Source organism: Anopheles funestus, chromosome 3RL (genome assembly GCF_943734845.2).
Source record: "Anopheles funestus chromosome 3RL, idAnoFuneDA-416_04, whole genome shotgun sequence".
NCBI classification, from domain to species: domain Eukaryota; kingdom Metazoa; phylum Arthropoda; class Insecta; order Diptera; family Culicidae; genus Anopheles; species Anopheles funestus.
The window spans coordinates 64,680,759-64,819,627 of NC_064599.1; the positions used below are offsets into that span (position 1 = coordinate 64,680,759).

The window sequence follows — 138,869 nt, forward strand, 5'->3', positions numbered from 1 at the left end:
GGAGTGTCCACCCTGGTTAGTCGGTTCCATTATCGACAGTTGATGCCATCCCTCATCGACCTTGTAGGCAAACAGGTCTCCCTTGGGGGCGGGTTGCGTTGTAACAAAATTTCCGAGCACATGATGATACTACATCCCCCGTATCACACCATTGCATTGGCATCCGTTTGCCGTACAGTGAAACAACAATTGTTTACCGGACGATAATGGAAAGCGTAAACTTTTGACGCAACCTTTTCCGTTCGACCAACGGCAGGCGCTTGTGTTTCGAGTGGTGTTCCCTAGTTGTTTTTTTATTCGAGTGTTTATTGCAGTTTTTGGGAAGTTAAGTGTGTGTGTGTGGATGTGAGCTCTTCAAAACGAATGCCTTCGGTAGGATGATGCTTCACAGCAAAGCAAATTGTGGACCAAACGCCACTCATGGAACGAATCGGATCTCGGGCCTTGACGAGATGGATTTGTGTTTGTGTTTTGAGCATTTGTTAATCAAGTTTATGAAATATGGAAAAATATCCCACAGGGGCCAATATCAATGGAAGGTTTATTACATTTGAAAAGATTAAATCAATCATACCAACCTTCGCAGATCGAGTTGTGATCTTGAGCTTTATGCATGAATAAACACGTGCTTCGTTTAGCCGTAATAACTTAGTTATCTTTATATGGCTTTACGACAAGGACGGGATAGTTGAACTTTTATTTAAATTTCTTTATTTTTTAACTCGCTTACTCTAGAGATGATTCGTGATCCTGTCCCACTGCAGTAGTCTTATGCATCTTCGTGGACAGGCAGTCTGCTGTTTCCTTCTGGATGGTCTTAAAATATTTTCAAAATCATATCATCCGAAGGCATCTTCATGAGGAAATTTAACATTTCTTAGTATCGCTGCAGACGATATCATATTAATTTTGAGGTTTGGTTAGCTATCCTGCAACACAAGATCCTCTGATATCTAGTAATGTTGGGTAAATCCTCAAACTTCCTGGAGTCGGAATAATCCGACTCCGTGACATTCCGGAGTAACATTATGAAAGAACGGTGGGAAGGGGTAAGGGGTTTCTTGGAAAAGTAATTTTAGAAATTGTTGTCAAAACAGTTCAACTAACTGCGCCCGTCTACTGATCGAAGGTGAATCCGGAGACAAAATCGGAGATTACTCTGGAGTTAACTCTGGATGCAGCACTACGGAGTAATTTACGTCAAAGTCTCAGTCATGAATACTCTCCAGAGTTCGCAGAGTTCCAGAGTTGTTCATAAGGCAGCAGCTATGGGAAGCAAAAGGTAAGTTTTTTCTATGGCATGTCAATTTCTTATATTGAATTCTTCTTTTTTGGCATAAAATCCTGCCAAATGTGGCTTTTTTGGACATTGTTTTGCATTTTTCAATAATATAAGCAAGTTATAGCAAGTTCTATGTCATATTGTATCACTCCAGGATTTTTGTGTGATGGTTCCGTAGTCCAATGCGCAAGCTTTCGAGCAAATACACCGGAGATCGTAGATCAATTCACACCTGAAACGGCCTATAGTGGTGATGGCTGGTCACTTTGTATAACTATAAATCTAGTAACCCAGTAGGTCGTTAAACAAATATGGAGGTCTTTAATCAAAAAGCGACAACATACAAGAACTCAATACGTGAGCCACGTAGTTAGCAAACCATTTGCTGCTAATTGAGTTGATTAGAATAACAAAATTGATCATTCTAAATTTCTATCAACATCTTGGGCCTTATCACAGGAAACTTCAGACACAAAATCTGATCATATTCTCCATTAAAACGATTTTAATTTTCTGCTGACACATTTTTGTTAACTTCTATCTTCTCCGCACCACAGCCTGAGCGTTCTTAATGAATAAAAAAAGTGTCCTTCTTACACAATCTGCAACAAACTGTCCCCAGCCTAACTTGCGGATAGAATTTCAAAATGACACTGTATCAATGACACATCATAGAAGCAAAAATCCCTCCGATGTTTTTTTCTGTTCTTTCTCTCTCTCTCGTCACAAAGTTGATCCAATTGCCAGCACCCCTGCGTCAAGTTGATTATGTGCTCACAATCTGCTCAGAGTTATTTCCTTAATTAAGAACAATAGGATGCGCTGTTATGCAGCAAAGCGATATGAGGGGAGCGATACGGTAAAGCGATATTAACAGATTCCACTGTCGGTTGTTTCCCCGCGATGCATAACCCCGTCCATTCTTTTTCCCGTTTTGCGAAAAAGGCAACCCCCGTCCTTGATCCGCAGTAATTGAGCCAACGCATCCAGCAATCAACAAACAAACCGACCACGATGTGATGGTGAAGGAAATCAGCACCGCCACCGCCAGTCACACTTGAGCTATTGAGCGAAAATGGTGTCGGTGTGCTTGTTCGCTGTCGCATTTGCATTTGTGTAAAAATCGGCCTGCTGTTGTTTGTCGTCTGTCAGAGATGTAGCACCAGAGATGTGCAAGGCCTGCTCAGCTTCTGTTACAGCTTATAGAGGAGATTGACATGTTTAGTAAGCACAGGTGTCACAAAGTTAGTATTTTTTTACAGTGGAGACAGATTAAAAAATGTTATTTTAAATGTGTAAATGAGTCGGTTTAGAATTGAAACAATTTTAAAAATAAAATTATGAAGAGCAATCTATTAAAGAAATAAATTTACTTAAAGTGTTTCAAGATTTTTTTAATATACCTAATTTTGATACTAATTTAAAAACAAAAAAAAGACAGTAATATTCCATTATATTTTTGACGCATTCTCACTGTTCTGCATACAAAATGTGTTGTATCTCAAGTCAACAAAAAAAAAGCCCACATGCACACAAATGCCAAAAACTTTAAACGCCGTTATTTCCATAATTTCATCAAGAATATCTCATTTATAATTTACATCCTCAGCGACCCGCCCGCAACGGCTGTCACACAATCGAATCCGATGGAATTGGTGGAATGAAGAAGACAAAAAAAAAATACTCCCTTCCAAAAAAGGAAACAGACAAAGAATAATAAACCCAAAGACACACGCACACTCTCCATCATCATCATCGTCCCAAGGATGCGGCAGTGTGTGCAATGCGAAATACTGCTGGCGGATGCATAATTATAAATTCATCTTAGGAAAACCGCGCATCTAACAGCGCCACACTGTGGCCACACTGGTAAGAGAAGGTAAACGGTTCCGTTACGACGGTGTTACGACGTGATGGGGGAGGGGTTTGTAGAATTTGGTTTGCCTTTCACATCGAATTGCCGTGACGAGATACCACCTATTCCGGTGCTGGCTTTACGCATTTGCGGCCTCCATGGAGGAGGACCAGGCAATGGCAGAAGTTGCGGCTACATCAGTGGCAAATCACGTTTATTACAAGGTAAACATTTGATCCTTGGTGGCATGAAAATTTGAAGAAGCTACCCGCGCCCGTACGGCGTATTACACACTTCTTCAATCGGTTTTGGGCGTTGAATGCCGGCGGGCCACTCTGTTTGTACACTGTGTACTGTGTAACAAAAGTTCCGTTGGTTGTTGGTGGAAGACTTTTGGCACGAACAATGACTAAATTTGCGTAAAATGAATCGTTCTGGTAGGAGTTTTTCCTGAAGAACTTGGAGGAACGGAAGGAAATTATCAATAAACCATTTGTAGAGCATTGTCAATACATTAATTATGTATGACATCGATCCTTAACAGCAATTATCCTTTTGCGGTAAAGTTGTGTATGTGTGTGTTTAGGAGAAATTCAAATTTGTGGTCTTGATGAACAAGTTTTATTGAGACTTAATAGGGTGGCTCAACATGGACAACTCGATGGTCTTGTGACACTGACGCTCGGTCTCATACCCCGAAAGTCGTGGATCAAGTCTCATCTTGATCGGTTTCGTTAGCAAGAATTTTATTATCTTAGTACCATGGTAAAAATGCATTAAATAAAGTTATTTTATTGTGCAGATTATACCACAGAAGAAATTCTTGTCATCAGGAAGAATCGGACTCAATAATTAATTGTTTTTTCGATCGTTCTTTCCACACGATCCGTGGATCAAATCCCATCTGGACCCTCCCCGGTAGCAATGGTTCATTATCCCGCTACGTAGTAAAAAAGTTTAGTAAGCCAAAAATGGTCGTCGTGACCTTAGAAAACGTGAAGTCCAGGAAGGGAGAGATAATATAAAATTTTAATCAAAATTTCAGGGTGTATCTTAAAATGTTTTCAAATTGATTGTTTAATTCATTATGCATCTATTGAATTTATTGTTTTTTTAAATCCAAATTTAGTCATTAACTATTTGTTTGATCATTGTTTGAAGATTACATCGGGGAAGTCGCCACTAAACAAAATTGGGTTCATTTCTTAGCATTAATCATCATGTTTTTTAAATTTTCAGCGATCGTTAAGTATTATGCTTTTATGGAAAAATCCCCATAGGAAGAAGCCAAATGCAATCAAATCAGATTAAAGAATTATGTGTCCACATTAGGGAATATTGCATGCGAAGAGTCCAACCAATTATCAATAATTATTGAGCGGACAGGATTTTGTTAGGAACGGTGTGCAAATCGACCCTTAACATGTCAAATTACTGAGCATGTTGACGGGTAGAAATTTGTTGACGATCCGCAACTCCGGAAGCCACGGGTATTATTACAACTTCTAGTACGAGAGTACGAGGAACAGGTGGATTGAACCTGTCGGAGATCGGATTCAACCGTGGATGGAGGACTTCAGCTCTTGGCCGAGATTCCTGGAAACGGACTAGCGACTTGGCCATGTCTTCGTCCCAAGAAAGAAGAGAAGAGTATGAGGGTTACACCGCGGACAGAACACCTGGCCACAATACTTTCCTTTGAAGACACTTTGAGTCAACGTGATAGATATTTTATTTAAATAACAAATTTACAATAAATTTTGCAAGTTAATTTAAAACAAAAAGTAGTTCAGATTTAGATTGCGATGACGATTGTGATGAAATGACGATCACTCACTTTTGTATCGCTAAAAGCTACTAGCACTTACAAAAAATAACTAAAATATTATTGTAGCTTCAGGAAATTATTAACCCTTTGATCATCTCATTAACATTTTTTGCATATAAAACATTAAGTTTCTCCCAAAACAAATAATAATCTATCGAGAAGAAATGGTCCTCACAGTCCCCATCGAGCTTTATGAAACCCTAATATTTGTTATTTCATCAATTACGCATAATTGTTAAGAATGAAAGATCTTTCATAACAAAAAATAAGAGGCAGTACTAACATCAAGAAACCGTACAGTCTAATGAGGTTTATCCATCCGTCCATAAAAATCCCCATAAACGATGGGCACTATCCTCTCCTGCTATTTATTTAAGGTATTTAAAAAGGCACCTTCTCGACCCGGTGTGGCCAAAAATCTATTTAGAAAAAAAGCCTCACATCCCAAAACGCCAACCAAAGGAAAAAGAGGAGAGAAAAATCCACTTGAAAAGTAAAATTTATGCACACGGTTTGCGTACGAGATATCCCGCCACAAGCGGGCCCAACCGTTCAAACACGCAATCAAAAAACTCTCGGCCCATCGAGAACTACCTCACCACACCCAGCACGGGCACGGTCAGTTAATAATAAAACGCACCGGAAAATTATCCCCTATGTTTGGGGCCCCCGCTTCAAAAGTGATACGGAAGAAAAATAAATGCCCAAAAAATAAATAGAAAAAAACACCAGCAAAAACTGAAAAACCGAAAAACCCCCGACCAGGGATAGGTGAAGAAATCATTCACACATGAACGCATCCCGTTGTGCGTTCCAGCAGGAGTAAGCGGGAAACCCGGGAGACTTGGAAGGTGCGGGAAAAGAATATATTTTCCAGACGCACCAAAAATCAGACACTCTCAACCGTGTGCACGTAAATCGTGGAAGAAATACATTAGCATCTCTGCCCTCCACTCCCGGCCTCACAATTCCTCCCGTCCCGTTTTGTTAAACCACTATTTTCCTTTTTTTTTGTTTCTCACCGCTCTCTGCAGCTGGAAAAGCGTCTGCTCGAAGGGCCCCAACGTTGTGTTGCGAAAAATTTTGCGAAGGGCAACACCAACCGTAGATTGTTTACTTTAAGGCTACACCAGTAGCAAAATCTTCGCCCAGCGTTCGGTTTTTGCGTTCCGGGGGCTGAACTTGGAGGGGGAAAGCGAAAACAAGGTGTGCGCGGGGAAGTGAGGAAAACTCGACTCAACCACCGACGGTCTGCGGGCGATCGATAAAAAAGCACAGTCAGCTCCGTTCTGTGCGTCTTATGTACTGGCGGCAGTTCGATTTCTTATGTACTGACGCGCGCTTTCGGGAAAAGCTTTCGAAAGCTTTTCCTTCCCTCGTTTCGCCGTGTTGCTTGGATCACGTTGCGTTGCCGATTTTCCCTGACCATTCTGATCAACACACTTTGCGTTGAAACGTTCGCCGCCTGCTTGGATTACTGTTCGCAACCCAGCACACTGTGACACCGGTCGAAACCAAAGCTGTGGACAGAAAATTTTCGATCGATATTCATGTTGTTTTCCCGGCTTTCCTTCTGTGGTGCGTGTGTTTGTGTGTGTGTGAGTGTCTTTCCGGATGACCGTCCACCGTCCGCTAGGTTTGTGCCGCCCATGTCGCCGCCAGTCGCGTTCATTTCGCGCCGTTTTGTATCGGCGGTTGGCGAAGACAATCGAAGACGCCAGCGGCTGACTGCCGCACCAGACGCAATAAATTGAACGATCGGTAATTTTCATGAATTTCCACCCTACTCACCCGCTCCATTTTCCGTACGGTTGATGGGGTGATTGGGTAGACAATGGGTGTTGGTTCTGTCTTAAATACTTTCCCTGCTCATCCGATGGGGTTGGGTTTTTTGTTGCAGAACAGAGATTTGTTGTACGGGCGAGGGTGCGTATAAGGACTGGGTTTGTTGTGTAAGACGTGTTTTGGATGGTTTGGATGGGGAGTACCATAAAAAATGAATTTGAATGTGCGCTCAAGAATTTGCTTCAACAATTATTTAACTTCTTTGTTTATTGTTTTTTTTTCCTAGGAAAGGGAAAAATGAACACAAAATGTTTTTTGGGGAAAAGTTTTGCTTGAGAATTGTCATACTGTATACATTCTCTTCAAAAATTTTTAACGCTAGTACATAATTTTTTTTTTTTTTGAGCTAAGAACAAAAATTTTCTTAATTGTTGTTGAAAATTTTTGTGTTTTATCTGTTTAGTTAGTAAGATGCCTGTTTACCAGAAGAATTCTTGTGTAACTTTTATAATAGCAATTATATAATAAAATAAGTATTTTAGAAATTATAAGAAAAATATCAGCAAAATGGCAGCAGTTTTTTAAACATGTTTTAATAATAAAACAAAACGAACGTCTTTCTAAACAAACAGAGAAGAAACCAAAAATTTATAAGTGATTACACGATCGCAGCAGATGATAGCAAAATTGTGGCATATGATAACATAACGCATTTGACAGCGAAACGATGAATGCGTTTGACAGCTTAATTTATCAAAACAATCATCGCTTAGCTGTCATAATGAGTATACGTTTGTACTTAATTAAAATCGCTTAAAAGTTTATATTCTCTATCATTTAAATAACTCTGTATTATTTTATTGGTTGATTTCATTCTTAACATTGGCAATAATTTAAAATGGTACGCTTCTTATTTCGGTTTTCGTTACAAAACATTCACACATCACATTCATAGCGCACGGGAAGCAATCTAAGCAGCCATTAAAAAAGCACGGCACGATTTTTATTTCGTGTCACGTTCAGTTTTCCCATTCGTTAGGTTTACCGCCTGCCTCTAACTCTCACTCAATGCTCAATGTTGGTTGATTTTGTTGAACTTCCGGACGGAAAAATTTGCACCTTGCATTCTTGCTTTTTCCTTATTTCCTCAGCCACCCCATTGGGTACCCTTTTCCCCTTTTTACTCCACTCAGAGATACAAATGAAGGTTGATTGTGGTTCGGGAAAAAGTTATGATGTTTTTCTTCATTTTAGCCGGCTGTTGAATGTTGTTATTTTGATTTCGTTTCGATCGGGTAAGGCGAGCTTTCTTTATTGGGTTCCCCCCCCCCCCAAAAATAGTGACCATAGAGACTGAGGTTGTATGGGTCGATGTGCAGTTGATCTTTTCTCTTGTTATTGCTTATCTAGGAAAAACATCACGATGATGGAACGGTCTTCGATGGTGGAGCGTTTTGTTTTCTCTTGAAGTTTTGCCTCCGTGCCAGTAAAGATGATCGCAAACGGGGATGTACTCTAGTACAATACACGGGTGGCAGGTGTTTGCATTCCAATCAAAAACTGTTATTTATTTGTTTTGCTTTCTCGTGTTCGGTTGGGGCGGTGGGGTTTTTTGGTCGCTTTCCACGCATCTGTCAAATGGCATCGATTCAATCGACGAGCAAAAGGCAAAGTCTGGACTGATGACGACAGTCGGTCGGATTTCCATTCTTTCAGTTTTCGTTGGGGTTGGGTGGGCTTTCGCTGCCGTTATTACCTTTTCCCGATTGGTCTGTGTACATAAGCATGGCCTGAATGTGTTGGATTTGTATTACTTATTTTTTCGTTTTCAACTCTTGGTAATGTCGCTTTCGTTTTGGTTTTCTTTTTGCCACTGTAATCGACATCGGAACTTGTTGTTCCAGCCGTTGTCTGTGTATATTGTTTTTTTTTCTTTTTTTCCATATTTTTCCTCCCAGATACAGAAGCTCAACCAACAGGATGAACCGATAAGCGGTATGATGACGCTGATGGTCCGAACCGAATAGGTCATCTATTGTATCGAAAGCAAACAATAGTGACGGAATATTGTCACGGTGCATTGTCCACATGTTGGACTTTTCGACAAATATCCACTCAAATGTTGTGTTGCCTTTGTTAATGGCAATCCATTTTCTTACTTTATTTTTTTGTTTAATTTTTATATGTCTAAGGTTTTTGGAGAATTTTGTAGTTATTTAGTTTCCACTTATACTGCGTATTGCCTACATTCTGGCGCTACTACTAAAAGTATAACTTTTAGTACAAGAACTGTACTAATAATCTTAAAATACTAAAAAGAGCTCTTTCTGTTCCAAACTAGCTTAACAATTCTTCAGCTAAAACATTGGAGAAAAAAGCGTCTCTTTACGATCACACCACTTTACATACGGCGGCTTCTGCCCAAAACCTGCCCTCTCCCCACAACTTACCAGCTTGTTGTGTATTTTTGTGTCGATCATTCATATCTAACGATAATTTTATTCGCACGCATTATACCGCGACAGTTTCGATTATGGGACGTCCCATTTGTGGTTTTACAGTGCCAGTAGCTGTGGCACTTTGTATCGATGACACCGGAATAGCCTTCAATCATAACCATCACCGACCGAATAAGGGCAATAAACACAATCAGTGCGATGGGATGGGATTCTCAACAAAACCGAGCCACAATCATGCACATACATATATCTGCTGGTCTTGTGCCAGTGCGGTAATATAAAAAAACAAAACCAAACTCCAATGCGGGAGCAAAAAAATAAAAAATAAAATACAGCCACTGTAAGCAAAAATAAAGTGTTCTACCGAAAATGTGCTCCGTATGTACAGATTGCTTGTGCAGCTTGGGTATGGAGAGTGGAACTGTGGTCGATTCGAGGATCTTATGTTAAAATTTATTTTTCAATAATCAAGTATAAATATATGTAAATTTAAATAAAAAAATCATTAGTTTATCTACAAGATTTTTCTAAAATTAAAAGTTTTTACTTCGATAAAGATTTTGTCCAATGGTAACAGCGAACACCTTCAACGCACAGTGCCATCTTTCGAATGTTTTATGAGTGTAACTTTGGTACGGATCGGTCATAAAACGGTTCGATGTAAGCAAGCGCACTGCCCCAGAACATGGGGGGGGGATGCTGCGATAAACATAAAGCAATAACATGTGAAGGGAAAATACGAAAATCAATTGGAACAACGGAATGTTTGAACGGGGTTTTTACCACCGAAAGTCGAATGGCCTTAAGAAGAAGAGCGGCTCTTCGGCGCTGGTGTAGGAGGTTTCCAAACCACCCACCAATCTCGTAGTGGGAATTGTGAACACGGAACAGTGTTTTCCAAGGAGCAGATAATATCACTTTCCCGGGACTTTTCGATGGGGAAATGGTAGGAAAGAATGGGTGATTAGGTAGCCCGATATAAGTATTTCCCTGTGAACACTGACAATGACAATGACAAGGTGGTTCTTTCGTTTTTGCTAACTTCGGTCTCATGTAAGGTATGAGGGACATGGGACAAACATTACTTTGTTTCCCGACAGAAGACACTGCATTTGTGTTTTAGAAGTAACGTTGCGAAAAAAGGGCCGCTTAATATAAACGAGGATAGGTAAGTAAAGGAAGAGATTTTTAATTGTTAAAAAGCATCGACAAAATAAATAAAATTTGTACAACTAAGTTGTAATAATTTTATTTATTTTTTCGATGCTTTTTAACAATTAAAAATCTCTTCCTTTACTTATCTATCCTCGTTTATTATTATTATTTATTAATATTTATTATTTACACCTGATAAAGAAAGCAATCAAAGTTAAAAGATTTTTAGTATATACTAGGTAGTTATTTGTATTGCCTACATTCTGGCGCTTTTTTTAAACAACAAGATGTAAAAAGAGCTACTACACCTAACTACTTAGTAATTCTTCTGCTAAAACATTTAATCATCCAAATGTACTGACTTATGTACTGACTGTCGAAGAAGCAGAGTATCAGTTGACGATCTCGAAATGAAATAGGACTTTTGCTACTTTCACATGATCGTATCGTACGATCAATTGTTTATAGGTCCAGCTTTTGTCCTCACCTTCAGTAGAAAAGGAGTTTACTAAAAACTTCATGGAGGTCTGGCCGGTTCGACACAGTTTAAACAAAGGTTTAATTTGGACCATATTTATCAAATGTAATGCGCTATTCTGAGATCCCGTTATACCAAAAGTAGAGGTTTAAATTGTATTTAAAATCATTATGTTCGGTAATTACAAATTTAGTAATTTAAAAGCCCCACAATAACATATTACTGATAAAAATGAATAATTTAAAGATCCTAAATACGCGGAAATGCTAAGGGCATTTGATAATCCATTGTACGTATTGAATATTCCAATTTAAACCGAAAAAAACTAAATAAACGACGTAGAAAAGTTCAAAATCATGGAATTTCGTTTCAATTCCTCAACAAGACATATGATTGATATCCTTTAATTTATTAACATCCGGCGTTTGTTCAGGCCAAGGGAGTGTTTTTTGCATGTTTCGGGATAGAAAAACATGAAATTATCCAATCTCAGCATTCCTTCCCAGCAAGGAGCACGGGAAGAAAAGGGTCCATTTGTCTAGAGCAAGTGTCAGCAGTTTTCCGATTTTTGTGACCATTCGCTTTTTTTTGTGTGTGTGCCATTTCGAAATACCCAAAGGCAACTAACTCCCTGTGTACCAGCAGCAATGAGAGTTTTTCTTCGGACGGCTTTTTTTTTATTACCGTCTGTGTAATGTTTCATTACTCATAGTAAGCTGCTACTTTCTCGTTCTCGAAGTAAGCGTTGCAGTGTGTGTTTTTTTTGCTGTTGTTTGTTTGCCCCTCACCACCAATTTACACACGCATCCGTGTGTGAGAGCAAGGAAAATCCAACCAAAGCAACCCGATCCCTAATGTCATGCATGTTGTGCCGCTTCCTATCCGTTCATCCACCCCTTTTACACAACCATACGCGCAGGTAATGGAAGACAAATAGAGGGAAACATTTTCTCGTGTCAAAGTTTTTTTTTGTTGCCGTTGTTTTCCTTTCCTTGGGGCAACACTTTTCCGTTTGGTCAGTGTGGTGCAGATTTTGTGGTGCGTTGGAAAATTAATTAAGGTGATTATGGACCATTGGAATTTCATCGACAATCGGTTTAGACACTGGAGATGTGGCGGATTTTGCACTCCTCCTATTCCTCTCACGCGCAACACAAGCTCACGCGTTTTGTTTTTTATTTGTTGTTTTTGTAAAGGGTGAATAGATTAAGCTAAATGCGTACGTTTGCGAGGGAAAAAATGAAGTGTGTTTGCATACTGCTGAAGACCACGCTTTGTAATACAGAAACAAAAAAATCCATACCTCCAAATAGGACCATTTGTTGTGTCGTCGACTTCGTCGTCATGAACATATTTGCGTTGATCGGCGTATGTACGACGTTAGCGACCGTCGACCAACGTGCGGACAGCAAACTGCCCTGAAGGTGATACTGCCGTTTGAATAGAACCGTCCCGTTTTCATGATCGAATGAAAAGGAACCACGTTGGGCGTCTTGCACTTTTTGTTCCCTTTGCGTCATTTCACTATTGTTAGCGACATGATTTTGAGGCTCCCGCGTTTTTTTGGGCGGAAATGTGTCTCCGTGTGTGACGGAATTGCCATGAAGGATCAGTTTTGCTGTGTATCGTTTTGGGATGACCGTGGAAAGGGGAGTTCAAGAAGCAGGTAACATGCACATCATGATCGAGATGGTCATCTACCCGGTTCCGTCAACTTTCGTATCGAATGTCGCACGAAACATGGACATGCTCATGGTTGCTTTTCCTTGACTGATTCCCGCATTACACCTAGGCAAAAACCAACAGCACGCATTGTGAAATGTATATTTATTTGTATTAAGTTTCAAATCTCTTTTCTCAAATCTAACTTATGGCAACTCCACGTCTAAAATATTCAATCTTATATCGTTTAACAACGTAACAAAAAGTAATGAATAAGAATATTTAATCAACAAGTTAGTTTCCAATAAATTCTCACAGATGGCGCTTTCTTTCATTAGTATTCGTTCAAATTTTTTTTCACTTCAAATTTAAATAACTATCAAAAAATTGGGCAAATTAGCATTGTTGACAAAAATATTGCAAAACATCACTTGTAGGACGTGTTACGAGTAAATAATCCATCGGCAAATAAAGAAAGGTTTTTATGTAAAACCTTGAGGCCAAAAATGAAAACTAGGTGTACTATGATAACATGAACCCTACTAAAATCATGAGGACATTCAGTAACAACTTCACAAATTTCGTTGTATATATGGGAGGGGATCAATTCTGGGTTGTTTATTATGAGCTTCGCAGAAAATCCGTCCCAATGTAAGCAATTAGAACGCCATTTTAATGGTGTTGGACAACACCTTAAACGCTGTTTTCTTCACAATATCTGCGATAATGTCAGTTAACACAATTTATTCCACAACATATTGGTCAGGTGGTGAAAAACTGTGGAAGAAACTGTTAGTAATTTTATGTGACGATCATGATCTACTGTTGAATATTTAAATCCGAAAGGCATGCCCTAGTTCCTGCAGTAACCAAAAATAAAAACTCGAGTAGAATCGTTTAAAAATGAGTTCTGCAAGCCGCTAAAATGGTAGTAAAATGGTGTTGAGATCTATTGTCTATTGAACTTTTCTACCATTTACACTGAATACTTCAACTTGAATAACTTCAAAAAGTATTCCATCTAATATTTACATAAAAACCTATTGTTTTAGGAGAAAAGCAAACACTAAGTCCACCACTGTGTGGGTCGAAAAATCGAAAAATCGGGCTTGAAACTAACAGCAAACCGACGCTGATGAACCGAACCGTCCACAAAACCGAAAGACATTTCTATTGATGATATAGGAAAATGACTTAAGGGACTATTTTTGTTATTTTAGACGATAACCCCATTCTCTGTTCATGTGCTCCTGTGCTCGGTTAATGGTCGGGGCATCATTTCATCGACGTGCCGGTGTTGTTTTTCTTTCGCAACACTAACACACAATCGTCCAGCAAAGCGAATGCCTTCACCCAAAAGTCCATCCACACACCGGCAGACACCGTTGGACAGTGTGTTGATGTTTGATGCCGTTCGTTGTATTGTTGTTTCTTCCTTTTCTGGACATTATTCCCCGCCCGCGGTACAGTCGTGGTACAGAACTCTCATCCGGTAGTTGAGCACCATTACGCTTCGGGGGAGACACACACTGGCGGATGACGACACGTACAGCATCCAGCCGGTTCCCGTCCCTGCCCGGTCCGGTAGGAAGTGCTTTGAATTTACGCTTTTATTTTATTACAACCGATTGTGAACCTGGTTCGCTCACACTGTGACTGTTGTTTACCCATTTATTTCCGCTTGACCACTTGGACCCATTACTGGTCACTTGCTTCAGGGGGACGAATGGTATGGAAGACAGACGGACAAACACACGTCGGTTGTTTCACAGCAATGCTTGTGTTGGAGTAGAATCTTCACGTGATGGAACGCAACGGAGGAAAGAAGGAAGTCGGACATCCGTTCTCCGTTCGCATGGGTTTGTTTGTGTGTGAAGGTGTGTAGCGTGTGTAGCGAATGCAAAGGACACTGTCTCAAGGTCCAAGGGACGGTGTAGCAGGGCAGGACAGGGAAGAGTTTTGTCAGTGTTTTTCTATAATTTTCCATTGTTTATAGAGGAAAATTGTTTCTTCCCCTGTTTACGCAATGTTGTCTGTGTTTCTAATGTGGAAATGAGCGAACGTGCATACGTTCGGGTTGTTTGGGTTGTTTGTCGGACGGGTTTTTTTTATATTATTATCTACGCTTTGTGGATGCTAAAACCCTCGGCCAAGGGTAGGGAAAACTTGGGCCCAGAACTTGTTTCCTTAGGATCCCGCATGAAAACACACCGTGCGAACGTATAACGCCGGTTGTGTCAGGAAAAACAGGTTCATAATGAGTGGCAGAAGAAATTTAACTTTTCATTTAAATTTTCTTTTCGGATGAATTGTTTTAAATGTTAATAATTAACCTCGCAGAGGTTTTTTTTTGCAAAATTTGCGCTCGTTGTTTTTAAATAATTGAATTTTAAATAATTTTTTTTAAATGTAAAAGTAATCTTTTTCAACTTGATGTTCCCTGTCTAAAATTTTATATTTTTATTATTAAATATTTTAATTCCAAACTGTTTTGTGACAATGCTGTTTAAATAATCTTACACAATATGTTATAAATATTGTATAAAAAAATAAAAAAACAATAAAAAAAAAGTTCTATATGGTCCATAAAATAGACCATAAAATATGTCTTAAGACTCCCAGATGCATTGTTCCGACGTAACACTTTAAAATAGAAAAATATATTTCTTTTGTTGTTTTTAATCTTAAAATAAATTCTCAAAAGAAAATCTTCCAATGCATAAAAAACCCCCCCTTCAAACCATTTCATTGTTGTAATAATCTTCAATGTCAATTCAATTGTCTCAAAGCGCCACTCGGCAGGACTTAAATGTAAACAAAGGAAAGAAAGAAAGAAAATAACCAACCAAAAAACAAGCGGCACAAAAATCAATCCAAAGACCAATTGACTGTCACTGTCCCGATGTATAGTATTGCTACCTGTCGGGGAAAAGTTTTCCATTCTCTTCTAGCCAGTATTTCATTTACTTATCGATTGTCCCAAAAAACCGTATGGAAATTAAGATCCCGAAAGTGCGGCTGCAACACCTTTTTGCTTCAGTCAGTGGCCGGTTTTTCTTTTTGTTATTGTGCCATACTTCCTGTGTCTTGTTTGAATGTATGCCCTGTCTCTCTAGCTGTGTGTGGGTAAGTATTCTTCCCGCACAAAATCTATCAGCCAGACGGTGCTTGTTTGTCTTCCGGCAAACGGGAAACCACTCCTCAGGCTCCCAATGTCCCAATGTTCATGGTGATGAGGGTGATAAATAAGCAATGGAGAAAAAGGTTGCGGTAGAAACGAATTCCAAAGTATCCAGACTGGCCACATGATTATAGCGAACGACTGTCGCAAAGAAAGTCATACAGTGTAAGAACATTTTTCCTCAACTCTCGCAACGGTAAAATCGAACGAACCCTTATGTAAAGATAGCTGTCGAGCGTCAAACCACCACCACCACGCGACGAAAAAGGGCAATCGTCAGCGAAAACAGCTGGACGTTTAAGGCTACCCTCAGCGCATGGCACTCTGATGGTGGCAAGTTTTGCTAGACGATAGCCTTAACATTTTCCCTGTACATAAGCGAAACGAACATAACGTGGTGTACGTATGAGCTTGAACGAACCGATGAAGCTTTTTGTGGGCAGACGGGTTTAAAGCTTTTCTGCGGCTTCAAGCAGAAAGCTCCTGTTTTTGGTACATAACACACCGAACAATGCAACGAAAAGAGCGGAATTTGGCAAGATGTGTGTGGGTTGTAACAAAATTTGTTGCACGGTTGAACAATTTGAACAATATGAATTGTGCACGTAGAATAACAGCAAACCGAAAAAGGGGGATTTCATTACACTTGGTAATTTTATCGATCTTTTCCACAGGAAAGGTACCACCGCTGCGTGTTAATTGAACCCTCGTCCGTTTTAGCATCAAATTGGAGTTCATAAATGTGGAGGTGGTTTAATATAAATACCAATCGTTGGGATTATTAAAAAGGGCAAACATAAAAATAAAGCCATTTTAACATATTGAATTTTCGGAGTGGGAAATGATGAAAACTCTTGGTAGAATAAGATAAATTACATATTAGGTTTAAATCCTTTCTTTTAGAAATCATCAGTGAATTTTGGTTTTGTTTAATTATGTATAACCGAATGAGCCAATACAGTCTAAGTCTAGTTAATCCAAGCGACATCTCTTCTCGTTGTTGGCGTTTATTTTCATTCGTTTTTCATCTTCACTAAAACACGTCTTTTAAATTGCATTAAATATTTAAAAATAGTTAACAACTATGTACAATTTTTCCAACTGGATAGCTGTTTATGAATAATATGTAAGTGTGCTTTAAAAGTTTTATTCTTTTGTAAATGAAATTGTTTTTCAAGATGCTTGAGATTCATTATAAAGGTAGACCTTCATTTAAATTATTTTTTAACATAATAAATGGCTTTGTCCGGTCCAGTTGTTAAATCTGTAAGGCAATATTAGTACCAAATGCCATTGATTTAACTAAACTAACTAACTGGGAGGTGTGAATGAGTTTTGTTAACCAGTTATGACAGGAATCCCCCTAATAGATCGCTATGCTAAGAAGAATGATTATAGCTTTTAATTGTAGTTGTTTTAAACTACGTTAAAATTCTTCTTTTTGTGGTTGCAACCTTAAAAAGGCCTTAAACTGCCATTTCTGGGTTTCCTTGACATTATTTACCAGTAATTGGATAGTTAGTCCTTGTGCTAGGGGAGGACGGTTCGGATGAGATCCTGTCGGCCCTTAGGGATCATTCAACGGTTACGTAACGCAAAAAATGTTTTTTTTTAGGTTTTTTTGGGAAGGGATTAATTCCCTACGTCAGGATTAATACGCACTGACGCCTTCATGTAGATTTGCTATGTTATTTCTATTTTCAACGCGTCTCTTTCAATTTTTCATCTAATTCTAGACCAAGGTCTTTAACAATGAAAGATTAAAGGACATCATAGAGCACTTACTGAATAATAATTCCAATTTATTGTCAGAGTATCACACACAAAACGTATCAAGCAACTGCTACTAATTGTAAGAGTCCTCTTGACTATATTCTATTATATTCTAGATGACTATATTCTACTAGTAAAATAAAGCTTTTTTGTTTCACAAATGTCCACCATATTGAAGTCGAAGTAAATTACCAAATACGTCCACCATAAACAGCTAAAAACCGATTTACCCCATATTGTACATATGTCAACAGTAAAACATCATGCGCCTCCATCGATTCCGGACAATTTTCAATCATAAAATAAATTAATAAAAAAGGGAAATAAATTACAACTCCATACTAACAAATGATTCTTACTTTAATAAACGCATAAGGTTATCGGGAATATATCATAGGTCGCGCCATGAAAAGGACGGACAACCCAGAAGGATCATCACAACACAGTGCTTTGGATAGTGCGTAAAGAACTGAGATGGCTTTAAAGAGGGACTATACTCATCAAAAGGTCCCAGACAAGTAGTTCACTAGCATTATACATGATGAGATTAATAAAAAAAAGAAACATAATAATAAGAAACATTCTTACTGAAGACAAGCAAACCTGACTAAAATATCCACGATTGTAAAGATCAATATTTAGTCTTCATTGGTTAGCAGTATGATGCTAAAATTTATACAGTTTACTTCAGACATATTTACGCAAAAATATTACAAAAAATTTAGAACATTGAATATTACTCCAATTTGCGCTTTAATAAAATGATCGCAAATGTACTAAAGACCAGGCGTCTCCATCGCTGATAGAGTTTTGAATGACACTCATGAAATACAAAGAAATTCGTTTTTTTCTTAATCCCTTGTACACCAAAGGTACAAAAACTCAATCCAAATCGCATGAAATGTTCTAGTCCTTGCATGATTGTTCCAATAGCAGGGAAGGAAAGGCATTATTTTAATGTTACCATCATCGTAAAAATATCTTTACACTAGTCTCATTAATATCACCTTATCACAATAATATGGGAAACGCCGTTATAATATAATATAAAAAAAACCTGAAAAGACGTTTTTAAAAATTACAAAATGAATACAATATGCACTCTTAAATTATCATTTCGTATCATTTAATATATTTTTTTTTTCATTTAAGATAAGATTAGTTAGTTTGATATAGAACAGGTTTGAAAAAGGAGTATTTTTTCATAGGAAAATTTTTGTGTTCCGATGTAATAGGTTAAAACTTTATATACCATAATAACGACATAAGTCTTTTATTTTCTACAATTTTTTTATCTTGTAGTAAAATAAAATTGTATATTTTTATTTACTAATTTCTAGAAGGTTCCAAATCAAACCGAAACCGTAAATCTACCTTAACTTAATAATGATTTTTTTTACAAATATTGATGTATCACAAAGGTAGATGCTCACCAAAAAAATTATAATATCCCTTATAAATCATTTAATTTACAGACCTTAATCAAAATGTAGCAATAAAACAGTACAAATTATACGTTTCCCTGGTTGAACGATTGCACGAAACGAAAAGAAACTGACTAATAAAATAGGGTTTGGCCGGTGGTTTATTCACGTTTTAATGACCGGCACTACACCATTCGCCATCAATAAAAATAATGGAATCAATCATCTAAAAAAAAACGTTTCACACATCGCATAGGAGTGGCTTTTAAAAGGTTAAAATTATAGTTTCTGCATCCTTGAAACTCAACACATTTTCTAGCCATCTTGTTTTAGGTGTTCTTTTGTGTGTGTTTTTTATTGCTGCACACAAAACAGTTGATGCACATTTACAACCATAAACGATGGCCGGGTGTTTGTTTTTACAGCTCATTGCTCGTTGTGTGCAGCAGTGCAATAATAATATATAGAAAGAGAGAGAAGGAACGAAGAAAAATGAAATATATTTGCAACTTTCTCCACCGTTCAAGGAATAGTGCTTGCGCCACACTGTGAAGAAACCACCGTGCAGCAACTGCAACTGGCTGGGCTGCTGAATTTCAGCTAGAGCAACACGCCTACTTCGGTGCTTTTGCTGCACCGACGCGTTGCTGGCAAACAGGGACGAAAGCTTTCGAAAAAAAACCTCACCAGCTTAGCGTGCGACAACGATGCACTTCTTCTTCGGTTGCAGTTTTGCTAGGAGAAATACAATATGCACGCTGGGGAATGGAAAAACCATCCCCTAACGCGCACACGACACTGCATTGGACCGTTTTTGTTGCACTTTTTCGTAGTTTGCTTCGCGTAGAAGTATATATAGTGGCTTAGCTACATATATGTACAGTTGCAGAGGCATGATGCGCTGGCTGGTGGCATTAACACAACAAACGATCGTTGGGTGTTGGGTAGGAAAAATATTGCAGCAACATTGCATCCCCGCATGCATTCCCTTGGTAACAATGTGGTTAAGGATGTTCGGGCTCTCTCACTCGCTCGCTCGCTCTCTCTTTGGGCACGTCTTTACGGCAACGGTCACTCGAAGAAAGGCCCCAAATGGGAGGGCAGACAACACGCAACACACAACAAAACGAGCGGGGTTGTGTATTTAATTTGTATTTATGTAGAAATACTTACTCGATCGTACGTTTTCGCTCCGCTTTCGGGGCCTTCGAAGAATGGGGTTTGCGCTTTCTCTCCAGCATCTCTCATAAGCAAGCGAAACCGTCGGCACGCTCTTCGGTACCGATGCTTCGCACGGCAATTCGTTTGCCATCCTGCTCTGGTATCGGGCCCGATCGCACACACCCGCAAGAGATGGGCAGTGTTTGGCAACCGGGGTAAACGGCAACCGAACAGCAGGCTAGCTCGAGCGATAGCACCATCGAGCAGCGTTAGTAGTCGCAGTAGCCGCATTTGCGACTCATCGCGCTGCGATGTGTATGTAAATAATAAATAAACACAAATACACAACCCTCGGAGTCTCGGAAAAACAGCAAACCCTCCTCTCGCCCTTGGTTCGTGTCCCCTTTTCCCCCACAGTTTGGTGCTTTAGTATGTGCGATTTCTTGTGCATTTTCTTGTGTTTCCTCCACCGGCGTCCCATACCCATCCTTCCACACCCTGGCCACATACACACAGACACAGAGTGGTTTTTGGGGGCTAGGAATACAGTGGTCGGTACTGGTTTGCGTCTTCAGCAAGGAACAGGGGAGAAAAATAAAACAAACCCCCGCCTTACCCCCCCCTTTCATGGTTTTGTGGTGTTGTGTTGCATTTTAATATAAAGCATGTTTTGTGTTGCTTTATCCCCTTCAGTCGATGTTTTGACGCTGTGTTGTGTTGTAGTGTGTCGCCGGACACCGTACGACACTGCCGACGGGACTCGTTCGCGTACGTTACCGCGGGTGTCGCTATAGCAACTATAGTTCGCGGTAGTGATTGTACTGTAGATTAGTGCATCCTGATCTGATCTGGCGTGCGTTGGTTTTTTTGGAGCCACTATTGCACTATGAACAGTGAACGATCGCCGAGCATCAAGAGCGAGGAAGTGAGCCAGGATGTACCGGAAACGGCAGAAACCACTAATGCGGGTAATAAATGATTTTTTTTCTTTTTCGCTAACAGTGATAAACTCATAAGAAGGTCTTTTTTCTAATATAATTGCTTTAAAAGCAAACTAATTAAAATCTTATTCCAGCAATCGTAACGGTTTGTAAGTTGAGGTGTTATTTTTTTTACACTACATATTTGATATATTTTCAGCTAGAGTGAGCAACACATTGTGAAATAAACTTGCTAAATTTTAATACGAAATATATTTGTGTGTTTTTCGTATTTTCCTTTACTTATCCGAAATTACACAAAAAAAAATTATGATTTTTTTATCATTTTTTTATCAAAAGAAATAATATTTATTTATAAGTATAAAAGTGATTTTTTTAGGAAAATTGTCTTCTCAGTCTAATTTTGTATTATTATCGAAAAACAAAGAGTAAATTGTCTGTCGTTTTGCAAAGGCTAGTCTTCTTGGTCCTTTGTGTCTTTTAAATAATTGTGAGTACAACATATTAACAATTATTATTGTGTTAACTGGCAACATATTTGCATTAAAAACATTTTTTAATTCTACATTTGCCTATTAATCGTTAATAATCTATAGCACCATCACTTGCTGGTCAGTCGTTAAAGCGACAAATGAGAAAGTCTTTTAACTTCACAAAAAAAAACGAATTTCATCCATCCACCATACGATGCGATGTGTTCACTTCGTGACACGGCACAAGACTGACTGAACGTGCAACCGTCTTCTCCTTATGGAAGCCATCGCTGAACGCCGTTACATAACTTCGGGCGCTCTGTTGTTGTTTTTTTCTTCTTTACTTCGAGACGAACATTTCCGAACTGCACACGATTACCGATCGGGATCGGGAAAGGAATCGGACCCCATACGTGATTTGATGGGAAAAATACCTCTCCAACTGAGAGGAGCTTATGTACTAACCCTCTAGACGCACATACACACACACAAAGAGTGATGCAAACACCCACCTATTTAGTGGAAGTAGAACCTACCGTATGTTGGAAGCGATTGAGGCAGGCCATGGAAAGTCGTTGATAACGTTGCTTTCTTGCGTTTGTAAACGACGTAAAAGAGGAAAAGCAAAACACATAACCAAACAGGCAACAACAAGGCGCAACACAGTGGATAGGTGTGTGGTAGAGATATTAGTTTGAGTGTTAGTAGTAGTAGTAGTAGCAGTAGTAGTAGTAATGTTGTAGGTGTGCACCCGTTCGTCTTTGTATATTGTGTAGTGTACATTATTGTTAATATAACAGACGAAGGGAGAGGGGGGGGGGGGGGGGCGAGAAGGAGGAGAAAGGGAATGGGTTTAGGGGTGTATTGCACCTCTCACAGCCTGCTTTGTTGCTATGTTGCCTTATCCCCCCAAAAAAAGGGGCGAAGATGCGAAACGAAGAGCGCTCGATCGTGTACGATACTTCGGTTCGGTTTTTAATGGCATCTTCTTCCAGCTATAACAATAATGACGTCGTATACGTAGCTTCGGAGTAAAAAACGGCGCCGGGGCAAAGTAAGGAGCCCCTACACTGTCGCTGTACCAATGTGCAATGTTGCTGCATCTTGGAGCAATGTTAGTTGTTGTTGCAACACCGACTGCACCTTCAGCTGGTGGACAAAGAAATGGTGCAACGGTCGGGATATATTCTCTTGTAGCTTTCATCAATCTTCTACTCGTGTACTTCACCCCTCCCCCTCGCCTACTGTGGAACCATATCCGGTAGCTAAAAAGGCGTTCCCAGGGAATGTACTCCGGTATGGCTCGGGTTTGTACTGGCGTGTTGTATTATTGTTGCCTATCTGTACACTCCCTGGCAATGGTTGTGGTACTATCGTTTCCACATATTGCAATAACATAAACGATCTCCGTCCCCATTCCGAGGCTGATGATGCCTCTGTCTAGCGTTGTCTCACTTTTGTTGCGCATTCAGTGCTCTGTCGCACTCACTCTGTCGACCCGGGGCTATCGCTGCACACAGCGATGCAAAGTTCTTATTCGCCTGATTCTTGCCGAATGCAACCTCCACTACACGGACTCTTCCACATCGAAGGAGGCTGTGCCGGGGGGGGAGTTTCGGTACACGAACTATTTTGTTGATTATTATTTACTGTGTTTATTTTCTTACTCTTCTCTGTGCGCTGCGTTTTCCTTTTGCTTACCGATCCTTTTCACCTTTCCACCAGCCCTTCACTTATACACCCTTCTCCCTTGGCAATATCTGTTTATCATTTACTCGCTTTCACTGTGCAGTGTGCAGACCAAGTGTGCAACCAACCAATCGGGACGCCATTTTCCTTTCTCACAGTGGTAAGATATTGTTTTGGGGGTGTGGGGGTTGGAACAGCTTACACGAGTACACAGGGATACATCGGGGGAGGGAGGGTGGCGAGGGGGGTATTGCGAATGTACAACAGCCAACAGCTACAAGAACCGGTTAACGGAGCTACGGGTTTTTCGATGGGCGCGGTTGAGGTGCAATTGCTGCTAGCATAAATATTGTTTTGCATGCACCATGTTGTGTGTGTGTGTGTGTGTTAACAATTTTCACCATTTCGTTTCTTCCCTGCACCGAGAGCGAGAGACACCCTGTACATAGTGTACATTTAAAAACTCGTTGGGTGCAACCCAAAAAGTAACAAAACTATGTATAACAACAACATAATAACAACAACAATAATGCGCTACGAGCGGAACTCTGCACTGCTAACTGTGCAAGGGCGCAAGACCTCCTTCGCCCGTGTCTTGCGATGCGATATCGCAATACAATGGACTGCAGGCGGATTTGTTAGTTTGCCAACCGTCGTCTTAGTACCGATTGGAAAGTTGCATCGGAAGGATACCCGGAACGCCATCCCGACAGGTAGAGATGGACACAGCACAGGTTACCATTCCTTGCCAGCTGGTCGATTTAAACAACAACTGTCAGTGCCGATCAGGCACGCTACCGAAACCACGTGCTGCTAGGACGTTGGAAGTGAGCGCGTTGCTTACGCAGCCCACAAAATATCAATACGCAACGCGTGAAAAGCGTCTCGCGCGGTTAGGTCGATCGTCCATCAAACGGCACACCATTAAATGGCATCCTTACGGGGCGGAATTGCAGCACGATAACGTGAAGATGAACGGCGAACAAACGGAAAAGCGGACACTCGATCAAAAGGATTCGGACGAAGCGGGCTTGATTGTTGGAAGCGATAAGATTGAACATGTCGAATGTAAGCTCGTGTGTACTTGAACAAGTATTGTAAACAATTCCCGGAGAAGAATTGATCTGAAGTTATGCTGGATTTGTTAAGTTACATGGTATATAAATAAAGAATGATTTGTTAGTAGTTTATCCATTTTTCAAGTATTTTTTCTTTGTCTTTAAACTACGAAAAGAAAAAAAAGCGAAAAAGATCGAAAATAGAAATAAATAATAAACCATAGCTAGTTTACAAATGGCGCCCACGCTACTGAAACATTCAAACGCACAGCATTGCACGTTTCACAACATAAATAATGTTTCTGGTCCAAATGCACCCCAGGATGCATATTACTGCAAAAGCTCCCAAATTCAGTTTGAACTTATGCACGCTGCATTTAGCTGTTTGTGCACGCACTCTGGCGGCGAAGCGATGAAACTGTCATCGTCCATGAAAGCTCCGTCTAATATCCGGGCTGAATGTCAAACTGCGGTTGTCAAAAATAAAGAAAGGCGAATAAATATCCGACCAGAAAAGGTTGAATTTCTATTTCTTGTTATCATTAATACAGCCTTTTTAACAATTAACCATTTTTTTTCATCCAAAATACACCACGAACACGTAGAGTTGGAAGTTTAAAAGCAGTTTGTTTGAAAAGAATGTCACAAGGATCAAAGCAGAACGATAGAAGTTTCCCTTGAAGAACAAAACAAAGATTGCAACATGAACTAACCTCCTCTACACTGACTGACTGATAAGAATTGATAAAAGTTCGATAGAAAAGTTCCTCGTGGTTGTCGCGATAGAGGTGTTACTTTTGTTAGTAATCATACACATATCGTTTTCGCAGTTCGCTTTCAAACGCATTTACTCAGCATCGCAAGCAAAACGCCATGTCGAACTACAAGGTAAGTGCACGCGGTGCAGGATATCGATTTTTCTGCTAGTTGTCCACATTGTTTCCTGTTGACACTGATACCAAAAAGCTAAAACCATTTATCCCCGTAGCCAATCGATTTGTCGAAGGAAGATTTTCGCAAGTATTTGGACCGGCAAGGTGTGCTGGACGCAATAACAAAAGTTTTGGTCAAATGCAACACCGAGCGGCCGGAACATGCGCTTGCATATGTGGTGGAAACGCTGAACGAAACGCACGGCAGCCTGAAAACGCAACTGTTGGAAGCAAATCAAGAGATCGAACGGTTGAAGAAGGAAATAAGCGCACTTAAGGTGGAGGACAAAGCGGTGAAAGCACCTTCCGTAAAGCAAGAGCCGGAAATCGCTACTACAACAACGGTAAGCAACGGCGGTGGTGCCGCTGCTGTTGAGATCAAAACGGAAGCCGATGATAGTGTGGGGGAAGCCGCGTGTGCTGCCGTTACCGTGAAACAAGAACGGGACGCTGGCACTTCGGATGTGAAACCGAAAGAAACTGCTGCGTTGACCAGCAATGAGGAAGTTCAGGAGACATCGGTTGTCGCTGGTTCGCTGGCTGCCTCTCCGAAAGATGCAACTGACGCAAAGGAACCAAACACTAACGAGAACAAGTAAGCGAAACGGATCCTATAGGTTAGCTCGTGTGTAGTGTCTTTCGAATCGGGTATTCGAATACTAGAACGTAGGTCACTGAAAAGTGCATAAAGGAAAACTGCAAGAATATGTGCGTGTGTGTGTTCTTGCCAAATCCCGTCCATTCTAAATGACAAAGAACAGAAGCGAACAAAAAAGAATTAGAGGCTACAAAACAGATACAATTGAATGCACTAGATGTGTGGTATACTTAGCATGTTAATTACCGTGTATTTAAATGCATCTTTTCATTTGCCATCACGATCATGATCATCATTTGCTTCATCCTTAAGGATTAGATTTATTCGCATCTACGATGTTAGTCAATCGTGTATTAACCCAATTAGAAGTACTTGAACGAAGATCCAGGGTCTGTTCATTGCGAGACTAAATATCATTCCAGCCATCATTACATGTAAAGAAAAGCTATAAAACGAATAAAATGTATAACGATGGTGTATCGGAAATGCAGTTTTATTTTCGCCGTGATACTTTGCACACGTGATCATTCTTTTACGCTTTGTCCTCTCCCGATGCCTTCAACGCTTGCCGCTTCTTCACGTCGTAGTTGTGCACCCGTGCCATGTTCACCTCAGTCGTGGTGATTTGATCGCGCAGAAATTCCTGATCGTGTTCCAGACACCGCAGGTTCACCTCGGCCGACTTCTTGTTCTGGCGCAGCAGCTCCTCCGCCTCGTCCAGTGGGTATTCGAGCATTACATTAGCACCGAGCCACAGGCACACCGTTTTCGTGGGCGGCATGATCGTCTTCACGAACACCTGATCGCTGAGTAAGAACTGGGTTTCCTGGTCGTCGCTTTGATCGCGCAGGTGTTTGATCATTTCCAGGTTTTTCGTAAGATCCGGAATTTGCTGCCGCAGCCGTCTTCTGCGCGATACCATGTTGTATTCCATGAACCGATACTTGCTGTGTTGCTCGTCAAAGTTTTTCAGCACCTTTTCCACGCTATCTTCGTTGCCGGACTCTTTCATGTACTGCTCCACATCGTCCTGTACATGGATGGGGAACGGAGAATCAACTTATTTAATGATAACGTTCATGGTTTTGGTGAAAATATTTCCCCACCGTACCAATCGCCCGAAAGGTCCGTATTGGTCATTTGGGTGCAGTGAGCCTTAAAAGGGCATTAACATTACGCCTACTTACCACAAACACAGCCTCCGGGATACCAGCATATGATTTTTGGTCGGTTTCTAATTTTGGTAATTCGATCTCTTCCATGCTGCGGCTTCTGTGTGTTGGGTAGGGATGTGTATTAAATTACTAGCAGCGAATAATAAATTATCCGCAGAGTTGTAGAAAGCACACAACAATTGTAATAAAAGTTGCGGTTCGGCGAACTACAAATGTCAAAGTTTTTATTTCTCTTCTTTTGGGAAAAGAACCTTCATTCCAGGGATTAGCAATTTCACGCGAGTTGACAGTTGTTTTTTGTTAGCCTGCGGAATATAATTTGATTTCGCCTTTGGTATTCCGTATGCTAAATGAGAAAGAAGTATAAATTAACAGAAATAAAAATTGCACGGAGTTATTAAAATTTCAGGAAATTTAACACTAAAATGATGTTGCGGTGGATCGCGTCCACTGTGCGACCGCCATGTGTCAAACAGATTTGACAGTTGCCCCCTGATAGGAGAGTGGTGCGACCTGGCACATGGCCGGCGAACAGAAGTAGTAGGGATCCGGAAGCCGAGTTAGAAGGAGCGGAAATTTGAACTACGTTTGAATTTATCTTTTGTCTTTTTATCTTTTTATCTTTTTTTGTTACACTTTACTGCTTAAAATAAACCACAAGTGAAAGTTAATTCCAGACTTTTATTTTTCCGCATTGTTGGACTGCGCCAACAATTTTCAAACGTAAAGTCGACATCTCCGGATCCCTAAGATCGCGCGCTTGTGTATGTGTGTGCAATTTGGCGACCACGCTAGCAGAACAATAGGTGTTTGCGAGAATACGTGGTAAAAGCGACAAAAGGACACGCGCGTGATATCGAAACTGGAAGTGTGTTCGTGTCGGTGTGAATAAGGTGATGGACAAAACTGATCTTTCAGGGAGTGAAAAAAGCCGTACCATGCCAACCACTAGATCGCAAAAAAGTTCATCCGAAACCGGAGACGTTCCAGAAGGCGCAAGCGGGTCCGACCTATGGCCTGTCGAGATGCGGCAGGAGGAGGAACGGCGTGAAAAGGAAGTCTTCGAAGAGCGTATGAAGGAGATGCGTAGGCAGTTGGAGGAACGGAAAGCGCGCCATGATCAGGAGTTACAGCTCCTTAAGGAACTGCACGCACTGCAAATGAAATGTGATGCAGAAAAGAAGGAGCAGGAAGAGATGTTCAAACAGGAACGAACGCGTTTACTACACCCACACCAACAGGACGACGAACAAAAGAGCATTCCACTAAACTGTGAGGAAACCCAAGCCTTGTTGGAGGGAGGGGATACAGCAGTTTCGACAAAGACGGAGCAGACAATTGTGCCGGCCGGTGACGGGTCGGGGCAAAGTTTAAGCAGGTTGACGAAAGAACAGATCGCAACGAGGAAGAGCATTTCCACGAAACTGCCGAAGTTCGCCGGTGAAGCCGAAGTGTGGCCGTTGTTTATTAGTAGCTACACACACACCAACGAAGCATGCGGTTTCACCAACTTGGAGAATCTACAGCGTCTCCAGGAGTGCTTGCACGGGGAAGCGTTGGAGGCAGTGAGAGGACGTTTGCTGATGCCTCATTCGGTTCCAGGCGTGATCGCGGAATTGAAGCGTCGATATGGAAACCCAAAACGGCTGTTGAAAATGCTGCTTCGAAAAATTCGGGCTACCGAACCCCCGCGAGAGAAACGCTTGGTGACGTTCGTGGAATTCGGGACGAAGGTGCAACAGCTATGCGATCACGTAGAGGAATGCGGTCTAACCGAACACATAAGTAATCCACTGCTAGTTGACGAATTGGTGAACAAATTGCCTTTGCAGTACCAAAGAGAGTGGTCTCGCTTCGAACGGGAGCAGAATGATAGCTCGTTGTTGGGATTTTCAAGGTACATTTCAGGATTGGTGGATGATATTTCGGATGTAATGGAACGCCTTGAAGACGACCGTAATCCCACACAAGAGAAAAAACGGGTGAATGTACACGCTACCGAAACATCTTCTACTCAGAGAAGCGAATCTTGCTGGAATTGCGGAGAACAGACTCATCGACTTAAGAACTGTGGAAGTTTCAAGCAGATGCCTTTGAGTGAAAAAATGAAGCGGATTAAAAATCTACAGTTGTGTGAGACGTGCTTAGCAAGAGGCTGCAACGGGAAGTGCGCATACAAGGTTAGATGTGCAAGATGTAAAGGTCGTCATCATACACTGCTACATAGGTCTGAAGAATCTTTGCACACCAGTAGTACGGCGGAGGACGTCGTTGTGAAGCGGGATACGGTGGTTGTATTCCGAATGATACCAGTGACGCTTTACTATGGAAGCATGACGTTAGACGTGATGGCGTTTATTGACGAAGGGTCGTCAGTCACCTTGCTCGATGACTCAGCCGCAAGGCACCTGAACGTGTCAGGTGTGCCGGAGCCGTTGGTGATCAGCTGGACTAACGACATTAACCGTCACGAAAACGAGTCCCGCTTGGTGCAACTGATGATATCGGAGCGAGGTTCAGGGCAGAAGTACGAGTTGATCAACACACGCACCGTGTCTGAATTGAAACTTCCCATGCCGTATGTGACAATCGCCGACCTCAAGTGTAAGTACGCGCATCTTACAGACATTTCTGCGAAGGAATACCTTCCACAGCGGCCAATGATTATTCTGGGACTAGATAACGTACATTTGTTTGCTCCCATTGAGTCTCGTTTAGGAAATGTTGGAGAGCCCATCGCTGTACGATCGTTACTAGGTTGGTCGATATTCGGAACGGAGAGATGCTCGAGAATGTTCAGCGCGTATTTGAATCTACATACGGCTTCACAAATGAGTAATGAAATGTTGCACGATCTAATAAAAGAGCAGTACAGGCTAGAAGATCTAGACAAGACGACGCATACGATGCCTGAAGCAGCAGATGAACAGCGCGCTAGAACCCTGCTCGAATCTACAACGTGTCGTGTGGGTGACCGTTTCGAAACTGGTCTCCTGTGGAAGAATGATGTTCGCCAATTTCCTGACAGCTATCCAATGGCTGAAAAACGTATGCAATCCTTAGAGAGAAAGCTGAATAGGCAACCACAGTTGAAGGAGGTTGTGCTACAACAGATGGAGGATTATCAGCAAAAGGGATATGCACATAAAATCAATCCGAATGAAATGCTAGTACCAGGTAACAGTGTGTGGTATATCCCGCTTAATGTAGTGCAAAACCCAAAGAAGCCGGGAAAGGTACGGCTAGTATGGGATGCAGCGGCATCAGTGAAAGGTGTATCACTGAATTCAGAACTTCTTAAAGGGCCAGATATGCTGATACCGCTTCCAAACATCATCAACAATTTCCGAGAAAAGGCAATAGCTTTCGGGGCCGATATCAAGGAGATGTACCATCAGATCCGGATTCGTGATGCTGACAAACAAGCGCAGCGGTTCCTTTTTGGCTATGATTCGTCGGGTCGACCGCAAGTCTACGTCATGGATGTTGCGACCTTCGGAGCAACGTGTTCGCCGAGTTCTGCACAATACATAAAAAACTTGAATGCCGCACAACATCAGCATGAATACCCTGAAGCAGCTGAAGCGATCATCAAACGTCACTACGTAGACGATTATTTCGACTGTACTGACACCGTTGAAGAAGCTGTTTCATTGGCAGAGCAAGTGAAATATGTCCATTCTAAGGGTGGATTTCATATCCGCAATTGGGTGTCCAATTCTACGGAGGTGTTGAGCGCTTTGAAAGAAGACAACGCAGAAGATCGAATACGCTTCAAGGGAGAAAATACCGCATCAACAGAACGAGTGCTTGGCATATCCTGGTTAGCAAATGAAGATGTATTTTGCCTCAATTCGGAGAACAATGATAATGCATTGCTAACAGATCTGCAAGAGTCGCAACCGTCCAAAAGAAAAGTGCTCAGCTTCATAATGGGACATTTCGATCCAATGGGCTTCTTCGCACCGATTACCGTGAGAGGAAAAATGTTGATGCAAGATATTTGGAGAACTGGCTGCAACTGGGACGAACCTATAGAGGCGACCTGTTACGAAAGGTGGTGTCAGATGATTCAGAACATGCAGAATGTTGGTCTGCTGAAGATACCACGTAGCTACTTCGGGAAGGCTTTATCGAGCGAGATAAAAGATGTCCAGTTGCATGTATTCACGGATGCAAGTGAAACGGCGTTCGGATGTGTAGCGTATTTTCGTGCCGTGGTTCAGGGTGAAGTAAGGTGTTCACTTGTGATGAGCCGCACCAAGGTGGCTCCGTTGAAGAAGATCTCGATTCCACGCCTCGAACTTCTTGGAGCAGTGCTGGGAGCACGAATGGCGAAGACAATACGAGACAACCATAAACTGGCGATTGACAGAGTGGTTATATGGACAGATGCCAAAGTCGTTTTATCATGGATCAGATCGGATCATCGTCGGTATAAACAGTTTGTTGGATTCCGTGTAGGTGAGATACTGGATCTCACTAACATATCTGATTGGCGCTGGATTCCTAGCAAGATGAACATAGCTGACATTCTGACGAAATGGGGAAAGGCTCCAGATATAGGACCAGATAGTGATTGGGTATGTGGACCGAAGTTTCTTCGAGCGGATGAATGTTGCTGGCCTGTTCAAGAGTTACCACCTGCGAACACTACTGAGGAGCTAAGAGCACACCTTTTTATACACAATGTGGAGCTACTGAAAGGTTTCATCGATGTTAGACGTTTCTCGAAGTGGACCGTATTGGTGAGAACCGTAGCTTGTGTATACAGATTCATAGCGAATTGCATCAAGAAAGCTAAAGGAGAGCCGATTGAGACGCTACGTGCTACAGTAAATCAACAGAAGATCCTGATGGCAGTTGGTCTAACCACTAAACGTACCCCCCTGCAACAACCCGAATATGCGAAAGCGGAGATGGTGTTAATAAGGACAGCTCAAGCCGAGAGTTTCATCGATGAGTGGAAGACCTTAATGAAGAACAAAGAGTCTTCGTCAAACCAATGGATCGGCCTGGAAAGGAGTAGCCCGCTGTTTAGATTATCTCCTTTCATAGATGAGAAGGATCTAATTCGCATGGAAGGGAGGACCGAATATGCAGAATCGCTTCCTTACAACATGCGATTCCCCATCATCCTGCCGAGTGACCACTACATTACTGGATTGATTATACAACACTATCACGAACGGTACGGACACGGTTATCGAGAGACGGTAAAGAACGAACTACGTCAGCACTACTACATTCCGCATCTGGATGCAGCTGTACGCAGGGAGACGGCGAAATGCATGTGGTGCAAAGTTCGTCGTAACCAACCGACAACACCGAGAATGGCACCTCTACCCCCTCAACGTTTGACGCCTAACGTCCGACCGTTCAGCTATACTGGCGTTGATTACATCGGGCCGTACGAGGTATCAATTGGGCGGAGGACGGAGAAAAGATGGATCGTACTATTCACGTGCCTGGTTGTACGCGGTATCCACCTGGAAATAGCACACAGTCTTTCAACGATGTCGTGCATGATGGCGTTGCGTCGGTTCATCTGTCGGCGAGGCTGGCCGATAGAGTTTGTATCGGACAATGGTACAAATTTCAAAGGGGCGAGTCGCGAAATAGTTGGAGCTTTACGAGACATCGAAGAGGAGTGTGCGGACCAGCTGACGAACGCGCGGACAAGGTGGACGTTTAATCCGCCGGTTGCACCCCATATGGGGGGCGTGTGGGAGCGGCTTGTAAGATCAGTAAAGGGTGTTTTCGATGCGTTACAAGACGGTAGAAAATTAACAGATGAGGTGTTATTAACAGCGATAGTTGAGGCCGAAGACATAGTGAATAGTCGACCCTTAACAACCGTAACACAACTAGGTAGCGAAGAAGAGGCTTTAACGCCTAATCATTTTTTAAGAGGGTCGTCCAAGAGTGACGATAGGAACATTCCTATGACGTGTTCGAAAGAGGCTCTCAAAGATGCATACAAAAGATCTCAACTTCTCGCGGATAGGATGTGGTCAAGATGGGTTAAAGAATATACGCCAACGATCAATCAAAGAGCGAAGTGGTTTAAAGAGACGAAACCTCTAAAGATTGGGGACTTAGTATATGTTGTAGATGGGAAAGACAGGAAGTGTTGGGTTCGTGGTAAAATTGAGGAGATCATAGTGGCTAGGGATGGTCGGGTTAGACAGGCGTGGGTACGCACGAATAATGGAAGATTCAGAAGAGCTACAAACAAGTTAGCGGTTTTGGAGATCGAATAGGGTAACACCTGTTAAGGATTTTAACAGGGTTACGGGTCGGGGAATGTTGCGGTGGATCGCGTCCACTGTGCGACCGCCATGTGTCAAACAGATTTGACAGTTGCCCCCTGATAGGAGAGTGGTGCGACCTGGCACATGGCCGGCGAACAGAAGTAGTAGGGATCCGGAAGCCGAGTTAGAAGGAGCGGAAATTTGAACTACGTTTGAATTTATCTTTTGTCTTTTTATCTTTTTATCTTTTTTTGTTACACTTTACTGCTTAAAATAAACCACAAGTGAAAGTTAATTCCAGACTTTTATTTTTCCGCATTGTTGGACTGCGCCAACAAATGATAATTTAAAAAGTTTCGTACTCGTACTTGTCACAATGATATTTGCTGAATCTTGACATAAAAACGCCCAATAAAGTTTGCTTGCATTAGCTCGCCTAGGTTTGGTAGCCCTGTTCGGGAGTAACGGAATCTACTGGCGAAGCGGTGTGTGTGTGTTCATACGCGCTCTTATTCGTACAGTTGCGCTGAACAGAGGCTCTCGTGCGTGCACATTCTTTTCGCCCGTCAGGAAAAAGGGAATTTTCTTTTTCCGCGGCATCCGCCAGACACAGTACGACGTCGGCATCGAAAGGAGCGACAAAAATCCATCATTGTACACGGATTTTTGGCTCAAACTTTCGACTACGCCTCGGGAGAACATCGAACGTTTCGCTACGGACAGCGGAAGAAAAGTGAAGAAGAGGCGCACGAGAAGAAATTCCCAGCCAGCCATCGTTCGGCGATACGCGCGTGTGTGTATGTGTGTTTGCGCCGTGTTTTTCTTCGCTCGATTTTAACTACAGCGCAAAGTCAACGACGAAGCTCGATTGGCAATAGTCGTAGCAACCACAAGAGCAGCCGTACCGTGTCGTATTGGCGAACTTTACTGCAAACATCATTTCCAATATATTCGTAGCGTGGAAAGCAGTGCGGAAGCAAAGGAAAACGTAAAACCTTTCTCCCCGACTACCCCGCCCCCTTTACGTCAACCCCAATCCATCCAATCCCGGTGTGTGTCCTCCCGTCATCATTGAGCGTAACTGAGTCAATCGATTCAAAATGTCGGACGTAGAGTTATCAAACATAGACCACCTCATCGCGATGCTTTTAGAAGGTAATTGAAATTAGTTGTAAAGTGTTTTTCTCTCGTGGAAAGTGGAAATATATATATATGATCCCCTCACGCCCTGTTTTGGCCAACGCCCCCGCTCGTTCGGTTCCGGTGTCGAAGTAATGAGGACTGCTACAGCAAATACCGAAGAGAGCTGTGTTCGGTCAGTTGGCTTCGACTACCTAGCATTGTGCTTCAAAGTGTGTAATAACAGGGATAGTATGACCGTGTATGAATGACCTATCCGTCGCCAGCTTCGTGATACACGATGGTCAATCATGAGCTTAGTGTAAATGAATAACGTGCCCATCGTGTGAATCCGCAAATGAGTGTGTGTATGTGTGCGCAAAAGTGCTTTGAACAGAAATTTCGTGCGTGCTTATGAGTCAGTAGAAGATTTCGGTGCTGAACATGATAGAAAAAGAGAGAGAGAGCGAGCGAGCGAGCGAGCGAAAAGGGCAAAAGGCAGCGGTTGAAAAGAGAAAGGGAGAGATTGAGAGCGCGCGCACGGAAGAGCGGGAGCTGGTTAAAATGCGTGCCTCATCTTGGTCCGAGTGTCACCGTTTTTTTTCATCTGATTTTTTTTATCTATTTTCCCTACAGTTCGCGGTGCAAGGCCGGGAAAAAATGTACAACTGTCGGAAACGGATATACGTCTGCTATGCCTGAAGTCGAGGGAAATCTTTCTCTCCCAACCGATACTGCTCGAGCTGGAAGCACCGTTAAAAATCTGCGGTAAGTTTTTGGGCAGTAAAGTAAACCACCGTACCTGGTAACATTCCAAACCGTGTACCGTTGAAAAGGTGTGCGAATGAATTTCGGCAAAAGGTTTATTTACGCTGCCGAACGCTTGGCGTAACGCGCGTATCAATCGCGGCCATATTTGTTTGTCTTCCCGATGTCTTTTTTTCAGCTTTGTTATTGCTGACGCTCTGTACACACCGGCCGAAATACTATGCCGGTGACTTTGCCCATTGCCCCCGGATTGATGCTTTTTCCAAGATTTGCCTTAGTTTATTCCAAGCAACGGAATATATTACGATTAATGGTACGTTCGTAATGTCTTCAATTACTACCCCAAGAGTAGAAACTTTTTGCGGACAAGGTGTGATACCGCGTACCGCAAAAGCTACACGGGAAAGAGAAGGTACACATACTACTGCGATGTGTTCGAAGTGTGAGGTGTGTACGTCCTATGAAGGGTCGTCCCCAACCTTCGCCCTTATTGCACGTGCTTCTTCCGATCAATCATCAGCCTCATCAAGGGAGGGAAGAAAAAAATCGAATGTTCACATCGGGAAGGTGTTGCCCTGAGTACGTTAAAGTAGCCACATTAAACCAGCCCCAACTGTGGTCGGTATCGCTACACACGCGTACGGCACTTTGTTCATGATAGCGCGATTCATATCTACTCCACCTGTTCTCCCCGTACCCCTCTCTCCACGGAGACGTGAATACACACTTCCTTTTATTGACGTTGGCACCGAAAACGCATCCCCAACTCAAGATAGTCAACGGATTAAGAAGGTGGTGGCCCGTACAAAGTGTGTGCGTCGTTGCGACATGATTGCATGAAGGAAAATGAAAGTGTATTTGTCACGACGGGAGCTTTAAGCGAACAGCAAGGCTACTAGCATCAATTGATGGTCAAACCCTTGGCCGTGTAGATACAGAAAAGATAAAACAGTCATTTGTTAGTTGTTTGAATTTTATCTTCGATTCTATTTGCACTGTTTGAATCATGTTTGAAACAAATTTACAGGGAAAGGTATAAATTCCATCTTGAATTGAGTATCACTAGAAAGCGCACTGACAGTGATAAGGGAGCTATAAACAGAAGACATAGTAAAAAAAATGTTATCTCAAACGTTCGTCTTGATTGTAATCAACTGCTGTCAATTCAGGTGCGAGATATACGCTATTATTGTGCACCAACGTCTCGTGGTATTGAAATTAAATTGGATGAAAAATTAAACATTACGAGCCAACTAACTTGAGTCATTCTAGCATTGGAGATTATTGTGTTTGTTTCTGTTTCCTTCGCCGCAATACAGGTGACATCCATGGTCAGTATTATGATTTGCTGCGTTTGTTCGAGTACGGTAGTTTCCCACCAGAGTCGAACTATCTGTTCCTGGGTGATTACGTCGACCGGGGAAAGCAATCGCTGGAGACGATCTGCCTGCTGCTGGCGTACAAAATCAAGTATCCGGAAAATTTCTTCTTGCTTCGCGGCAACCATGAATGCGCAAGTATCAATAGAATATACGGGTAAGTAGCAGCACGAAACAACACTACTACGCTGTTGTGTGGAGCGCATATCGATCGAATCTTGTATCGAGAGCGAAGATGGTCTCTGCTTCGTTGTGATAATGAAATGCTCATGTATGTTCGCATTCCTTTCCCATGTTTCCCGCAACCCATTCCACGATAGATTCTACGATGAGTGCAAGAGGCGCTACAATATTAAAATGTGGAAAACGTTCACCGATTGCTTCAACTGTCTGCCGGTGGCTGCGATCGTAGATGAGAAAATTTTCTGCTGCCACGGCGGTCTCAGCCCGGACTTGCAGTCCATGGAACAGATTCGACGCATTATGCGACCCACAGACGTGCCAGATCAGGGGCTGCTCTGTGATCTGCTGTGGTCCGATCCAGACAAGGACACGAACGGTTACGGTGAGAACGATCGTGGTGTCAGCTTCACCTTCGGTGTGGATGTAAGTAATTTCCCCGTGTAACATCAACCTGCGTGCGCATGCGGTGAAACGGTACCGAACATTTAAATAATTTGCATTTTATTCCATCATCTACAGATTGTGGGCAAATTTCTAACTAAGCATGACTTTGATCTAATCTGTCGAGCACATCAGGTGGTTGAGGATGGTTATGAGTTCTTTGCCAAACGGCAGCTGGTAACTCTCTTTTCCGCTCCCAACTATTGTGGAGAATTCGATAATGCCGGTAGGTACAAATAACGCGTTTGTAGTGATGAATACACTGTTTTGCATAAAATCGTTTCTAGAAGTAGGTTATTAATTTCTTAATAACTTTGTTCTATCCTTCAGGTGCAATGATGTCCGTCGACGATACGTTGATGTGCTCGTTCCAAATTCTGAAGCCAGCCGATAAACGTAAGTTCCAATATGGTGGCCTCAATTCCGGACGGCCAGTTACACCACCGCGGAATTATAGTAAAAACAAAAAGAAATAATTTATCCAATAGTACTATGCTCTTATAACAACTACTACTATTAAAACTACTACAAATTACGTACTACCAAACTTGTGCGGTATCCGTTCTGTTGCATCTAGCCCCCCCATCTCCCAGTTTTCCAGTTTCTTTTTTCCTTTCAATTCCTTCAACATTTTATAAAACAAAACTTGATCGACTGACAATGCAGTGGCCAGGGGTGTGCGCGCCTGGTGTTATGCAAGGCAAAACAATGTATCTGCGCTAAATGCGAAACGGAAGTTGCGTCACCATAAACGCTTCCCAGGTGTGCGGTGATGCACACGGAGGGTTGCGATGAAGTTGAAGTGATAGGAACAAGTCAACACATAAGTAGATATAAACAGGTGCCCGTTGAAAGTCGATGGTGTTGGATGATAGGAAGTGCAAGGCAGAAAAAAAGAGAAATGCATCATTAGGAATGGAATACGTCCCACTGGAAATAGTACTTTGTTTTTTTTTTTAATTATTCTGTTACTCGACGATACGCAGGAATGACTATACAAAGCAAAAGATAGATGAACTGTTTGGCACAACACAATACGCGGGGAAACATGGTAGAATAGTGCGGTTGCAAAGGAATGATGCAAACATGGCGAAACAAAATGCTTCGCTTCCTTTTGAAGTGTAGAACCGAGTAGTAGAAGAACGAGACGAAAGGCAAAAAGTAACGTTTCTGAATGATAATTTAATTAGAAACACTATAGGAGTACAGTGCAGTGAAACGAGGTAAATAAACATTTAAAAAAACAACAAAAATATGCATGCTAACAACACATGATAACAAACGGTAGATTTGTCAGTTGAGAGATGAGATGATGGTTCACTAGCACACAGCAGTGACCACAGTAGCATAGGTGTGTGCGTCGTGTGTGAATTGAAATGCAATGAAAACTCACACCTCTGCGTTCTCTGTAGCAGCGTGTTTGCACCACAACAGCTCATACACAAACACACACACACACACACACGCCGCACTTCCTGACTTTCGATGATCAGCAGCAGCAGCAGCAGCACTACTAAACGGGCATAAGAATTTTCTGATTACAATAATTGAGACAATGTTTACAAACAGCGGCAGCCGCAAACTCTGATAGTAGTGGGCGAAAGAGAAAACGCCAAAAGCAAACACTATAAATGCTAAAATCAACAAACATCCTCCAAGCACGGGTAGGAAGCAAAAATAAGGGATAGCAAAACTGGCTACTCTACTCCTGGTTGATTGAGATTACGATTACTATTGCCCCCGCGGGAAAGCAGCAGGCATTGCATTGGAGGCAAACCGACTACATTTAACGTAAGCTGTTCACTTGTGTATCGCATAACGTTTCCCTTTATTGTTAACACGTTGCCTGTAACAGTCCCCCGGGCAGCAGATAGTGAACTTTTCGATTAGCAACAAAAGCCAGGGAGCGATTTCTTTTACGATTCAGTCAGAAGCGCAAGCACACAAGGACAAATCTGCCGTGCATGGGTCCTCAGAGACTTACAAGGAATGGGCGGGAGCCCGCAGCCCAGACACTAGGTTGGTGACCGGTGTTGACGGGATTTGCCAGTTTATTATTGCAATGTTGAATAAAGTACCATCGAACATACTTTTGAGCAAACGCAAGTTTCAGACCCGAGCTCAATGCACTGTGTCATTAAATTTTTGCCCTGGTATTATAAACGAGAGAAATTGTATTATACTTTATTTTTTGCTTGAAGTCGACGCGGTATAAATGTGTATCTTTTTTTGTTAACAATGTTTCGTATGTACTAGACGGCATAATAACAGACATCATTTTGTGCATTATGGTCGACGTCTTGTATGACTTTGATAAAAAATGCATGAAGTAACAATTGAAGACCGTTTCGATGTACTTTTTTTCCTTCTTAAGAACGGCCAGGCCGTATCAAGACTTATTTTACCACGTAGCAGGATAGTCTGTCTTTGCTAGGATTTGATGCACGGCCCTATCGTGTGAACCGGCGCCGTTCATTACATACATCGGGCCCAACACATAAAATTCATTTATTTATCTTACTTTTAATGTTAGTCATCATGAAAATTACGGTATGTGTCATGCAGGTGTATCGCATATTGCCTTTGTTTCATAAATTAATTCACAATTAGTTTACTTTACACTGAAAATGTGCATGTTAAATGTTGTCAAATAGTTGACCGCAATGGGGTTCGGAGTTCGATAATAAACTGGCAAGTCTTGTACCACACAATCATTGGAGTTTGAAAAGGTTGCTCTGGCATAGGAATAGCTCTAAAATGTAGGAATGTCAATGAAACGCTGCAACACTAGTGAAGTCATACTTTTACTCTTGTTGCCGAGGTGAACTTTTGGAGGCACGAACCCGTGGTTAGTCGGTGAAATTTTCTGTTAACGAACTGTTTCCTACCATCACGCTGTAGCAGAACTACTATACACGTTTGCTTGCACCGGAATCCTGTGCGCCGGAAAGGATAAATACTGTGTGCTTCTACGAATCGCGCAAGAATAAATGGCAAATGGCGTGCATGTAATGTCTCCTACTATAAACTTATGCCATCTTTTTTGCAACAAAAAAAAAGAAAAACCAATATGACAATGAAATCATGAACGTTTCGCAAGTAGCAAAACGAACGAATGCAGGAAGGATCGTATTAATATCTTATAATCGCTTTCCCATAATTTACAAATCGGAGGAAAATTGCTGGAATCCAAAATGGGTTTTCCACACAGTTTAGACAAAACAGCGCACGCGGGTCCAGGCGTTCAATTTGTACGATGCAGTTACAAGTATAGATCAATGTCACAGAACAAAAAAAAAACAATACGTTTGTTGATAACAATGCAAAACAGCTGTAAGGAAGTAAACACGGAAACAACACCCTCCCTCCTTTCCTCCCAACAACAACAACACACACACACAACACATAAGTAAGAATCAAAATTTTAAACAGCATAAATAAAATTGTATCACACAAAACGAAAAAAGGGATAAAAGTGACCGTTTTTCATCCAGTTCTAAGCATTTTGCTGTACAAAATTGTTGTGTTTGTATCATCATTTTGGAATTTTCATTGATCGTTTTAAAGTTCATTGAGAATATTTGTTTTCTATTTATTCTTGCATTATATATTCTGTTACTTTCATTTCTTTCGATTTTGGGTAGGGATCATTAGGTGTAGGCTGTGTTGAAAGTTTTGTCTATATTTTTATCTTTTCTCTCTCTCTCTATTTCAACGATATTTCGTTCCCTATTTTTAGCCAAAATAAATGTCGATGTTTGTAAAGGTATAGACGTCCTCCTCCTGCACGTGTGCTCCCGAATTGTGAAATTGTTGCGTGAACGATTGTACCGCGTACCGCTCACTATAATTATAAATTCTCCCTTCTGCATACTCTTACAGCTCTTACACAATATAATTTGCACCTGTATCTCTTCTTGTTTGCTTAGCTGTGTCTATCATCACGTACTAATGAAGCACGTTTTTGTTTGTTGCCTATATTTCGGTGTAGGTGGCTTTCAGAAGCTCATCAAAAGCAGCAAATTTTAGTGCAAGTTAATACGACGGAAGAGGCATCCTCTGCTACTGAAGCAATACCTCAATGCAAGATAATGGAAACGGACCTAATATGAATATGGAACATTGAAAAGGCTGACTGTGAACGAACGATCATTACCGGGATGCGCGCGCAAGGAACAGCAGCTACACCGCAATAGTGTAGCGTGCGTTAGGTTAGGAATGCCTCGATAATCCCTAATAAGTGTGGCGAACAAAATCATGTGCCACGCAACAAACCTTTACCGGTTGCAACTCTTCCTTCGTACATAGAAACACACGAACACACTAAAATACATCCTTAGACTGGAGGTTCCCGGGGATCCTTTCGAAAATACGATAGAGACACCAGCAAATGGAGCTCAGCAGCGTACGCGGCCGAGCAGCCTGTCAGCACCCACACTGCAACACCACCCACCAAGCGTTAATATGATTTTCTATTGTTTTTGTGAGTATCCACCCTAGTACGTTCCATGTACCTTATTGCTTTCGTATGCCTATTTTTCGTTTCTTTTCCAACGGTGTGTGTGTGTGTTGTGGTGGTTTAGTGGTTGGTGCTGTGTCCATAACATTAAAGCCTTTCCTGCTGTGTTTACTGTTTCCGAATACCGATCGTTACGGATTGACACCTAGCGCACCTTTCGGAAATATTATTTTACATAAACATGGAACGTCTAGCAACTCTTTTCTTTCAAACTATTCCACGGACGATCGTGTCCTGGCACTAAGCTACTCATATTGACATACAGTAGCTTGTGTTTGACAGTGTTGTTTATTCCTCCCAAAATTTTATCCGTGCGTTTTTGTTTGTTTGTTGTGTTTCTTTTTGTGGAGTGTTGTTTTTTTAGTTCATTTTGCTATTTTTCTATTTTACCATACCCTTTCTATCTATTTGCTCGTTTTTTCTCCTTTGTTTTCCTACGGTTGTGAATTGTTTATCAGTTTTTAATGCGTTCAATATTGTTGAGCTACTAAACTTCACTCCGAACTGGTAAAATTAAGCAATAATATCCGTTTTGGAAAAAAAAATCATTTGCAAAGTTGAAATTTAGAAGTAAATGAAATGAAAAAGTTGTAGACAGAAAGCTTATCTTGTTTTGCGCGAAATTTCTCTCGGCAGCTTGTCTCATTAACTAATGCCCGTACCCGTTCGTTGTGCTTTTTGTACTTTGCGTAGTAGCTCGCGTCTTTACTGATGAAGGACCGTTTTCGTTTCCTTGTCCTTTATTGATACCCTTTCGTATTGCTTCGTAATATCTCAGTGAAGCATTTTCCCTGTGCGTGTGTCTTTCTCTGTGTGTGATAAATCCTTTCGTTGTTACTTTCCTTTTTTATTCTCGCTGTGCTGTTTGCTCAACTTAAAAACAAAGTCCGACCAATTGTGAAGCATTTACATTTCCTATCTTGCAGCGATTCTCAGGACGCTTGTTGGATGAAACACATTTTGCCAAATTGCATAATAACACAGGCAAATGGGAAGAATAAGGACTTGTTTGGCACAACCTAATTTTCCGTATTGTGTATTAAATTATTAAGTATTTTGGCTTATTGTATTCTATTTTTTTTTTTACAAAATTATCATTCATTTTACGATCTTTTATGTTTAATCTGAAATCGAACATTGTTTTCTACAGTTTACGAAAAAAAAATGATTAAAGTATTACTTCACAACGTTCACATTGATGTTCATAAATATTGGTTCTTTTCGTTTAAGTAATTGTATTTGAAAGAATGGGATAGTGTAGTTACATACGCAGCACAATTTAATCAGTACTTCATCATAATACTTTCTGCTGAGTAGTTCCACTTTATAGAAATCTGCCAAAACAATCTTGCATCCGGTGGATTACTTACCTTTAACTCCTACTGATAAGGAAACTTCATTCGAGATAAAACTTGAGCTTATCTGACAAACACCAGCAAAGCAATGTACGCATATACGTAAGATGAGAAAAACATGATCGAGATCACCTTGTCAGTTCGTTTGGCTGTTTGCTAAGCTCAAGGAAAATACTGTCATGTTGTACGTACGATCTAAGAAGGTCCCAAAACCGATACAAATCCTGGATTATTGTTATTCCACTGGCAACATCATTTATACTCGGGAGTGGATACGATATCATCTCTTTAAGGTCACAACCGCGTGCCGTCGTTCATCCGCTTTTGGGCAAGACCGTGCTAAATAGGTAAGCAAGCGGTACATACGAAATTTAACGAAAAAAAAACGCCAGCATCAGTACCGTAGTGGCTTGTTGCGATACATTTGCATATTCAATCATACGCTGTTATCGTCAAACATTCTACGTCAATTGCTGATGGTGGAACCTTATGCACGTATGTCATTCATATTTTGGAGAATGGATATTCACGTATCTGATCCGTTGTACGCCGAAAGGGAAGGTAAATATATATCATATTAATTTTTGGTGACACACCAACACACACCAACTGATTGTTTCAATTATCAAATGTTGGGAATCATTCAGTACCATACTAGTTTTAAAATTATTAAACACACACGATACTCAACAAAAAGTAACCAAACTCTTTTGTTTCAAAGCACTCGATCGTACGTACATAAAATATAGTCTTTTGTGCAGCACTATCATATGCATTGGACGATCCAAGATTTATTACTTACTGCATATTAAATACGTCTAGCGGATCAATAATACAATACAATGCACTTGCACTGTCTCCTGCGTATGATCGATTTTCAAGTCCCAACACTACAATGCGCGCATGCGTACAGTGCCGTCGACCGCGGATTGTCGGCCGGTTGGGCTACGGACGTGATGTGTTTTATTAACCAACTCTTCTGAATGGTCGCATGTTACCATCTGGCAATGCCGGTATCTTCCGGGTTCTTTTCATCTCTTGTGCGTAACAAAGGGATAGTATTCGTTCCCATGCGTCCCTATAAAACCAACGACCAGAGGACAATGCGGACCACACTTCGCTCCGACCGGTACGACAGACAGGATCAACTGAAGCGATCGCACAATCAGCCATTTAACCATGATAAACGTAAACACGTGGTACATTCTGCACTGCTTAGTAGGCATTTGGTTCCTTTCGTTGGGGACCACCATCGATGGAAAAGATTTGCGTAAGTATAGACCATTTCCAGTAATATGTTTAAAATAACATTATTTGCTAACGGAATGTTTCCCCTTGTTTTGTAGCTAGCAGTTTCGAGAAGTGCCATCGAAGCGATCCACAGTTTAATCAGTGTCTGCGTAATGCGGTCAATGGAGCAATACGGATGCTTAAAGATGGTTTACCAGAGTTCGGCATCTTGCCGCTGGAACCACTGGCGGTGGATTCACTAGTAATTGAGCAGGGTGAACCATCTTCACCTATAAAACTAAAGCAACATTTTACCAACGTCCAGTTAAGTCATCTTACAGAGTCAACCATATTAAAATATCGGTGAGTTGTGATTAGTTTCGAAAAATGAATCGTATAACGCCTGATAACAACCAATATGTGTTTGTATGTATGTAATTTTAGTACTGATCTCAAAAAACTCATCATCAAAGCGGAAGCGATAACACCGCAGGTACAATTTGTCGGCAACTACAGCATGGATGGTCGGATATTAGTGCTTCCTATAACTGGCAAAGGTGTGGCTAATATCACGCTACATCGGTTAAAAACACATCACGAACTGATCGGAGAGCTCGTCGAACGGAATGGCGAACAGTACATGCATATTCGTAAATATCTGGTGCATTTCGAACCGAAGTTGGTTACGTTCGAGTTTGGAAATCTTTTCAATGGCGATGAACGATTAGGTAAGACAATTCAGAAGAAGAGCGTTAGTGGGACTAGTGTTGGGTGAATCTGACTCAGATTTATGAATCTCTGAATGAGTCTTAATGATTAAATCGGGAATCTCTAAAAAGATTCACGATTTTCTGACGATTTATGCTTCTCTGAAGATTCTTGCTGCTCTGAAGATTAATGAGTCTCTAGATATTCATGATTTTGTAGCATCGGCAATCAAATGTTATACACTTTTGATGGGTTGCACTACTAGGTTTGAATTGCATAGAACAATTAAGGAATTCGAATTTATAATACTAATAGTTACTAAAAATGCGAAATTTCAGCAGAATCGTTCTTTGCAATGAGTGGCCTGCAGTACTTGTGATATTTCATTGCTATGAATCTTGAATCTTTCAGAGATCTTCAATATTTAAAGATTGATTAATCTTTTCGAATGAGAATCGACTCATGTTTCACAAAACCACGACTCTTCGCGTCAGATTCGTTAAGAACAACATTAAATGGAAACAATGAAATTTTGGCTTATCGCAAATTATACATTTCAGGAAAAACTATGCACCAAGTACTGAACGATAACTGGGAGGTAGTGTTTCGGGAGCTGCGCAGTTCGTACGAAGATACGTTCGGATACATTTTCAAAAAGATTTCTAATCAAATCTTTCTTAAGGTACCGATGAATAAAATATTCCTCGAGTAGTGTTAGGGGGATTTTTAACTTGAATCTACCACAAATGGAATGTACATCTGGAGAATAACAATGATGACAATCATATCATGCTAATGTTATGGTTATCTATTTTTTATTTCCATTCTGCACATTGGTGTATTTAGTTTATGTCATACATATATTATCCATATACATATAATAACATTATCAAAACATTATCGGTATCCTTAACTAGCAAATTGGAATGTTGGAACTTATGCAGTAAATTAAAAGGTACCTACGCATGCATGAATGACACAAAATGTGATATTCTGTTTTGTATTCTTTGTACCTCCACAATCCCGTTATTGTCGCATTGTTTCTACGCATTCACTTGTCCTTTATGATATTAACTAGTACGGGAGATTACCTATTAACTTATCGTTAACTAAGTCTAAACAAAGTGTATGATACGTAAAATAATTGGATAAAGTTTCGAGACGATGCGTTGTATAAAATTATGCAGTCAGTTTCAGGGAACAAACCGACAATCTATCATATTGGATGGTTTCGTATTTCATACTGTGCTGATCCTTGTTTTGTGTAGTTGACTTTTGGAGTTATGACGCTCGGTTTCGCACAAATAACACCGTTTATAGAGTAGCCATTGTATATCCGGTATCTATACACCGTACTTGGTATACTTGCATTTCAATACATAAACATTGCATTTTGGATAGTATTATATGTTGTTGTTTTTTGTGCCTATGACACAAAAATTGCTTCCTTGTTACCGTATTACTTCACACGACACATAAATAACACATTACTGATAATAACAGCTCGATAATAACAACGATTTGTGTATGTGTGTAAAAGAGTGTTTCATTGTTGCCGTTTTGGTTCTTTTGCGGTTCGACTTATGTGAGCAAACGTCGGCACCGGAACTGGCTTTAACACAATGCTTTGTACATAATTTTTAATCGATCGTGTGGCTCCCCGACATGAAACACTGGATGGCCATCCTGGTCGACATAGTCGTCATACTTTACCTCGTGTCTGGTGACGAACCCGAGGGAAGTTGCCACACGTTGGGAAAACATGCCAGTTGCATCGGTTTTCATTATCTGAAATGGGATGTTCGAATACCACGGTTGGTGTCGACTGTAATGCCACCAAATGCCAGAATGTACTTACCCGAAATCCATTAGTGCGAGCTACTTCCTCACTTTTTCTCATCAACTCTTTGGCCAACCCTTGACCTCGAAATCTGGATAATAATGTACAAAATTGCGGTTAATACTTGCGATCCGCGTGAATAGTAAGCTTGCCTTACTTTGAGTCAACCGACAGGATACGAATTTCAAAAATGCTCTCCACCGAAAATTGCTCAAACAGATCAATCTTGAGATTTTCCTCGTACAGAAGGGTGAAAATTTTTCGGAATTTTTCATCATCCATCTCGGCCAACCGGTCCAATGCACGGCCCGTATCTTCGTTGCCATGTAGAATCCCATTAACGACGACTCCAGCTATCTGTTAAATGTGAAACGGAAATTACTGCTGCATTCTTTTCCACCGCACGTCTGTTTTTCTCTCTCACGCTCGTCGGAAAAGAATTTTCCCAGAATGTCTAGCGCCTCAGTAAAATTATGAGTACCAACCTCTCCACTGTTTGTGATTGCCATGACACTAATACCGTCACGAAGGCTCGAGAGGCTGTGTTTTTCGAGCAGCGTATGCCCGTCACCGGGACGACATAGGTTTACGGCCTTGTTCAATGGTTCATCGGCAAAGAAGGTTTGACGAAGATGCTGTATGACCTCTGGAAACCACGGTTCGGTTATAATCTCCATCCTTAGACCGTTGCTAGTGGCTAGCATTTTGATTTTTTTTCAATAATCTCAAGCTATGATAGTAAGAATGTTATTAAAAAAGGCATAATAAGTATTTAAGCCGTCAATATATATATACAAAGACCTTTTTGAACTTGCACACTAAACTATATCAATCGTTTACTATACTTTATCGTTGTACAAGTTGTACAGGTAATGGAGGTAGGTAATTATTCCTGCCAATGTCAATTACTAGGTATAATTCAAAGGGCACTACCTGCTACTGCACAATGTAACCGATATCGATTAAAACCCCCCCAGGTAAAGAGTAATGATTCGCAACGAGAAAATGAGCACTACACGCGCGTGTACTGGCGTCACCTTTAGCTCACCACGACAAATAATGAATAATCCTGAACGGCAGTCGGTCGCTGTTCTGAAGAGGAATCAATTCTCAAGCCACAAGGACGAACAAGAATGACAATGATGTGTTGATGATGAGTGGTGGAGCAAACGACGAGGATGCGACAACGCGCGAGGTTCCTGTTCCTGTAGGGCCGTTCGGGACGAAAACAATCCCTTTCTGTACGCACTTTCTACGCATGTCCTGTTTTTATACCGCTCGGCAGGATGCAGGAGTGAGTCGCAAACAGTAGTCGGTGTGACTATTCTTGCCCAAAAAGGATCGGATCGTGCCCCGCCGGTCGGTTGACGAGGAAGCCGGCCACCAGAATGGGGGGGGGTGTCCTCGAGAAAGCCGAACGGGAAAAGGTTTTTGATCCGAAACGATGTCATCGCCTGGAGGCTCGCCCTGCAACAGGTGGTTTTTTGGTTTGGTCGGAGTATTTTTTTTGTTCTTGTTTTTGTGGCATCAGTAACAATCGCATCAAAAAACACGAGCAAGCGTAGAACGAAATAGTTTACGACGTTGGTACGCATGGTGCCGCTGTACAAAAACCCGTACCGCAATGTATCATTAATAGAACACTGTTTTTCGTAAAAAAAACTTAATAATGCTTTATTTTAAAGTTTGATAATGCTTTATAATTGCTTTACTATCCGTCTGTTACAGTTTTTGACTTGTTTGACGCAAAAATAACATTAAAACTAGCTCAAAGCATAATCATTCTCTTGACGAGCAGTGTTGCCAAACCGTGTAGGTAAATCACGTGTTGACATTTTTGTTACCATGGCAACGCGAATGTTAGCAATACACACAAACGCAATAAACAGTCGTCGAATTCTTATTTTCCAAAGCATTTCAATTTGGTTTATTGTGATAAATATTCGTTTCCTTTGTTTTTGTTCATAGTTTTGCTGTACAGAGAAGCTTGTAAGTATTAATTAACAGAATACAAAATGACTCGTAATGGCCGAATGAGGTGGAGTAATTGAATGGGGTTTGTTTTCACATGCTTTTAGACGATACCGAATCACCGAAGGCTGTGTACCGCACAGGAATTTTGTGGCAAAAATTTACGCGTCATAGTGAAAACGATCGAGCAAGAAACGTCTCGTATACGCTGCAAGCGGTAAGTAGCTGCTTTACACACTAAAACTTAATAATGAAATCTACCTTAAAATACTTAACCATAGCCAGTACATTGATCTTACCGATAGAAATCTCGTACAGCGTTGAAACATGGCCCTAACTGCGTAACTATGCCCTCAATTTGTTGCTTCCCTACCTAGGCTATGTAATGCGGGCACTTTTTCCTCCATGAGCGATCCTCATCCATTATTCATCTATACCCTGTGGAACATTTGTGTGAATGTCACAACTGCCACAGCAATCAGTAACTGTTGCAAGCTGCTGTTCAGCTGCGTGCCCATACTATGCATCTGACTCTCGCCCCCTGGCTCAAAGAAGCCATCACTCTTGTCGCGCATCATTTCCTGCCAGTTGCGAAGACTTTCGGTCCTGTCGTTAAACAACACATCGCTTCGACCATCGAACATACCGTACAGATTAAATGCTTCCGCCTTGAGACCGTTCTTGCTACCGAACAGCTTATCGATATTTTTCATCGCGTTGTATATTTCGTTCCGCCGTCTCGTGATCGTTTCGTTGCTGATCATGATGCGCCCGACCGATGTCCAGCCAAAGTAGCACAGGCCATTGTGTTTGACCGGTTTGGTGAAGGGACAGAATATGGTCCAGTTTTGCTGCTGCTTACCATGTGCTGCATTTTTGAACGTTTTGAACGTTTCGTAGTTGACGAAAGCAACGTCTGCAATACCATCCTGCAGGCAACGCATGGCTCCCTCATCTCCATCGTACATCGACGAACAACGGCTGTTACTCTGCCAGTTGCAGGAACTTCCGTCGAAAAATTTACGCGTTTTACCGATGGAATGGTTTTGCAGTGCGGTCATTACTGCGATTTGCGCAGCACCTTCATACTGCGGGAAACAAGCTCGGCGAGTTCGAAGATCTGTAGGAAATTAAGCAAACCATTACATTAGATTTTGTTCATCGAATCACTATCGAACCGTTTGGACTTACCATATCCCGAATGTAGGCCTGAATCACGCGCCACAACCGCCACGATTAGATACTTATGCAGTACGTTCGATGAGTATTCGTGCAGTATCGAACGTAAACCATAGTCCCGCTGTGCCCGCATCGCGTTATCCTGATCAACTATCACTAAATCTGCATCATTGGACCGTACCTTGGCCATGCACTGATCCAAGCTATCCGTCCGGATGCACTGAAACCCTGGTTCGATACCGTACACACTGGCAACTTCCTGTAGCCAGGAACACTTGTACAGCTCCAGTAGTGACTTGGTGCAGAACACTATCGAGCGGCTCGGGTTGCATCCGGGATTGTTGTACGCATTCTGAAATCCGACCGCCTGATCCAGATAATCATCCACCGGAATGACGGTGTCTAGGGTCGTTATATTGACGTGATACGTTTCCAGCAACATAAGCAACGCATTCTGCCAGCTATTGACGTCGTCGTGTGTTAGATTGGATACCAAATCCTGTACCTCCATTGCCACTTTCCTGTGAAGCGGGAGAACAATGCGCATTAAACTGGTGCGACCATTCGTGGGCGGATATATGCTCAGGAAAATGCTTACGATTTAGCGGCCACCGCTGGCCATGGTCTAGCGACCCAAATGCAAGGTTTCCTTGTGTTGAGTGGTTGCAGATGTCCATCCGGGCAGAGGAAACTGTACTCCGTCGGGTGTGCTTCGGCCACCAGGCCGGAAAATCCAAAGTGACTGCGTACATCGTCTAGCCTTGCCCAGGCCACCTCGCCGGCACCGCTTGTCAAACAATAAAGTGGACCACGTCTGCCCCAATGTTTGTCACCAATCGCACACTGATAGGAGTTGTAGCACAGCTGGCACAGGGATGGATACTTTTTCTCTGGAAGCAAGGAAACGTAACATTGGGCAATTTCTTCTCGGGATTTAGAGAATATGATCGCTTGAGGACATACTTAAGCGAAGATCCTCGGCCGGATCCGGTACCCATGGACCAGCCCGACAAGAAGGTCCAAAGAATGAGGAAACCGCCTTCAGTCTCGATTCTACCGGTGACAGATCTTCCTCACATTCGCGCGGTATTAGTCTCGTTTCGAAGTACTGATTGTGTGAGGAACAAACAAAAAACAAATGTTAGTTAACCATTGTTGAAGACACCAACAATGCCGGATACTTACATCTGCCAGTACGCCCGTCCAGTGATTCTTCAAACCATGTCCAGGATGACAGAATTTGCTTCCCCGCAGCTCTCGGGCCGTATTGATCTCCGCCTCATTATCAACCACTACCACGATCTCGTAGTCGAAGTGTTCTGCCGAAAGGGAACGTGAAAGTGATGATGATCACCAAACGCGGCATCAAACAACCACACTGAACTTGACATTGGGTCCGTTTGCTTACCGGTGTGAAACCGTAACTCGCTGGTAACCAGTATGTCCACCCCTGCCCAACGTGCCGCAAGAAAGTCTTCCGGGTAGAAGGCGGCAAAGTCGGCCGCTCCCTTGTGTATCTTGCGCAAGCAGTCTAGCCGATCCAGCCCGTACACGCACCGTATATTGGAGGTTTTCTCTAGCGTTGGACAGTTTTGTGCTCCCTTCTTGTAATTGCCGCTTCCCTCCACGATGCAAACGCGCACTGTAACACACGAGAAGCCGTTTGAATATATTGGCAATGTGTGGCATTGTTGGTAGATGTTTCTAGAAACGCTTCGTTGTCCTATAGCTGGTTCTGTACAGTTTTGTGACACTGTTTTTTTTCACCCCTCAGTAGCAAATAAATTGATCAACAAGTTCTAGCCCACTAATGGGGGGGATTCCCCATGTTGTATGTACTTTGTGCGTAAACCTTCATTTGCATCACAGATCTTGCAAACCAATACCGAATCATCTAAAATGTGCGACAGTGCGACTGCAACGTGATCCTACGTGTGTCGGGATGTACTTAGATCGATTTCAGGTTTTTGACCGACATTTCCGTTAACCTTCAGGCGTTGATAATGTGCACTAACGAACGCGTAATAGGTAGGAAATCTTGAGCGGGGTCTTGAACCGTAAATGTGTTGCATTTTAATGATTGTGCTGTAGGAATTGCTCGTAGTAATTTATTCGATTCCTTGTTTTCTGCTTCCTAGTATTGTATGTTTTTTTTATTATTGTCTTTTGTAGCGAATTTTTCACGCCTGAGTTGTTAATGAAATTATCATGCGACGTTAATTTAACACATGATACTAAATAGGTTAGAAAATAGCATTTTTTTAGCAAATTATCATGCGACGTTAATTTAACACAGGATACTAAATAAGATAGAAAACAGCATAAAAAAGTTAATTATAGTGACTAAAAAAATAGCACAAACGATTGCGCAACGATCGTTCGATTGTTGAAACTGTACACAATGCCAAAATGTGGATCACACGCAGCAAACAAACCAAAAAAATACAACTGTCCGTTGCCAAGTTCGAAAAAAGTGAAAGGTTTCCATTCGAACACCGGTTGAGGCTGAAGATGAAGGTGTATATCAAGATACAGAAAACTGTCCAAAGTGGTGGTAATAATATCGCGCGTTAGTATGAGCGATAAACTCGATAACATTGGCCTCGTTCATTTCGGCAGGAATCATTAAAAACCCGGCAACTACAACACTCCCTCCGTTGTCCTTGAGCATCACGTTAGCACGTCTGCTCTTACTGGACTTTACCGCAAGTGCTTGGTTCCACCTCATTCGAAAGGGAAATTAATGACCACAAGCACACTGAAGATCACTCGCTATCCTTGCCAATTGTCACCGGGCGACTTTATTGCACCGTACAAGCCATTCCTGCGATAATATTCCACTTGCGATGCAATTAACGACCTTTCGTTGCACATTATGCAACGAATGGAGTGATAATACCGCTTTTGTGACACACGCCGCACACCGATCGGCGTTCGTAACTTGTACCAGCATTTAAATCACTTGTTCTATTACGCGAGGCGCGACGATTGAACAGCAGCAGAAAGAAGACGCAAACAAAACCAAACAAAAGAAATACGTCCACAACCGTGTTGATCACTACTACCTTGCCGCCCTCCAAAAAAAACTGTTGCAACATCCACTTACACTGTTTCGACGGTTGTGATTTGGCGTCTAGCGCAATCGCGTGCAACACCACCAACAGCAGAACGATCGCCCACCGAACGGGCCCCATTGAGCGGGGAGTTTGAATTTCAATCATTTCGATCGTTGTTTTTTTTTGCGATATTATACAAATTAAATCGAAATTCACGTTTTTTTGAACACTCGATCGCTTTGGTGCGTATTCACTAATTATTCGAAAACTTTAAAGCACAATTCGGTAAACTACCCCTCGTTACCGTTCTGGGGGATTGGTTCACAGGTGAGAAACGATCGCGCACACGCGTTCGCGATCGCAAACGATCTGACGGCTTCGGTCGGACTGGAACGGTACAAAGGCTGGCCCGAGCCTGATTTCCCTTCCCATTCGTCCACGTGCTACTCTGCTGCTGCTGCTGCTGCTGTGGTAAATCCACCAAAAACCGCAGAAAACCCGACTGGCTCAAACGCATACCAAAATGATGGTTCAAACAATACAAGCGACCTGCGTACGGACACAAACACAGACCAACACTGTCTCGCTAAAAGCGGGTGACCAGACGCAGCGGGCGAGACACGGTTTCGGGAAGTCCAGCCGTCGTGTGTGAGAAAAGCAATCAAACCAAAACAACACGCGTCGCCGGTGTTGCGCCTCCAGAGCGCCGTCTCCCCTCCCGGACAGGACGTAATTCCCCGTATGAGATGCGTCGCCTTTCGGGCCGACACACAGATGACGGGGTCAGTAGGAGCCAGTCGCTAACCGCCGCAAAAATTTATCAAACACCCCAAAAGCGCACCATGCGTGACAACAGGTTTTTTTTCGAAGGTTCGCTTTATGCAACAGACAGGCAAACAAAAGCAAAAAAAAAGTTGCTGGTGTGTGGTACGGGATGCCACTAACACTTGTCGAGAGTGGAGAGCAAAAGAGAAACACAAACTACCGAAAAATTAGAAACACACGAAAAAAAAGTTTATATCTAAACCCGTTTGAGCTCAACCAATGCTTGATCTGATGGGTTAATGGAGAATTATGAAGTTGCGACGCGAATGCACCTCTCCTGACTTTTGTCTTACGAAATGTCGAATTAGCATCTTATAAGTTAAAGAAGAACAATTGCGTATCTTGCGATCGGAGACACTCGATCGAGTAAAGATCAATAGTTTCGTCGTTTGCTTAAAGTTTGCTCTTGATCGTAGACGCTCCACGATGCTTAGGCAGTAAGTTAGAGAGAGATACAGAGAAAGGAATAGATCGACAATCATCGTCACTGAGTCACCGTGAATGTTTGACCATGAAATTACCGGTTCTTCCCCATCGGGTTGAGGTCAGCTGGGAAGAGTTTTCCCACAGTAGCAGCCAAATTTTGACACCACTGAGCACGCTGTAGTTTATCGGGCAAAATTTCCATTGAATACTGTAAAGTTGTATAAAGGCATAACAATGTCATGAATGTATAAATTATGTAATTAAAATTAATATAAAAAATATTACTTTGTAACACGATCATTCAGCACACGATCATGGGACAGGCATTTACAAATGCTTTATAATATTTTATAATTTCTATAGTTTTTTTGTTTTGCTTTGCCTCCAATTCGGTGCCTTGCTTAACAAGGTGGACCGCTGACAACAGCACATACAATCAATCATTCAATCGATACGTCGGCTCATTTTTGCGACTGATTTTCACGCTTGTGCACAAAGGGGGTTTTTAGCGGGGTCTGCTGTAACTTTATTGCTGTGGCCAAATGACACCCCGAATCCGATCAAGTAACGCGATTACGAAAGACAGTATGCCCGTTTGCGAACTTTTGAACACTTCTCGGTTTTTCGTTGGAAGGGTTTATTGCCAAACAAAAGACAAATTTGCACTTTTCTCTTATACTTAGACCAGGGGTTTCCAAACTACGGCCCGTGGGCCGCATGGCCTCCCGAGAGATCCCGAGATTGGACATCAGCTGTGGGCTATTCCACTCAAAGCGGCCCGCCATCTAAAAAGTTTGGAGGCCCCTGATGTAGACCAATATTTAACACTTGTTGTTTTCCATAACTTAGCACTCAGTAATATAATAACCATATTAATGTCTTCCACCCCGATACCAGATGTCATTTGGACCACGAAAACCAACCGTACCGTCAAGGTCAACCCGACCTGGTATGGTGAAAAAGCCGCTCATTAAACCAGTAACCCGAAATGAGCAAGCTCCCAAACAACAGCAAGTTGTTGTTAAACCGAAAGGTTCAACCATGGTGACGACGAGTGCACCCAAAAAAGTCGTTCCTGTTGCCCCGAAAGTCAGCATTCCCAAGGCAACAACACCCGAACCGGTCTATGATTACGAGTCAGATTTTGAATCCGACGAAAGTCAGCCCAGCGCAGGATGTCCCAGCTCGGAAAGTAGTGCGGAACACACCGAATCTAACAATTCTTCATCGGAAGGTGGTGACGATGAGGATGAAGATGAAGGCGAGGAAAAAATCGTCCCAAATGCTCCAACGGAAGTCGGAACATTCGCTTCAGTACAATCTCAGCTTGAGGTAAAGACACAACATAATAATGCGTCCAAAACAGCGAGAAGCGTTGATATTTTAAGTAAAATATCGCTCAATGACATTACGGTACCGCTGTACCAATTTGATCCGGAAGAGTATGCCGAATTGAGAACTAATTTCGGAATTACCAGTACTGTTGCGTATGGGAAGCACACTCAAACGGACTGTAGCTTAGTGTCCACGGCTTCCCAAACTTATGGAATCTCTGTACGCGAACGATCGACGGGTATGGACGAAGGCTTTCGAAGTGCTCGTAAGATCGAACAGGAAGATGACTGGAATGATCAAGCGAACGATGATGAAGCAGATGAGGCTATTCAGAGCTACAGTAGTTTACAGAACATAGAACGAATGTTCTCCACACTAAATGGAGCGTTGGAACGACGCTTTTCACATATGGCTACTACTTCCAGCAGCAGATTATTGCCATCAAATATTAGTGTAATGCACGACAAACGAAACCATATTCATCAGCGTAGCATTTTGCAGCTTTTGCGCAGAGCTGCACCTGTTATGGAAGCATTACTCGAATCGAAACGTTTTCGATTGCAAAAAGCTAATGGCAATGAGCAGGAGCAACGTGAAACCCCAATAAGGGAACATCGAGGCGAGACCGATAAATCTTCTGCCGACGTAGTACGTTCATTCGATGGCGGAAAAATGTGTCCCGAATTCGAGATTAAATTAGTACAATCGTCCGTAAAGAGTGATAATTTTGTGCTGGAATTTTGGGCACGTCGAACCTACTCCAGGCCAATGTATCGCTTCTCCTCGTGGTCTCCAGTTGTCTGCGTTGATTACGAATACCGAAAGCATATGATGGTGTTTGGAGGAACCAGTGATGGGTAAGAAAAGATTATCTACAAAACATGTATATAATTGTGTATTAATTAATTAACTTACATTCCCTTCTTATCATAAAGAACCATCCAGATGTGGCTGGGAGATGCAGGTCGGAGTCACCTTGAAGTGTTGTCACCTCATCAAATTTTAGCCCCAAATTTACACCAAAAGCACAAACTCCACTGCTGGGAAATGGTAGCTATAAAAGTGCTTCCCGTCCCAGTAATTCGAGACAGCAGTGTGGAGATCGGGAATGAAAATGCATTTAATCAGGTAAACTAAGAAAGAGAATATTTGAAATCGCATTACAAAAAAAAACATTCTACACGCAGGTGTTTGCGTTATTCTCCACCGGAGTCATCATTGTGTGGAACGTGCAACCAGAAAAACAGGAGAACTTTGGCATGGAGAATGTGCTCAGTGCGAAGATAGGGCCACCGGAAGTTTCATTGGTGCAATCGAAAGTGATTGATTTGAGTAACCGCATCGGTGGACGTTTGCCGTACGATTCGTTGCGTACCTTTGAGAATCTTCTATTGCACGATCACCATCAGATGGTACTATCCAGCAATCAAACAGTGATCCGGTTGAGTCACTTCGTGCGGTCAGAGTTCGATCCTGTTTTATTGGTTAAACCGGACGCTTGTAATTATGAAGTAATTTGCGATTGTTCGAATGTGTATTACATCTTCTTCCTATTTTTTACAGCTCATTCTATAACAAACCTCAAACGTATGATCCAAGCCAACGATACGCTGTTTGTGCTGTATTCAAATAAGACCGTTCGCGTGCTAAAACTTTGCACCGAACCGGGCGGAAGAGAATCGGCCCAACATCGCCATAGAAAGCAAGATGATCATCCTCACCTAATGTTAAGCGTATGCACCAACAAATCCTGCACAATTCAAAGTATTGTGCATGATGAAGCTAAACGGTACGGCAATTCCAATGGCGCTGGAGAAGGACGTGCTGACGGTGGTACTATTGCACTGAAAATAACCGAGCCAGAGAAGGGAGATGGCGATGTGAATGGAAAACCGCGCTTTCATCATGGTCAACAGATCTTGTTTTTTGATCCACAACATCCAGACGGTATACTCAAGGAAGCGCAGTTGGGTGATAGCACTAGTGTGTCGTACCGTGAGAGACACTTGGTTTAATTGATGCTTTAAACAATTATTGAGTAAGTATTTATTGTTAACCCTTTTAGATAATTTAAGACTTCTAGCAAACGTAAGTTTGTTCAATAAACTTTCGTGGTAATTGTGGTTTCATTTACGTGGAACAGTTTTCCCGGATAAACTACAAATTTCCCGTGATGGTGATTAAAATTATAGTGAAATGCGTCGCAGAAGAAAAGCCCGTGAGAAAAGATTACAGTAATACCGATTCATACACATTTCATTGTTAAAATTACTGATCGAACGTTGGTTCAAAAGTCTAAGCAGTAGTTTCTATATTGGACTCTGTGAAATACTGCAACAGCGCTGCGGATTCTGTTTTTATCCTTTTTGCAACGTTGGTTTACTGTTTGTTTATGTTTATTTGAGTTTTAAAAATGACAGCTGACGCTAGGCACGGTGGGAGGGTGAACATATGTTTTTTTATATTTTTTTTCTGTGATGTTTTTACATAAAAAATGAAGTGTAATCATTATTATCAGCAGGATTTAAGACATTATGTTATGAAAATTCACGTTGCAAATGCAATTACTGATATCTTTTTACAAGCTTCAGCATGTTGTATCAAGCTTTTGAATGACAATCCAAGATTAGTTTTATATCTTTTTGTGATAAGGCGCATCAAGAATGTGTTATTTAACCAACAACGCTGGCATCTTTTCTTTTTATCGCCAATTTAATTTCACTTTCAATGAAATGGGGTTTGTTGACAGTCGTTTCAGAAACTTGTCAACCCATATGGTCATTGCAGTCGTGTAGTGTGCGTGTGTGGTTGATAACTTCGCTCAGGTGGGATAACATTCCTTTTTGTCTCGAAATCAGATGAGTGCCACAATTCCGTTCTTTCCAGCATAGTACAGTGCCCTAAAGATACCAGAAAATGGTTACCGATAGCCAGAAGCATAAAGTCATCAAAGAGTTCCTCATACCGGACACGGTGAAGGACGATATCGCCTACTGCCAACGATCTTTACGGGACTGCGTGAAAGTGCATCAGGTGGGTTTTGTTGCTCGTGGCAGTGTGCGTGTGCGCTCGATGAAAAACATGTTCGTCCCTATGCAATGCACCCGTGGGTTTTATCATGACTTATGGTACAAATGTTAAAATGCAATTCCTTTCTTTCGCTACCGCAGTACTTCGTTGAACGATGCAACAGTTTGTCGGTAAAACAGGTAGGTTTGCTAATGTAGCTTCTAATTACATCCAATCGACACGCCGACACGCTGTCCTCGAACAGCGGAAACTAATGTGCGATCTTTCACAGCAAGAACAGGTAAAGAAATATTTGCTCGAATTGGAGGACGAAATGAGGGCGATCGGTCAGGAACAGAGTGGATTGGTGATGGATTTGGCAAACCGGCTAAAACATTTCCAGCGCAAGACGGCCAACGAAAAGCACATCGTACTTGGTGATGACCTTGCAAATGGTTACGTTGCATGGGTTCTATCGAACCACTCCGATGTGCATTGCAACGCAGCATACATGCCACATGCCGTATCGGAGCGATTGAACGAAAGCCAGCTGTATCAAAAGTATCGACTGGAACCGGTGCAAAGTTGCGACGTTGGCACAGCCCTGCCCGATGGGACCAAGCTGCAAGATAAACGACTGCGTAAAAGACCGGTTTTGCAGACCTCACTGTTGAAACCGAAAGAAGAACGTGATCACTCCAGTACTGCCTTAAAGCAAGAGCCTTCCCTAACACCTCCGAGCACACCGAAAACGGCGCCCACACCGCCTCTACCACAGCCAGCCCAAGGCACGGTCACAAGGACTACGGCCAGCAGGCGAAAAACACCACCCGAACAACAGCCTTTAATCCTGAAAAAAATGCTCCGATCTAGATCGACAACGCCCGTGGTTACGGTGAAGCAAGAGCACGATATAAAGCAGGAACCGATCGATCAGGAAAATAGTATTGATACAGAAGATCAGTTAGCGACGATTACTTTGCAGGAATCGGCTGCAGTGAAGCGTGGCCGCAGCAATCTGCTACAAGCGCTAAATAAAGCGAAGACCACACAAAAGACAGCTTTGAAGCAACCGCAAACTAGCCCACCCGCTTCGGCCATTAAAGGTGGACGGAACAATCGGGCCGGTTCATTAAATGCGGGGGAACAGCGCAGCTCATCGGTGTCGTCGGATTCCTCGAACTCACGAGCCTCTACACCGGGAACGTCCTGCAATGGTGGTGGCGGCGGCGGCGGCAATACACGCAAATCGAACGTGGAAAATGGTACCTCTGATGAATCATCGCTCGAACGATTGTTACCACCAGAAGAACCACCCTGCACATTGCCAACGAACATCGACGAGTGGGAACAGTACAGCTTTCTAAAACTCTTCGGACTGTACACGATCGAGGATAGTAATCTTTTAAAGGGACGCAAAAACGAACGCAAGCGTCGTAGCTGCTGTAGTACCGAGCGCAAAGATTTCCATTACGGCCGTTTCGATTACTACGAGCAGCAGTTCTACATTGTACAGAAGCGACGATACAATGTCAACAAGCGCTTGTTGTTCACCGCAACATCGGCGGAAAAATCAATAAACAAAAGAAAGCCTTGGTCCAGCTTAGTGATGCCGGCACCAGTTTCCTTACCGGTACAGGATATATCCACGGATGGAAAAGCTTCCTTTCAAGCCGACTCTCTAGAAAGGGAAGAAGACGAAAGCTGTGTGTTAGAAGCGCAGAACAAACTTTGCTTCGTTTGCAAAAAAGATGGTATGCTGGTTTGATGAATTATTTTTTAATGGATAATCGATTAATATATGCTATTTTCCACCCTCGTAGGTAACACTGCCAATACTTTAAACACCTGTATGGACTGTAGCAATTTTTATCACCTGAGCTGCCACGTAGACGAAGACGCTAGCCAGGCAGAGCAAAAGATAGATTGTAAAGCCGACACGAATGATTGTGATGGTGGCGATGAAAATGGAAATCGTTCCACCGCTGCACAACTGTTGACAACGCCACGAAATGAACTGTGTCCGGTGTGCTTAGCCTTAGCAAAGAGTAGCATAAAATGAAGTTAAAGAAATTCGTTAAATTTGTTTTTTTTAAATTGTTATTTTACTTTCATATACAAATGCTATGCGTCAAGAAAGCAGCAATCTTCATCCCTTTCTTTTTAGATAGCACATTGTAATATAGTAGAAAATGATTAGCAAACACACTCACACACACAATCCGTAGTGCGATTATAGGATAATACAGTTTCGTAAACTCAAGTATAGCAATAAAACGAACATGATTGTGCAAAGGTTTCAGAAGTTTCGATGGCAGTCGCGTTTATTGTTGTTATGTGTATATATTTGTTTTCCTTTTGTACGTTTTCTTTCCAAACCATTCATGAGCGGACTAAATGACTTTTTTTGTCTTTCCTGTTGCTTGTGTTGTTGCGCGGTTACAATTTATACCTTTGCCAATGCTTGCTTCAAATCAGCGATCAGATCATCCACATCTTCCAAACCAACAGATAAACGTACCAGCCCATCGGTTATACCGAGCACTTGCCGCTGTTCCAGTGGGACCGATGCGTGCGTCATTACCGATGGCAATTCAGCCAAACTTTCGTACCCGCCAAGACTTTCGGCGAGCGTAAACACCTGCAGTGCCTTCAGGAAGTTGCTAGACTCCTCGAGCCCACCACGGATGTAGAACGACATGATGCCACTGTGCCCGTACGTTTGACGCTTGGCCAGCTCGTGCTGCGGATGGCTCTCCAGTCCCGGATGCAGCACCCGTTCCACGTTCGGGTGAGTTTGCAGAAATTTGGCAATGGCCAGCGAATTGCTCTTGTGACGTTCCATGCGCAAGGCGAGCGTTTTCAAGCTACGATTCACCAGATAGCAATCGAATGGTGATGGTACAATACCGGCAGCTAGAATAAAGTATAAGTTCATTTAGAAAAACGTTTAACCCATTTTCAATGTAGGTACCAACCGTTTTGCAAGAATTTCAAACGTTCGTACACTTGCTCGTCGTTGGTAACCATGGCACCCATAATGACGTCCGAGTGTCCGTTCATGTATTTAGTGAGCGAGTACATAACGACATCCGCACCCAGGTCTAGTGGCCGTTGAAGATACGAAGAGAGGAATGTATTGTCCACAACTACTACGATCTGGCAAAGGGAGGAAGAGTCATCAACACGTGTCAAAAAGGGATGTACAAATCTTGTAATGATCATTTTCTACTTACATCCTGTTGCTTGTGAGCAATGTCCGAAACTGCGCGTATATCGATCACCTTCAACAGTGGATTAGTAGGCGTTTCCATCCAGAACAGTTTCGTGTTCGGTTTGATTGCCTGCTCGACCAGCTGCAGGTTGGTCAGATCGACGAAATCAACCTCGATGCCCATCTTCAGGGCAACGTTACGCAGCAGACGGTTCGTACCACCGTACAGATCGTCACCAGCCACGATATGATCACCATTCTGCAGCATCGTAATGATCGTCGTCGTTGCACCCAGTCCGGAAGAAAAGGTAAGCCCAAAACGACCATTGTCAAGGGAGGCAATGCAGCGTTCCAGCACATCGCGCGTTGGATTGCCGCTTCGGCCGTACTCGAAACCCTTTTTGGAGAATAAAAAAAAGGAAATTGAAGTTTAGAATAATACCGAAGAAAAAGCCATATAAGTGTTAATAGTACCGCATGCTGTCCAGGACCGGACTGCTTGAACGTGGTGCTCATGCTGATCGGTGGGACAACCGCCATGCTGGTCCACTGCTCCGGTTCCTGTCCAACGTGTATCGCCTTGGTAGCGAATCCCTTCGGCTGGGGAAGGAAACCATCGTTGCTACGGGTGAGAGCAAGAACAATTTACACATTTAAATGTCTATTCAAGCACGAAAGCAGCTGATTATTCTTGGCGTAAAAAACGAAAACAAAATCCCCATACATTGTGGCAAAACTGGACGCGTATGTTCGCGCTTCGTTACGGTATCCGTTTTGTCGGTTTTTTTGTTGTAATTATTTTTATTCGCCGTAGTTACCACGCCTGATAAGGGTCGCGTTGAGGTTGATGATCATTTTTGCTGTGATGGGGCATGGTTCTTATCATCTTTTGGGGGATGTCGTTTTTTTTTGTTTCACATCTTGAAATATTTAAAGTACATTATTGTGTCGGCCATCGTAGCCGATTGAAATAAAAACAACACGGCGAATCTCCTGGACGATGTTAGCGGTACGAAACCGAAAAGCATGATAAGACCAATTGGATGTTCTTTTAAAAATCGTCTGTATATGAACAGCAGCGAGCTTTATCCGAAAGCACGCCCAGCGGAGGATGAGTTGTAGGTGATCTCCTTTTTTCGTCTAATTCTTATTTAAATGGCGCCCAGAACGTGCGAGATGTAGGGTGTGTTTGGGCGTGCTTATCAGCAGCTGGTGATAGCAATTGTGGTAGCATAACAGGCGACTATAGTACGCGTCTATTAAGGAATCCTTTCAAGTGCCAATTGCCACCGGCGCAAGAAACCGCCGACAAACGGTTCACTGAACGGTGATTGACAATGAACTTTAAATCAGTCAACCATGCTTTTGGTTTGGGCAGTGCGTGTGTGGCTGGAGGGATGACGTCGGATTCATATCATGTCTTGTGCTATCTGTTATCTTTTGCACGATAAACCACTTTCAATAGAATACGATTAGCGTTATCTAAGATATCCTGAATGGTGTGTATGGTGAGCAATTTACGACTCGTTTAATGTTATCTTTTGCCGTTGCACAAAAGGAAGATAAAATTGCAATTTAATTTCAAAATGTAAACGAAATAGTTCCGAGCGTTTGTTTAACAAATGGAAGCCAGTGAAAAACATTTTGCGGTCAATATCAATGTTACAGCTGTAATAAGATCCTTTAATACCCTTTCTAGCTAGTTTAGAATTACCGAAGCCCACCGTTGTTTTCCGTGGACATTTTATGGAAATCCAGGGTCATGTAATGTAAAAGTGCAGCGTCACACATGACCGTTTTGCAGCGGGAAAACCTATGAATCCATGCAATTATCGTCATCACCATAACTAGTGGCATGTGAACGCTATTTGATTTGAATGCAATTAAAACAGTCAATTGTAATGCCAATCATAGTGCATTTTTTTTCTTTACTCGGGGGGTTCTTTGGGGATGAACATGATTACTTTTTGTAAACTAGCTTCAGAAGAAATGAGGTTTTTTTTATGGAAAATCCACTTGATAGACTGGTTTTTTCGATCGTTTATGATTTTTTTTACCGCTACAAAAAAAAATCCCGCAAGAGACAAGTGGTAAACAAATCTGATAAAAATAGCGCACGGAAACGTGCAAATTTTGACACGCGTACGCATTTTTCTTCCACCGGCAAGTGCACACAAGATCCCCATTTCAATGAATGAATATTTACTTTATCAATCGTTACATTTGATTTCATTTCGCACACTAAAAACGAATGATAATTTACACTGAATATATTGCGTCATTATCAGGAGCGTAAATAAAAACAAACTAAAAAACAACATTTCCTACGCACCTGCTTGATTGGGCCATCGTAATTAAACGGGATGATGAGCAAGAATCACTGTATTACTCCACTAATATAAGGGCTGAAAAGTGAACAAGCGAGCACACGTTGGACGAACGAAGACGTGGTCCGTTTCGTTACGCGAGTGAAAATTAAATGTCCAGCCGGGCAGCGGGGTGGACCAGCGATCGTTGAGATCGACAAACAAACCACGCAAATTTCAACGTGATTGCAAGAAACAATGGGAGCTACAGTAGGACGCTTTAGGTCAAAATATTGGTGATTAATTATTGTGAAATATAAACAATGAAGTCCGCTACAAGGGAGCATTTTTTCAATTGGGTGTTTGGTTCTGGTAAAGCAAAGTAAATTCAACAACAGCTGCAGAAATGTAGGCTTGAGCAAGCCATACAAGGGATAGCCGTTGCGTAGACAACGGATGCTTAAAAAAATAAATAAAATTATATCAGACAAAAACATGATTCAATAAATAAGTTACTTCCAAGTTTTTGATTTGTTTTAGTTGTAATTACCTAGCAGTAGGAACAATTTAAGGAAAACAAATGTTTTGGAAATTTTAAATTCTCGTCTACAAAAGCCACAGTTGATATTTGATACAGGGTACCTCAACGAAATCTTTTGAAGAAGCGATTGTTCGGTATATGAACAAATCTTCAATTCTTTCGATAGATAAATCGACCGTACTTTCCCAAATAAAATACTTGAACATCCATTTACACTTGATCAAATTTAGTTTCGGAATAGCAAAAATCAACATCAACCGAACAAAATTATACGTATAATCAAATAGGGTGAAAGTGCAATCTTTGTTCGCTTCTAACCGTAATCGAGAAGATTCTAGTAGTCGGTACCCTCGTTGTAAATCGAATATTCTTGTGTCATCGCGCAATGCAATCTGTCAACGAAAACGGAAATGAGGTTTTGTTCATCGGCCTTCTGACAGTTCTTTTTCCGGTGAAATTTGTTGTTTAGTGGACGCGTTGTACCACGGTCTGCTACGAATTCCTCGTAATTTTAGGTACTAAACTGAACCTACTGCGTCGGCAAATGTCGCGAATCGGTGGACCAGAGTTTGGAGGTTCCTAATGTAATGTTTTTTTTGTCTTGTTTTAGGTAGCAAAGATGGTAAGTTGAGGCGCAGTCGTGGAACCGATGGAAGCATTGCTACGGTGACAGACGGCCAGGCGAACCCGCAATCACATCGGCATCGCTTGAAGCGAAATGTGTGTGTATGTGTTTGTTTTTCAATAATTTCAATCGACACTCGCCTTCTCTTTTCTCACGTCATGTGCGCGGCAACAGGCAGCGAAGGATGAGAAGGCCACCAAGCCCGCATCGGGTAAGGACAAGTCGAAAAACATCATGCGAGATTTGCGTATCCGCAAGCTCTGCCTGAATATTTGCGTCGGTGAGTCCGGTGATAGGCTGACACGTGCCGCGAAGGTGCTGGAACAGTTGACCAACCAGACACCCGTCTACTCGAAGGCCCGATACACCGTGCGTTCGTTCGGTATCCGACGTAACGAAAAGATTGCCGTCCACTGTACGGTGCGTGGTGCCAAGGCGGAGGAGATCCTCGAGCGTGGCCTGAAGGTGCGCGAGTACGAGCTGCGTCGTGATAACTTCTCCCAGACCGGCAACTTTGGGTTCGGTATCCAGGAACACATCGATCTGGGCATCAAGTACGATCCCACGATCGGTATCTATGGATTGGACTTCTACGTTGTTCTCGGCCGTCCAGGTGAGTTGTGAAGTGTGGTGAAGCACGATGAAACGGATCATTTCAACAAATCAAAACAAATTTGTTTATGGTGTGATAGTGATGTAGTGTTGGTTTGATACAATCATTTGTCGAAATTGTGAAGATCATCATAGGATAAACAAAGGTGGCTACTGTGTTGAATGTTCCAAATGTTTTGTAGATTGCACCATAATTAAACGTGTCTCTATTTTCACTGGGGATACGTTCAGTCCGGTGCAGAAATCGAACTATTTGTCTCCTGGGATCGATATGTGCCTTATTCACTGTGGGTCTTATTGATTATCCTACTTCTGTTGGGAGTACTGAACAAAGTCGTCCATTATAAGCCTGGAAGACATTTGATCGTAGTAGCATTATCTAAAGAAAAAATAATACAACCCATTTCTTGTCTACTTCCAGGATACAACGTTGCCCAGCGACGACGCAAGACTGGCAAGATTGGTTACATCCACCGTCTGACCAAGGAAGACGCGATGAAGTGGTTCCAGCAAAAGTATGACGGTATCATTCTGAACAGCAAGGCGAAGTAAGCTTTGATGGGAGGTGTATTACACGTAATACGAGTGTCCGATAGAGGGTGGAAAGACAGAACCGTGGAGAGGAACGGGAGCAGGTGGGCGCGTTGAGAAAAAAATAAACATTTTCATCAAAGCCATCACCGGTTTGGGTGGAAATATGGTGTACAAAACCTATCAACTCTCTGTGTGCCGTTGTGTCCGTTTGTGAACAGATGATCCGAAAATTGGAACAAAACTTGTTTTGGTCGTCTTCTTGGCTTGTTTTATTTTATTCGTAGTTGCTTAAATTAGAAAAACGATGTCGTATTATGTATGAAGAGAATTATCGTCTGCTATGAAGTTTTGTGATGTTACTAATGTGATAGACCCGATTGGCGGTCAAGGTTTGCAACAGTGATCCTTTTGTACCGGTCAAGGTCGAGCGTCGTCGTCTGCCATTCAATTACACTAATCTTGCTGTACAACAGGAAGCTCGGGAAGAAAATATTCTTCCAACAGTGGACAATATTTTATGTAATATGCAAAAGCGAAACAACGAAAATGACTTTGAGGCAATCGAAATATTTGCGATTGTTCCAAGAGGATTGTTTTATTTTCAAACGATACATTACACAAATGTGGTGGACACTCAAAAGGTATTTCCGGTGCCGGTTTTTTTTTCTCTCTCTCCTAATTGTAAGTCATATATCTAGGCGTGGCGCTGAACTTGGCGTAACTCTTAATCACTTTGTTAACCGCCTCCAGGAAGTCCTTCTCCGTTGCCACCTTACGGCGTGCCCGAATAGCAAACATGCCTGCTTCGGTGCACACCGACCGAATTTCAGCACCGGTCGAATTGGGACACAATCGTGCCAACAGCTCAAACCGAATGTCTCTCTCGACCGACATCGATCGGGCATGAATTTTGAATATATGCGTGCGGCCCTCCAGATCTGGCAGACCAAATTCCACCTTACGATCCAAACGTCCAGGACGCATCAGTGCCGGGTCGAGCGTGTCCGGCCGATTCGTCGCCATCAGTACCTTAATGTTTCCGCGGGGATCAAATCCATCCAGCTGATTGATAAGCTCCAACATTGTACGCTGCACCTCATTATCACCGCCAGCGCCATCGTCGAATCGCGCACCACCGATCGCATCGATTTCGTCAAAGAATATCAGACAAGCCTTTTTCGAACGTGCCATTTCGAACAGTTCGCGCACCATACGGGCACCTTCGCCGACGTACTTCTGCACCAGCTCGGAACCGATTACGCGAATAAAGCACGCATCGGTACGGTTGGCCACGGCACGGGCGCACAGCGTTTTACCGGTACCGGGAGGACCGAACAGCAGCACACCTTTCGGTGGTTCGATACCAAGGTTGACAAACTTTTCCGGATGTAACAAAGGCGTTTCCACTACTTCCCGCAGCTTCTCGATCTGCTCTTTACATCCACCGACATCGCTGTACGTAACGTCCGGTTTTTCCTCCACCTGCATCATCGTCACGGTAGGATCGATTTTCGGTGGCAGTGGGATGTGAATTTGATACTTGTTACGATCGACACTGAATGAAGAACAAACGCAAAAAGGGGGCGAAATTAAACTCGGAAACACAACTTCGCAATCGCGTAACCTTCTTACCCAACACGCATTCCTTCCTCGATATCAGTAGGTGCCACAGAATCCGCCAAATCGACGACAAATTTGGCAAACTGCTTCACGTTGATGATGTACTTCGGATCGTCGGAATCGGCATTAATGATCTTGGTGCAACGAGCCACCTAGTTCAAGAGAGATGGAACGAAAGGCGTACAATTAGTTTCGAACGAGTTTCTACCGTCGGCTATGTTTGTATCGCAACCAACCTGAAGCGGTTGTTCATTCTGTAAAATTTGCTTATCGGAAGCCAAATCCCACAGTGCGGGAGGTGCAAGACCGGTATCGCTTTCCTTAATGCCCGTCAGTTCGTTCACTTGTTTCATCGCCTTTTGGATATCCTCATCGATCTGCTTGATCGACTTATGGTACTGACCTTGGCCCTGCGCAACAATAACCGATAAGAACGTTAGAACTTGATCAAAACATAGCTTCCGTACGCTCCTATACTTACGTAGGTCTTCAGTAGTTCAATATCGACCTCATCCAGGGCTGGAAAAGAGAAACACACATAACGTATTGATAACCATTGCCACCATTGGGAAAGCAAACACACGCACGGTTGCACCATTACCTTCTATTTCGGGTTCCACCTCTTTGTTGTCGGCTTTCACCTTACGCATATCGTCTCCCAGATGGTCCGGCATTTTGGAATATTATTAGTGCTCAGGATTTGTGTGAATAATTGCAAAGTATGAACGATCGGCCCCTGGGGAAACAATTGTTTGCTGGCTGTGAGAATGAATTCGCCAAATTTCTCACAATGACAAGCAAATCGAAGTGAAACGCCAACAGACTGAAGACAGTTTGCAGTACCAAGGTTGCAACAGGCGGAGATGTGTTTGCTGAATAGATTTTCTTTGTTGGAAAAAAAATAATTTAAAATGTTCAGCAACAGTGAGTCAAAGCAAAAATCACAAGAAGAAAAATGGTTCAGTATCGCTGATAGCATTTAAAATTTATCAGCTCCTTCCCTATTGATTTTATTCGGGTAAAATGTCGCTGAACAGCATTTTTGGGTTGTTTGGAAAAGGTACCATCACCGTTGTAATCACCTTCCCGTTCCAAACGTCATGGACTGTCAGCGATGAAGTTGCCTGCTTTTTTCGCATTGTCTTCACGGCCGTCCGAGAAAAGCACAAACTCGTTTTTCTCTTGTACCCCTCTTAGCAACTACGATCAAACAATCACCTGGCAAACGGGAACAGAAGGGAAGCTTTTTCTGTACAGAATTTGAACAAGAAACTGTGGCCCCCCTTTGTTGAAGCTACCGTGGCGTAAGAAATGGTCTGTACGGGATGCTGAGCTGAGCAGCACGTTCAGCAAAACTTTGTGGCCTCCGTATTGGCGAGTTGTTTTCGTAATGTAAAGCGAATCCCGTGTTTCCTCGTTTTCACGTCCGTCCGCGCACGTAGCTAATGAGAGCTGTTGCAAGGTGAACAGATGATCGTCAAGCTGGTCGTAGCGCAGAACGTGTGATGAAAGACCTGTTCCACTGGCTGGCAGTGCATCGAGGAAGCGTATTTTTTTAGGCCTAAAACACTGGTTTCGGCTACTATCGGACACGAGTTGTGGTGGATAAGCATCGTCTTGAGGGAAGAAGCGCAGAAGCCACGCAGCATGCTTTTGGGCAACAAATGTGGCAAAGGAAAGCAGCAGTAACGCAGCGTAAAGCACCGTGCAAGCTAATCGGACAGCTTCACCAATTTGGATGGATATCCGTGTGATGTGCTCAAAGTATAACGGACACAATGAGGAACGTTCTATCGAGTGTTTACCTTTCCACGAGCATATTGCATGCCTGTAGTGCAATACCGATCCCGTACGTGCATTCAGGTAGGTTAGAGAGCGACGGCGGTGCATCATCTTGTTCGCAATGCATCGATTAAATGTCAAGTTTGCGCAGCTCGCTATGCTGCGGGTGACGATCGTCGTGTGCTGCGTTTGATTAGCAGACTGCCTTAGCAGCAGCTCGCTCGTTCAAGCAAGCCATGATGTGTCCTTCCTTGGGTCATTACATAAAAGTGTGTAGAATGAACCCGTTCAAGAGTATAAAAATGTGTCCCGCTTCCCACACAGGACATCATGACGCTGTAATCATCGGGGTGCTAGCATGTCTTGGCCTTGGTTCGTTCATAATGGGGTTTTGTATTTTCTGCAAAAAGAAGAGTGGCAAATTTAAGGTACATATGTCAGCCGAATTATGGTGTTTAGTGAAGTGTTTCAATATCGCCTAATCTTAATCATTGCAGAAATTTAAGGATGGAGACATAATACAAGAAGTGATTGCAACGGAATACCCCATACTGAAGGCTTTAAATGTGCTTGATTCATCTGTACCGTGTGCCGTCATCCCGTCGAGTCCCAATAACGTAAGTTTCTTTGTGGGAAGAAATGAATCGCTATGTGTGCGAAAGCGTGCGATCTATACACGTCGTTTGCACTACTTTTTAGCTATCAACTGATAATCTGCTCGATAAGATTGAAACTTATCAGATCGATGTAGATCATCCGCACGATTCGTACTGTACCCGGCGAAGTGATCCACTGACTTGTACGTACGACGAGTTCGATCCGAACGATGAATCGGATGAACGGACCGAGCGGACTGCTACCACTGCAACGGTTGAACCGGTGGCCGGCGATGAACCGCTACTGTTTTCCGATGTGTTTGATGAATCGCTAGAACGGAGCGAAAAGTGTAATCTCACGGCGGTTTCCGTAGCATTGCCGACCTCCTCGGGTGAGGAAGATGATGAAGGATTGCCACCACCCCGGTCAGATGCGGAGGACGAAGACGAACGTCGCCCGCTGGTCAGTGACGATAGTATAGACGAAGCTGCAGCGACAACTGCAACGACCATCACGGTCACAGCAACGATGGCACAGTCGGCCGATGCCATCAGTATCGAGGAAGCGTTGCGTGCGTTGGACATTGCGATCGAGGGCGAAGAAGACGAGGACGAGGACGAGGGTCAAGCCACACCACTGAACGAAAGTGATGAATCGTTGTCACCTTCCATCTACTCGGAACCACCCTCGGACAAGGTGCTAAGGCGGGAAGATGTTGAACAGCAGGCGACAGAACTGGTGGACGATGTGCTATACAAATGTCAGTATATGCTGCAGATGATGGACGCTAACGGTAGCAACCTTTCCCCTTTGGAAGCGGACGAATTTTCGCCCACCAATTCCCGAGGGAACATATTCGATGGATGGGGTAATTTGGAGTTGGACGGAAACGTTTCCTTTGCCGCGGTCGATGACGATAACGATGATGAGTGGTGGAAAGGATCACTCGAACCGTTCGAAGGAGAGGACAGCGGATGGAATCGTGCTGGTAACGATCCATTCCAGGACGATCATACGTTTGATCTGCTTCGTCAACAGTTGAGCCAATTGCTACCCCAAGGCAATGTAGGTTGCTGGCTAGATAGCGAACAGAGAAAGGAAATAGATTCAACCCATTGTTCTTATCTCGTTTGCTTTTAGGATTGTGGTGGAGGGACTGCCCGTGCCGAGAACGATCACGATCAGTAAGTTCTATTGTTTGATCGTTGTGTTTGCACCTTCCGTAACGATCTTCACATATATTGACCTACTTACAGGGCTCTCGGTGGAAGTCCAAAAGTATTTGAACAAGGCGGTATGCACGATTACGAGCGGCCTGAACGAGAGACGGAGGAAAATGAAATCATTATCAACTACAACCGTTCACTATCGCCTATTTTGGAGGAAAACGAAGACGAATGTAGCTTGCCACCGTCGATAAGTGTCGCACACTGCTCCAATATTGTGGAGAGTACAATAATAAGGTAACTGTTCTTTGTTTTTTGGCTGCCTTAAGGAATATAATCGGTTAATTTTGTTGGTTTTGTTGTTTGTAAATGTTACCTCCCGCGCAGCACCGAAGGTCCTGTGGTGTGCGAAGCAACCGAATCTGTGCCAGCCCTTGCCCGGAGAAGCTCTCTCACTGCGTCGAACGACACGCTGTTCAACCTGGAGGACGTACTGGAAGATCGTTGCCTGACACCACAGGACGATACATTCCCTGCGAGCAGCCATGCATCGCCCCGCACCCTGCTGGTCGACACCAACGGGGACGCTAGTGGGTTAGAAAAATTATACAACTTCTCATCACGACTCATGTCATCGGCTGCGGCGGCGGCGGCGTCTACGCTTGGCGCAAACAGCCTTGACGATCATCTACTTCATCATCACCCACAACGGCATCACGTACTGCTTTCGTCCATCTGCCTGGATGACTTAAGTGTTGGTGACATTATGGAATCACCACCACCACCCCCACCGCTACCATCGGCCATCGTTGGTGCTGGTGGTGCCAATGGAGGCAACAATACGGGCGGACTACTCATGGCCGAAACCAAACAGGATCTTCCCTCATCGGCCTAGAACTTAGTAGTCCACAGGACTGGGATTACTGAACCGCTTGGTTTCGAGTTTTCGATGTCTTTATTTAGTAGATCTGATCCTGGTGGGATGTGGGGAAAACATACACTCTTGAGGCAGGCATTGATGCATGTTTGGAGTTCTGTTTATACAAACGGAGCCCCCTACCATCAAGTGCGCGCATCCTCCTCTACTCTAGGTACATGTTGTCCTCATTTCACAACGAAACAGTGTGCAACAAAAAAATGTTAGTTGTTCGTAAAGAAGCAGCCTACAACAGAAAACAAATCTTAATCACTGATTTGTGTACATACTCGTGACTGTGAGAGCATCTGTTAGCAAGGTTTCTGTTGGGTGATAGTTAATCATTACACGGCACAATGTACATCACACATTCTCCAAACATCGTTTTGGTTCCCACTGGAAGGCTCTGCTCGTTTACGTTATGAGAATGTATCTTTGTGATCTGCCGTAGTAGCACTTAATGCACTTTAAGATCCTCGTTTTCCCGCACTGATCGGGATTTGTGAATATATATATATGCGCGGTTGTTTAGTTAATTCTCGTATTACCTAATGAATGATAATTGAGGGCAAGCGAGCGCGAACCCCATCACTGGTGGTTTGTCTCTGTGTGTACTACGGTATATACGACAGGCCACATGCAGCAAACTCAGTTGAAGAGTTTTTAGTTACTTATTAAATAGTGTCAATTCTACGGTGTACAACATAAGCATTCACTCAACTTACCTTATGCGCGCCCTATATATGTATGTATGATAAACTCTAACTTCCACCCTGCACACAGATTCGTTCCCCATTCGTTATTTATTCACAGTATCATCTACCTTGCCAATTTTGAGGTAATGAGCGTGGTTACACACAGCATAACAAGATTGTTTCCATGTTTTTTGTTTCTTCGTTTTTTTATGTGCCCTTTTAATTATATTGTCTGTATGTAGTGGAAATGGAAAACGGTCCAAGCTAATGAATGCAACTTTTCTTTACACCTAGGTATGGGAAGCAGAATTTCCTGTAAGAAAAATAGAAAATGTGACAAAATAGATTGCCTAAGATTTGTAAACTATAAAAATAACTGATAACCGAATATGTGGTGGATCACTTGTTGGAATTAAATTTCTTTGCGTGCTTTTGAGTGATCCGAATACTTTTCTTTTTTCTAAAAAGGATATTTAAATTCCAATCATTACGACGACGCTAAGGTGTGTTCAAGTGCGTACAAAACGACACGAAATGCACATTTATTCACCGCACTGTAAAGCACGCGTGTTGTCGGAAATACGAAAACCGATCGTCGGGTCCCTTTCCCTTTTGTTTTCCCCTTTCATTCATGCACGAAAGAGATTACGAAGAGCGCGTTCAAAACAAATCTTCGGCGCGAAATGTCATCATCAGCTGATTCATGTGGAGGGGAAAAACAGGACGAACTCGAGCGCCCGTCATATTGGGCTTTTGGTAAACAAACGTCGCGCGTCTGCCCTAAAGCGGACCGAAGGGGAAGTCGGCATCGGTTTGAAGGGTCGGCGCGTGCAGAGGATGGTGTCTGCAAAGGGAAATATCGATTTTTCACATCCAGCCTTCATTTTGGAACCTGAAATCAGCACTCACGGGCGGTAGGGACGCCCTGGTGAAAATTGGTTTTCCCGTGTTTGTGTGTGGCTGCGGTTTGAGCATATTTGGTGGTGCAGTTTATAATATCGACAAGGATTGTACACCACACATCCGCACACCGACGTGCTACTAGACAATGGAGTTGTACGATTCAGCCCGCTATGGATCGGTTTTTAACAGCATTTTCCTATCGACGGAAACATCGGATGCGGGCGACAGTGCCACGGTTGCAGCATCGAAAAAGGATACGAAATCGAAGCTGCTGCTGGAACCCAACCTGGATCGGTACGAAATAGCATCGAATGCGTCCCGTTTCGGTGTGTACCATGCCGTCCGGTCCATTGTGCTGGAACGGGAAACGACGGCACGGGCAACGGTTTCCTCCATGCGAATAATCGATACGGCACTGGATGAACCCAAATCCATCGCTAGTGGGCAATCGGGTGCGAATCAACGTGTGCCGCAGATTGTACTAGCGGGGCTGGACAGTTTGTATGGTATAATAGCAGAAACGCGGCAGAGTCAACCGCGGATCGCCACCAAAGCGCTTCGTTCGCTGTACGACATACTGCAGGGTAAGGTTTGGACGTAATGTTCCTAACAGTATGTCACATCGCATTACAAATAATCGTTTTTATTTACCTTTTTAGGTCAAGATCCTGAAGGAATGCGACACGAACCGGATGCCGTGTTTGGACCACTGTTCGATCTACTGCTGGAACTGTCCACCATCAATAGTGCGCCCAGTGCGGCAAATGGCGCATGGTCATCACTTGCCTGTTCTACGCTACTTTCACTTGCCATTGCGAAAGGCGATACGGGCCGTATAGTACGTTCGGTGGCCGCAATACTGATGAATTCGGTGTACGGTTCCACCAACACTAGTGCCGCGGGTGGTTCCGTTCAGATGCCGCAAAGTGTCGCAAAACTGCAGCGCACAATATTCTCCATGGCAACGGGACGTGCCTCCATTGCGGATTACTTTCGGTGCGGTGTTCCTCGGGGCAGTTTGATCGGCGAGTTTCGACTTCCGCTGGAGTCGGCCGCTGTACATTCGGTTGCATCCGATGGCAAATATTTGTATCTAGTCACTGCGAAAGGTTTGCTGAAGATTGGGTCCGGTTTCAATGGGACGCAGGAAGGGCTCATCTACGGTGCGGTCACGATAACGAATGCAAAGAACGAATTACCGGGATGGATTGGCTATTCCGGGGTATGTCATATGCAAATTTCGCAATTTCGCAATCATATCGATATTAATTAAGATGTTCGTTCTTCCAGGGTAAATTGTATTACGGCCGCATCAGCAAGATGGCGGTCAACAATGGTTGGACATTTCAGCTGTACGATCCAACAACGCTAACCGCCTTAGGAACCGTGCAGACGGCACCGATTCCCGCATTTCAGCGTCGTTACGGTCAACTCTTCTCGGATGGTGATGCCATCTGTTGGCTCGGTGCAGTATCGGACTCTGTGCGCGATTCCACCGATATGGACGATCAGGAAGAGGATATCCTTGTCGTGAAGCAGCTCTATCCTCCAATGGTTAGCTCCGGTTCGACCGGTACCACACAGAACGATCCTCGACCGGAGTTGCGTTTAAAGTTAGCGAAAAACCGATATCATACCTACGGTTGGGCCGCGTTCGAGGAAGATCTAGTCGATAACGGTGGATATCAGCAACCGCCGGGCGGTTTAGCTCCTCCCGTGCTGGAAACTAACCCTACCGGTGCCGGTATACAATCGATTTCCTGCGGCAAAGAGTTTGGTTTAGTGCTGGTAGACGATGGTAAAGTATTGTACTGGGGCCGTGGTACTGCGCTGGGTCTCAAAACTTCCGCCAACGTAGCCGGAGCGATAGGATGTGTAATGAGTGCCCCGAAGGCTACCATTTCGATGAAGCTGAATGAACTGACGGCACTACCGAAGGGAATTACTTGCTTCCGGCAGGTTGCGGTGGGTCATGAGGCCAACCACGGACTGCTGTTAACCGGTGATGGAACGGTATACTTTACCGGTACGGCCAAGCGAGGTGAAGATGGTGAACTGGCCAAAACTAACAGACGACAACCGAAGGCGATTAAACCGAAACGATTAAACAAACTGGACGGACAAACGATCACGTTCGTGGCCTGTAACAATGGTGTGTAACGCTGCATAACGTCTCGGTCTTTTGTTATTAGTTTTACCCTTTTTCTCTTCTCTACTTCTCTACTGTTTGTCCCTGCTAGGCACATCGGCATTTGTGACCAAAGATGGCAAACTCATTATGTACGGCAAGGACACAAACTACTGTGAACCGAACGGTGTTGTTGGTGGTTTAACTGATGTCGTGATACGGAAGGTAGCCCTCGGGAAGGCCCATTGCGTTGCAGTGGATGCACTGGGACAGCTTTACACGTTTGGGCTCAACAATAAGGGACAGTGTGGTCGAAAATTTCAACGTGAACGTAATGGTAAGTGATGTTCATTGAAATGGATGGTTTTTTGGGTACTATGAATTAACTTTCCTTTATTGTTTTTAGTGGATGAGTTAACGACTACTAATACAAACAACCAACCAAATGTAGGACCGTTAACTAACGGCTCTACAACGAATCAATCCAATGCTGTGACTGGAACTAACGCTCCATGTAACGCTTGTCACTCCACACCATCAGTAGCGCACGCCGAACCACCGGCAGCTTCAAGCGCAAAGTGTGGTTGCGGTTGTGGATGTTGTTGTCACTGTGGCAACTCCGGTACGGGAAATAGCACCGGTGCTACCAATCCAATCTCTTCCACCGATCCAGACACACCTCGCATCGTACCGGTACCACCGCAGCGCGTAGATTTGCCACATTCCGGCAATGACCCGAGACGTCCACCGATCGTTACACAGATCGCTTGTGGACAGCATCATTCGTTGGTGCTTACTTCCGCGGGAGAGGTGTACAGCTTCGGTAGCAATCAGTACGGTCAGTTAGGCACCGGTGATCTGCAAGCACCACCCGGAGGAAGGCCACATTTGGTCCGCTTTCCGAACGGTGCCGGTACGGTAGTGTCTGTCGCTGCCGGTAGCAATCATTCGGTGGTGCTAACGAGCCGTGGCGCTGTCTACACGTTCGGAAACTATCATAAGGGACAGCTCGGTCGGGAGGCGCCGGGTGGACGGTTGGACAGTGTAAGCGATGGAAGCTTCTTCTGGCACTGTGGACCCGTTGCGATCGATTCATTCGGTCCGGGAACGGGTCGCCGAGCATCGTTCATCGCGGCCAGCGGTGATCAAACGTACATCAAGGTGGAGGAATCTCTTATTAATGGGGCAGCCCTGGCGAAGTACAGCGTTACTGCGGATCGATCAACGATTTGTAAGTACATGTAGCTAATGTTTTTTTTTTTGCAAACGAAGCGGAGAATAATGTTACGTACGATATTCCACAGTGCTTATCCCAAACAATCAGTCACATTTAGCCGGTTCCATCACGATCGATCGTAGGACCGGACATTGCCGTGCGCATAGAATGAACCAGTTCGATGCACGTGTTGAGCTGAACGCTTCCAGCGCGAGTGTGAAGGAAGCGTATCGCAGAAATCGGTGGCATTTTTCATTCACACTTGATCCGTTGTTTAATGTGCTGTGGTGTTACGACGCGATCCGGAAGCGCATGCTGATTTTCAACCCTATTGCGTCGGAGCTGTATCGAAGGAAATCGAAGCGTAAACATCAACCAAACCAACACGCGTACCAAACGGATTGCGAAAAGGGTGATCAAATGCGGTACGGAACGCACGAGACACTTACCGTGCTAAGTCCGGAAATAGCACTTCCGCAGCGATGGAATGGCTGTGAGGTACCACGATTTCAGCTGGCGCTTAATTTACTAGCTTGTTTGGATGTCCTCACGGAAGCTACTGAACGATTGGGTGCAACTGGACAGTGGCCCCCGTTTGAACCAACGTTGGATGGATCCACTTCTGGTGGATCTTCATCTTCACCACTGGATGGGAATGTTAATGTGAATGCTTCGGATTGGTTTACGGGATCGCGTAGTGGTGCAGGTGGTAAGTATTACAGCGAATTAAGTAAGACTTTTCTGTATTACATGAGCCTTTAAATCTTTCTTCAAATTCCAACAGGATTCGGAAATGGCCGGCAGGTGAAATTATGTGATCTTGCACCGGATGACGATCCGCAAGAGGAAGACGTTCCCGAGCATCGCTCTGTGCTGCTTACGCCCACCTTCGGGTCGGGCAGTATTGACGAGGAAGTACCTGCCATTCCCATATTAAATCGTTGGAATATAGGCAATGCGGATGGTGCTAGCAACGGATTTCCTGCCCCAAACGTAGGCAGTGAAAGCCGATTTCCATTCCGTACGGGACGTGCTAAGGCCCCAACGAACGGTGTTGCTGCAGGAAATGTTCAGTATCGTCGTAAGAAGACAGGTTCCGGTGGTGGAATTGTTGGCACTGCTGGTGCTACCAATAGTACCAACATGCTCAGTAACTCCTGCACGGAAGAGAGTGCGGTAACATTGTGTCCCATATCGCGTCGCTTTGCCACAGGCATTAATCGTGAAACGTTCGAATCGCTAACGGCGTTGCTCAGCTGGGCGTGGAATGCTTTCCGCAATCTGTCGGGTGAACAAAAGAAGGGTTCTGGCGGTGGAACGAAAACCTTCACCACCAACCCAATGACAACGAACAATGCGGGTCTAATAGGAGAAGCGAAGGTATGTTTGGTAGCTTTTGAAACGTAAATTTTATTTTTATTTTACAATCAAAACTTAATATCAAACATTTAAACAAAGATAAGTTATTGTAGTTAAGTAATGTAATTGGGAAACAAACCGTTCTTCCATTCACAAAACCAATTGTTGGTTTTATGTATTTTCTTTCTTTTCCGCATTATACAGCTTATCGTTCGACTTTCGTTCATCTGTAGAGTGTGTCTACGTTTGCTCCGTCGTTACTTGAACGCAATTTACCATCCGACCGGCTCCCGTTCGTCCGAGGACGATACCGATGTTCACATCGAAGATCAGTTGCGTTCGGAGTTTGTAAATCCATTCGGTACTCCACATCAAGCTACTTGCTCACCGATGTCCTCGTCAACGGTTCATCCGATGGCATCGTCAATTACCGGAAATCATCAATCGTTGGCGATGGCAGTGGTCGAAATACGCACACTGCTGATCGACATCCTGGCCGATCGTGTTACGCTACCCGCTATGGAACGTTCCATGAGAAGGCGAGTTTGCAAAGCAAAACGTGAAGTCCTGGCCGAATGTCACCGTACGTTTGTTCGATGCTTTGACATATTTTATCCAACGCCTCCGCTAAAATGGGAGGTTCTGTGCAGACGGTTACTGCTCCTGCGTGAGACGGACTCTGGCGGAATTCATGTTGGTGTAAAACCACACGTCGATCGTTACCGGTACAGCTACGGTTCTTCAAACAGTGGTACAGAGCGAACCACCGGCCGTCTTCTTCTGAGTGCAATTTTAGCTGGACTTTGTCAACCTTCTGTTAATCTGCGCGTTACCTTCTCGATACTAATTTCTCCCTCGCAGTCAGCACCGGTTCCAACAGCTACCGGCTCCAGTCGACCACAGTCAACCAGCTCCGGAGCGCTTATGATCTCGCGCAATCGTGACTTGCTGGCAAGTTTAATTGAGCAAATGACAAGTACGGTCGGTGCATCGAATAGTGCAGACACTGGAGGACAGCCGGGTGTTCCGCATCTGCCCGATTGGCATTTTCGAGATGTGCTGGAATTATTGCTGGAGCTCGTGTCGGATCCGGTGCGCAGAAAGCTCGATCGGATCGGTCGCCATCGGCGTCGTGGTAGTAGTAGCAGCGGAAGCAGCAATAGCAATACAAGTAGCGCCAGCAGTTGCCGTAGCAGTGAAGGTGTCGACTACGATTACGAGCTGGATGACGACGAGGCAACGGATGTGGCCGAAAATGGAGGTCACGATGCAGGATCGTTTGCTCGGGATGATTACGACAATGAGCAGGGAGAGGCCGGTAAAGGCTGGCCTTTGTCGAGAGGGTATCGCAACGAATCGCTTACCGAAGGTGACAGCGATGGCGATGAAGACGACAGCGATCAGGACGAGAGTCAGGATGACGATCAAAATCAGGAGCGGTTGTTGATCCGTAACGGGTGTCGCTTGTTAGCTAAGCTGCTGTCCGAAATCATCCATCACGGATGTGATCCAGTAGATAGGGAGCGCGGTGATCGTGGTGATCCGGAGGAAGTGTCACAGCAACCGGCAACGGATCTGATGGTGCCGCCGTTAGCTCCGATGGGTGGCAGCAACCGACTGTTTAGCACGGGCAGCCGTTTCGGAAAGGTTGATCTTGGCAAAACGTGGAATACGGGGAACTTCGGTCCTGATGCGATCGCTTTTACCGTTGATCGTTCGGGCATATCGATTGTGGGTGCATGCGTAAGTAGAAGCTTTAGTAGACGTGGAGTTTGTCACATCTTGTGTTACTAAATGGAACTATTTTTCGCCAACAGGTATATTCCGGATCTGGGAGTTACGAGTATCAGTTGGAACTGCTTTACGATAGTCATCATTCTACTCATTCACATACTTACTCACATTCGCACCGTTGGGAAGTGTTGGAATCGATCGTAGGATCGTACGATCAAACGGCCGTAAGACAACATATGGCCGAACTGCGTTTCAATCGAGCCGTGTTACTTAAAGAAAATCATCGTTACGCACTACGTCTATGCAGCCAGGGAGCGAGAACACTTTCGGGCGATTGCGGACAATCGTCACTGCGAGGACCATGCGGTACGGTTACATTCCGTTTCTATCCGTGCGATTTAAGCTTCAACGGTACCACACCGGCCCGTGGACAAATACCGGCCATACTGTACTATTGCACTCCAGCTGGAGGCACTTCAGGATTTCCGCATGGCGGAATGAACATTGGTAGTGGCCGCGAACTGGGCAACTGTCGAACGCAGGCGCGTGATCTGGCGTTGGAAGTAGCGAGAGCTATTGTAAGCCGCTGTCGCGAATTGCTAACCGTAGCACATGAGCTAGCCCTGTGGACTTCTGCCTCACCGGGCATGCGTGCGCCGTCGTCTTCGGAAACATCGTCCACGCCCTCATCTTCTGCCTCGTCCGGAGTTGTTGGTATTGGTGGTGCTAGCGGTGTGATTGGAAGTGGAGCTGCCGGTGGAGTTGTGGGTGGTGGTGTAGCTATTGATTCAGAACATAACATAACTCCGATAGAGGAACATTTGGACGTAGGTTCAACCGGGCTGGTTGGTGTGATTTCTTCGAATGCAGCAGCGACGACAATTGAACGTACGAGACGTACCATCGGTAAGGTGCTCCCGAAAGGATTGCTAGAAACACTGCGAGGAAGCAGCGGTAATGCTGGAACGGGAATTTCTGCAGGTACTCCATATGATCCGTACGAAATTGATTCCGCTTCCGAGGCAACGGTTGGTGGAATAGTTGGTGGTGGTGGTAGTGCCGGTGTTGGAGGAAGCGGTGGAGCTAGTGGCAGTGCTGCTGGAAGTGGCATTGGAATGGTGGCGGCAAATGGAAATGAAATGGAGTTACCGGCTGGAGCTGGTATGGTACTAGCGGTTCCGATACGCAAACGAACCGTGTGGGATCTGTTCCGTTCGCGCACCACTCGTTCCCCGTCGGTAGTGAACTGTCTGTTTCGATATTTGCTACCACTAACGCTTGCCCAGCTGGAACGCTGCATTCGAATGGATTTGAAGGTGTCGGTCGAGGTACTGTCCATGGTGCAGGAGATTCTTCCACCGATAACGGCGTTGAACGAACTGCGCCGCCAAAGACATGTAGGCAAGTGCTTCACACACATGACGAACAGTGGTCCGAATGCGACAACGACGATCACCTCATCGGCTACCAGCATGAATACGACCAGCCCGCACTACTGCATCCTGGAAAGTGATCATCCCTATAAAACGGCTAGCCTTACCGCGTACCGTGTACGCTTTCCGGCAACAGTGCGTTGGATGTGTCTCACCTTTGATGCGCTGTGCGGTACGGTACAAGAAGAGGATCGTGTTAAGGTGAAAATTCCTAATCGGCGCGGTGATCGCGGCAATACCGGCAATGAAAAGGACTCTCTAGATGATTGGTGTACGGTACGGATGTATAATAGTCCTTCTCGCTGGGGATATGGTGGTCCGGGCCGTGCGATGGTGTTGCCAGGAAGGGAAGTAGAAATCTCACTAGAGTCCTGTTCGACGTACGTCAACGAACCCAAGCAACAGTCGTACGGGTTCAAATGTCTAGTGATTGGATATGAAAATGCAGACCAGGTCCCGGCGGGCGATCACGTTGATGCGCATCATGCTATTGTGGAAGGTGCTAGTGGAACGGCCGGCGGTACTCTGATCGCTCTGGAGCATGAGCTGGCCCATCTCGGTGGTCGTTGTGCACGTAATTTGTTACGAAAGGAGCTACGATTTGACGATGATCCAGACGATAGACTCACCGAGCCAGAGGCAGCCACCCTGGAACGGTATGGAACGACACTGCTTGCCAAAGGACTGATGGTACCGGATGCCATGCTGACTATCCGCAATGCTCTCGACTGCCATCTCCCGGTGCTGTGAGTATACTTGATAAATAAGCGTAGTTTTTGGTAGTTTCACATCCGTTTGGTGCCCTTAATATCGCGACCAGGTTTTCTTCTTAAGTCTTACATTACCGCGCATATTCGAATGACCCGGTCAAATTGATATTTATATCACGTGTTTGGTATTAAAAATCCGTCTTCAGTGTACCGACCGTTTCGAGCTTTAGCAGTATCTGTGTTTCGCGATAGGTTCGGGGCACGGGTTGCACTAAATTTTGCTCCAGCAGTAACATTCGCTGTCGCTTGCGATAATGTCTCCAACACAGGAGACCCCCAATCACGGCACCGAGTATGGTGACTCCTAACAGTGTAGCCAACACGATCACCACCACCATATCTGGTCCTTCCGAATCACAACCCTCCCGGGCACGGAATTGCTCAACGGAGATGTACGATTCTGGATCATCGCGTGCTGTCGTGGCAAAGGGTTGCAAAAAATAAATTTCTTGCCATGCCGGGAAAGATATGTTGGTGCTTTCACATGTTGCAAGTTGCGCAATACGAAAACCTTCCAGATTTACGGAGAAATTGCGTGGAAAGGCAAGAAAAGTATGCGCGTCGTTCGAAAGGGTGAATGTGTCGATACGATTACGCTCCAGTAGAATGTTCGGTTGTGCGTTCCATGCTGAATCGTTCGATATCCTGATACCTGCAAGTGAGATGGTACAACATACTGTAATCGATCATTCAAATTACTTCCAAGGAAACAAATACCTCGGAAAAGGTTAGACGACAGCAAACCAAACGTGTTGTCGATCATTCGTATTCGATTTTTAATTTCCAACTGGAAAGCCTCGTCAGCGATAGACTCGTTGAAAGCATTTCTTTGCAGCAGCAATTCATCAGCACCTGGAATGGATACATTTTTGTAAACTAATTTTACTTAAATGCACCCTCCAGTCTCGTATTACGTACTGCTCTCGGTAATAGCCGCAGGATGAATGGTTTGCAGAAAGTTGGAGTCTCTTATCTGTATCGCATTGCTTACGATAAGTCCTTGCCAGGCTTGGGAGGACCAAGCCCCGGTCATTGTTACATTGTGTAGATGCAACTGCTCCATCTGAGCACGCTTGAAAGCGTGCCTAGAGAACTGACCAATCACAGTGTCGGAGAAGATTAGCTGCTGAAAGCGTGTGCTGATTGCTAACGATCGAATCACCCCAACCTGAGATGCACTGAACAAGACGGAACGTATTGCTGCTCCGTGGAACACATTGGCCGGAAGCTCTTCCAACTGGCAGCGTTCGATGCTGAGAGTGATCGGTCCGAATACTGGATGGGGATCGCGTGGATTAACATTCTGTTGCCCGCTTGTTTGACTGCCGCTTTCGAACGCAAACGACTCCAGCGTCAACTGTTCAATGTTCACAAATCGTATCGTTCTTGGTAGGAATCCAGCACGGATCGAGCGAAACGTACCAGCCGGTACAAGCAGTTGCTGGCAGTTTACGATCAGAATATCGGTGGCCACGGTGGTTGCCTCGAACGGTGGCAGGATAAAGGCTGAGGTTCGTAATTTCGGCTGATGATGCAACAGAAAAAATGACTCATGAGACGCGAACTGTACCGAACCAAAACGCGATGGCAAGCTCAATGCAAGCTGGTGATGTGGTACCGCTGAGTGCTGATTTTTTGACACCTCAGCGAAATAGAACTGGCGAAGGTTAAACATAAACTTACCCGCTCTTCACCGTACTCGTTACTGCGCCGCCAACGGACACTGTCGTGACAGTCACAGCGCAGCACACGCTCACCTATCCTACCGTGAAATGATCCCCAATCATTCCCACCTGCTTGGCTCCACTGTGAATTATCGATTCGCTCACAATGTAGCGGCTGGTGGACAATTTCTTCCAGCTCTTCCTGTTCCGCTAAGACATGTGCCAATCTAACGGTGATCAGTATTATCAACAACGCGATGCAAAAACGACACCGAACACGATCCATTGTGCGGACAAAGCAAACACACGTCCAGACGCGTTTTGTACCATTTACAGTGTGTGGTGTGTGAAGGGCTTGAAAATGAGCTGAAGGTATTTCTTTCTGAAGCCGAACCCGAGTGAGTAGATGTTATGATAACGGACGAGAAATATGGTTACACTTCTGGTACACAAACACAGAGACGCACTTGTAGGGCCAAGTGTGTCTGGTTTGTACAGCGAGGTCCGTACGATAAGATAACGTGCAAACAACGTCGCTTATACACGGTGCATTGCGTTATCGCGTGAAATCTGTTAGAAGATACGCACCCACGTATGATTCACCAACAATGTGTGCAAAACTACTGTAGGTGGTGTTTGTGTGAATATGGTGAACAAGTTTGTTTGAAGCTTGGTTTTTGTGACTTGAAAAATGAGATAATTTTATTGCCGCTGTTGCTCATTGCTATCGTCTGCAAGGGTCATATCTTCGATGCGAACCGTTTGCATGCTACTGCCGGAATGTTCCGACCGGTTACCATCGGTCCCGTCCGGTTGATCTTCACCACTATCCGTTGGTGGTGGTGGTGGTGTGTTACCCCTGTGGGGCCGTTTTAGTTGCTTCATCGATATCGCATACGTTGGACCGGTGCCACCGTCTCCACAGTCCACTGGACGAAGCATCGTTTTACGCTCCGCTTCACCATCAATTTCGTCCTCATCCTCGTCATCATTGTCCTCCTCGCTGGGTGCCTTCCAAGGTGCGTTTTCGGTGGGTCGACGAAGCATAATAACGTCCGGTAGGTTCGCTTCGGTACCAGTCGGATTCCGTTGCACCGTGGCATCTCCGATGGCGTACGGACTGATGAGACTCCGATTGTCTATTTGGTAGCAACAAAAAAGGCAAATGAAATAAAACCGGACAGGAATGAAGGTTTCATCTTAAACTTACCACCACTTCGCTGCAACAACAGCTGATCGTGTAGCACGGGCTCGGAGTATATGCTCTCGGGGACAACGGTCACACCACCGTGATCCAACGGTGCTGCGTAATCACCAAGCAGTCCCACGTTATGAGCTCCACAGCTCTCGAACATCGGTGCCCGGTTTAGTTGCAGCTCATCGTAGATGTGTCCCAGCTCATCATTGGTGGCACCACTATTTGGTCGTACGCTTTCAACCAGTTCCGGTGGCGGTGGCCCCAGCTGGCGGAATAGTATATCATTCAGTGCAACGATTTGTGTTGCACTAATTTCGTGACGCTTCAGGCTGTCGAGGATACTTCCAATTAGTCGTACCTTCACAGGCTCCTCAATGCACCCACCGCCCGGCGATGGGGCAAGTAGTTGCTGCATCGGAGTGTTTATTTCGCTCCAAATCTTGTGATCGTACGAACCCTTGATCCAGCCAAGCGCGCTCGCAATGATGCGTCTGTCAGCCGTAGTGAATGTACTTCGATTGAGCGACGCAGAACGGATTGTGCCCGATCTTGAACCTGGTGGTTGTGTTGTCATGGTTTGGCGCGTTTGGTTGACTCTACGCCGAAAAAAGCAAACGGTGAATAGCAGCAGCAAAATAATTGCCAGCGCGGCCAGAGCAATCCAAATCCATAGCATCTTATCCAGCAAGAAATCATCATCGTCATCATCGCCCAGTGAATTTATCTTATCCAACGGTATCAGTGGTGGTGGTTTGCGATTCCTTTCCTCACTACTTGTGTACGAAGAGCATTTGTTCGATCCATCCTTTTGGCAAAACTCCATCAGGAAGTATTTCACATTCACTTGCCCTAAGCCAACAACGGACGTATCGTTCGATGGCGCTTCGCTGCGATTAAAGCAATATCGCATGCTGCTCTCAACCTGGCAGGAAGCGCTAGCAGCGACGGTGGATAGCAACGTTTCACGATGAGCAACTGGTCCAACCAGCTCCCTTAACCAACTGTCGTACGTACAGCCACACTCCCGGCCGAAATGGATGGCGCTGATATGGCAACTGTGTCCGAAGGTAAAACTATCCGGGAGCGCATTGGTGATGGTGTTGTTGCCGAAGTAGCAATGTGCTTTCGTCCTGTCGTCCCGCTTGCGATCCTCTAGCAGTATGCCATTAAATTCGCCAAACGAATTGCCTGCGATCGTCACGTTTTGCCAATCTTTCGGGTGTAACCATTCCTTCCCGGTGCGTATGACGTGATTGCCGGTGACTATCGTAAAAATACTTGTAAAGGTAAAGGCATCTGCAGCAATTTCATCGATCCTGTGAAAAGAAGCAACGGGAACAGTGGTTAGATCATTATTCTAAAGGGTCCAACGCTTTCCGGTTCACTTACGTGTTGCTTTCTAGCAGCAAATTCTTTAATCCGCTCCCATCGACAAACTGTTTCTCGATACGGTGAATGTAGCAGCCGCGAAAAATGAACGAATCGCTAAGCAATCGTTCGGTGACCGCTTTTTGCCGCAGGCTCGTTAGCCGACAGCGGACAAACTCTACATGCTCTACCTCGTTTGCATCGAACGCATGCATAACGATCTCACTAATGTTGCACTCATTAAAACTTAACAGCCGAAAGGAAGCTCCAAGCTTCGGAAGACTTTCGATAGTGGTACGATAAATTTGAATCTGCAAATGACATGGAAAAGATTGCATTCATTAACGTGGGTTTGTTAAAAGATTGGAATATTTCCGTTCCCTATTTACTCCATACCCTAGACGATGTAGAACCACCGAATGCGTTCGGTTCAATTTGGAGATTGCTGACGTCCTGGATGAACACTTCCGCTTCGTCCACCGATAGGAATTCAGTCTTAAGCAGCACATCTTTCACGTGCGTGATGTTTAGCAGATGTGCTCCTGCAAAGAAGAAGGGTTGAGTGAGCAGGCAATAAAAATGTGTGGCAAATTGTTGTTTTTTTTTTGTTAGCAAAATGGCGCTAGATAGAGGCGTGAACTTACTGCATGATATATTTCTGTGTATTACCAGCCGACCGATGTTTGCTACGACGATCTCCGGAAATTGGCCATTATTGTTGCACAGCGCACCTTCATGAAATTGTACGGACGTGTCGGATGATCCCGTGCGTGACTCACTGCCATCGATCGATAGATGGTTGATGTTGTTTTGTTTGAAAAAATCTTTTCGTATAACAAGCTGCCCGCCGGCAATCAGTTTAATGTTGAGAGCGGTCGCACTGGCCGGCACAAGGAGCTTTTCATCGAGCACGAAAGATGCAGCATCCGTCCAGTTGCTGTTGGTGCTATCGAACGCACAGTCAACGGTTGCGAAGTTTTGGTTCGTACAAGTACATAGATAGGAACAGACGGACACACTGGCAGCGGCGGCAGCAGTGGACGGATGATGGACGGTTGCTATTGCTAGAATCAGCATCCAAAGCACACTACTGCTACTGCTACGACAACTACTACTACTGCCCGACCAGCAAGGTTCCATATCGCTTAGTTTTGTACTGAATTTGATCACTGATGGCACCTTTTGACCGATCGATCGTCGTTGATTTGTGTCACATTTTTTGTTCCCCAGCACCACTGCTCCTATATTGCTTGTTGATTGATTTGCTGGCGTCAAGATGGCCCAATCGCGTATTCTAACACACGCGAAACGGGGAAAGATTAGCTTTCCGTGTACCGATGAATCATGTAGCGGGCGAGTGTGAACATCAAGATTGCGTAGTGGCCAATGATTTTAAGCGATAATAGCTGGACGTGGGTTTTTGTTTATTTGTTCGGAGGGTTTGTCTGTGTGTTGAAACACTCCTTTTTTTTAAGGGAAGTAAAAATTAGCAGTACAAACAAACGGACGGAATTCCGTAATATGTTGGACTTTTTTCCTGTATAGTGTTGGGTTGTTAGCTAACCACTAATCCTACAACATTGCCACTAGTGTTGAGACGCACTTGTTTCTTCACACACATTCACTTTAAAATCTACAGAAATAATTATGCACCATTTTTCATTAAAAAAAAAAAACACCACACTCAAGCGAAATGGTTCTGTGCGCAGAATGGTTCGACGCTGCTCAATTGTGGCATGCTGCGATTTTTACCAATCGCTTGTTTGTAAACGACCTATCACTTTACAACCAATTAACGTCTAATCACTGTTTGCTAGACCATGTCTAATCAACCATGGGAAATGCAAGCGAAGAAAAAAAAAAGTGACACAAAACAGGTTCTGCACTTACTCCTCCTGCCCTGCGGTAGTTAGCTGGTGGCCCTTGCGACCGATCTGTTTCTCTGTTGCGCGAACGGCTGCTGCGTATCTATCTAGCCACAGCCTCTGACATTTTCTCACACGCGTTCGGGTTCACCAAAACCAAAAACCCGAATGAGCCGCGCAAGAAAAACAAAACATAAACATGATGATGATGATGATGAATGTCAAAGTGCTGCAATCGCGTCGACCATGAGAAAGAAGCAGTGTGTTTGTGTGTGTGTTTCTTGTTGGGACAATTAGGCTGGATGCTGGATTTATCTTCCCTCGTCTATTAGATGCACGCACAATAATGGTCACTTTACATCGAAACTAAACAGGGTCACTTTGGCAGGTGCATCGCGAACGGTCGCGTTCGTACGTGTATGAATGGGCAGTGCGATACGACGAATGGGACAGACGAAGAGGCCGCACCCACTCTCCACTACAGAACGTCTATGTGCGCAATGGTGTAGTGTGCGTTGCGTACTGCAAGTCGCACTTATGCGACGATCGATCGCGTACACTCCATAACACACACACACACATACACTGCCACACTCAAGAGCCAAACAAAGGAGACGGTGTTGCGTGCGCAGATTGCTCTTTCATATGCAGGGGTGAGAATATCGCTGCACGATGCTTCCAGCCGCGGCCATAATTATGCATTTGAATTTTTTAAAATATTATAAAATCGTTTATAAGGCAGAAAAAGCATTTAAAATAGAGACCAAAATCTTGATCTTCCAATACGGGAATAACAATTTCTAACTGATAATTCTATAAATCCAATCTCTGTACTTTGCAGCGAAAAGAACTACGAAAAACAGTTCCTGCGTGACTTCATTTACGTAGCGGCAGGCTCGCCTGGTGCCCGTTTGGCCGCCTGGTTGCAGCCCGAATCTCGTCTCGATCCTAGCCGATGTGAGATAAAAATTATTTCACCGCAAACTCCACCACTCCGAGCGGGTTGGCCATCACACTTTCGGCTGGAAACTCGCGATCAGTATGGGGAAGAGATTTTCGTACCCGGCATAAAGGTATGGGAAGAGATTTACACAAAAAAATGTTTTGTCTAAATGTTAATTTTATTATCTCCCTCTTCAGATTGAAGTGAAGGCATCGCTTCGGCGCGACACATCAGTTAACGCAATCACACCGAAAGTGTCACCCGGAACACCGACCACCGCAACGCCGCCCTCCGTGCCTTACGAGCCAACGTACAAAGAGAAGGAAAAGAGCTGCCTACAAGCAATCAGCGCCATGCGCCCGTATCACGGCTACTCGTTCGAGGAGTTGCGCCTGTACGCGGCAAGTATAAGCAGTGCCAGCATCACGACTGCCGCGACCACAGAAATCTTGACGGCCAATGATTTGGGTAAAAATAAGTACGGCTTCGTCTGGACGCCGATGGTTGCGGGTGCGTACGAGCTAACGCTACAGATTGACGGCGTACCGGTGGTGGTGGAGGACGAAGAGGAAATTTACCGCCTGGAGGTAATTGACGCTGGCGGTGCTGGCGGTGCGGGTGGTGTTGGTGGCACGTGTGCCGGCGGAAGCGGTGCATCCGGTGGATTGCCCAAGCTGCACAGCGGCGAGAAGGGGATGGCGGGCGGTGGACAAGGGCTGAAGAAGGTGCACCCACCAACGAAGCTGCGTAAATTCTTGGCCAAGAATTCGGCTGGCTTACGCGTGCGTTTGCATCCAACGTTACAATCGGAGCAAATCGGTGTGGTACGACCGAATGGTATAGTGGCCTACGGTGATGAGGTACGATTTTTTTCTCTCAATAGTCTATTTCAATCCAATTCTGTAACAATTTGTTAATATTGAATCCGGGATGTAGAGTTTTTTTTAAAGAATCTGCTTTTGATTGCCCAGAGATAACAATCATTATTTCCTTTGTAGCTCGAAAACGATGATGGCGTTTGGGTACGTTTGACTGCAGAATCTATTCGTGAGCACTGTCCAGCATCTTGGTTCCCGGTTGAGGCATGGTGTCTACAGTATAACCAACATCTAGGCAAAACGCTACTCCATCCAATTGTGGACACTTGCTCGACGAAGGTAATGCTGGAGCATACAACTGCCAAGGAGGAACCTTCAGTAGCCGACACGGTCGAGGACATCGAGGCGGACGATTGTGAGGGCGATGGCGAAGAGAACGAAAACACTATTAACTATGGAGATTTCCGTAAAGCCGCAACTGCTGCACTGTCCGAAGTTGTCGGCGGAGGAGCTAAAGCATTGCAAAAGTGGTTCCATCGATCCGGGACCGAGGGATCGTTTATGGACGAAAGCACAACCGGTCAAACAAAATCTCCACATCACTCTTCGGCTAGTCCAACTCAGCAGCAGCAACAGCCAAATGTGGCCACACATGGACAAGCGCAGCAACAAGATCTGCAGCAGCAATCGTTTCATCAACATCTCCCAAAGCGTGCCCTCTCGCCATCGGTTGCGGAAACACTACGTGCCGTATTTGCGGCATTCCTGTGGCACGAAGGTCTTGTGCACGATGCAATGGCCTGTGCATCGTTCCTTAAATTTCATCCAACCATTTCAAAGACGGCAGGCATTGGTATCGGTGGCGGACCGGTTGGACTTGGCAATCAAACGGGCGAGCTACCAATTCCAACAGTATTAACCCGCGAACAGAAGGTATTGCAGCGTCACTCGGTGGAATTCTCAAATGCGACGCTGGACGCCCTGGAACGCAGTGGCAATCGATGCATTATGAATCGTAGACATCGTGGCATCGGTGCTGGATTCATGGCCCTCGATGGGGGTGGCCCATCGTCAACGATCGTTTCGAATCCAGTGCCACCGGTAGCTTTGCGTTGTTTGGTCCATCTTTGGGATCAGTTGGGTTCCAACTTTGTGCAGCTCGTCGAAACGAACTCAAACGACAAGCGAAATGATGATGGTCATGGAGGGAAAGAGTTTGGCTCGCTGCCAGCGCCAGTATCGAACACAGGAACTGCCATCCCACCTGCAAGCGGTGCTACAATAGCGGCTAGTAAGAGTGGACTCACCCTAGCTGCAAATACAACAGGAACGGGAACTACTGCAACTACAACGGCTCCGCCTAATGGTGGTTCTGCTCCGGACGGTAGTTACTGTGAGCTTTGCCGTACCGTTCTACACTCGATTCCCGTGACTTACCATATGCGACTGGCTCATCCGGGTTGTGGACGTCCTGCCGGGGGTCAAGGCTACAACTCCAACGGAGTATATTGCGAAGGTTGGGCTGGAGACTGTGGAGATGGGGGACACGGTGTCTCAAGCTGGTATCTACTATGTGAAGCATGTCGGAAGCGATACGAAGGAACCACTCCGGTACCACTTCCCGTCGGCCCTCAGACAACACTGTCGGCAGCTGCAGAAAGAAGAAATGAACCGCCACGATCTACACTACCTTCCGAACTGTTTGCAATGATGAAGGAAAATGCATTCTTCCTGTTGGATCTTGCTCCGGTAGAATCGTCCGCATGCAGTGCTAGCACTACGGGCAGCAGTGAGGCATCTCTCACCGAGGTTACTGACGCATCGGAATGGCCCGCACCCCCAGATCGGCCAGCTTGCTTGGGGACATTTGTGGATCCTGAGGCAACACAGCAAACAGCGGCGCGTTTCCCCAACGAAAGTGCTCCCGGAAGCTTTCTGCCTTTATCTGGTGGGAAGTTCCACCGTAGTGTTTCGATGGGACAAGGAGCTGGACCTTCGGTGGTATTGCGACGTCGACAGCGTCGTGAAGATGAACGTTCAGATGCGAATCTTTTGAACCATCCATCCGAAAATCTTCGCCGGTTGATTCCGTTGGATGTTGGTGTTCCTATTGGTGGTGTGGCAGGAGAAGCGGGCACCAATGGCATCCAATCGGGCCTTCTTGGACGACCAGCAATGGTATTCATTTTGGAGCGACACAACCTGGAACGGTTGCGTCGTTTGCTGATAAGACAGTTGCGGCGCTCGCTCTGCCATAGGTACAGTTTGCAAGGCTTTAACTGGCTGCTGAGGCAACTCACGGAACCGATCGGCCTGCATGACGTAATGTGGTGGTTTGTGTCAGCACTTACTACCAGCGATCTAGATGTCGATCCTACCGATGCAGATTCGGAGCTTGGTCTCGAACATCCAGCGAGCAGTTGCGAAGGGCATCTAGGTCGTGGCATTTCCCGGGCACTGCACGCCTTTCTATCAACTGTGTCTGAGTTGACGTTACACTTTCCACTTGGATCACCTCTACAACGGATGGCGGTTCAGTGTTTTGGGTTGCGTTTTGTACCGTCCGATCATCAGTTTTTGCACCGCGTGAATGTTTTTGGCAATATTTCGCGCATTCTATCGAAATCGGAGGAAGAAGAGGAACGAGCCCTGGAGACACAGTCTGTGCGTGATCATCTGCTGGGAGTTACTGACGAGGCACCGATCGAAGTAACGCTATTTCAAGATATTACCGATTTGTATGAGGTAAAAAGCAGGAAGTTAAAAATTTGAGTCCACAAAACTTTAGTATGAATTTCACTTTCAGCTCACCGTTTCATCGCGACCAGCACTTGCTCAGGCACTGCTGGACAACTCTACGGAAACGTTTTGGGAAAGTGATGAAGAAGATCGCGGCAAACCGAAGACGATCGAGCTTATTCCCGGTGGACGAGCAGGATCTTCGGTACCGGGAGTTGCATGTCAGTTAACACTGATTGCTGTTCATGTGGACAATAGTCGAGATGTTGCCGTAAGTCTTAAAAAATTTAGCCCCTTGAGAATTACAAAAATTTAAACCTTTATTCGAACCAAAATTTTTAGTGTAAAGTCACGTCGCTATTGCTTTACGGAGGATCGCATTTGAACAGTGTAACAGGTACAGGAGAACTATCGTTACTACGCACCATCGAAATCGATCCGGCTGCCTGTGCCTGGCAAACAGTTCCAATATCTACAACCGGAGCCTCGAATGCTCCAGCAAGCGGACATTACCGTCTTGAAATTCGAGGTCCCGATGCAACGCTACGCATACGCCAAGTGAAGCTTTACGGAACACGACCAGGAAACCCAGCAACGTCGTCAGTTCCAAGTGCTCCTTCGCTTCCCACGCCGCGCCAGGTTCAATCGCGTCTGTGTGAGCAGGAAACGCTGCGTGTGTTTCGTCTGCTAACTGGTCAAGTGTTTGGGAAGCTGCTGGAAGAAACTTCCACACTTATCGGGAATTCTGGCAATGGAGCAAGTAACGGTAGCGGAGCTAATGTAAATGGTGGGTCCGGTGAAGCTTGCAGTACGGAACTCTCTCCACTACCATCGCTTTCCGAATCCATCCACGATCTTCGTGAGCATGCAGTGGGCATCCTGTTCAGTCGACGTAAGCTCAGTCATCTTCAGAAGCAAATCATTGTACATGTGGTACAGGCAATTGAACGTGAAACCGTGAAGGCACGAGATGCATGGGAATTGCTGCTGAATGGTGAAGTTAACATCCCTACAACATACAACGATGCGTACTGCTTCGAGATGCTTAGCATGGTAAGTGGTAGTTGATAGTCAAAGATAAGGTTTTGGGGAAATAAACATCGACTCTAATTTCCTTCGTAGGTTCTGGCCCTTTCCGGTAGTTCTGTGGGTCGTACATATCTTTCGCAACAGCATCATCTGCTCAAGGATTTGCTTTCGCTTGCCCACACGGGAAGTGATCGAGTTCAGCGTCAAGTAACGGCACTCATTCGTCGTATATTACCGGAACTTCCATCGGACAACGTTCCTCACAACACTGCGGACAGCAGCGTTCCGAATCAACACTCCGTGGATACTGATTCCGAAGCTTTGCTAGATGTGTTGCTTGCGTTGATAGCAAAATCATTGCAGGTGCAGGTGAAGGTAAAGAATGGTTCGAACGGACACCAGCAACCATCGCAACAAAACGTCCCACCATCCTCACTTGCCACTACTGTCGTTAGTTTGGCAAGCGTTACCTCATCGTCCTCACAGATTCTGACCACGGGCACTGGGAGCGTTAGTCGACTGCAGCGTTATCGTTGGTATCTGCGGGGTTCGATTGCTGCTAAACAGGCGGAAAGTATTATAGCGCTAGTGCGTGACATGGCCAGTGGTAAGCTGTCCGAACGGTGGGCAACGGCATGCCGGTCAGCTGTAGCTAGTTGTCTGCTGAACGTTACCCAACTGGAAGAGGAGTATCGTCGTAGTGCCGATTCTTGTATCTGTACCGCCACACTTTGGTTAGCGTTAGCGGCTCTCTGCGTAATCGATCGCGAACAAATAGATCGGTACGTTTAGCGCGACATACTTGTTATGCTATAATTTATAGCAAGTGTAAGTATCTGGTACATTTATTAAGTGTTCGCTCTTCTTGTTGCAGACTGTCTTCCAACCAGTGGCATCGACAATCGGAATCAAACAGGCCACTGTGTAGCAACCACGATGATGAGGTTACGTATGCCGTCCTCAATTGTGCCCTATGTGGATCACTGTGTGCGGATTGTGATCGTGTATTGCATCTAAACCGTCGTGCTAGGAACCATCACCGTGCGGTAAAAGTAGTAAGCCTTCTTACGATCGTACGTTTTCTCACGAGAGTCTCTTTAACGATTTTAGGTTTGCAAAGAGGAACAAGACGCAATTCGTGTCGAATTGCACGAAAGCTGCGGGCGCGCTAAACTCTACTGGTTATGGGCGGTGGTAGATTCGCGCACGCTCAAGGGCATGCTTGAGTTTCGCGGGCACGATCCGAGCGCAGGCTGTAGCACGGTACCGGTTACGGCAACCGGTGTTGGCGTGTGTCGTTTCTGTGGTGCTACGGGTAGCAGCGGTCTGCTGGCACTGGGCAACATCTGTCCCGATGCCCAGTGTCAGGAGTACGGTGCGGTGTCCTGCACCAAGGTGCATCCTCGCTGTGGGCACGCGTGCGGTGGCATTATCAATGAGGGTCAATGCTTACCGTGCCTGGTGCCGAACTGTCAGTCGGAGGGAGAATCGGGTCAGTACGGGGCAAGTATGCAGCCCCGTCTGACCCAGGACGGTGAGGACATGTGCATGATCTGCTTCACGGAAACACTCGGTACGGCACCGTCCATACAACTGCGCTGCGGACACGTGTTTCACTACCATTGCTGCAAAACCGTCCTTATGCGGCGCTGGAACGGTCCACGGATAAGCTTTGGTTTTGCGCAGTGTCCTATCTGTAAGGTTGACATTGAGCATCCGTCATTGGAACCGTTTCTGGCATCGATCGTCGCTTTGCGACAGGATGTCAAACGAAAAGCTTTGATGAGGTAAGTTTCTTTAACGGGGAGTTACTTGCTTTCTCATTCTTGTGCATCGTTATTCTTATTATTTGACTTAGACTTGAATACGAAGGATTAGCTAAAGCGGTAACCGCCGATGGAACAGATCCCACACGTTACGCGATGGAACGCTACGCGTACTATGTTTGCAGTCAGTGTGGAAAGGTAAAATAGAAAAGATTTAAGTGATTCTTTGTACTCACCCTGTATGCTATAATATGATCGCTTCTCTCCACCAGGCATATTACGGAGGTGAAGCACGTTGTGATGCCGAGCTCGGTGAAAACTTTAACCCTCAGGAACTGGTGTGTGGCGGTTGTAGCGATGTATCGAAGGCAAAGATGTGTCCCAAGCACGGTATGGACTTTCTCGAATACAAATGTCGATACTGCTGCTCGGTGGCGGTATTTTTCTGTTTCGGCACTACCCACTTCTGCGACACGTGCCATGACGATTTCCAGCGTTTGACTAACCTACCGAAGGGGAAGCTACCGCGCTGTCCAGCCGGTCCCAAAGCGACACAGCTGACCGGCGAAGAATGTCCCCTGCACGTCGTACACCCTCCTACGGGTGAGGAGTTTGCTTTAGGTTGCGGAATTTGCCGCAATGCGCAAACGTTCTGAACGAACACGCGCTGAAATATACGACCAGGATCGGGAAAGGTATGTGCTTAAGTGACCAATTTGTCCAAAGTTTTGTCATAATTCACAGCGACCAAACTACCGAATGCTATTGCACTGCACCATCATACTTTACTCCATTTGGCTTGGTAGGGTCTAATGGGAGGTAAAAAAAACATATTTAGGCTAAAAACCAAATAACGAACCGAATGGTTTAGCTAGGATAACGAGAGGAGAACAAATCGATTCAAAATTGTCGCGGTAAATGTCGTAAGTAAAAAGCATTTTATAAAAATTAATCTTAACATGAACTAAACATTCCACAGAAAGTGATGGTTGATAATTTGCGGTTCTAATTTCAATATGAGATTACGTGCAACAAATGATTTTAAAACATTGTATCATTCCTTCTCGCTAGTAGTTCGTCCATTTTGTATTAGCGTTACATTTGTGTTACGATAAAAGATAAAAGAGGCTTAAATTATTGCTTAATTTGATAACAAAAATCCAATGCACTGAAAAGACCGTTCCTTACCAAAGAATCAGTCTAGTCAAAATATATAATTTACCTCTTTAGTGACCTCAGATGGTCGTAGAAAAAATCCATCCATGCTAAATTAATTAAACAATCTCTTACGCTCTCTCGCTTAAGACATTCCATAAGTGTATAAGTATGATAAACATTATACTGATCATTATTAAACATTAGTTCCAATCTTGATGATATTGGTAAAGAGATATGATTATTTCAATAAAACAAATTTGCTAGTCAATTGTGCTAATAATGCTGATGTAAGTGATTCGTGGTTTTTTTCTCAATAATTTCATCGTTTTTAAATGCTTTTTTTCAGTCGTTCAGTGGTTTTGTGGTATATATTTGTGTCTAAGAAAATGTATCACATTGTTGATTATTACACCAATCGGATAGGCACACTTATGGATGGAGTTACTAGTAAGCTCTAGCTTGCTTACGATTTCCGCTCTTTCTCTCTATACTCTATACAAAAAACGTAACGCATATTACATATAATACAAATATAAAGTTTCCAATCGCATACGTTCGTCCTGTTCATTAAAATCATCATGGCATTAGTGGAAATAATCACATCCATTCCGCGCTTTCCATACGCTTAATGGTCATGATCGTGATCGTGATCGTCACCTCCTCCATGACTATGATCATGGCTATGTCCGGCTGAAAAAATAAACAAAGAGAATAGTGGTGTAAGTAAAATTGTTATCAGTTTATCAATTGCAAACGATAAGCTATTAAAGATAAGCCCAAGCAGCATGTGGAGCATTTGATTGTACGCATTGACGTTAATCATTATTTGCGGATTTTCATGTTATTCATGAATTCGCTCAATTAAAGAATATTTCAAAATGAACGTCCCTAAACGGAAAATGATTATTGAACCGTTACCAGACTGGACAGGACTTATCTTATCAGCATCAGTTTCTATGGGCTACTTGATGTCACCGTTGGTCATCGTTAATTTTTAACGATATTAACGGCCTAACGGCAAACACTTAGCCGCAATCACTCCTCCTGCTGATGATGATAACGGTGGAGTGTGGGTAATCGCCGTTAGCTCGTTACATTGCTTTAACGGGCGGTAATGATAACGACCACCAAGAATCGTTGAAGTTGGACACCTGATTGCTGTCCGTTTCCTGTTTGTCCTGCACGGTTGGGTATCTAACGGCTGGAAAACCTGTTGTCAAGTCGATAACGGCTGAACAACTGGTCAAGTTTTTGTTTGCTGGGTTGCACTTAAAACCCCCATCGAGTAGCATTTCGAAATGGGGCGCAACAGTGTGGGTGGCCCTAGCAGCGGCTATGCTTAGAAGCCATTAGACAATGATTAGCCTTCGATACATTCCTTCTATCCGTTATCATTGTCTTGGCGAGAAAAAAGAGCCATATAACGGGGCTGATAACGGCACATGCTTTCGTTTGATTGAGCACTTTGATTGTTCATTGGGATAACGTGGATTGGGGGCAGTTTACAATGTAACACCAATTGGGCAGTAAGGCGTTCGAAATTAAAAAGAAGGAAAAACTGAAACAAAAGTTAAGAAAAACTGTTATATAGGAAGTTCTAATGATGGTAAACAGTTAAGTAACTGATCACTTAATGACTTTATTTAGATGCCGCCACTCAAGAGAAGTGCACTCGATCTTAACAAGTATAAGAAGGCAAGGCTCAGTTCCTAGCTGAATGGAGAAGGGTTTATAGTGGGCAAAATGGAAGGGTTTTAAACACCAAGCGGACAATTAATTGGTCAAGTGATGTGCGCTAATGATGGATTGTACAATTAATGTACATTATTATCGCCCCTTTCGGTGATCTCACTCAAGAGAGATTAATCAATCCCGATCAATCGTTTTGCATCAATCGTGTGCTAATTCACGCTCATGCTGATATTCACTTTAAAACGATCCCAAAGTGTTGAATTGTTTTAAAGGAAAAACAAAGCATATCGCCAAATAGACAACCCAAAAAGAAGTTTGTCATTCTTTTTAAACCGTAAATTCACCTGACACACCGGATAGCACTGCTATCTGTCGTGTTCAACGGTTTCATCAAGAATTTCATCTCTCCCCTACGGAATATTTATCATATTTGAGCAACTGTTTTTAGCTTGTTTGTTCCTCCGTGTCTCGTTACAAAAAAAATGCTCCTAAATGAGGCATATTGTCAACCTGGTTGGAAACGAATTGTGAGGGGGTTTTGTCACCGTATGATTAATCCGGTACGAAACGAAGAGCCGAAAAATGGCCATTACTATTATCCAACGAGTTCTGGTAAATGATAAATTAATTTTCCTATTACATTGCTGTGAATGGAACATCATTATCATCATAAATTATCAAAATAACAGAGAAAAAAATTGTTCTTTCATCACTGTGATCGGTAACGTCGAGTCTAAAAGACAAAATTTACAACTCATTACGGTCAATTCAGATACAAAATTGTTGCACCCGTCTTCAATCACACACATGCGAATAAAACACTTCAACACTAGCCGGAATTAAGTCCTACGGTGGGTTTTAATTTAGTACGAAACCGTATTGTTCCACCCGCGGTTGGTTGGATGATGATATGCATTGGATTATTCAATGTACGTTTATGCTACATTTCTACTTGGGTTCCCCGCCCCTTCCCTCCCTTCTCAATTCACCCCTACTCACTTGCAGCCTTGATGCCAAGCAGCAGACCAAAGCCGGCCAGTACAGCCAAGAACTGCCACAGACCGTTCGTGGGCGATACCGCATGTTGATGATCGTGCCCTTGTCCATCTTTGTCGCCTCCATCGCCACCACCACCACCATGGCTGTGTCCGGCGTCCTTGGCCAGAATCTCGAAGAAGATCACGTAAATCAGCGTACCGCTGGCCAGTCCCTGCAGTATCACCGACACGACCTCGATCGTTTGATTCGTGTCGGAGTTGACGGAGCTGAGCGCGATTCCGATGCCAATGCCGAGTGGGCTGACGACCGAGTAGACGAAGATGTATGCGACGGCAATGCGGAACTGTACGGCCGCAACCAGCAGCTCGAACGCGACACAGAAAGCGATCACAAACTTGTGCGATGCGACGGCTCCGAACAGTAACCATACGGCAGACGGTGACCGTTCCAAACCCACTGCCAGCCCTTCGAACAGCTCGTGAATGGATAGGGCTAGCACGATCAACAGTCCCCGGAGTGGTCCGTTCGTGCTGGACATTGGAGCGGGTGGTGCCGGTACATCGATCGGTACTGGAGCGGGTGCGCCGTCCATATCGGACACCGGATAGACGGCGGTGATGTTGCCGACATGCGCATGTCCGTGCGCCAGGTCGTGTTTTGGGTGGCTCTCGAAACCCATGGAGGCGGTGGCACTCTTTTCCGCTTTGGCAGCCCGTGCAATTGCCGAACGTCGATGCATCCACCAGTGTACCAGCTCTTCGATGAGATAAATCATGAAGAAACCGCTTGTCAGTAGGAATTCACCGAGCGGAAAGGGAAGATCGTCCGGTTCGGGCAGGGCACCGGTTTCGACCAATTCTTCGATCGAGTGGTTAATCTCGGGCAGCAGATGGAGAAAGGTGGTACTGAGCAGGGCACCACCGCCGAACGATAGCAGCAGTCGGATAAGGAACAGATGTGTGCCACCGGACGGGGAGGCAGGATTAAGATTGAACCAGCGTACCAACTTGAACGGCACAAGGCCACATACCATGCTGACGCTGAATAGTACCACCATCGACGTTACTTTGGCTATCGTTGGCGAATCATCTTCGTGATCGGCATGATCGTCGCCATCTTGCAATGGGTTCAACGCAAGCGTTCCATTTGCACCGGTGGCCGCTAGTGTTGTGGCTAAACGTTCTGTCGTTGTTGCTAAAATTTCCATTTTCGACCTTTTCGTCTATGCAGCTTTAAAAAAAAAGACAAACCCGCGCTGTCTCGCACTTTCGGCTGTCTGTTAGCTATCTGTTCCGATTCTGATACCTATTCGCCGGATGGATGTTATGTCCTTGTTGCGTCGTTGCCCGACACCGTGCGCTGCGCGTAGCAAATGTTTTATTGAAACTTAATATTAACACCTTCTGGTGGTTTTGATCTTTCTTTCCGTCTGTGTCTACTTTTGGTATCGGGCTGTAAGATCACTCTCACTATTCCTGTCGAATTCGTACGCTGCTCGTTCCACCGTTAGCACCTTTAATAATTTTCACCTTGCCCTCATCACCCACCGTGGCCACTCTGGCCACCTTTCGTCTCACGACTAGCGCGCGCACTGTTACCGTCGCATTCGTCGCTGTCTAGCACCACTGCTGGTAAGGCTACGGAGAACACCGGACACAAATCCTAACCTAACTTAATGGCGAATCTAACACGTACTAACTGTCGCTCCGTTACCGCAGCGGAACTATACCTTGTTACCTGGGAAACCTATTCTACTCCGAACGTACGCCGTTATCGCACCAATTTCGATGTTCTCTTTTCGAGGTCCCGCTCTATCCACCGGTTTCTATCGACCATGAATGTTGGGCGTCTCTTTCGTTTTCTCTCGTTCGATCTCTCTGTTTGTAGTGTGGTTTGAGAATGGTGTTATCTGCCGCTCCAGATCGCGTCGTCTTCCAATACACCTGACATCCGCTCCATCAAGGCACCTGCATTTTGTTCGTTATCGACCTCGCACGTAACGGCCGATGGTGACGAAGACGTTGCGCTACTACTGGTCTTCGTTCCGTTGCTTAGGATTAAAAATGCGTCGTTTCGTATGCTCTTTTTGCTCGCCTACTGTGATGGATGCTGTGGTTCGTGTGTCGCTTCCTAGTTTGAAACACGGATTATCCAAGAGACAGTACTCCACCACCGATGGCTACTAGATGTGCGCAGCTGAATCCGCCTGTCCCACTTAGTGGCTGCGTAGTCGTGTCCGGTAGAGGCGAAGAAAGCGAATAGTCCAAGACACTGTCCGCGAAGGAATTATTATAGATTATAGAATTATCTTTCCTTGTTTGATGGTTCACGATGAATGACTCGCAATGATAGAGATCACTCGTACGTGCTCGACATGTACGGTACACACACCGATCGTATCGTTCGACCGCACAGCGCCTTGTCGCGTGGGGTGTCTTTTTGTGCGTGCCCAGATATAGCGTGTAATCATACTTCAAAGTCCGCGTGGTTTACCCACCATAAACGTTTGTTTTACAAACATTATTGAACTGCTGCTGAAGCTGTATGAAGTTTTGGTTTATATAGTGATAGTATTTTATTTATAATCGATTATTTAATTCATTTGAAATAAATCAGTACGTTTAAGGCAATCATAAAATGCATGTAATACGCATGTATACACGTGTAGAAACACGTGCTTCGGTGCGAAGATACAATCCCTAATCTCTGTCAAAAAGTTGCAATAAAACATAAACAGTGTAAAGTGTGCTGCAGAAACGTTACACGACGTAACGCTCAGTGGTGTGCGGATTGCATAAATTGCGTGATGTTGATTTTATATTACCCCGTCACTAATCGCCCAGCAGTTGTCGCGTTTGCGAACGCGATTCAGAAAAATGTTGCGAAACTCAATATAAAAAAAATTACGATACGTGTATTTTTAGCGAAAAATCCCTGCGACTTTTCTAAATTGAGTTATTTTAATGCCAATTGGTTGAAATAAGTTTCTTTTCACTCAAATAATGCTTTAAATATAAAGAAGAATAAAAAATGAGAAAAAAATTTACAAAAAATTTTCAACTCGAAAATTTCATAAGGCTTACCCCTTACGTTTTTTTGAGAAATTTTGCAAAAAAATTAAATTGATTTAATTTAATCCCAATTGGTTGAAATAAGTTTCTTTTCACTCAAATAATGCTTTAAATTAAAAAAAGAATAAAAAATCGTAAAAAATAACAAATTATAAAAATTTGAAAATTTCAAAAGGTTCATTTTTGCACCAAGTTTTGCCTATAACTCGGTCGGTATCCATTGGATCGCCAATCTTTAACCTGTGGTCGATAGATGGCATCAATGGCTACATTTTCTTCTTGGACGGCCATGCCCTCAGATATCTGTGCCAGAAGTTATTCGAGGAATCAAGTTCCATACCCGGTTTGAGAAAATGTAAAATTTTCCTCATTTTTGCACCAAGTTTCGCCTATAACTCGGTCGGTATCCAACGGATCGCCAATCTTTAACCTGTGGTCGATAGATGGCATCAATGGCTACATTTTCTTCTTGGACGGCCATGCCCTCAGATATCTGTGCCAGAAGTTATTCGAGGAATCAAGTTCCATACCCGGTTTGAGAAAATGTAAATTTTCCTCATTTTTGCACCAAGTTTTGCCTATAACTCGGTCGGTATCCAACGGATCGCCAATCTTTAACCTGTGGTCGGTAGATGGCATCAATGGCTACATTTTCTTCTTGGACGGCCATGCCCTCAGATATCTGCGCCAGAAGTTATTCGAGGAATCAAGTTCCGTACCCTGTTTGAGAAAATGTAAAATTTTCCTCATTTTTCACCAATGTAGCAAAATTTATAAATGTGATATATTTTAATGCGAATTTGTTGCATTAAGTTTCTTTTCACTCAAATAATGCTTTAAAATAAAAAAAGAATAAAAAATGAGAAAAAAAATTTCAAAAAATTTTCAACTCGAAAATTTCATAAGGGGTACCCCTTGCCATTTTTTTGAGAAATTTTGCAAAAAAATTTAAATTGATTTATTTTAATGCCAATTGGTTGCAATGAGTTTCTTTTCACTCAAATAATGCTTCAAACAAAAAAAGAGTAAAAAATAATAAAAAAATGTGAAAAAACTATAAATTTGAAAATTTCTAAAGGTTCATTTTTGCACAAACTTTTGCCTATAACTCGGTCGGTATCCAACGGATCGCCAATCTTTAACCTGTGGTCGGTAGATGGCACCAATGGCTACATTTTCTTCTGGAACGGCCATGCCCTCAGATGTCTGTGCCAGAAGTTATTCGAGGAATCAAGTTCCATACCCTGTTTGTGAAAATGTAAATTTTCCTCATTTTTGCACCAAGTTTTGCCTATAACTCGGTCGGTATCCAACGGATCGCCAATCTTTAACCTGTGGTCGATAGATGGCATCAATGGCTACATTTTCTTCTTGGACGGCCATGCCCTCAGATGTCTGTGCCAGAAGATATTCGAGGAACCAAGTTCCGTACCCTGTTTGAGAAAATGTAAAATTTTCCTCATTTTTCACCAATGTAGCAAAATTTATAAATGTGATATATTTTAATGCGAATTTGTTGCATTAAGTTTCTTTTCACTCAAATAATGCTTTAAAATAAAAAAAGAATAAAAAATGAGAAAAAAAATTTCAAAAAATTTTCAACTCGAAAATTTCATAAGGGGTACCCCTTGCCATTTTTTTGAGAAATTTTGCAAAAAAATTTAAATTGATTTATTTTAATGCCAATTGGTTGCAATGAGTTTCTTTTCACTCAAATAATGCTTCAAACAAAAAAAGAGTAAAAAATAATAAAAAAATGTGAAAAATCTATAAATTTGAAAATTTCTAAAGGTTCATTTTTGCACAAAGTTTTGCCTATAACTCGGTCGGTATCCAACGGATCGCCAATCTTTAACCTGTGGTCGGTAGATGGCATCAATGGCTACATTTTCTTCTTAGACGGCCATGCCCTCAGATATCTGTGCCAGAAGTTATTCGAGGAATCAAGTTCCATACCCGGTTTGAGAAAATGTAAATTTTCCTCATTTTTGCACCAAGTTTTGCCTATAACTCGGTCGGTATCCAACGGATCGCCAATCTTTAACCTGTGGTCGGTAGATGGCATCAATGGCTACATTTTCTTCTTGGACGGCCATGCCCTCAGATATCTGCGCCAGAAGTTATTCGAGGAATCAAGTTCCGTACCCTGTTTGAGAAAATGTAAAATTTTCCTCATTTTTCACCAATGTAGCAAAATTTATAAATGTGATATATTTTAATGCGAATTTGTTGCATTAAGTTTCTTTTCACTCAAATAATGCTTTAAAATAAAAAAAGAATAAAAAATGAGAAAAAAAATTTCAAAAAATTTTCAACTCGAAAATTTCGTAAGGGGTACCCCTTGCCATTTTTTTGAGAAATTTTGCAAAAAAATTTAAATTGATTTATTTTAATGCCAATTGGTTGCAATGAGTTTCTTTTCACTCAAATAATGCTTCAAACAAAAAAAGAGTAAAAAATAATAAAAAAAATGTGAAAAATCTATAAATTTGAAAATTTCTAAAGGTTCATTTTTGCACAAAGTTTTGCCTATAACTCGGTCGGTATCCAACGGATCGCCAATCTTTAACCTGTGGTCGGTAGATGGCATCAATGGCTACATTTTCTTCTTGGACGGCCATGCCCTCAGATATCTGCGCCAGAAGTTATTCGAGGAATCAAGTTCCATACCCGGTTTGAGAAAATGTAAATTTTCCTCATTTTTGCACCAATGTAGCAAAATTTATAAATGTGATATATTTTAATGCGAATTTGTTGCATTAAGTTTCTTTTCACTCAAATAATGCTTTAAAATAAAAAAAGAATAAAAAATGAGAAAAAAAATTTCAAAAAATTTTCAACTCGAAAATTTCATAAGGGGTACCCCTTGCCATTTTTTTGAGAAATTTTGCAAAAAAATTTAAATTGATTTATTTTAATGCCAATTGGTTGCAATGAGTTTCTTTTCACTCAAATAATGCTTCAAACAAAAAAAAGAGTAAAAAATAATAAAAAAATGTGAAATCTATAAATTTGAAAATTTCTAAAGTTTCATTTTTGCACCAAGTTTTGCCTATAACTCGGTCGGTATCCAACGGATCGCCAATCTTTAACCTGTGGTCGGTAGATGGCACCAATGGCTACATTTTCTTCTTGGACGGCCATGCCCTCAGATATCTGTGCCAGAAGTTATTCGAGGAGTCAAGTTCCATACCCGGTTTGTGAAAATGTAAATTTTCCTCATTTTTGCACAAACTTTTGCCTATAACTCGGTCGGTATCCAACGGATCGCCAATCTTTAACCTGTGGTCGGTAGATGGCATCAATGGCTACATTTTCTTCTTGGACGGCCATGCCCTCAGATATCTCCGCCAGAAGTTATTCGAGGAATCAAGTTCCGTACCCGGTTTGAGAAAATGTAAAATTTTCCTCATTTTTCACCAATGTAGAAAAATTTATAAATGTGATATATTTTAATGCAAATTTGTTGCATTAAGTTTCTTTTCACTCAAATAATGCTTTAAAATAAAAAAAGAATAAAAAATGAGAAAAAAAATTTCAAAAAATTTTCAACTCGAAAATTTCATAAGGGGTACCCCTTGCCATTTTTTTGAGAAATTTTGCAAAAAAATTTAAATTGATTTATTTTAATGCCAATTGGTTGCAATGAGTTTCTTTTCACTCAAATAATGCTTCAAACAAAAAAAAAGAGTAAAAAATAATAAAAAATGTGAAAAATCTATAAATTTGAAAATTTCTAAAGGTTCATTTTTGCACCAAGTTTTGCCTATAACTCGGTCGGTATCCAACGGATCGCCAATCTTTAACCTGTGGTCGGTAGATGGCACCAATGGCTACATTTTCTTCTTGGACGGCCATGCCCTCAGATGTCTGTGCCAGAAGTTATTCGAGGAATCAAGTTCCATACCCTGTTTGTGAAAATGTAAATTTTCCTCATTTTTGCACCAAGTTTTGCCTATAACTCGGTCGGTATCCAACGGATCGCCAATCTTTAACCTGTGGTCGATACATGGCACCAATGGCTACATTTTCTTCTTGGACGGCCATGCCCTCAGATATCTGCGCCAGAAGTTATTCGAGGAACCAAGTTCCATACCGTGTTTGAGAAAATGTAAAATTTTCCTCATTTTTGCACCAAGTTTTGCCTATAACTCGGTCGGTATCCAACGGATCACCAATCTTTAACCTGTGGTCGATAGATGGCACCAATGGCTACATTTTCTTCTTGGACGGCCATGCAGTCAGATATCTGTGCAGGAAGTTATTCGAGGAATCAAGTTCCGTACCCTGCTTGAGAAAATGTAAAATTTTCCTCATTTTTCACCAATGTAGCAAAATTTATAAATGTGATATATTTTAATGCGAATTTGTTGCATTAAGTTTCTTTTCACTCAAATAATGCTTTAAAATAAAAAAAGAATAAAAAATGAGAAAAAAAATTTCAAAAAATTTTCAACTCGAAAATTTCATAAGGGGTACCCCTTGCCATTTTTTTGAGAAATTTTGCAAAAAAATTTAAATTGATTTATTTTAATGCCAATTGGTTGCAATGAGTTTCTTTTCACTCAAATAATGCTTCAAACAAAAAAAAAGAGTAAAAAATAATAAAAAAATGTGAAAAATCTATAAATTTGAAAATTTCTAAAGGTTCATTTTTGCACAAAGTTTTGCCTATAACTCAGTCGGTATCCAACGGATCGCCAATCTTTAACCTGTGGTCGATACATGGCACCAATGGCTACATTTTCTTCTTGGACGGCCATGCCCTCAGATATCTGCGCCAGAAGTTATTCGAGGAATCAAGTTCCGTACCCTGTTTGAGAAAATGTAAAATTTTCCTCATTTTTCACCAATGTAGCAAAATTTATAAATGTGATATATTTTAATGCGAATTTGTTGCGTTAAGTTTCTTTTCACTCAAATAATGCTTTAAAATAAAAAAAGAATAAAAAATAAGAAAAAAAATTTCAAAAAATTTTCAACTCGAAAATTTCATAAGGGGTACCCCTTGCCATTTCTTTGAGAAATTTTGCAAAAAAATTTAAATTGATTTATTTTAATGCCAATTGGTTGCAATGAGTTTCTTTTCACTCAAATAATGCTTCAAACAAAAAAAGAGTAAAAAATAATAAAAAAATGTGAAAAATCTATAAATTTGAAAATTTCTAAAGGTTCATTTTTGCACCAAGTTTTGCCTATAACTCGGTCGGTATCCAACGGATCGCCAATCTTTAACCTGTGGTCGGTAGATGGCATCAATGGCTACATTTTCTTCTTGGACGGCCATGCCCTCAGATATCTGCGCCAGAAGTTATTCGAGGAACCAAGTTCCGTACCCTGTTTGAGAAAATGTAAAATTTTCCTCATTTTTCACCAATGTAGCAAAATTTATAAATGTGATATATTTTAATGCGAATTTGTTGCATTAAGTTTCTTTTCACTCAAATAATGCTTTAAAATAAAAAAAGAATAAAAAATGAGAAAAAAAATTTCAAAAAATTTTCAACTCGAAAATTTCATAAGGGGTACCCCTTGCCATTTTTTTGAGAAATTTTGCAAAAAAATTTAAATTGATTTATTTTAATGCCAATTGGTTGCAATGAGTTTCTTTTCACTCAAATAATGCTTCAAACAAAAAAAAGAGTAAAAAATAATAAAAAAATGTGAAAAATCTATAAATTTGAAAATTTCTAAAGGTTCATTTTTGCACAAAGTTTTGCCTATAACTCAGTCGGTATCCAACGGATCGCCAATCTTTAACCTGTGGTCGATACATGGCACCAATGGCTACATTTTCTTCTTGGACGGCCATGCCCTCAGATATCTGCGCCAGAAGTTATTCGAGGAATCAAGTTCCGTACCCTGTTTGAGAAAATGTAAAATTTTCCTCATTTTTCACCAATGTAGCAAAATTTATAAATGTGATATATTTTAATGCGAATTTGTTGCGTTAAGTTTCTTTTCACTCAAATAATGCTTTAAAATAAAAAAAGAATAAAAAATAAGAAAAAAAATTTCAAAAAATTTTCAACTCGAAAATTTCATAAGGGGTACCCCTTGCCATTTTTTTGAGAAATTTTGCAAAAAAATTTAAATTGATTTATTTTAATGCCAATTGGTTGCAATGAGTTTCTTTTCACTCAAATAATGCTTCAAACAAAAAAAAAGAGTAAAAAATAATAAAAAAATGTGAAAAATCTATAAATTTGAAAATTTCTAAAGGTTCATTTTTGCACAAAGTTTTGCCTATAACTCGGTCGGTATCCAACGGATCGCCAATCTTTAACCTGTGGTCGGTAGATGGCATCAATGGCTACATTTTCTTCTTGGACGGCCATGCCCTCAGATATCTGCGCCAGAAGTTATTCGAGGAATCAAGTTCCATACCCGGTTTGAGAAAATGTAAATTTTCCTCATTTTTGCACCAATGTAGCAAAATTTATAAATGTGATATATTTTAATGCGAATTTGTTGCATTAAGTTTCTTTTCACTCAAATAATGCTTTAAAATAAAAAAAGAATCAAAAATGAGAAAAAAAATTTCAAAAAATTTTCAACTCGAAAATTTCATAAGGGGTACCCCTTGCCATTTTTTTGAGAAATTTTGCAAAAAAATTTAAATTGATTTATTTTAATGCCAATTGGCTGCAATGAGTTTCTTTTCACTCAAATAATGCTTCAAACAAAAAAAGAGTAAAAAATAATAAAAAAATGTGAAAAATCTATAAATTTGAAAATTTCTAAAGGTTCATTTTTGCACAAAGTTTTGCCTATAACTCGGTCGGTATCCAACGGATCGCCAATCTTTAACCTGTGGTCGGTAGATGGCATCAATGGCTACATTTTCTTCTTGGACGGCCATGCCCTCAGATATCTGCGCCAGAAGTTATTCGAGGAACCAAGTTCCGTACCCTGTTTGAGAAAATGTAAAATTTTCCTCATTTTTCACCAATGTAGCAAAATTTATAAATGTGATATATTTTAATGCGAATTTGTTGCATTAAGTTTCTTTTCACTCAAATAATGCTTTAAAATAAAAAAAGAATAAAAAATGAGAAAAAAAATTTCAAAAAATTTTCAACTCGAAAATTTCATAAGGGGTACCCCTTGCCATTTTTTTGAGAAATTTTGCAAAAAAATTTAAATTGATTTATTTTAATGCCAATTGGTTGCAATGAGTTTCTTTTCACTCAAATAATGCTTCAAACAAAAAAAGAGTAAAAAATAATAAAAAAATGTGAAAAATCTATAAATTTGAAAATTTCTAAAGGTTCATTTTTGCACAAAGTTTTACCTATAACTCGGTCGGTATCCAACGGATCGCCAATCTTTAACCTGTGGTCGGTAGATGGCATCAATGGCTACATTTTCTTCTTGGACGGCCATGCCCTCAGATATCTGCGCCAGAAGTTATTCGAGGAATCAAGTTCCGTACCCTGTTTGAGAAAATGTAAAATTTTCCTCATTTTTCACCAATGTAGCAAAATTTATAAATGTGATATATTTTAATGCGAATTTGTTGCATTAAGTTTCTTTTCACTCAAATAATGCTTTAAAATAAAAAAAGAATAAAAAATGAGAAAAAAAATTTCAAAAAATTTTCAACTCGAAAATTTCATAAGGGGTACCCCTTGCCATTTTTTTGAGAAATTTTGCAAAAAAATTTAAATTGATTTATTTTAATGCCAATTGGTTGCAATGAGTTTCTTTTCACTCAAATAATGCTTCAAACAAAAAAAGAGTAAAAAATAATAAAAAAAATGTGAAAAATCTATAAATTTGAAAATTTCTAAAGTTTCATTTTTGCACCAAGTTTTGCCTATAACTCGATCGGTATCCAACGGATCGCCAATCTTTAACCTGTGGTCGATAGATGGCATCAATGGCTACATTTTCTTCTTGGACGGCCATGCCCTCAGATATCTGTGCCAGAAGTTATTCGAGGAATCAAGTTCCATATCCGGTTTGAGAAAATGTAAATTTTCCTCATTTTTGCACCAAGTTTTGCCTATAACTCGGTCGGTATCCAACGGATCGCCAATCTTTAACCTGTGATCGGTAGATGGCATCAATGGCTACATTTTCTTCTTGGACGGCCATGCCCGCAGATATCTGCGCCAGAAGTTATTCGAGAAGTTATTATTTCCTCATTTTTCACCAATGTAGCAAAATTTATAAATGTGATATATTTTAATGCAAATTTGTTGCATTAAGTTTCTTTTCACTCAAATAATGCTTTAAAATAAAAAAAGAATAAAAAATGAGAAAAAAAATTTCAAAAAATTTTCAACTCGAAAATTTCATAAGGGGTACCCCTTGCCATATTTTTGAGAAATTTTGCAAAAAAATTTAAATTGATTTATTTTAATGCCAATTGGTTGCAATGAGTTTCTTTTCACTCAAATAATGCTTCAAACAAAAAAAAAAGAGTAAAAAATAATAGAAAATGTGAAAAATCTATAAATTTGAAAATTTCTAAAGGTTCATTTTTGCACCAAGTTTTGCCTATAACTCGGTCGGTATCCAACGGATCGCCAATCTTTAACCTGTGGTCGGTAGATGGCACCAATGGCTACATTTTCTTCTTGGACGGCCATGCCCTCAGATGTCTGTGCCAGAAGTTATTCGAGGAATCAAGTTCCATACCCTGTTTGTGAAAATGTAAATTTTCCTCATTTTTGCACCAAGTTTTGCCTATAACTCGGTCGGTATCCAACGGATCGCCAATCTTTAACCTGTGGTCGATACATGGCACCAATGGCTACATTTTCTTCTTGGACGGCCATGCCCTCAGATATCTGCGCCAGAAGTTATTCGAGGAATCAAGTTCCGTACCCTGTTTGAGAAAATGTAAAATTTTTCCTCATTTTTCACCAATGTAGCAAAATTTATAAATGTGATATATTTTAATGCGAATTTGTTGCATTAAGTTTCTTTTCACTCAAATAATGCTTTAAAATAAAAAAAGAATAAAAAATCAGATAAAAAATTTCAAAAAATTTTCAACTCGAAAATTTCATAAGGGGTACCCCTTGCCATTTTTTTGAGAAATTTTGCAAAAAAATTTAAATTGATTTATTTTAATGCCAATTGGTTGCAATGAGTTTCTTTTCACTCAAATAATGCTTCAAACAAAAAAAGAGTAAAAAATAATAAAAAAATGTGAAAAATCTATAAATTTGAAAATTTCTAAAGGTTCATTTTTGCCCAAACTTTTGCCTATAACTCGGTCGGTATCCAACGAATCGCCAATCTTTAACCTGTGGTCGGTAGATGGCATCAATGGCTACATTTTCTTCTTGGACGGCCATGCCCTCAGATATCTGCGCCAGAAGTTATTCGAGGAATCAAGTTCCATACCCTGTTTGAGAAAATGTAAAATTTTCCTCATTTTTCACCAATGTAGCAAAATTTATAAATGTGATATATTTTAATGCGAATTTGTTGCATTAAGTTTCTTTTCACTCAAATAATGCTTTAAAATAAAAAAAGAATAAAAAATGAGAAAAAAAATTTCAAACAATTTTCAACTCGAAAATTTCATAAGGGGTACCCCTTGCCATTTTTTTGAGAAATTTTGCAAAAAAATTTAAATTGATTTATTTTAATGCCAATTGGTTGCAATAAGTTTCTTTTCACTCAAATAATGCTTCAAACAAAAAAAGAGTAAAAAATAATAAAAAAATGTGAAAAATCTATAAATTTGAAAATTTCTAAAGGTTCATTTTTGCCCAAACTTTTGCCTATAACTCGGTCGGTATCCAACGAATCGCCAATCTTTAACCTGTGGTCGGTAGATGGCATCAATGGCTACATTTTCTTCTTGGACGGCCATGCCCTCAGATATCTGCGCCAGAAGTTATTCGAGGAATCAAGTTCCGTACCCTGTTTGAGAAAATGTAAAATTTTCCTCATTTTTCACCAATGTAGCAAAATTTATAAATGTGATATATTTTAATGCGAATTTTGTTGCAATAAGTTTCTTTTCACTCAAATAATGCTTTAAAATAAAAAAAGAATAAAAAATGAGAAAAAAAATTTCAAAAAATTTTCAACTCGAAAATTTCATAAGGGGTACCCCTTGCCATTTTTTTGAGAAATTTTGCAAAAAAATTTAAATTGATTTATTTTAATGCCAATTGGTTGCAATGAGTTTCTTTTCACTCAAATAATGCTTCAAACAAAAAAAGAGTAAAAAATAATAAAAAAATGTGAAAAATCTATAAATTTGAAAATTTCTAAAGGTTCATTTTTGCACAAACTTTTGCCTATAACTCGGTCGGTATCCAACGGATCGCCAATCTTTAACCTGTGGTCGGTAGATGGCACCAATGGCTACATTTTCTTCTTGGACGGCCATGCCCTCAGATATCTGCGCCAGAAGTTATTCGAGGAATCAAGTTCCATACCCTGTTTGTGAAAATGTAAATTTTCCTCATTTTTGCACCAAGTTTTGCCTATAACTCGGTCGGTATCCAACGGATCGCCAATCTTTAACCTGTGGTCGATACATGGCACCAATGGCTACATTTTCTTCTTGGACGGCCATGCCCTCAGATATCTGTGCCAGAAGTTATTCGAGGAACCAAGTTCCATACCCTGTTATAGAAAATGTAAATTTTCCTCATTTTTGCACCAAGTTTTGCCTATAACTCGGTCGGTATCCAACGGATCGCCAATCTTTAACCTGTGGTCGGTAGATGGCATCAATGGCTACATTTTCTTCTTGGGCGGCCATGCCCTCAGATATCTGCGCCAGAAGTTATTCGAGGAATCAAGTTCCATACCCTGTTTGAGAAAATGTAAAATTTTCCTCATTTTTCACCAATGTAGCAAAATCCATAAATATGATATATATGTTTGCAAATTTGTTGCAATAAGTTTCTTTTCACTGAAATAATGCTTTAAATTAAAAAAAGAATAAAAAATGAGAAAAAAATTTTCAAAAAATTTTCAACTCGAAAATTTCATAAGGGGTACCCCTTGCCATTTTTTTGAGAAATTTTGCAAAAAAATTTAAATTGATTTATTTTAATGCCAATTGGTTGCAATGAGTTTCTTTTCACTCAAATATTGCTTCAAACAAAAAAAAGAGTAAAAAGTAATAAAAAAATGTGAAAAATCTATAAATTTGAAAATTTCTAAAGTTTCATTTTTGCACAAACTTTTGCCTATAACTCGGTCGGTATCCAACGGATCGCCAATCTTTAACCTGTGGTCGGTAGATGACACCAATGGCTACATTTTCTTCTTGGACGGCCATGCCCTCAGATGTCTGTGCCAGAAGTTATTCGAGGAATCAAGTTCCATACCCTGTTTGTGAAAATGTAAATTTTCCTCATTTTTGCACCAAGTTTTGCCTATAACTCGGTCGGTATCCAACGGATCGCCAATCTTTAACCTGTGGTCGATACATGGCACCAATGGCTACATTTTCTTCTTGGACGGCCATGCCCTCAGATATCTGCGCCAGAAGTTATTCGAGGAATCAAGTTCCGTACCCTGTTTGAGAAAATGTAAAATTTTCCTCATTTTTAAGTAATGTAGCAAAATTTATAAATGTGATATATTTTAATGCGAATTTGTTGCATTAAGTTTCTTTTCACTCAAATAATGCTTTAAAATAAAAAAAGAATAAAAAATGAGAAAAAAAATTTCAAAAAATTTTCAACTCGAAAATTTCATAAGGGGTACCCCTTGCCAATTTTTTTGAGAAAGTTTGCAAAAAAATTTAAATTGATTTATTTTAATGCCAATTGGTTGCAATGAGTTTCTTTTCACTCAAATAATGCTTCAAACAAAAAAAAGAGTAAAAAATAATAAAAAAATGTGAAAAATCTATAAATTTGAAAATTTCTAAAGGTTCATTTTTGCACCAAGTTTTGCCTATAACTCGGTCGGTATCCAACGGATCGCCAATCTTTAACCTGTGGTCGGTAGATGGCATCAATGGCTACATTTTCTTCTTGGACGACCATGCCCTCAGTTATCTGTGCCAGAAGTTATTCGAGGAACCAAGTTCCATACCCGGTTTGTGAAAATGTAAATTTTCCTCATTTTTGCACCAAGTTTTGCCTATAACTCGGTCGGTATCCAACGGATCGCCAATCTTTAACCTGTGGTCGGTAGATGACACCAATGGCTACATTTTCTTCTTGGACGGCCATGCCCTCAGATGTCTGTGCCAGAAGTTATTCGAGGAATCAAGTTCCATACCCTGTTTGTGAAAATGTAAATTTTCCTCATTTTTGCACCAAGTTTTGCCTATAACTCGGTCGGTATCCAACGGATCGCCAATCTTTAACCTGTGATCGATACATGGCACCAATGGCTACATTTTCTTCTTGGACGGCCATGCCCTCAGATGTCTGTGCCAGAAGTTATTCGAGGAATCAAGTTCCATACCCTGTTTGAGAAAATGTAAAATTTTCCTCATTTTTAAGCAATGTAGCAAAATCTATAAATATGATATATTTGTTTGCAAATTTGTTGCAATAAGTTTCTTTTCACTCAAATAATGCTTTAAATTTAAAAAAGAATAAAAAATGAGAAAAAAAATTTCAAAAAATTTTCAACTCGAAAATTTCATAAGGGGTACCCCTTGCCATTTTTTTGAGAAATTTTTCAAAAACATTTAAATTGATTTATTTTAATGCCAATTGGTTGCAATGAGTTTCTTTTCACTCAAATAATGCTTCAAACAAAAAAAAGAGTAAAAAATAATAAAAAAATGTGAAAAATCTATAAATTTGAAAATTTCATAAGGCTCATTTTTGCACCAAGTTCAGTTTATAACTCGGTCGGTATCCAACGGATCGCCAATCTTTAACCTGTGGTCGGTAGATGGCATCAATGGCTACATTTTCTTCTTGGACGACCATGCCCTCAGTTATCTGTGCCAGAAGTTATTCGAGGAACCAAGTTCCATACCCGGTTTGTGAAAATGTAAATTTTCCTCATTTTTGCACCAAGTTTTGCCTATAACTCTGTCGGTATCCAGCGGATCGCCAATCTTTAACCTGTGGTCGGTAGATGGCACCAATGGCTACATTTTCTTCTTGGACGGCCATGCCCTCAGATATCTGTGCCAGAAGTTATTCGAGGAACCAAGTTCCATACCCTGTTTGAGAAAATGTAAAATTTTCCTCATTTTTAAGCAATGTAGCAAAATTTATAAATGTGATATATTTTAATGCGAATTTGTTGCATTAAGTTTCTTTTCACTCAAATAATGCTTTAAAATAAAAAAAGAATAAAAAATGAGAAAAAAAATTCAAAAAAATTTTCAACTCGAAAATTTCATAAGGGGTACCCCTTGCCATTTTTTTGAGAAATTTTGCAAAAAAATTTAAATTGATTTATTTTAATGCCAATTGGTTGCAATGAGTTTCTTTTCACTCAAATAATGCTTCAAACAAAAAAAAGAGTAAAAAATAATAAAAAAATGTGAAAAATCTATAAATTTGAAAATTTCTAAAGTTTCATTTTTGCACAAACTTTTGCCTATAACTCGGTCGGTATCCAACGGATCGCCAATCTTTAACCTGTGGTCGGTAGATGGCATCAATGGCTATATTTTCTTCTTGGACGGCCATGCCCTCAGATATCTGCGCCAGAAGTTATTCGAGGAATCAAGTTCCGTACCCTGTTTGAGAAAATGTAAAACTTTCCTCATTTTTTACCAATGTAGCAAAATTTATAAATGTGATATATTTTAATGCGAATTTGTTGCATTAAGTTTCTTTTCACTCAAATAATGCTTTAAAATAAAAAAAGAATAAAAAATGAGAAAAAAATTTTCAAAAAATTTTCAACTCGAAAATTTCATAAGGGGTACCCCTTGCCATTTTTTTGAGAAATTTTGCAAAAAAATTTAAATTGATTTATTTTAATGCCAATTGGTTGCAATGAGTTTCTTTTCACTCAAATATTGCTTCAAACAAAAAAAAGAGTAAAAAGTAATAAAAAAATGTGAAAAATCTATAAATTTGAAAATTTCTAAAGTTTCATTTTTGCACAAACTTTTGCCTATAACTCGGTCGGTATCCAACGGATCGCCAATCTTTAACCTGTGGTCGGTAGATGACACCAATGGCTACATTTTCTTCTTGGACGGCCATGCCCTCAGATGTCTGTGCCAGAAGTTATTCGAGGAATCAAGTTCCATACCCTGTTTGTGAAAATGTAAATTTTCCTCATTTTTGCACCAAGTTTTGCCTATAACTCGGTCGGTATCCAACGGATCGCCAATCTTTAACCTGTGGTCGATACATGGCACCAATGGCTACATTTTCTTCTTGGACGGCCATGCCCTCAGATATCTGCGCCAGAAGTTATTCGAGGAATCAAGTTCCGTACCCTGTTTGAGAAAATGTAAAATTTTCCTCATTTTTAAGTAATGTAGCAAAATTTATAAATGTGATATATTTTAATGCGAATTTGTTGCATTAAGTTTCTTTTCACTCAAATAATGCTTTAAAATAAAAAAAGAATAAAAAATGAGAAAAAAAATTTCAAAAAATTTTCAACTCGAAAATTTCATAAGGGGTACCCCTTGCCAATTTTTTTGAGAAAGTTTGCAAAAAAATTTAAATTGATTTATTTTAATGCCAATTGGTTGCAATGAGTTTCTTTTCACTCAAATAATGCTTCAAACAAAAAAAAGAGTAAAAAATAATAAAAAAATGTGAAAAATCTATAAATTTGAAAATTTCTAAAGGTTCATTTTTGCACCAAGTTTTGCCTATAACTCGGTCGGTATCCAACGGATCGCCAATCTTTAACCTGTGGTCGGTAGATGGCATCAATGGCTACATTTTCTTCTTGGACGACCATGCCCTCAGTTATCTGTGCCAGAAGTTATTCGAGGAACCAAGTTCCATACCCGGTTTGTGAAAATGTAAATTTTCCTCATTTTTGCACCAAGTTTTGCCTATAACTCGGTCGGTATCCAACGGATCGCCAATCTTTAACCTGTGGTCGGTAGATGACACCAATGGCTACATTTTCTTCTTGGACGGCCATGCCCTCAGATGTCTGTGCCAGAAGTTATTCGAGGAATCAAGTTCCATACCCTGTTTGTGAAAATGTAAATTTTCCTCATTTTTGCACCAAGTTTTGCCTATAACTCGGTCGGTATCCAACGGATCGCCAATCTTTAACCTGTGATCGATACATGGCACCAATGGCTACATTTTCTTCTTGGACGGCCATGCCCTCAGATGTCTGTGCCAGAAGTTATTCGAGGAATCAAGTTCCATACCCTGTTTGAGAAAATGTAAAATTTTCCTCATTTTTAAGCAATGTAGCAAAATCTATAAATATGATATATTTGTTTGCAAATTTGTTGCAATAAGTTTCTTTTCACTCAAATAATGCTTTAAATTTAAAAAAGAATAAAAAATGAGAAAAAAAATTTCAAAAAATTTTCAACTCGAAAATTTCATAAGGGGTACCCCTTGCCATTTTTTTGAGAAATTTTTCAAAAACATTTAAATTGATTTATTTTAATGCCAATTGGTTGCAATGAGTTTCTTTTCACTCAAATAATGCTTCAAACAAAAAAAAGAGTAAAAAATAATAAAAAAATGTGAAAAATCTATAAATTTGAAAATTTCATAAGGCTCATTTTTGCACCAAGTTCAGTTTATAACTCGGTCGGTATCCAACGGATCGCCAATCTTTAACCTGTGGTCGGTAGATGGCATCAATGGCTACATTTTCTTCTTGGACGACCATGCCCTCAGTTATCTGTGCCAGAAGTTATTCGAGGAACCAAGTTCCATACCCGGTTTGTGAAAATGTAAATTTTCCTCATTTTTGCACCAAGTTTTGCCTATAACTCTGTCGGTATCCAGCGGATCGCCAATCTTTAACCTGTGGTCGGTAGATGGCACCAATGGCTACATTTTCTTCTTGGACGGCCATGCCCTCAGATATCTGTGCCAGAAGTTATTCGAGGAACCAAGTTCCATACCCTGTTTGAGAAAATGTAAAATTTTCCTCATTTTTAAGCAATGTAGCAAAATTTATAAATGTGATATATTTTAATGCGAATTTGTTGCATTAAGTTTCTTTTCACTCAAATAATGCTTTAAAATAAAAAAAGAATAAAAAATGAGAAAAAAAATTCAAAAAAATTTTCAACTCGAAAATTTCATAAGGGGTACCCCTTGCCATTTTTTTGAGAAATTTTGCAAAAAAATTTAAATTGATTTATTTTAATGCCAATTGGTTGCAATGAGTTTCTTTTCACTCAAATAATGCTTCAAACAAAAAAAAGAGTAAAAAATAATAAAAAAATGTGAAAAATCTATAAATTTGAAAATTTCTAAAGTTTCATTTTTGCACAAACTTTTGCCTATAACTCGGTCGGTATCCAACGGATCGCCAATCTTTAACCTGTGGTCGGTAGATGGCATCAATGGCTACATTTTCTTCTTGGACGGCCATGCCCTCAGATATCTGCGCCAGAAGTTATTCGAGGAATCAAGTTCCGTACCCTGTTTGAGAAAATGTAAAACTTTCCTCATTTTTAAGTAATGTAGCAAAATTTATAAATGTGATATATTTTAATGCGAATTTGTTGCATTAAGTTTCTTTTCACTCAAATAATGCTTTAAAATAAAAAAAGAATAAAAAATGAGAAAAAAAATTTCAAAAAATTTTCAACTCGAAAATTTCATAAGGGGTACCCCTTGCCATTTTTTTGAGAAATTTTGCAAAAAAATTTAAATTGATTTATTTTAATGCCAATTGGTTGCAATGAGTTTCTTTTCACTCAAATATTGCTTCAAACAAAAAAAAGAGTAAAAAGTAATAAAAAAATGTGAAAAATCTATAAATTTGAAAATTTCTAAAGTTTCATTTTTGCACAAACTTTTGCCTATAACTCGGTCGGTATCCAACGGATCGCCAATCTTTAACCTGTGGTCGGTAGATGACACCAATGGCTACATTTTCTTCTTGGACGGCCATGCCCTCAGATGTCTGTGCCAGAAGTTATTCGAGGAATCAAGTTCCATACCCTGTTTGTGAAAATGTAAATTTTCCTCATTTTTGCACCAAGTTTTGCCTATAACTCGGTCGGTATCCAACGGATCGCCAATCTTTAACCTGTGGTCGATACATGGCACCAATGGCTACATTTTCTTCTTGGACGGCCATGCCCTCAGATATCTGCGCCAGAAGTTATTCGAGGAATCAAGTTCCGTACCCTGTTTGAGAAAATGTAAAATTTTCCTCATTTTTAAGTAATGTAGCAAAATTTATAAATGTGATATATTTTAATGCGAATTTGTTGCATTAAGTTTCTTTTCACTCAAATAATGCTTTAAAATAAAAAAAGAATAAAAAATGAGAAAAAAAATTTCAAAAAATTTTCAACTCGAAAATTTCATAAGGGGTACCCCTTGCCAATTTTTTTGAGAAAGTTTGCAAAAAAATTTAAATTGATTTATTTTAATGCCAATTGGTTGCAATGAGTTTCTTTTCACTCAAATAATGCTTCAAACAAAAAAAAGAGTAAAAAATAATAAAAAAATGTGAAAAATCTATAAATTTGAAAATTTCTAAAGGTTCATTTTTGCACCAAGTTTTGCCTATAACTCGGTCGGTATCCAACGGATCGCCAATCTTTAACCTGTGGTCGGTAGATGGCATCAATGGCTACATTTTCTTCTTGGACGACCATGCCCTCAGTTATCTGTGCCAGAAGTTATTCGAGGAACCAAGTTCCATACCCGGTTTGTGAAAATGTAAATTTTCCTCATTTTTGCACCAAGTTTTGCCTATAACTCGGTCGGTATCCAACGGATCGCCAATCTTTAACCTGTGGTCGGTAGATGACACCAATGGCTACATTTTCTTCTTGGACGGCCATGCCCTCAGATGTCTGTGCCAGAAGTTATTCGAGGAATCAAGTTCCATACCCTGTTTGTGAAAATGTAAATTTTCCTCATTTTTGCACCAAGTTTTGCCTATAACTCGGTCGGTATCCAACGGATCGCCAATCTTTAACCTGTGATCGATACATGGCACCAATGGCTACATTTTCTTCTTGGACGGCCATGCCCTCAGATGTCTGTGCCAGAAGTTATTCGAGGAATCAAGTTCCATACCCTGTTTGAGAAAATGTAAAATTTTCCTCATTTTTAAGCAATGTAGCAAAATCTATAAATATGATATATTTGTTTGCAAATTTGTTGCAATAAGTTTCTTTTCACTCAAATAATGCTTTAAATTTAAAAAAGAATAAAAAATGAGAAAAAAAATTTCAAAAAATTTTCAACTCGAAAATTTCATAAGGGGTACCCCTTGCCATTTTTTTGAGAAATTTTTCAAAAACATTTAAATTGATTTATTTTAATGCCAATTGGTTGCAATGAGTTTCTTTTCACTCAAATAATGCTTCAAACAAAAAAAAGAGTAAAAAATAATAAAAAAATGTGAAAAATCTATAAATTTGAAAATTTCATAAGGCTCATTTTTGCACCAAGTTCAGTTTATAACTCGGTCGGTATCCAACGGATCGCCAATCTTTAACCTGTGGTCGGTAGATGGCATCAATGGCTACATTTTCTTCTTGGACGACCATGCCCTCAGTTATCTGTGCCAGAAGTTATTCGAGGAACCAAGTTCCATACCCGGTTTGTGAAAATGTAAATTTTCCTCATTTTTGCACCAAGTTTTGCCTATAACTCTGTCGGTATCCAGTGGATCGCCAATCTTTAACCTGTGGTCGGTAGATGGCACCAATGGCTACATTTTCTTCTTGGACGGCCATGCCCTCAGATATCTGTGCCAGAAGTTATTCGAGGAACCAAGTTCCATACCCTGTTTGAGAAAATGTAAAATTTTCCTCATTTTTAAGCAATGTAGCAAAATTTATAAATGTGATATATTTTAATGCGAATTTGTTGCATTAAGTTTCTTTTCACTCAAATAATGCTTTAAAATAAAAAAAGAATAAAAAATGAGAAAAAAATTCAAAAAAATTTTCAACTCGAAAATTTCATAAGGGGTACCCCTTGCCATTTTTTTGAGAAATTTTGCAAAAAAATTTAAATTGATTTATTTTAATGCCAATTGGTTGCAATGAGTTTCTTTTCACTCAAATAATGCTTCAAACAAAAAAAAGAGTAAAAAATAATAAAAAAATGTGAAAAATCTATAAATTTGAAAATTTCTAAAGTTTCATTTTTGCACAAACTTTTGCCTATAACTCGGTCGGTATCCAACGGATCGCCAATCTTTAACCTGTGGTCGGTAGATGGCATCAATGGCTACATTTTCTTCTTGGACGGCCATGCCCTCAGATATCTGCGCCAGAAGTTATTCGAGGAATCAAGTTCCGTACCCTGTTTGAGAAAATGTAAAACTTTCCTCATTTTTTACCAATGTAGCAAAATTTATAAATGTGATATATTTTAATGCGAATTTGTTGCATTAAGTTTCTTTTCACTTAAATAATGCTTTAAAATAAAAAAAGAATAAAAAATGACAAAAAAAAATCCAAAAAATTTTCAACTCGAAAATTTCATAAGGGGTACCCCTTGCCATTTTTTTGAGAAATTTTGCAAATTTAAATTGATTTATTTTAATGTCAATTGGTTGCAATGAGTTTCTTTTCACTCAAATAATGCTTCAAACAAAAAAAAGAGTAAAAAATAATAAAAAAATGTGAAAAATCTATAAAATTGAAAATTTCTAAAGTTTCATTTTTGCACAAACTTTTGCCTATAACTCGGTCGGTATCCAACGGATCGCCAATCTTTAACCTGTGGTCGGTAGATGGCATCAATGGCTACATTTTCTTCTTGGACGGCCATGCCCTCAGATATCTGCGCCAGAAGTTATTCGAGGAATCAAGTTCCGTACCCTGTTTGAGAAAATGTAAAATTTTCCTCATTTTTCACCAATGTAGCAAAATTTATAAATGTGATATATTTTAATGCGAATTTGTTGCATTAAGTTTCTTTTCACTCAAATAATGCTTTAAAATAAAATAAGAATAAAAAATGAGAAAAAAAAATTCAAAAAATTTTCAACTCGAAAATTTCATAAGGGGTACCCCTTGCCATTTTTTTGAGAAATTTTGCAAAAAAATTTAAATTGATTTATTTTAATGTCAATTGGTTGCAATGAGTTTCTTTTCACTCAAATAATGCTTCAAACAAAAAAAAGAGTAAAAAATAATAAAAAAATGTGAAAAATCTATAAATTTGAAAATTTCTAAAGTTTCATTTTTGCACCAAGTTTTGCCTATAACTCGGTCGGTATCCAACGGATCGCCAATCTTTAACCTGTGGTCGGTAGATGGCACCAATGGCTACATTTTCTTCTTGGACGGCCATGCCCTCAGATGTCTGTGCCAGAAGTTATTCGAGGAATCAAGTTCCATACCCTGTTTGTGAAAATGTAAATTTTCCTCATTTTTGCACCAAGTTTTGCCTATAACCCGGTCGGTATCCAACGGATCGCAAATCTTTAACCTGTGGTCGATAGATGGCATCAATGGCTACATTTTCTTCTTGGACGACCATGCCCTCAGTTATCTGTGCCAGCAGTTATTCGAGGAATCAAGTTCCATACCCTGTTTGAGAAAATGTAAAATTTTCCTGATTTTTAAGCAATGTAGCAAAATTTATATGTAAATGTGATATATTTGATTGCAAATTTGTTGCAATAAGGTTCTTTTCACTCAAATAATGCTTTAAATTAAAAAAATTATAAAAAATGAGAAAAAAAATTTCAAAAAATTTTCAACTCGAAAATTTCATAAGGGGTACCCCTTGCCATTTTTTTGAGAAATTTTGCAAAAAAATTTAAATTGATTTATTTTAATGCCAATTGGTTGCAATGAGTTTCTTTTCACTCAAATAATGCTTCAAACAAAAAAAAGAGTAAAAAATAATAAAAAAATGTGAAAAATCTATAAATTTGAAAATTTCTAAAGTTTCATTTTTGCACCAAGTTTTGCCTATAACTCGGTCGGTATCCAACGGATCGCCAATCTTTAACCTGTGGTCGGTAGATGGCATCAATGGCTACATTTTCTTCTTGGACGGCCATGCCCTCAGATATCTGCGCCAGAAGTTATTCGAGGAATCAAGTTCCGTACCCTGTTTGAGAAAATGTAAAATTTTCCTCATTTTTCACCAATGTAGCAAAATTTATAAATGTGATATATTTTAATGCGAATTTGTTGCATTAAGTTTCTTTTCACTTAAATAATGCTTTAAAATAAAAAAAGAATAAAAAATGAGAAAAAAAATTCAAAAAATTTTCAACTCGAAAATTTCATAAGGGGTACCCCTTGCCATTTTTTTGAGAAATTTTGCAAAAAAATTTAAATTGATTTATTTTAATGTCAATTGGTTGCAATGAGTTTCTTTTCACTCAAATAATGCTTCAAACAAAAAAAGAGTAAAAAATAATAAAAAAATGTGAAAAATCTATAAATTTGAAAATTTCTAAAGGTTCATTTTTGCACCAAGTTTTGCCTATAACTCGGTCGGTATCCAACGGATCGCCAATCTTTAACCTGTGGTCGGTAGATGGCACCAATGGCTACATTTTCTTCTTGGACGGCCATGCCCTCAGATGTCTGTGCCAGAAGTTATTCGAGGAATCAAGTTCCATACCCTGTTTGTGAAAATGTAAATTTTCCTCATTTTTGCACCAAGTTTTGCCTATAACCCGGTCGGTATCCAATGGATCGCCAATCTTTAACCTGTGGTCGATAGATGGCATCAATGGCTACATTTTCTTCTTGGACGACCATGCCCTCAGATGCCTGTGCCAGCAGTTATTCGAGGAATCAAGTTCCATACCCTGTTTGAGAAAATGTAAAATTTTCCTGATTTTTAAGCAATGTAGCAAAATTTATATGTAAATGTGATATATTTGATTGCAAATTTGTTGCAATAAGGTTCTTTTCACTCAAATAATGCTTTAAATTAAAAAAATAATAAAAAATGAGAAAAAAAATTTCAAAAAATTTTCAACTCGAAAATTTCATAAGGGGTACCCCTTGCCATTTTTTTGAGAAATTTTGCAAAAAAATTTAAATTGATTTATTTTAATGCCAATTGGTTGCAATGAGTTTCTTTTCACTCAAATAATGCTTCAAACAAAAAAAAGAGTAAAAAATAATAAAAAAATGTGAAAAATCTATAAATTTGAAAATTTCTAAAGTTTCATTTTTGCACCAAGTTTTGCCTATAACTCGGTCGGTATCCAACGGATCGCCAATCTTTAACCTGTGGTCGGTAGATGACATCAATGGCTACATTTTCTTCTTGGACGGCCATGCCCTCAGATATCTGTGCCAGAAGTTATTCGAGGAATCAAGTTCCATACCCTGTTTGTGAAAATGTAAATTTTCCTCATTTTTGCACCAAGTTTTGCCTATAACCCGGTCGGTATCCAACGGATCGCCAATCTTTAACCTGTGGTCGATACATGGCACCAATGGCTACATTTTCTTCTTGGACGGCCATGCCCTCAGATATCTGCGCCAGAAGTTATTCGAGGAACCAAGTTCCGTACCCTGTTTGAGAAAATGTAAAATTTTCCTCATTTTTCACCAATGTAGCAAAATTTATAAATGTGATATATTTTAATGCGAATTTGTTGCATTAAGTTTCTTTTCACTCAAATAATGCTTTAAAATAAAAAAAGAATAAAAAAATGAGAAAAAAAATTTCAAAAAATTTTCAACTCGAAAATTTCATAAGGGGTACCCCTTGCCATTTTTTTGAGAAATTTTGCAAAAAAATTTAAATTGATTTATTTTAATGCCAATTGGTTGCAATGAGTTTCTTTTCACTCAAATAATGCTTCAAACAAAAAAAAGAGTAAAAAATAATAAAAAAATGTGAAAAATCTATAAATTTGAAAATTTCTAAAGGTTCATTTTTGCACCAAGTTTTGCCTATAACTCGGTCGGTATCCAACGGATCGCCAATCTTTAACCTGTGGTCGGTAGATGACATCAATGGCTACATTTTCTTCTTGGACGGCCATGCCCTCAGATGTCTGTGCCAGAAGTTATTCGAGGAATCAAGTTCCATACCCTGTTTGTGAAAATGTAAATTTTCCTCATTTTTGCACCAAGTTTTGCCTATAACTCGGTCGGTATCCAACGGATCGCCAATCTTTAACCTGTGGTCGATACATGGCACCAATGGCTACATTTCCTTCTTGGACGGCCATGCCCTCAGATATCTGCGCCAGAAGTTATTCGAGGAACCAAGTTCCGTACCCTGTTTGAGAAAATGTAAAATTTTCCTCATTTTTCACCAATGTAGCAAAATTTATAAATGTGATATATTTTAATGCGAATTTGTTGCATTAAGTTTCTTTTCACTCAAATAATGCTTTAAAATAAAAAAAGAATAAAAAAATGAGAAAAAAAATTTCAAAAAATTTTCAACTCGAAAATTTCATAAGGGGTACCCCTTGCCATTTTTTTGAGAAATTTTGCAAAAAAATTTAAATTGATTTATTTTAATGCCAATTGGTTGCAATGAGTTTCTTTTCACTCAAATAATGCTTCAAACAAAAAAAAGAGTAAAAAATAATAAAAAAATGTGAAAAATCTATAAATTTGAAAATTTCTAAAGTTTCATTTTTGCACCAAGTTTTGCCTATAACTCGGTCGGTATCCAACGGATCGCCAATCTTTAACCTGTGGTCGGTAGATGGCATCAATGGCTACATTTTCTTCTTGGACGGCCATGCCCTCAGATATCTGCGCCAGAAGTTATTCGAGGAATCAAGTTCCGTACCCTGTTTGAGAAAATGTAAATTTTCCTCATTTTTACACCAAGTTTTGCCTATAACTCGGTCGGTATCCAACGGATCGCCAATCTTTAACCTGTGGTCGGTAGATGACATCAATGGCTACATTTTCTTCTTGGACGGCCATGCCCTCAGATATCTGTGCCAGAAGTTATTCGAGGAATCAAGTTCCATACCCTGTTTGTGAAAATTTAAATTTTCCTCATTTTTGCACCAAGTTTTGCCTATAACCCGGTCGGTATCCAACGGATCGCCAATCTTTAACCTGTGGTCGATACATGGCACCAATGGCTACATTTTCTTCTTGGACGGCCATGCCCTCAGATATCTGCGCCAGAAGTTATTCGAGGAACCAAGTTCCGTACCCTGTTTGAGAAAATGTAAAATTTTCCTCATTTTTCACCAATGTAGCAAAATTTATAAATGTGATATATTTTAATGCGAATTTGTTGCATTAAGTTTCTTTTCACTCAAATAATGCTTTAAAATAAAAAAAGAATAAAAAAATGAAAAAAAAAAATTTAAAAAAATTTCAACTCGAAAATTTCATAAGGGGTACCCCTTGCCATTTTTTTGAGAAATTTTGCAAAAAAATTTAAATTGATTTATTTTAATGCCAATTGGTTGCAATGAGTTTCTTTTCACTCAAATAATGGTTCAAACAAAAAAAAGAGTAAAAAATAATAAAAAAATGTGAAAAACCTATAAATTTGAAAATTTCTAAAGGTTCATTTTTGCACAAACTTTTGCCTATAACTCGGTCGGTATCCAACGGATCGCCAATCTTTAACCTGTGGTCGGTAGATGGCATCAATGGCTACATTTTCTTCTTGGACGGCCATGCCCTCAGATATCTGCGCCAGAAGTTATTCGAGGAATCAAGTTCCGTACCCTGTTTGAGAAAATGTAAATTTTCCTCATTTTTACACCAAGTTTTGCCTATAACTCGGTCGGTATCCAACGGATCGCCAATCTTTAACCTGTGGTCGATACATGGCACCAATGGCTACATTTTCTTCTTGGACGGCCATGCCCTCAGATGTCTGTGCCAGAAGATATTCGAGGAACCAAGTTCCTTACCCTGTTTGAGAAAATGTAAAATTTTCCTCATTTTTCAGCAATGTAGCAAAATTTATAAATGTGATATATTTTAATGCGAATTTGTTGCATTAAGTTTCTTTTCACTCAAATAATGCTTTAAAATAAAAAAAGAATAAAAAATGAGAAAAAAATTTACAAAAAATTTTCAACTCGAAAATTTTATAAGGCTTACCCCTTACGTTTTTTTGAGAAATTTTGCAAAAAAAATTAAATTGATTTATTTTAATGCCAATTGGTTGCAATGAGTTTCTTTTCACTCAAATAATGCTTCAAACAAAAAAAAGAGTAAAAAATAATAAAAAAATGTGAAAAATCTATAAATTTGAAAATTTCTAATGTTTCATTTTTGCACCAAGTTTTGCCTATAACTCGGTCGGTATCCAACGGATCGCCAATCTTTAACCTGTGGTCGGTAGATGGCACCAATGGCTACATTTTCTTCTTGGACGGCCATGCCCTCAGATATCTGTGCCAGAAGTTATTCGAGGAATCAAGTTCCTTACTCTGTTTGAGAAAATGTAAAATTTTCCTCATTTTTCACCAATGTAGCAAAATTTATAAATGTGATATATTTTAATGCGAATTTGTTGCATTAAGTTTCTTTTCACTCAAATAATGCTTTAAAATAAAAAAAGAATAAAAAATGAGAAAAAAAATTTCAAAAAATTTTCAACTCGAAAATTTCATAAGGGGTACCCCTTGCCATTTTTTTTGACAAATTTTGCAAAAAAATTTAAATTGATTTATTTTAATGCCAATTGGTTGCAATGAGTTTCTTTTCACTCAAATAATGCTTCAAACAAAAAAAGAGTAAAAAATAATAAAAAAATGTGAAAAATCTATAAATTTGAAAATTTCTAAAGTTTCATTTTTGCACCAAGTTTTGCCTATAACTCGGTCGGTATCCAACGGATCGCCAATCTTTAACCTGTGGTCGATAGATGGCATCAATGGCTACATTTTCTTCTTGGACGGCCATGCCCTCAGATATCTGTGCCAGAAGTTATTCGAGGAATCAAGTTCCATACCCGGTTTGAGAAAATGTAAATTTTCCTCATTTTTGCACCAAGTTTTGCCTATAACTCGGTCGGTATCCAACGGATCGCCAATCTTTAACCTGTGGTCGGTAGATGGCATCAATGGCTACATTTTCTTCTTGGACGGCCATGCCCTCAGATATCTGCGCCAGAAGTTATTCGAGGAATCAAGTTCCGTACCCTGTTTGAGAAAATGTAAAATTTTCCTCATTTTTCACCAATGTAGCAAAATCTATAAATATGATATATTTGTTTGCAAATTTGTTGCATTAAGTTTCTTTTCACTCAAATAATGCTTTAAAATAAAAAAAGAATAAAAAATGAGAAAAAAAATTTCAAAAAATTTTCAACTCGAAAATTTCATAAGGGGTACCCCTTGCCATTTTTTTGAGAAATTTTGCAAAAAAATTTAAATTGATTTATTTTAATGCCAATTGGTTGCAATGAGTTTCTTTTCACTCAAATAATGCTTCAAACAAAAAAAAGAGTAAAAAATAATAAAAAAATGTGAAAAATCTATAAATTTGAAAATTTCTAATGTTTCATTTTTGCACCAAGTTTTGCCTATAACTCGGTCGGTATCCAACGGATCGCCAATCTTTAACCTGTGGTCGATAGATGGCACCAATGGCTACATTTTCTTCTTGGACGACCATGCCCTCAGATGTCTGTGCCAGAAGTTATCCGAGGAACCAAGTTCCTTACTCTGTTTGAGAAAATGTAAAATTTTCCTCATTTTTCACCAATGTAGCAAAATTTATAAATGTGATATATTTTAATGCGAATTTGTTGCATTAAGTTTCTTTTCACTCAAATAATGCTTTAAAATAAAAAAAGAATAAAAAATGAGAAAAAAAATTTCAAAAAATTTTCAACTCGAAAATTTCATAAGGGGTACCCCTTGCCATTTTTTTGAGAAATTTTGCAAAAAAATGTAAATTGATTTATTTTAATGCCAATTGGTTGCAATGAGTTTCTTTTCACTCAAATAATGCTTCAAACAAAAAAAAGAGTAAAAAATAATAAAAAAATGTGAAAAATCTATAAATTTGAAAATTTCTAAAGTTTCATTTTTGCACCAAGTTTTGCCTATAACTCGGTCGGTATCCAACGGATCGCCAATCTTTAACCTGTGGTCGGTAGATGGCACCAATGGCTACATTTTCTTCTTGGACGGCCATGCCCTCAGATATCTGTGCCAGAAGTTATTCGAGGAATCAAGTTCCATACCCTGTTTGTGAAAATGTAAATTTTCCTCATTTTTGCACCAAGTTTTGCCTATAACTCGGTCGGTATCCAACGGATCGCCAATCTTTAACCTGTGGTCGGTAGATGGCACCAATGGCTACATTTTCTTCTTGGACGGCCATGCCCTCAGATATCTGCGCCAGAAGTTATTCGAGGAATCAAGTTCCGTACCCTGTTTGAGAAAATGTAAAATTTTCCTCATTTTTCACCAATGTAGCAAAATTTATAAATGTGATATATTTTAATGCGAATTTGTTGCATTAAGTTTCTTTTCACTCAAATAATGCTTTAAAATAAAAAAAGAATAAAAAATGAGACAAAAAATTTCAAAAAATTTTCAACTCGAAAATTTCATAAGGGGTACCCCTTGCCATTTTTTTGAGAAATTTTGCAAAAAAATTAAATTGCTTTATTTTAATGAGAATTGGTTTAAATACTGTTCTTTTCACTCAAATAATGCTTTTAATGAAAAATGAATAAAAAATTATAAAAAAAAATCTAAAAATTTTAAAATTACCTAAGGCTATAGCCTTTGCTTTTTGTTGGGAAATGTAGCAAAATTTTCTAAATTGATTTATTTTAATGAGAATTTCCTCCAAGTGTGGCACTGTTGTTTACGTATTTACTACTACGACTGCTGTCTCACTTCAGTCCGATCTGTCTGTGCCTTCGAAACTCAAGTTGTCATACTACCCAAGTGATGCAACCTTTCCATCGCTCAAATGCCACTTCCTTTTGTCATCTGTCAAGTGACACCGCGTGTCGTTTGTTTTCGTTGTCTACTATTCGCTTACGCTGGCTGCTGCTGAAATATAATCTAGAATTTAGGCTAGATTCTCGTAGCTAATCCGCATATGCTCTGCGTACCTTCGGCCGGTTAGTATCTACTAACATAGCCTGTATTCCCCGAAAACGAACGTAATGTTTTCAGTCTACTGGTTCGTCGAGTAAGTATGAATCGGTACGCACCGACCCAGTTGTCTCCGCAAATCTTTGCCGCGTTCCTTTTCCCTTTCCAGGAGACTTTTCACGTCGCATTATTCGACAGAGGATTCGGCGCTACTGGCTTGGCATGAAGCGCACCAAACGGCCACCGTGCCCGATGAGAATGTTTGTCTCCCGTAAATCAGCGCTCATTTTCATTGGTGTACCGCGGCATTTCGTCCTCGATGCCGCGCGTTTAACATCCTGCAATGTTTACTTCGCTGCCCGGGCTAAATCGATAGCTTCTTTTTCGGGATGTTTCTTTGCTTCCTCTCTTCTACCGTTTCTACCGCGAGGAAAAATTGCGGAAACGCCTGATGCTATCGATCATCGGCCGTAAGCTACCCACCTAAGAGAAGTCTTCGATGCGAACGTGCTCATCCCGTATGCCGTCCAGGGTTTTCAGCGTCCGGTTTACATGGCAGTTATCCGTGCCTATCAACCAGTTCCTTCAAGTGAGCAAAATGTGCGGATAGTTAGGCTACGTTGACCGACTGCGCTGGAGCCCATACAATTTGTGTACGGTAGAGAATCTGCTACGGCCGGATATCCGTACTGACAGCCTAACCGAATCGTGCATTGCGGTCGCAGCTGGCGAGGTGTGCCAGATAATCCGATGAATCCGTCAAAAGTCTGTGTTCGATAAGGGTGGTTGGTAAACAATCGTCGAAGATCGTTCTTTTGTGATCAACAGTTTATAGTGCTGCCATCCGCATTCGTCAACGCCACACGGCATCGTTACGTTACATTTGCCGTCGTGGTAACCAAAACATCGAAGTAGCACTGCGTCTAAGGGGTATGCAATCCACAGAGTTGAGTTAGTTTAGTCTTATACCGACTAATTTGACCTTTATTATCTTGCGGGAGAACTATTGTGCAAATAACGAAAAAGTAACGCTTTGCCCCTAAAGGGTATGCAATCTACAGAGCAAAGCTAACTTAGTATGTAGTCGATTTAATTTGACCATAATAATCATGGAGGACCATTGTGCATCCAGTGAATAAAGTAACGCTTTGCGCCTTAAGGTATGCAATCCACAGAGCAGAGCTAATTTTGGTTTTATACCGAATAATTTGATCGATACTGTCATGTGGGAGAACCATTGTGCAACTAACGACAAAAGTAACACTTTGCGCCTAAAGGTATGCAATCCACATTGCAGCGCTGGTAGTATGCTACCTCCTCGGTAGGATGCTCTCCTGTTGTTTTAAAATAAAAATGATTGCTTTCCGCGTCGAAATCGGTCGACGAAATTCGGCCAGTTTTATTCAGCAAAACACCAAGAGAGCATCCAACCGAGGAGGTAGCATTAACGGGTGCTCGGTGGTGCCACAAGCGACTGGTAAATCCAAAAATGCTTTTTCAACACCAAGAGAGCATCCAACCGAGGAGGTAACAGTAACTGGTATCGCCTAGCCGTTATTTTAGCGCATCGTATAGTCATTCTTTCGGCATGAAGGGGAAATAATCATTTTTCTTTTTCAATCCATTCCAAACAAAGCTAAGTATTTTTCTAACAAACCGGACCACGAAACGGATATGTTTTGTAAATTTAAAAAATGTAAACCAACGTTTTGTAATTTTTTTATTTCAAAAATAATTAGTTTAGATACATAAAAATAAACCAAAATACATAAAAAATAAAGCTCAATTCTAAAAAATAGTACTATCCTATGCTTAACGTAATAAACGAAGTTCTTTCGATACGTACATGTATATATATTTTTGTTAGTTTGTTTTCATTGGTTTGAACTAAATAAGTGTTTCTCGTGTGAGAACGCATGGAACAACAAAACACTCCACCAGATATAATTTTTCGCGTAATGTACAGAATAAAAATTTCCTGCCGTTGCGGGATGTGTTTGCTATCTTTTTCCACGATGTCTTGGCTATTTTTATACAAGTTTTCATCTCCTATATTAGGTGTTAATTAATAGTTTTTCGCTCTGTCACTGTGTGCCGTTTGTTTTCTGTTTGCAGTTAGCACAGAATATGCATAACCTCATGGTGGTTGCTAGTTTACCTCGTGTATGTTATGTTTTCCCTGTTTTTAAGCTACCTAGTATACCACAGTCGTATTCGTTTTCACCTGGCACAGAAACGCGTCTCATCAAAGTGCGTCAGTCAGGAAATCATTACCAAATATCAGTACACTTTCCTCTTCTCTTCCTATGCTTATTACTTCGTTTATCTCACACCCTTTGGCTCATTGTTTTAGTGCGTTTACCCCAACAACAGCGAGCAGCATACTAAGCTGTATGTGATCAATTCGAACACGCGCCGACGGATTGTTCTAGACATTTGATGGCTTCCTTTTTCTTTATGCTGATTTATCCATCTACCACTGCTTGTAGGTCGCTTTTGTGTCGCAGTCTCAAAAAAAATTGAAGCAGACACACACGAGTTAGCAAAGGATAACTTTACCCTCGCTGCTTAACTATGGAATCGACGCTACCCATGGACAAAACCTACAGCTTCACTGCTCACTTCCTCCCATACACGAACATTGCAGGAATTGTGACCGGCGTTTGTTCCGCTTTTCAATAGCTACAGAAGGAAGTTACTTTTTACCTTTATTTTAATTCACTGCTGCTATACTGCCACTAACTCGCACGTCCTGCTCCGTTGCCGTCTGGAAGAGAAAAGAAAGCTATTCGCGCCTAAATCGTGTGGCGTCCCTTCACTTTGACATGTGTCAAACTACGAGCGGCAAATGAGGTTGTTTACATATAGCAGGATTGAAGTGTTGAGATATTTAAATATTTCTTAACGGAATTTTTAACAAATGCTTTCCAAAATAGGGACTAAAATAATTATTAACAGTCATAAATAGTTGCAATTCATCAAATTGGAGCTGAAAAGCCATTAGCGATTCTTAATTGAGGTTAGATCTAATTGTTTCGAAATTTCAGCAGCACTTATCGAGCCTTTTAGATCCTGCAAACGAAAGAAAGGGAAAAAAGAAAATATTTTAACTGTACGCTTTTTTATCGCCAAATGTTAAGGTTTCAGAAATATGAGATTATGTTAACATATTAACGCATTAATATGTTAAATGTTTTTTCATAGCTTCAATTGTTAAAATATGAATTTGTTTTTGTTTTAAACCCAAAGTGGCTTTATCATAATTAAATTTATGCCTTTTTTCCTCAATTCACATGGTTTAGGCGCATTCATAGAGCATGTTTATAGCGCGCAAAAGAAAAGGTTTGCCAATTGAGGACACGAAGTTAAATTAAACTTATCGTTAGTTAATCAGCTCGGTTAAAGGGCAACAGATCTACGTAATGCTCAAACTCCAAAGGGGTACTCTATGGAGTTATCTTCACATTGAAGATCTTTGTTCAATCATGGATAAGGAAAAATTTATAACTTACCTGACACGAGAAAATAGCGATCGATGGAGTATTTTATCTTCTCGTGAGGATTGTTCCATGTCTTCCATGTTTGTGTTCGTGAAACAGCAACAACTTCTGGCTTTGATATTTGCGGGAACTTGTGTAGATTCCTGCTGTGGGGAGAGAAAGAGAGAGAATGAGACGAATTTTAAACTTGGTGCAAATTATTTGAAAACCAATCCTTACCTTTTCCGGAGACAATCGACACAAACATTGCAAAATTTTCGATCCTCGCAGTGCCTTTTTGAAGGTTTTATTGGTGAGACCGTAGATGAGTGGGTTGACTGCGGCGTTCAGGAAGATAAAGGCAACCTTTGCCAACCACCAAACGAAAATGAAACTTTCGTTAAACTAAAAAAACAAAAATAAAGGGACGAAAAAGGATTATTGTACCGCATGGAATAGTTTAAAAAACCGATTACATACCTGAAAATGTTCAAACGGTTCGATGTTGTAGTACACAAACACCATAATGGTGAAGGGAACACGAACGACAATGAATGCCAGCAGTACAATGTAGAGCGTTTTTGCTACCCGACTTTTATACCGGACCACCATCGGATGTTGCCTTCGCAGGGCATTTCGTTCGTAGCGATCCAGCTTAACAATGATCAGCGTGTACGCTACCAACATTACACCGAGCGGGACCCATACGAGCATGACCAGCAGAAACTCCCAGTACGTTGCGAGGATGGAGCGATCTTCGTAGCAGTACATCTCCACCAGATCCTTCCAGTGGCGAATCTTAAAGTGCCGATACAGTGACAGTGGCATGGCGATGCTAAAACCCATGATCCAACAAAACACGATCGCTGCTACGGTTCCGCGTCCTTTTAACCGTGTGCCGGAAGATAGTACGACTGCTGACAGGCGATCGTAACTGATGACGCACATACCCAGCACGGATGTAACCAGCAGGCCTCCTATCAAGAGGGGGAAAAACACAATTAATAAAGGAAGCTAGTTTACATACAAAAGCTCGTGATATACATACCTTCGATAAGTCCCTCGACTTTACATCCAACCGGTCCGAGCAGATAGTTCTGGAAGAAGTCGTGTGTCATGAAGAAGATGGGACACACGAGCAGGGTGAGAAAGTCGGTCACTACCAGATTTGCTATCAGCAGATGGCTTGGCGTGCGTAAGGTGCGGTTGGAAAATATAACCTCCAGCAGTATGCCATTACCCAGCAGACCGAACACGATGATCGGTATAAAGACGCACAGCTTCGTGATGAGTTCCGATTCCGGTATGGTGCTCCACAGCTCGAGCGGGTAATCGTAGAGTGATGTGTTGGGCTGTAGATAGGAACTTGGATAAAGATACTAGACTAGACATCTAACTACAAGAAGCGGGTGTGATACTACTTACAGCGGTGGGAGTCTCCCAAAAGAATCTCGATGCAGGGATATAGGCGAGAGGTCGGTTTTCCGGGATGAATTGAAATCCAGTTTTCATGATGATTTAGTTTTATAATTTACCGATGAAACACATGGAAGGTTCTCTACTAGCAGCTAAAGCGATTGTCCACTATTTAAACGTCAGTTATATTGAAAGGCTTGTGGGCGGCCCGGTGGTGCATGTGATAAACGGCGCCAGTCCACACGGCCGGACCGGGTTCAAATCCCATCCGGACCGTCCCCCCGTAGCAAGGACTGACTATCCGGCTACGTGGTAAAATAAGTCTAGTAAGCCAGAAATGGCCGGCGTGACCTGTAAGGTCGTTAAGCCAAGAAGAAGTTATATTGAAAGATGCAGAAAGAAACTCTGTCTTGATCGTGAGCGATCGGGAGATCTTGTCTGAAAAGAACACATGGTAAGGCATGACTCTTTATGAACAGATCTTTCTAGACTTATTTTTCGCATGGAGCCGGATAAGTAACAGTTCTTACTACGCATGGGATTCGGCAGTCTTGTGTGTTCTTATAATGAAATTAAATGTAATTCAATAAACTTCAGCAACAAAAAAAGATATACAATTCACATTTCTGTAACTTCCCTTGCAATTGTGTACAGACTAAATGGCCCATTTCCAATTTTATGCATTAAAAGTTAACCTAAACATCTGTATAATTCCACCAAAAAAAAAACACATGATCATAAAGTTAATCGTCGTCTCGCACGGTGCGGCCATCTGCTACAAACAAGCTGGAGCTTGGTAGTGTGATCGTTCATGAGCAGAAAAACGCGGTGCTTGAAATATTATGTCGTTCGCCACACAATATATCAACGAAGGTAAAAGCAAACAACATCGGCACTCTGTTTCAAACAGACCCCGAAACGGGGCAAGAGTGTGTGTCTGTGTTATTTTTTTTCTTTTGCCAACAAAAAAAGCACCGGATTGAAACGATCGAAATTCAGATTTACTGTCGATGGAATGGAAGGGGGAGGATAAGATCCTCGATCTTGCATTGGCTGCGATCAGCGTCGGGAAAATATTGGTGCTTCGAATGCGAAATTAATTGCAGGTGAGAAGAAAATTCTACAATCGATACCAGGTGCCTGCATGTCCGAAAGGTGCAAAAAAAACCCCGTCAGTACCCATACGGTTTGATGTGTTTGGAAATATAGATTCAACACACTTTAGCTACTTTACATTTTTTTTAAAACTATTTCCTACTTGAAGTTCTGTTTACGAGATGAGAAATTCATAACAAAATTTCTCATATCTTAGTAAAAGTTTCTCATTTAAATACACTTAATATCTTTCTAAGTTTACCACAAAGCCACAATTTGATCGAAAGATTTTTGTTCGGTCACTAATCACCACAATCGAGTGATTCACCATTAAAAAAATTGTTTGTTTGTACACACTAACCACACTTTTGCATTCACTAATATCGTCACGCTCGAATAGTGGACTGGTTTCACCAGAGTGACCATACCGTTCGGCACACAAAACAGTACTGACCACCAAAGGAGATGAGACCAAACGCTGTTCCAATGCATCGTTATCCACACTGGAACACAGTTTACTTTAGGAAAGAGGATATGTTTTTTTTGCGGGGTTACAAGATAAAATAATTCCTGCGAACCTTCCAACCGCTTCCAACACGATCACCCGTCCTCGGTGTTCGGCTGTGTCCGGTGGAAACAGATGAAAGCAAACAAGAACTATTTATAGGTCAATAGGAAATGTATTAGAGAAGGTTGGGTTGTACCGAATGGTGATGATGGTGCAATTCTTTTTTCATCATTGCTTAAAATTGTCGAAAAAGAAAAAAATCATCTCAATATTGTAAGGTAGGATAAGAAAATAATCCTTTTTGCTATAACAAATCGTAAGAAAGTTACCGAAATGTTATCGAATTTAAAAATGTCTAATAAGTAGTAACTACTAAGAACTACTGCTATCTATCTCTCATTACATTAGCGTGTAACGCACAATCTAATGCTATAAAAATAGTTCGCAATATCATAAATTTTACACCCGCCCCCGGGCGAAAACACGGTTGAACTTTCCGTTTTCGCAACGCCTTCCCACTTTGTACGGCGGTTATCAATGCAATCTCCCCAACCGAGTGCGGAAATTTAAGAACTGTCGAAACAAACAACCGCCATTTCCCTGACCCTACCATTTGTTCTACCATTTTTACCATCGGATTTAATGTGTTTGGTCGCAACCCCCGTCGGTAGTAAACATTTACCGGCGTCGGCTGCGCTTCACGGGTTCAAGATCAGATTTCGTGTTCCAGATCGGCCACCACAAGTGAGAATAAACTTGCCGAACGTTAGGATAGTTCCAAGCGATGAGTCAGTTCACCGGAAGCGATTAACATTATTTTCATCCGCTTTAAATCTAATGACTGAATGACCATTTCTTAAGATTAGTTTCTTAAGATTAGCACCTTAAATAATACTATCAAACAAACAGTTACTTAGTAGTTTGTGATATGCTTTTTTTACGTTACGAATACACTAAAACTTGCCTAATTTGTGATTGTGCTGTTTGAAATCATTTATCTATAGTTGTATTGTTAAAATGGTAGTTCACATTAATTTGCATAGCTGTTATTATACTTCTATTAGGTGTGATAACTAAACACGCAAGGGGGAAAATGCAGCAAATACATTCTCTTCCCCCCAAAAAACGTGTAACACCTTTTCCCTAACGTCTTACAAACTGAAACTGTTCAGCAGGATCGAGCGATGAGACCATGATGAAGCGGCTAATAATTAAATGTAAAAAGCACACATTTTTTGCTTAATACATGCTACATAAACACACAGAACGTTGTGTTGTTTGCTAAACTTTAAAGTCTGATGTTCAGATGATGCATGTTATCTGCACTATCACATCACATATTAAATGCTAAAAGATCCAACCT

General features: G+C 41.6%; 18 protein-coding genes and 2 long non-coding RNA genes across 33 annotated transcripts in view; 11 read left to right on the forward strand and 9 right to left on the reverse strand.

Annotated features, from left to right (window-relative positions):
- Positions 1–1,731: 1,731 nt before the first annotated feature.
- LOC125767556 (uncharacterized) lies at positions 1,732–4,314 on the forward strand. The gene is made up of 3 exons (XR_007418809.1): positions 1,732–2,141; positions 2,228–2,526; positions 2,892–4,314. It is a non-coding gene; the product is annotated as an uncharacterized LOC125767556 (long non-coding RNA).
- A 20,357-nt stretch (positions 4,315–24,671) lies between these two features.
- LOC125769129 (c-Myc-binding protein homolog) lies at positions 24,672–26,220 on the forward strand. The gene is made up of 2 exons (XM_049437604.1): positions 24,672–25,092; positions 25,193–26,220. Exons 1-2 carry the CDS (start codon positions 25,078–25,080, stop codon positions 25,733–25,735), a joined length of 558 nt encoding a protein of 185 aa, XP_049293561.1. The 5' UTR covers positions 24,672–25,077; the 3' UTR covers positions 25,736–26,220.
- On the reverse strand, positions 26,192–27,154 carry LOC125769128 (prefoldin subunit 3). The gene is made up of 2 exons (XM_049437603.1): positions 26,922–27,154; positions 26,192–26,764 (listed from the first exon to the last, which is right to left on the reverse strand). The coding sequence occupies exons 1-2, from the start codon at positions 26,994–26,996 to the stop codon at positions 26,267–26,269; spliced, it is 573 nt and encodes a 190-aa protein (XP_049293560.1). The 5' UTR covers positions 26,997–27,154; the 3' UTR covers positions 26,192–26,266.
- A 780-nt stretch (positions 27,155–27,934) lies between these two features.
- LOC125769530 (uncharacterized) lies at positions 27,935–32,937 on the forward strand. The gene is made up of 2 exons (XM_049438263.1): positions 27,935–32,647; positions 32,917–32,937. The coding sequence occupies exons 1-2, from the start codon at positions 27,935–27,937 to the stop codon at positions 32,935–32,937; spliced, it is 4,734 nt and encodes a 1,577-aa protein (XP_049294220.1).
- Positions 32,938–33,626: 689 nt separating this feature from the next.
- LOC125769112 (serine/threonine-protein phosphatase alpha-2 isoform) lies at positions 33,627–42,765 on the forward strand. 2 transcript variants are annotated; one of them, XM_049437586.1, is made up of 8 exons: positions 33,627–34,318; positions 34,919–35,050; positions 36,370–36,586; positions 36,750–37,035; positions 37,132–37,279; positions 37,384–37,449; positions 41,045–41,536; positions 42,499–42,765. In XM_049437586.1, the coding sequence occupies exons 1-7, from the start codon at positions 34,264–34,266 to the stop codon at positions 41,080–41,082; spliced, it is 942 nt and encodes a 313-aa protein (XP_049293543.1). In that variant the 5' UTR covers positions 33,627–34,263; the 3' UTR covers positions 41,083–41,536; positions 42,499–42,765. The 2 variants fall into 2 exon arrangements, with proteins under 2 accessions (XP_049293543.1, XP_049293542.1); XM_049437585.1 differs by lacking the exons at positions 41,045–41,536; positions 42,499–42,765 and having other exon boundaries at positions 33,628–34,318; positions 37,384–40,519.
- Positions 42,766–44,028: 1,263 nt separating this feature from the next.
- Positions 44,029–45,595, forward strand: LOC125769117 (protein takeout). Its single transcript, XM_049437591.1, has 4 exons — positions 44,029–44,197; positions 44,274–44,520; positions 44,602–44,885; positions 45,426–45,595. The coding sequence occupies exons 1-4, from the start codon at positions 44,107–44,109 to the stop codon at positions 45,575–45,577; spliced, it is 774 nt and encodes a 257-aa protein (XP_049293548.1). The 5' UTR covers positions 44,029–44,106; the 3' UTR covers positions 45,578–45,595.
- A 68-nt stretch (positions 45,596–45,663) lies between these two features.
- Positions 45,664–53,674, reverse strand: LOC125769132 (transferrin). Its single transcript, XM_049437606.1, is given in 11 exon segments — positions 45,664–46,653; positions 46,724–46,796; positions 46,863–47,062; positions 47,191–47,429; positions 49,197–49,796; positions 49,868–50,376; positions 50,454–50,745; positions 50,819–50,963; positions 51,041–51,174; positions 51,264–51,497; positions 52,962–53,674. Coding segments are annotated over 11 exon segments (2,715 nt in total). The 5' UTR covers positions 53,077–53,674; the 3' UTR covers positions 45,664–46,479.
- Positions 53,675–54,483: 809 nt separating this feature from the next.
- LOC125769094 (uncharacterized) lies at positions 54,484–58,098 on the forward strand. Its single transcript, XM_049437555.1, has 4 exons — positions 54,484–56,354; positions 56,433–56,625; positions 56,685–56,997; positions 57,061–58,098. The coding sequence occupies exons 1-4, from the start codon at positions 55,060–55,062 to the stop codon at positions 57,510–57,512; spliced, it is 2,253 nt and encodes a 750-aa protein (XP_049293512.1). The 5' UTR covers positions 54,484–55,059; the 3' UTR covers positions 57,513–58,098.
- Positions 58,099–58,250: 152 nt separating this feature from the next.
- On the forward strand, positions 58,251–60,811 carry LOC125769097 (uncharacterized). Its single transcript, XM_049437561.1, has 5 exons — positions 58,251–58,322; positions 58,384–58,530; positions 58,668–58,706; positions 58,799–60,260; positions 60,330–60,811. Exons 2-5 carry the CDS (start codon positions 58,414–58,416, stop codon positions 60,566–60,568), a joined length of 1,857 nt encoding a protein of 618 aa, XP_049293518.1. The 5' UTR covers positions 58,251–58,322; positions 58,384–58,413; the 3' UTR covers positions 60,569–60,811.
- Positions 60,804–64,261, reverse strand: LOC125769108 (cystathionine gamma-lyase). The gene is made up of 5 exons (XM_049437577.1): positions 64,053–64,261; positions 62,195–62,342; positions 61,743–62,117; positions 61,485–61,665; positions 60,804–61,422 (listed from the first exon to the last, which is right to left on the reverse strand). The coding sequence occupies exons 1-5, from the start codon at positions 64,067–64,069 to the stop codon at positions 60,953–60,955; spliced, it is 1,191 nt and encodes a 396-aa protein (XP_049293534.1). The 5' UTR covers positions 64,070–64,261; the 3' UTR covers positions 60,804–60,952.
- A 701-nt stretch (positions 64,262–64,962) lies between these two features.
- LOC125769127 (60S ribosomal protein L11) lies at positions 64,963–66,522 on the forward strand. Its single transcript, XM_049437601.1, has 4 exons — positions 64,963–65,082; positions 65,178–65,189; positions 65,367–65,805; positions 66,226–66,522. Exons 2-4 carry the CDS (start codon positions 65,187–65,189, stop codon positions 66,354–66,356), a joined length of 573 nt encoding a protein of 190 aa, XP_049293558.1. The 5' UTR covers positions 64,963–65,082; positions 65,178–65,186; the 3' UTR covers positions 66,357–66,522.
- Positions 66,523–66,885: 363 nt separating this feature from the next.
- Positions 66,886–68,804, reverse strand: LOC125769105 (26S proteasome regulatory subunit 7). The gene is made up of 5 exons (XM_049437572.1): positions 68,560–68,804; positions 68,440–68,477; positions 68,195–68,368; positions 67,971–68,110; positions 66,886–67,893 (listed from the first exon to the last, which is right to left on the reverse strand). Exons 1-5 carry the CDS (start codon positions 68,630–68,632, stop codon positions 67,014–67,016), a joined length of 1,305 nt encoding a protein of 434 aa, XP_049293529.1. The 5' UTR covers positions 68,633–68,804; the 3' UTR covers positions 66,886–67,013.
- Positions 68,805–69,082: 278 nt separating this feature from the next.
- LOC125769096 (uncharacterized) lies at positions 69,083–73,502 on the forward strand. Its single transcript, XM_049437560.1, has 7 exons — positions 69,083–69,821; positions 70,065–70,168; positions 70,238–70,357; positions 70,440–71,402; positions 71,478–71,521; positions 71,594–71,800; positions 71,891–73,502. Exons 1-7 carry the CDS (start codon positions 69,737–69,739, stop codon positions 72,396–72,398), a joined length of 2,031 nt encoding a protein of 676 aa, XP_049293517.1. The 5' UTR covers positions 69,083–69,736; the 3' UTR covers positions 72,399–73,502.
- A 113-nt stretch (positions 73,503–73,615) lies between these two features.
- LOC125769531 (E3 ubiquitin-protein ligase highwire) lies at positions 73,616–97,496 on the forward strand. The gene is given in 20 exon segments (XM_049438264.1): positions 73,616–74,601; positions 74,677–75,287; positions 75,290–76,169; positions 76,258–76,482; positions 76,552–77,376; positions 77,450–78,070; positions 78,146–78,764; positions 78,839–78,842; positions 78,925–80,463; positions 80,538–82,633; positions 89,594–89,825; positions 89,893–90,555; positions 90,694–93,258; positions 93,320–93,523; positions 93,595–94,305; positions 94,375–95,063; positions 95,156–95,327; positions 95,392–96,068; positions 96,140–96,245; positions 96,320–97,496. Coding segments are annotated over 20 exon segments (14,262 nt in total). The 5' UTR covers positions 73,616–74,162; the 3' UTR covers positions 96,704–97,496.
- Positions 82,627–84,738, reverse strand: LOC125769098 (uncharacterized). The gene is made up of 4 exons (XM_049437562.1): positions 84,341–84,738; positions 83,576–84,182; positions 83,375–83,509; positions 82,627–83,309 (listed from the first exon to the last, which is right to left on the reverse strand). The coding sequence occupies exons 1-4, from the start codon at positions 84,605–84,607 to the stop codon at positions 82,786–82,788; spliced, it is 1,533 nt and encodes a 510-aa protein (XP_049293519.1). The 5' UTR covers positions 84,608–84,738; the 3' UTR covers positions 82,627–82,785.
- Positions 84,996–89,345, reverse strand: LOC125769093 (uncharacterized). Its single transcript, XM_049437554.1, has 5 exons — positions 87,532–89,345; positions 87,284–87,429; positions 86,909–87,198; positions 85,532–86,835; positions 84,996–85,460 (listed from the first exon to the last, which is right to left on the reverse strand). Exons 1-5 carry the CDS (start codon positions 88,025–88,027, stop codon positions 85,024–85,026), a joined length of 2,673 nt encoding a protein of 890 aa, XP_049293511.1. The 5' UTR covers positions 88,028–89,345; the 3' UTR covers positions 84,996–85,023.
- Positions 97,497–97,738: 242 nt separating the features above from the next.
- LOC125769106 (zinc transporter ZIP1-like) lies at positions 97,739–102,231 on the reverse strand. Its single transcript, XM_049437573.1, has 2 exons — positions 99,897–102,231; positions 97,739–97,895 (listed from the first exon to the last, which is right to left on the reverse strand). Exons 1-2 carry the CDS (start codon positions 101,101–101,103, stop codon positions 97,831–97,833), a joined length of 1,272 nt encoding a protein of 423 aa, XP_049293530.1. The 5' UTR covers positions 101,104–102,231; the 3' UTR covers positions 97,739–97,830.
- A 3,190-nt stretch (positions 102,232–105,421) lies between these two features.
- Positions 105,422–113,838, forward strand: LOC125769134 (uncharacterized). Of its 2 annotated transcripts, none has more exons than XR_007419016.1 (3): positions 105,422–105,472; positions 107,615–108,663; positions 113,212–113,838. It is a non-coding gene; the product is annotated as an uncharacterized LOC125769134 (long non-coding RNA). The 2 variants fall into 2 exon arrangements; XR_007419015.1 differs by lacking the exon at positions 113,212–113,838 and adding an exon at positions 108,664–109,454 and having other exon boundaries at positions 107,615–108,138.
- A 19,096-nt stretch (positions 113,839–132,934) lies between these two features.
- Positions 132,935–138,357, reverse strand: LOC125769107 (neuropeptide FF receptor 2-like). Of its 2 annotated transcripts, XM_049437574.1 has the most exons (7): positions 137,261–138,357; positions 135,913–136,071; positions 135,536–135,839; positions 134,968–135,464; positions 134,728–134,892; positions 134,521–134,654; positions 132,935–134,080 (listed from the first exon to the last, which is right to left on the reverse strand). In XM_049437574.1, the coding sequence occupies exons 2-7, from the start codon at positions 135,997–135,999 to the stop codon at positions 134,074–134,076; spliced, it is 1,194 nt and encodes a 397-aa protein (XP_049293531.1). In that variant the 5' UTR covers positions 136,000–136,071; positions 137,261–138,357; the 3' UTR covers positions 132,935–134,073. The 2 variants fall into 2 exon arrangements, with proteins under 2 accessions (XP_049293531.1, XP_049293533.1); XM_049437576.1 differs by having other exon boundaries at positions 134,521–134,651; positions 135,913–138,357.
- Positions 138,358–138,474: 117 nt separating this feature from the next.
- LOC125769092 (probable lysine-specific demethylase 4B) overlaps positions 138,475–138,869 on the reverse strand; it is a 217,126-nt gene continuing 216,731 nt past the window's right edge. For all 11 annotated transcript variants that reach the window (XM_049437551.1, XM_049437552.1, XM_049437545.1 and 8 more), the window contains one exon: positions 138,475–138,869. This exon is cut by the window's right edge and continues 2,796 nt beyond it. The gene's annotated coding sequence lies outside the window, so the exon portion shown is untranslated.

Excerpts from the sequence above, each read along its gene's own strand:
- LOC125769117 (XM_049437591.1), top strand. The coding sequence starts at position 44,107 with ATGATAAACGTAAACACGTGGTACATTCTGCACTGCTTAGTAGGCATT. Across the intron at positions 44,198-44,273 it reads CATCGATGGAAAAGATTTGC|CTAGCAGTTTCGAGAAGTGC; the intron begins GTAAGTATAGAC and ends CTTGTTTTGTAG. Across the intron at positions 44,886-45,425 it reads CAATGGCGATGAACGATTAG|GAAAAACTATGCACCAAGTA; the intron begins GTAAGACAATTC and ends TATACATTTCAG.
- LOC125769093 (XM_049437554.1), bottom strand. The coding sequence starts at position 88,027 with ATGGAACCTTGCTGGTCGGGCAGTAGTAGTAGTTGTCGTAGCAGTAGC. Across the intron at positions 87,199-87,283 it reads GTGGTTCTACATCGTCTAGG|ATTCAAATTTATCGTACCAC; the intron begins GTATGGAGTAAA and ends TGTCATTTGCAG. Across the intron at positions 86,836-86,908 it reads TTGCTGCTAGAAAGCAACAC|GATCGATGAAATTGCTGCAG; the intron begins GTAAGTGAACCG and ends TTCTTTTCACAG.
- LOC125769127 (XM_049437601.1), top strand. Across the intron at positions 65,806-66,225 it reads CGTTGTTCTCGGCCGTCCAG|GATACAACGTTGCCCAGCGA; the intron begins GTGAGTTGTGAA and ends GTCTACTTCCAG.
- LOC125769098 (XM_049437562.1), bottom strand. The coding sequence starts at position 84,607 with ATGGATCGTGTTCGGTGTCGTTTTTGCATCGCGTTGTTGATAATACTG. Across the intron at positions 83,510-83,575 it reads TGCGGCTATTACCGAGAGCA|GTGCTGATGAATTGCTGCTG; the intron begins GTACGTAATACG and ends TATCCATTCCAG. Across the intron at positions 83,310-83,374 it reads GTCGTCTAACCTTTTCCGAG|GTATCAGGATATCGAACGAT; the intron begins GTATTTGTTTCC and ends TCTCACTTGCAG.
- LOC125769106 (XM_049437573.1), bottom strand. The coding sequence starts at position 101,103 with ATGGAAATTTTAGCAACAACGACAGAACGTTTAGCCACAACACTAGCG. Across the intron at positions 97,896-99,896 it reads GCTTGGCATCAAGGCTGCAA|CCGGACATAGCCATGATCAT; the intron begins GTGAGTAGGGGT and ends TTATTTTTTCAG.
- LOC125769530 (XM_049438263.1), top strand. The coding sequence starts at position 27,935 with ATGCGGCAGGAGGAGGAACGGCGTGAAAAGGAAGTCTTCGAAGAGCGT. Across the intron at positions 32,648-32,916 it reads GGGGCGTGTGGGAGCGGCTT|GATGTGGTCAAGATGGGTTA; the intron begins GTAAGATCAGTA and ends TCTCGCGGATAG.
- LOC125769108 (XM_049437577.1), bottom strand. Across the intron at positions 62,118-62,194 it reads CCGGTCCTGGACAGCATGCG|GGTTTCGAGTACGGCCGAAG; the intron begins GTACTATTAACA and ends TTCTCCAAAAAG. Across the intron at positions 61,666-61,742 it reads TTGCTCACAAGCAACAGGAT|ATCGTAGTAGTTGTGGACAA; the intron begins GTAAGTAGAAAA and ends TCCCTTTGCCAG.
- LOC125769097 (XM_049437561.1), top strand. The coding sequence starts at position 58,414 with ATGGTTACCGATAGCCAGAAGCATAAAGTCATCAAAGAGTTCCTCATA. Across the intron at positions 58,707-58,798 it reads ACAGTTTGTCGGTAAAACAG|CAAGAACAGGTAAAGAAATA; the intron begins GTAGGTTTGCTA and ends GATCTTTCACAG. Across the intron at positions 60,261-60,329 it reads CTTCGTTTGCAAAAAAGATG|GTAACACTGCCAATACTTTA; the intron begins GTATGCTGGTTT and ends CCACCCTCGTAG.
- LOC125769094 (XM_049437555.1), top strand. The coding sequence starts at position 55,060 with ATGTCATTTGGACCACGAAAACCAACCGTACCGTCAAGGTCAACCCGA. Across the intron at positions 56,626-56,684 it reads ATGAAAATGCATTTAATCAG|GTGTTTGCGTTATTCTCCAC; the intron begins GTAAACTAAGAA and ends TTCTACACGCAG. Across the intron at positions 56,998-57,060 it reads ATTGGTTAAACCGGACGCTT|CTCATTCTATAACAAACCTC; the intron begins GTAATTATGAAG and ends TATTTTTTACAG.
- LOC125769128 (XM_049437603.1), bottom strand. The coding sequence starts at position 26,996 with ATGGAAGAGATCGAATTACCAAAATTAGAAACCGACCAAAAATCATAT. Across the intron at positions 26,765-26,921 it reads TCCCGGAGGCTGTGTTTGTG|GACGATGTGGAGCAGTACAT; the intron begins GTAAGTAGGCGT and ends ATCCATGTACAG.
- LOC125769112 (XM_049437585.1), top strand. The coding sequence starts at position 34,264 with ATGTCGGACGTAGAGTTATCAAACATAGACCACCTCATCGCGATGCTT. Across the intron at positions 37,036-37,131 it reads GCTTCACCTTCGGTGTGGAT|ATTGTGGGCAAATTTCTAAC; the intron begins GTAAGTAATTTC and ends CATCATCTACAG. Across the intron at positions 37,280-37,383 it reads TGGAGAATTCGATAATGCCG|GTGCAATGATGTCCGTCGAC; the intron begins GTAGGTACAAAT and ends TCTATCCTTCAG.
- LOC125769107 (XM_049437574.1), bottom strand. The coding sequence starts at position 135,999 with ATGAAAACTGGATTTCAATTCATCCCGGAAAACCGACCTCTCGCCTAT. Across the intron at positions 135,840-135,912 it reads TTTGGGAGACTCCCACCGCT|CCCAACACATCACTCTACGA; the intron begins GTAAGTAGTATC and ends TCCTATCTACAG. Across the intron at positions 134,893-134,967 it reads AACCGTTTGAACATTTTCAG|TTTAACGAAAGTTTCATTTT; the intron begins GTATGTAATCGG and ends TTGTTTTTTTAG.
- LOC125769105 (XM_049437572.1), bottom strand. The coding sequence starts at position 68,632 with ATGCCGGACCATCTGGGAGACGATATGCGTAAGGTGAAAGCCGACAAC. Across the intron at positions 68,369-68,439 it reads TTGAACTACTGAAGACCTAC|GGCCAAGGTCAGTACCATAA; the intron begins GTAAGTATAGGA and ends ATTGTTGCGCAG. Across the intron at positions 68,111-68,194 it reads AGAATGAACAACCGCTTCAG|GTGGCTCGTTGCACCAAGAT; the intron begins GTTGGTTGCGAT and ends CTCTTGAACTAG.
- LOC125769096 (XM_049437560.1), top strand. The coding sequence starts at position 69,737 with ATGAGGAACGTTCTATCGAGTGTTTACCTTTCCACGAGCATATTGCAT. Across the intron at positions 70,358-70,439 it reads TCCCGTCGAGTCCCAATAAC|CTATCAACTGATAATCTGCT; the intron begins GTAAGTTTCTTT and ends ACTACTTTTTAG. Across the intron at positions 71,403-71,477 it reads AATTGCTACCCCAAGGCAAT|GATTGTGGTGGAGGGACTGC; the intron begins GTAGGTTGCTGG and ends GTTTGCTTTTAG.